This window comes from Condylostylus longicornis, unplaced genomic scaffold, assembly GCF_029603195.1.
Source record: "Condylostylus longicornis isolate FDR11 unplaced genomic scaffold, ASM2960319v2 ptg000030l, whole genome shotgun sequence".
NCBI lineage: Eukaryota > Metazoa > Arthropoda > Insecta > Diptera > Dolichopodidae > Condylostylus > Condylostylus longicornis.
The window spans coordinates 623,875-768,053 of record NW_026577999.1 but is presented as its reverse complement, the minus strand read 5'-3'; the positions used below and the strand labels follow the sequence as shown (position 1 = coordinate 768,053).

Genomic DNA, 144,179 nt, shown 5'->3' with positions numbered 1-144,179 from the left:
AATTTACTTCGTTTGTGTATTTATACAATCATTATCATTAAAAGAACGAAATTCACTATGTAGATTCGTGATATCAGCACCATTCACTAAAATTTTCACATATTTTGTGAAATACCTAGTAATCTACACTTCAAAATCTATAATTCAGCTATTTAAACCATAAAAGCAGAAATCTTACATATTTAGTAATAATTTATTTTTTTTGTTTTCCATATTATCTACACCATGAATTTACAAAAGTAAATCATGTTATAAACAAAGGTGCTAACGAGTACCGAAAATCCTCAATACAAAAGACGAAGAAATTTACAAAAAAAATATTCTACTTTTTAAATATTTTTTTCAGTCATTGCACAAACACACTTGTTATCATAACTAATTTAAAACCTTCATGCTCATTTTATAAAATTGTATGGTAACATACAAAATTTATAATAGTTTTCGCGCTGAAAATTTAATTGAATTGATTATTATTATAGGTAAATGAAATGAGTGTAGCTACATGACTTGCAATCTTTCCTATAGTCATTTTTGAAACTAGAAAGCTAATAATTTAGACACTGAAGAAGAGTATTTTTTTATAAAGGAAATTCTTCATTTATTGCGTTTTGAATATTGTAAAAGTCTAGAAATGAATTTTAAATTTATTTTCAAATTCTTAAAGAAAATTTCGATTTTATGGGCGTACCATGCAACTTATCAACTGCATATGTATTTGATATCCTTAAATGTATAACACCCGATACACCTTTAAAAGTTAAAAGTAATAATTATTGTACTCTTCTATCACCATATCCTCTACGTAATTACAAAAAAAGTTTATCCTTTAAGAACAAAAATTCTATTCCTATATTTCACATAAACTTACTAGGATTTTAACTGTTCAAATCAATATAGTGGAATAAAATAGACAATGAAGGATAACACAAAACAAAAAAAGTAAGAAGAAGAAAATTTCAAAGGAAAATGAAAAATTAAGTATACATAAATCAAAAATGAATTATTATACATTTTGATAGCTTTTAAAGGAATAAAGGATTTTTACCAAAGAAGAAAATGTATGGATAGTACGTAATGTGTGCTGTTAGGAATATAAACGAAATAGAAAAAAAAAACTAAATAAGTTTTGCTCTAATTTTCTATGTTGTTTCAATTAATCGATTTGATATGTGAAAATTATTATTTATAATTAATATTCGAAATATAAGAAGTAAAATTTTCATGAAAGTAGGAAGAGAAGAGGAAAAATTTTTTTCGTATAGGATTATAAAAAGTTTTTCAATCAAACTTTAATTACTATTTGGAAAGTTTTCAATAAAATTATTAATTATATAGAAAATTAGAATTCATGTTTACTTAGAATTACATTAGTAACCGTGATTATTGAATTTTTCAGTATAATTTGAAGAGTTTTATTTCCGTGAAATTATACTTTGTTTATTGGATTTTTTTTGGAAATGGTGCCTTTTTTTATAATAGACAATATTTTAGTATTGAACAATATTTTAGTATACGTCATTATTTAATTCTTCTCTTTAAATTTTCAGTAACTAAAGTTTTAGATAGATGGCATCTATGTAATTAACTGAATTAAGTGAAAATATAAAAAAAATTATTTATTATTGCTCTGTAATGATTATATGTCATGGCACATATAATTAAAAAAAAAAAACGAAGAAGCGCATTGCATTAAATATTTTATCACTCCTTCATAATTATCATATTTATGAATAATTGGTTGAAATCTAGCAGAAGAGGACCCTGTTGAGCCTACTCACTTCCTCAGATAATTCCTACAATAATTTCAGTCTCCGATACACCTTTCAAGGTTTAAGTACATAATTGGAAAAATTTGGTTCTTGACCCAAACACTCTCTCACCCGTCCCCACACTAATATTCGACCCATCAGTGTACTACTTGATAGTGTGTGATAATTATAGTGCAGTGGGATATCTCCGGCGAGATGATCCCGATGTGAGGCAAGTAAATTATTTTAAATCCATTTTTCATAACACCACATTAGCACATTTTATTATAAAATTGATAACGAAATACATTGTGATTAGTCCCAATATCACCTCAATTGACGCAGTTCCGCACTTTCCAGATTCTCATAGTCCCCTTGAAATAAATGCATGCGAGTCTCTGTAATCGTTCCAAGTTTTTCCTAGCAGTTCCAATGGTGGCTTTTTTCGACTCCATTTATCTGAAATGACATTACAAAATTTATTAATTTTTAATTTCTCATCAGGTATACTTGGAAGTTATTATTATATGACTGCAATATTACCTATAAATAAAAATACCCAATGTTATAAGTAGCTTCTGTATCTGTTTTAATAGATCATAAATACCATAACAGCATCTTCTTTTAATTTCTTTTTTTTTATCAAGCCCAGCATATCTCATCAGCGCATATTGAATAGTCATCATCATCATTTGGCGTTACAAATCTGGGTGAGTTTTAGCTCTTTTCAGTAGACATCTCTATCTATCTTTATCTTTGGTGGTGGTTTTCCAGTTTATTTCGCCAATTTTCTTGGTATCGTCTTCGATGTTACTTTCCTATCTACGTTAAGGTCTTCCTCGTGCTATCGTTAATAAACGTTTGTAATTAAATATGTTGTGCTCTGCTTTCAGGCATTCTTATTACGTGGCCAGCCCATCGTAGTCTTAATGTTATTGAATCCAGGTAATTAATCTCAAAATTCATTTAGGCATTATGAACTTCTCAATGATTATTACAAAGTGTATTCAATAATATATTAACCTTCGTAGTTAAAAGATTCCAAGCTACCGGGAGCGTTGGTAACATCTGTTTTACACTTGTAAAATTAAGCTTTATCGAATTCTAAGGTCGATATCAAAACATCCGAGTGTATAAATTCCAAAAGAGACTCTTGTCAAATTGTGAGTGCATTTCTAAAAACCTGTTTATTTCGTCTAATAAAATTAAATTTCTTTCCACTCATAAAATAATTTTTTTTTCTTCTGCTCAAAAGAATATAAGAAAATTATAAATTTCACTTTTTATAATAGCATGAAATCTTTTTTTTTTTTTGAAAAATTCTTTAAAAGAAATCAAAGGTTCTTCCCATAAATAAAATATAGGTATACAAAATCGAATTTATAACGGTTTATGCTCATAAAAATTAAGGAATAAAAAAATACCTTAAAAAAAATTTTTTTTTTTTATTTTTCGCTCTTGATGTTCACTCCATTTTCCTCTCCAATTCTCTTCTGCTTTGGGGTTATTCAAGCAAAAATGGAAAACTTTTTTTTCTCTTCTTTTTTTTATATCTCAATTTTCAAATATAATAAAAGTGTTTCGTTTCCCGCTAAAAATTCATAAGTACCTGTAAAATTTTTATTTTGCAATAATAATAAAATAAAAACGCAAAAATATTCTTAAATTACTTTGAAATGCTACAAATATAAAATTGAAAAAGAAAAGGAATAAGAAAATCAAAAGAAACAAAAATTGTACTCATAAGGATGAAAATGAGATTTTTCGTATTAAACGTTCAAAAATGATATTTCTAAAGTTATAGATAATTTTTTTCTGTGTTTTGTGCTTAAGGGGGCTTTCCCACTTCTCTTTTGTATACATTTATAAACAAACACGCACCGCAATACTTTATCGTAAAAAAAAAAAAACGTTGTTGAAAATTTGGAAGAAAAAACAAAACTTAGTGAGATCAATAGAATGAGATTTTTATGTATTTATGCTCAATTTATACTTAAAAAATGTATTTTTTATTACAAAAATCATAATTCAACGTTATGAGAGTAAAAAAACAAAAATGAACAAAATCCTTTCGTTAAAATGCGCGCAATAATAATAAAAGAAAATGAATATAAATTTTGGATTTGAACAGCTAGTTAATAAAATTTAAATTATACGGCAAGGGTTATTTTTTAAGGTAAAAATGACTTAAAAAACTTTTTAATATACTAAAGTTAAGTTTAATTATTTTGAATTTAAAATTAGGAAAACGACATTGTTAAATGTATACTTTGAGGCTACTTTTAATATCTATTATAATTTTTATTTTTATGAGCACGGATTTTTGCTTTAATTATGACAATTTTTTGGGTTTTATACGAAAACGAGTATTTTATAGCATTCCGCTTGTGATTCTATTATAATTTCCCTTTCTCAATTCCAATTTCAGATAGTATCTTTGCTAAAAAATGCTTGTTTAAATTTTAATTTTAAATAGAAATTTATTTATATGAGAATTTTTATACTTACTTTCAATATTCCTCATTGGTGGTCAATTTGCAACTCCTCATTTACGATATAGCCTGTTTTGTGTGAATAAATCATGTTACGTATGTACGTTCAGATTTTTACTTATTGAAAAAAACTTTAATGTTTATTTAAATTCAAGCGGGAGTCAAAGAGTCTACCAATATATTAATATGAGCTAAACTGAAAAATACGGCTGAAAATGTATAAGGTTTTATAAAACAGAATGACATTAACAAAATGCACAAAATCTTACCGGGAGATGATCTTCAATCATTTATTAAAAAGAAGAAATGAATACTCCAGCTATTTTGTTATATTTATGAAACTAACTATATAGCATTCTTGTTTTTTGAAGAAACTTTACTTCGAGGCTTTTCAAAACTGCATCCTGGTAATTAGGTACACGAAAAATTACCCTCTTGTAGCATCAACAGCAGAATGATAAATATTTCATTTTTTCTAATTATTTTGACCTCTTAATGCTTTAGATTCAATCAAATTCCAAAGTCTAAAATTTTTTTTATAGGTTTAGCTCCAAAACTTAAGAGTTTTAGGACGCACTTTTTTATAAACACAATTTTAAAAATTTTTTAAAATTTTATCATCAAGAAATAGAGGAAGTTAATTTCGATATTATATGCATCCTCTATCAACTCATATAATTTGGATTATACACTTAAAGTTTCTTATATTCAACCAACCAATCTTATATTCAAGAACTAAAAAACAACAAAAAATTTCTCAGCTAATAAATTCTTATTATTGAATTTGAATTTTTGCAGACAAGGTTTAGAGCCAAAAAAGGAGTTCATTTATGTCTGTTTTAATAAGTGAAAAAAATTATTAGAAAAAAAAAATTTCACTTTAGTGTAATTTTTTTCCAATATAAAAAACAAAAAAAAAGGGTTGTGTAGGTTTTTCTTTCTTTTTTTATTAGACCTCTTTACGTCTTAAGTGAAATTTTATTTTTTGGCTACTGAATTTATAATCTAAATAATATGAATTGCTATGCACACAAACTAAAGTTAATATAATAGTAAAATTTAACAAACTAAATATTTTCTTCGTTCTACAAAAAAATTTTTTCATATAATTTTGGGAGAAAAAAACACCGTATAAAGTAAGGCCGCCCCATATTCTTCCACATTTTATTTGAACAAAAACGCAAAAGAGTTGATAAATATTTTTAGTATGCAGTCAATGGAAATAGCATATGCATGAATGAAAGAAACCCTGAAATGCAAAAAAGTGGAATAATAATCTTTAAAGTTTTCCAACTTTCATAAAAAGCAACGAAAATAACCTAATAAGTGTCTGACTTGAAAAAAAAGAGAAAATTGTGAACTCACTTTTTTTTTCGGGTACATGAACATTATTTTTTGAGAGGGTTGGTTGACTCTTTTTATGAAGTTGTACATCATACATTTGTTGTGTCTATCTATATTATAAGATGCAGAATAGTTTATGTGAAAGTCTATTGGCCCCTACACAATATAAAAGCATATAGTAATTACAATAACAGTTGAAAACTTGAGTAAAAATAAAAATGAAGAGAAAATTATAAGAAATCACAAAGAAAAATGCTTGTTGTCAATTGAAATGTTGCCAAAAGCAATGTTTAGAAAGATTTTATGATTTCATTTGACTTTAAAAACTCCATTTTATACTTTGCGTTCTCTAGTATTTCTTCTCCTTTTGTGAAGGGAAAACAAATGTTGGGATTTTAAAAGTTGTAATATTTATTTTGCAATAATTTTTCCTCTAGAATTTCATCTAAAAAATTTATTTTTATTTTTTTTTGGTTAGAAGATGTACCACTTTGGATAAAAATTCTTATATAAACTTTTCAATGCGAACTAAATAGAAAATATTGCAGTTACCGTGAAAAAAAGAAGATCATTAAACTTTTGATGTAACTGCATAAAAATATCGCACCGTTAAAATAATACCGCCACAACTTCAACTGGAAAATATCAAAAATAAGATGGTGGTAACCAGATAATAAAAACTTATGGTTTGCAGTATTTGAAATTAATCTATTGTGTTTGTAGTAAACCGGCGTAATTTTATAGATATATTTTTATTTCTACCTTCACAGGATTATCTACCTTGTGTATAGTCTTGGTGTATAACCTGAGTAGTTAGGGATTCCGAGATGAGATTTGTAGTTAAAAGTTAATTGACCTTTCCAAACCCACCCTTCCTAATGAACTCCATAATGATATATATATATATCTTATAAAACTTAATATCTTATGGCTTATAAAAGCCATAATGATATTAAGTTTTGCTGGAAGCTCAGACAAATAGTCCAGTCGAGAACGAAATATCTGGTTAGTGTCGCTGTCCAGATTATTTTGAGTTATTTAAGTATATGACGGATCTTTGCATATATGGACATTCATTCTCCGCAACTCATGGCAGCAGTTGTGGACAAGTCGAATTGATTTAAAAAACAAAGTGAGTCTGGTACTCATCAAAAGCCGGAAAGGAAAATGGCTAAATCAGTTCTGAAATTTTCCAACCCAAAATCTTGAACTTAGTAAACTTAGAGTTCTAAAATCTTTTAAATTTAAAATTTTTTAAATCAAGCGGTTTCATTCTAGTGGTGTGCTACATTGACATATCTTTAGTAAAACAGATTTTATATTTGGATAAAATCGAACAAAAAAATTAAGAAAGAGGATACGTCGAGATTTGAGGATAAAATTATATTTTGCAAATTATCTCACAAAAAAATCATTAACTCTTGTATGTAGTAAAAATTGAAGGTCACTCACAGTTAGAAGAAATGAAACTGTCACAGTTTATTTAATTGTATTAACCTTATGCTACCTACATTCGGTATAATATAAGAAGGGGATAATATCGTATAAGAATTATTTAAATTATAATATTACTAACAGCCCTTGTGGTTTACTGATAAACAGCGTTATAATATATTATTAACGCTACGTTTTTCACGTTAAAAATTTTGCTCCTCGTTACCTCAACGAATGAATGTGTGTATGTGGTATATACTAACAGTTCCTGAACTGAAAAACATTCTGGTTCTAATGATGATGAACTTACTAAAATGATCATTGTGAAGTAGAGACACAGTTTAGTTGAACAGATCGTCGCGATTTTTAAAGTTTTATTTAACACCGACTTGGGTTAAACCAGTAATCAAACGAGTTCATCGTTGATGAGTCAATCATTTTCATATACTTAAGCCTAATTATAAGCCTTTTATAACAGCATAGTTGCAGATGAAAATTCGTATTTTATGTTATACTTGGTATTTTATGCTCGACTGTAATAATTATTCAAAAATTTGATCTGGAGTGAAATTTATAAAATTTTCTCCTAAAACCTTGCGCAAAATCTAAAAATAACATTTTTTAACTATGGTTTTGCTTTTCATTCAAAAATTCGAATGATATAATTTTACTTTCGTTTCCTATAATTTTTTCATAATATGCTTAACACCTACAACAAAATGAAAATCTCTTCCTCCCTTCTCATTTTACAATATGCTCTCCCTTTAACTATTATGAAGCTCTTCACCGCTTTCCTTTAATGTGATATCAATGTTTTATATATAGAAGATAAAATATATTTCCTTTTTTATTAATTCCTCCTCTTCTGACAGTTCATTCGTTCCTGCGTTATCTTTGTTTCCTATACTCCCACTTTTTAACACTTTTTTTTACCCATCTCTCTTAATATTTTCTTCACATAAACGCTTAAATTTATGGATTTTCTTCAATTCGTATAATTTTGTTGTTTTTGTATTTTCATTTTCCACATTCATCATATCGTCATCATTATCTTCCAACGGCATCAAAATCATCATCATACTAATGTATTTTTGTTTGTTTTTTTTATGATCGTATATTATTTTCTTGCATTGAATTATATATGTACATACGTTGTGAGTGCATTATAACATTGAGTTGAGCATAAGCTTCAGCTCTAACAAAATATTATAAAATAGAATTTACTATAGATTGAAGTTAATGAAAAGGGATTGTGTTACTTTTTTGCTTAAACGATAAAGGAGAATATTAACAAAGGGGAAAATCGCATATCTGTTTGATATAGATTTTGTTTGCTAGAGCTAGACTATTACACATTTTGTATAATGATACTTCTCCAAATTATATTTTAGATCCATGATGGAGTAACTAATTCGAAATAATACACAGCTACCATTTTCTTTGATTATAATAATGAAATTGAAGATTCTGAATCAGCGTTGCATCTAATGATTTAATGGTTCTTATATACAGTGGACTTGTATAAGTAATTACGTTGGACAAATATTTATTCACAGATTGAATTGAGGTAAATCAGTACACGAATGTCAGCTACCAAGGAATTTATCTTGTATGAATGCAAGTACACGATTCTGGTAATATGAAAGTCATTTATATCGAATATAATTTCTCATTATTTGTCATTATGTTTGAGCCATATAAAAAAAACAGTAGTGGAAGAAAAGTGCTAAATATTTTAGGCTTCTTACACAATACTGTCTCCTGATCGTTACACAATCAAGAAATGATATAGATACGTTTTGTTACCCAAAATAAGAAACCCTTAAGCAACACATACCACCTACGACTGTACCTTGTAAAAAATTTTTCCCATATGTACACCTATAAGGTTGAACTTACTTGTACATTTTGTATACACACACATTGCACATAAGAATTTAAAGTAACAAATCTGAGTGTACTTATGCGTGCTATGTACATGCATATATCGTCATCATACTCAGCAATCTTATCACAGTTTGTACATCTTTTCAATCGCCTATAAAAAAAAAAAACACAAAATTTTAGCACTGTACAAATTTCGTTTTTTATATTTTGGTGTTTTGAATTTTTTTCTAGCGTTTTTTTGTAGCCCATAAATTTCCTTAGAGAAAATTTATTATCAACACAAGGACGTTTACTGTTTTGGAAAAATTTTGATTTGCTTTCTTTTTTTTTCAAATGTATAGTACAGAATTTATTCGAGATATTTTTTTTCGTTTAGAAATTCAAGGAGAATAATAAGAAAAATATGATAAGAAAAAGCAGTTATCCGTCATAACAAAGTTAATTTTCCTTACAAGTATTAAAGATGAATAAATAAAATATGAAAAAAAATTATTAACAAAACATATGAGAAAAAAACATTAAATGGCAAGGATAATAAGAAAATATTTTAGGTACAAAATCATAATATTATTATGGCGATGATGATGATGATCAAAATTCAAGGACTATATTGTTAAGATTCCAACCGAGATCCATCAAGAAAATATTGAAAAATTTCAAGAATAAAACAAATTTTGCTGCTTCTTTTGTTTGCTATTTTCTCAACTCAAAAGTCTCGAAGGAAATGTTCTATTTCGTCTCCAAGGAAGAGTGCTATTTATAAACATTTTTATTAGAGGTAAAAAGTCACTTGGTAGATTGAAGTTTTAAAAAACAGCCACCTAACAGTGAACCTTGAACGTGTAAAAAAGTTTATTTTGTCCATCTATGCGAGCTCACAACACACTGAAGCTTCCACATCTCGGGATTACATGGTTTCAATTAGCTAATACAAGCATTTCTGTAAATTTTTGGGCACATTTGTCAGAAATTATTTATCAATGCGCTAAAACTTTCAATTATTTGAATATTTTTCGAGTTCATTTAAGAAGAAAATTGCAAAATAGTGAAACGTGTTAGTGAAAACAGCTTGTAAATTACCAATAGCAATGAACCCCGCTTTCATAACTGATAAAAGTAAAAACAGCGCAATTCGAAGAAGCTTTTAAAATCTTTTTGAAGAATTCATTTCCAATTCCTTGTATTGTCCATAAAATTCTAGATTTTTTAAAAACTTTTTAATTTTTAAAAATTACAAGAAAAACGATGGTATAATCAAATAGCATGGCATTGCACATCCGTAATCTCTTAAAAAGCATAATTTTTTAAATTGGAATGTCAAAAACCGTCCTAACACTAAAACTTTATCCTTTTTCTGTATAATATGCTATTTTCTAAAACAATTTTATAAGTACATTTACAAAGTATGACGTGCCTGCTTAACTTTGGCGATAAAAATTTTAGTTTTTACTATTATACAACACGGACAATATTGTTTTAAAAAATATCCACATACATTATTTTATATCATGCAAGTTATGTTGAACATCCCAGTTGGAAAATTCTGTCTAGAAATAATTTTGCTTCAAAAATTAAGTTTGTCAGTAAAATTGAAACGCCTTCAACAACAAAATAATTTTTGGTAAAAAAATTTCTTGTTAGAACTTCTGTTAGAATATCGGAGTTGACCAAAAAAAATTATTAATTTTTTGTATAGTTTTTTTCAGGTGTTAAAAGTCATTGAAATTCGAAAGGTAAAGATAGGCGGACTTGAAATGAAGATGGCTCCCACGACTGCTCCGGAGGGATTAATTTTGTTTATTTCATCTCTACATTGAGCAGGAGATTCGGCTAACAACTACCGACTGACACTGAGAATTTTGCGGTGGAATATTACTTGCATAAACCGGGCAAATCGAGCTCCCTTCCGCGTACATTCTGCCGGAACGATCAGGAGACGGCCATACATATTCTGTGTGACTGTCCTTCTTTGGCTGTCAAAAGGCGCTGGGTTTTGGACAGGATCTTTTCAGTGTTGAAAAGCCTACCGGCAACTCTCTAAGCGACATCTCTTGATATTTAATTGGAGTCGAGGTAGTATACCCGGCAAAAACGAAATTATATTGCGCCAGTTTTTCATAAATAATAACGATTTTGCTTACTACATCTATTCTATTTTCACGCCTTTTGATAATAAATGGCTAATCGGGATGTAATATTCTGAAACATACACGCATACATACATATTATCATGAGCTTGTATATTATAAGAATGTATGCAACGTGTTTTTTGTATATTAGTTATTTTTTGCTTTTGTTGATCTAATTCCAGCTCGTTGCACATTGTATGTTTATTCCGTTCTGGTACAAAAAAATAAATGTTTTGTTTTTATTCTCGTATTATATTGTAGATAAACATATACATATACATACAAACTGCAGGTATAAATTAGTACTTTTGTATCATGTATGTATGTATATAATAATGTGTTACATTTATTAAATTTTTTATGTAACGTTTGTTTTAATGTTAAAAAATCTTTGAAATTACCTAGTAATACAATTTACCTATTCACGGTTTTTCTATTTTTTCACACTGTTTACCGTTATTAGCTCTTTAAATATTTACCTCATTTATATGTTAAGGAAATTATTAGGAAAATTTTTCTATATAAAAATTTTTCTATTTAGTAAATGTGTTTATTTTTTTTTTTTAAATCACATTAAAATTATGAGCAATTTTGTTCAACAGCTTTTCTTAATTCTAATTACATAATATAGGAAATTATGGTCAAGGTTTTTCATAATGTAACATTAAAGTTAGTATGCACTGTGATTTTTTTAGAAATTTTAAATTTTAAATGGAAATTTTGCAAAAAACCATAAAAATTTTCACTGATTTGAAGAAGAATTCAATGGTATAAGCACAAATTGCCTTAAAGAGGTCAAAAAAAATTCATAACAAATTCTACCCATATATACGGAGTTCAGGGTTAATCAGATGACTGCTACTTATTGTTAGCAACTTAATAAAAACTCATGTTCTTCTGAATTTTTTTAAAATTTTTTAAAAATTTTTTCAGACACAACATATTAGAAAACTTAGAATTTTTTTTTAACTTTAATAAATTACAGAACTTATAATTCTGATTATAGCTTTGTATATCATAGTCCTTTTTATGTGATTTCTCTAAAAAAAAATACTCGTACTTATCTAATTTTGTTGGTTGTATAAAATGACAGTAAAAAACAAGTAAAAATAATAAAAAAAAAAATTTGCATAAAAAAATATCCAAATAAAATTACAAATATTTTTTATACTAAGCTATTCTACATTTTCTGTCGTGTTGTGCACATTACGTACATATGTTTGTTGTCAGTCACTAAAAAATAAATCTAAATCAAATTACAACAAAGGGTGGAAACCTTGAACAACAGATAAGAATATATTTTTCGTTTTTGTTTTGTTTTGTATTCTAAAAACAAAAAAAGGTGGTGCTGTAAATTTGTTAACATTGAAAAATATTATTTTAAAAGCATTTTCAATCTATGATAAGCTCATTTTTTCCACCTTTCGTACATAAATATATATATAAATATATTTTTTAAATCTAAGCTACTTAATTGATTACCATATCAGGAGAAATTCTGAAAAATATTATAAAATTTTTTATTTCGATAATGCAATATACGATGTGAATCGGGTGTTGTTACTGAATTAAAAGAATGATTGAATTTGATAATTACATTGTTTGATTTATGTGTATTGGTGTTAGAATTTGGTTCAGAACAATTTTGTTGCTTTATCCTATTTCATTGAGTTTCCACAATGAAACAATAATTAAATTGTGTTGAATTTGAAAAATGAAGAATTTTTTAAAAGTAATCTGAATTTATTTTGTTGGTTTTAGGACTGTAGCTATTCTTTGATTCATTGCATATATTTAAATCTGAATAAATTGAATAAAATACAAATTGTTTAAGTGATTGGAGTTATGGTGTAAGAAAATGTACTTTTAAAAAAAATGGTATGCGTCTTGTAATATGCTGTTGAATTCTAGTAAAAAATACATCAGAAAAATTTTGAATTTTGCTTCTATTTGCTTGGTAAGAACTCAATCCAACCTTATTAGACCAAAAAATTTTGTTCCGGAGTTCGCCTTCATAATAATTCTTAATAAACTTTGATAGATCGTTATTACAACGCCTTGATGACAGGCAGATCAAGCTACAATTTCAACTTACAAAATTTTTGTGTGATCTTGTCGGAAAGAAGGAATATACGAAATTGTTTTAAAATTTCGAGTCAAATACGAACTGTGTACGATTCAATTATATTTCTATTATTTCCTATAGCAAATTATATGACTGTTCACAATGTTACATAAATTATTGTTCTACGAAATTTCCTTTGTTTTTTGTTTTTTTTTATTAAAAAAAATTAATGTCAATTTATTAGTCATAATTTGTCAAATAATTTTGCTGTAGGTATATGTGTGTGTTTTTTAAAATTGTTTTTAAATTATCACGATAAAAATACATTACATTAATTAATTATTATCGTTTATTGAAAACTCAATAAAATTTATTTATTTAGTAATGACATCAATAAAAGATTTATGAGTTAATAAATTAAAGGAGAAAAAAAAAGCAAAACAAAATCAAAAACATATTATGACGGAAAATTATGAATTAATAAAATGTGGTTTTTAATGCTCTCAACTAAACTTAATTGATTTTTAAGCGCTTCTAAGGCTATAAATCAAAATTTATTGATTAGAAAATTACATACTTACATAAAATATTTTGTGTGTTACATAATTATATATTGTTAATGATTATCGTTCGTAAATTCCGTCATAAGATTTCTTCCGCCCATAAGATTTCGCCTCTACTTTTAGTTTTGTTATCTATGAGCTGAATAAATTCCTTTAGCAGTAGATGCTTGCACAGACCAATCAACTAGGTCAGCATCGCAACATCTGCGCACGCCCTAGCCATAGCAAGGCTAGGACTACCGTCTTATTTCTCCGTATATTCCGCTGTAACCAAGAACCCATCAGACGGTTATTCTGCACACATTGCAAAGTCCTTTCAAAGTATATCCGCACCGCGCCCCCATCTTCCTCCCGACCAGCTAGATTAACTGAGTAAGACCAATGAACCCTGATCATTGCGCTACTATCCACAGAAGTAGTCAGATCGGACCCGCTCACCGGTTTAATTGCAACTAATTCCGCCATCCTAGAAAACTCCGCAGCCATCACTCAGCCTCCATATCCATTACTTAGCTATAAGAACTAAATTTTGTTAATCTCATCAATTAAATATTTAATATACAATATTCATTTCAGCTTAAACAATTTCTGTACTTTAATTTGTTTTTCAAAAATTTAAATATTGAATTTCCAGACAATATAAAAAGAAGAGTGATGATATTAGTGAATAACTCTATAGTGCCGTAGTTATTTATTTATTCCAAGTCATCATTGTAATTTTGATAATAAATTTGTATAAATTTCAAATGGAAATTATAAAAAATTAAAATTTTTTAATTTTTATAATGCAACTTAATCGCTGTAATCTTTATAAATAAACCAATGAACATTTTAATCACGAAAACAATAACAATTTTTATATTTTAATGTTGAAGAATACCAAAACTATATGGGGAAAGCAAATGTGTTATTTAAAAAATTTCATTCAACTCAAATTACATGTCTTTTTATACTTGTGTATAATTTACATTTTTTACAAAAATCTATTATGAATTTTGTATTTGTATTATGAAGAATCTAGCATCCTTTAGGGAATTGAAAAATAATCACTCCGTCTTAAATAGAAAACAGAAATTTAAAAGTAAAAACAAATAAAAAAAAAAATCATAAACAATTTTAAACGTCGAAATTATTCAAATATTATTTTTTTTTCAGAGGTTAAATTTTTAAATGTCTAAGGAAATTTAAGCTTTTAATTCAAAACAAAAAAATATTTACATAATATTATAGAAAGTATAACATAAGAAATTTACATAACCATTAGGAATAGTATTAATAACAGTAAATTTGAGTTTGTCTGCGATGGTTATGATATTTTTAACTCACTGAATCCGTTCTAAACAATGTCGCGTTCAAATATTTCATGCCAATACAGTAAACTAACATTTTACATGAATTCAAATTGAATTTATGATTAGTAACCAGCAAAGAGAATGTTCGCATGTTTAGAAAAAGGGCAACTATATTAAAGTAGTAGGAAAACGTAAATCAGTCAATGACTTGAGTCAACCGTTTCGCTTACAATTCTTTACAATTTTTGCTAATAATAGAATAATTTATGCAAGACTTGTATGAACAGCTATTGTTAAAACAAAAGGATACGAAAAAGAAATTTTCGTTTTTATTCCATCATTATTTCCCCGGGAAAAAAAATCATTGTTTTGAAACATTGTCGTCAATGAAATCTTTAAGAATTTTTATTTTAAATAAATTTTTTCTATTTACATAGAATCCTACATACATCCTGTTGCTAAATTGAGAGGAAAATATGAGTACATGGGTACGTAGAAAAGTGGTTGAAGCGCAGCTATTCTTTTTTAAAATTTTTTGCAGTTTCGTTCTTTCTTTCAGTGCTATTACATTTTAAGCAGGAACAAAGAACATAAAGAACATAAGAAAGAGTGTACACTTATAATATATGAAAAAACTTAATACATAACAAACTAAATTGGGTATCTTGTGAATAATATTAAAAAATCTTTGTTATTTGACGAAAGGGTTATAATTAAAATTGTGGAAATGTCCAGTCCAGCGGTCCTTCAGATACCTTTCCTGCGGTTCGAATTCTCTGAAACTGTCTCCGGTTATTTTGGTTGACAAGCTGAAACTAATTAATTCTTAACTAATAATAAAAGACGTGATTAAAAATTTTAGATAAACCTTTATTGAAGATCCGGCTTCCGAGCTCTGATATTGTAAATTGGCTGGTTTATTGTTTCACCAAGCACAATTATAATAATAAATTGAAAGGAAGTCGTCTGATTCCACAAACAAAACTACCAATTCGGCAAATGGCCGGCACCTGAATTCTTAGATTAGACAATCGCCTTGTCACAGTATCATAAAATAGTCAAAAACATGAAGGCGGTCTGCTGTAAAGCTTCAAAATCTTGACATACCCAAAAAGTTAATTAATAAGTAAAAAGTTAATTAATAATTAAAAGCCAGACCTGAGACGAGTCGGGTGTTGGTCGGGTGTATACGGTGTCCGCCCGGACACGCGTGTATATGCAACCCTTGACGCGTATTGCACGGTGTTCCAGGCCGAAATACATGCAATAGAGATCTGTCTGAGAATCAATTCAGAAAGGGGGTATAGAAACCGCACCATCTATGTGTTGTCGGACAGCAGGGCTGCACTTCTGGTTCTTCGTTCAGCTCAGGTTACATCCAAGCTGGTTTGGGGCTGCCTTGCTGCATTGTGGATTTGGCATCGGAGAACAGAATCACGCTCATTTGGGTGCCGGGCCATAGTGGCCATGCGGGCAAAGAAATTGCCGATGAACTGGATCGGAGGGGATCTGAGGCTGACTTTGTGCAGCCGCTGCCTTTCTGCGGTCTGCCTTCTTCCGCCGTGGGGGCCAGGCTTGCCTGCCTTCTCACGGCGGAATGCGGCCATCACTGGCGGGACACGAAAGAGTGCCGTCATACGAAGGTGTTTCTTTCGGCGTACTCCAGCGGATTCACCGCAGAGTTGCTGGGGATGAGCAGGAGCCGGGTTCGCACTATTGCGAATTTTTTCACGGGGCACTGCCCAGTGAAATATTACCTGCATACGCTGGGGAAGTCGGGCTGCCCCCTGTGCAAATTTTATGGGGGTGGCGATGAGACCGCCATGCACATTCTCTGCGGCTATCCGTCACTGGCTGTTCGGCGCCGCAAAAGTCTTGGACATGGGTCCCTAAGTGTTCGGGAACTGTTGTCCAACTTCCTTAGGAATATCTCCAGCTTTGTGGTTGGGACGGGGATATTATAGGTGGGAGCGTGGGAAGGCTACAATAAGTCAACAATGGCTGCGGTGGCTTGGGGGATTACTCCTGTCCCACTCGGTTCCCTTAAAATCTACAATCAATCTACAGACCTGAAACAGTCTTCTAAAAGAGTTTACTAACACTTTCTTCCCATGGAGAAGCGCATTACCACGGAACATTCGACGTCATGTGATGTCACCAAACTTGTACATGCCAACTTTACTAAGATCACATAATCTTGCTTCTTTTATGCAATGCGGTCAGTAGAAATATCGAAAATGACAATGAGGTTATAAAATAAGAAATAAAAAAAAAAGAAAAGCAACCGCTAGTCTAAAGACAAAATATTAGAAGTTACAGTTAAACAAAAATAAAATAAAGGAATATTATAAATAAAAACAAAAGAAAAAAAAAAGAAAACTTGAAAAAGGAATAAAAAGCAATTTCGATAAATTCTTTTAATATAAATGGGGTGAATACCGAATGAGGATATCCTTTTTTCGTATTTCTAATAATGTGACTGGGAGTAAAACATATAGTTGTTCGAATATTTTATTTATCTATATTGTATATGATGCATGCACACATATTATCCCAGGTAGAATATTAAGATGGAATTTGGAAAACATTATTGGTTCCTTCAAAAACGAAATTTTTGGATTTGTTAACTAAAAACCTGTAATAAATACTAATAAGGACTTTTACTTCGAAAGTGATAGCGTTTCATAGAGTAATTAGACACAAGGCCCAAAAATTACATGAAAGCTACTATGTGCGGCTGTATCCTGATTAATAGCCCCAATATTATAATATAAAAGATAGTTTTACTCTTACATAATGGAACATCGTACATTTCTAAACAGCGAAATATTCCTACTATTCGCAAACTATTCCTAACCATAACTTTACAAAAAATTTATACTTCAGACTCAAAAATTAAATTTTGAGGAACGTAAGAACGCTTTTAATGAATTTAGAACGTCTTCACTTCTTTCTCCGACTGGGATATAACTTATGAAGCGAATCATATATATGGGTTCCGCTATTATAGTTTCCTGCTTTTGTTTTTCTTGTTATATTGTTTTATATTGCTTTTAATTTAATACATTCGGCATAATATTGTGAAGTGAGGGAGAAAAATTATATTATTATAAGACAAAAAATTTTAAAGCAAGAAAAACAAAAAAAAAAATTTGAAATCAGTAGAGACACAAACCCAAACGACTACAAAATAAAAAAAAAAAGAATTATAAAGAAAACTAAGGGCGGGTACGGTTGAATCTTACCAAACTTACAATATAATATGCTTGTATAATGTAAAACCGCCTTTACCCTATCCACTTACAAAAAAAAATTGTAATAATAAACTAACCGCATTTCGGATTGTATGAATTATTTATGAATTGTTCTGGCGTTAGGGTTTTTTTTTATATTTTTAGCTTTTTCCTAAATTTTTTTTTTTTTGTATAAAAAGGATATTTTAGATCTAATGTTATATACGAAAGAAATTATAGTAGTGAAGAAAACACTAAAAAAAAAAACAGCAAATAACAATAACTTAAAATCCTTTATTGGTTTTATTGAGATCCTTTTTACAGACAAAAACTAACGTTAACTTACTCATAAAATGTATTATTGTTTGTTATCTCAGTGTTGAATCATTAAATTCAATATTCGTTAAAGAGACAAATTTTATTAGTTTATTACATAGTGGGACAAAAATTGCAGTACTGCTATTACCTAGTATTCTTATTTGAAAATTAAGTATCTGGAATGAAATCAGTTGTAGGTTTGTAGATTTTTACAGCGAGGGCAACAGTACACCTACCGAAATCAATTGCTAATAGAACGAATTCTTAACTATGTCAATATAACGGTCAGGTCAATATAAAAATTATATTCAATATTATATAACTTAATATACAATACTAATAAATATTATACAAGTAATTTTCAAATATTCATAATATTCCATACTAAAGACTAAGAAAAAATAAACAGTAAAATATAGAAAAAATAAACTGAAATATTTAATATAAATAAAAACTACGGTAGGCTAGTCACCTACCTAGCTAACTCTCTATGACTATAGAAACTAGGGCATGATAGATATCATGCACTAGCCCTATACTCCTCCTAGGAGTGAAGAAGGAAAAAAAAAACAAGTAAAAACGTTTCAGTCGGTATAAACCGATTGAATTATACCCTGCACCTTTCGTTATTGTGTAGCAATTACTCGAACCTGTGAGATCATTCTATAGAAACTTCACGGACATGTCTGACCTATCATTCAACATCCGACTGCCAAGTTTCATCAATCTGACCTTATAATTTTTCAAAATATTTAAAATTAGCTTTTGGAGTTGTATGGTAAGTACCTAAACCTGTCAAGCAATTTCATCAAAACTTCACCAATATATCTGATCTATAATCGGACACACAACTGCCAAGTTTCATGAATCTGACTTTATTATTTTTCCATATATTAAGAATAAGCTTTTAGACTTGTATGGGATCTACTCGAACCTGTTAAGCAATTCCACCACAACTTCAGAAATATGTCTGACCCATAATTGGACACATGACTGCCAAGTTTCATGAATCTGACTTTATTATTTTTCCAAATATTAAGAATAAGCTTTTAGACTTGTATGGGAGCTACTCGAACCTGTCAAGCAATCGCATCAAAACTTTAGAAATATGTCTGACCCATAATTGGACACACGACTGCCAAGTCTCATGAATTTGACTTTATTATTTTTCCAAATATTTAAAATAAGCTTTTGGGGTTGTATGGCAAGTACCCGAACCTGTCAAGCAATTCCACTAAAACTTCACAAATATATCTGATCTATAATCGGACACACAACTGCCAAGTTTCATGAATCTAACTTTATTTTTTTTCCAAATATTTAAAATTAACTTATGGAGTTGTATGGCAGGTACCCGAACCTGTCAAGCAATTCCTCCAAAACTTCGGAAATATATTTGACCTATAATTGGACACATCACTGCCAAGTTTCATGAATCTGACTTTATTATTTTGCCGAATATAAAAAATTTGCTTTTGGAGTTGTATGGCAGCCACCCGAACCGGTGCAGCTATCCCATTATAATTTCTAGAGCATGTGTAGAATATAATTGGACAAATATTTAAAATAAACTCTTTGAGTTGTATGGCAGCTACCCGAACCCGTTGTCCGAATTAGTCCAATAACAATAGGGCTCGTCCTTGGCACAAAAGAAAAAACTTGTGAAAGTTTGGTGTCGATTGCATTATGCGTTTTTGAGTTATCGTGCGATCGGACGGACGGACGGACGGACGGACGGACGGACGGACGGACGGACAGACGGACATGTCTAAATCGACTCAGAATTTTACGCTGAGCAAGAATATATATATATGTCCATACCGCAGATGACTCCTTCAAGTAGTTACAAACTCCATACCAAAGTTAATATACCCTTCACGAAGTGCAGGGTATAAAAAAATCATTATTAAAAATGTTCTTAGCAGTCAAATGGAAAGCAGTCTTTTCATAGCAAAACGGTAAGCTAATCTTAGTCAATTTGACATTGACAATTAATGTCACGTGTTCAGGTTTCAATCATCAAACCATAACGGTTTTAAGTGGTTTTAACGACCTGAAACGCTGTTTGAGTGAACGCATCATAATTCCGAGTAAACAATTTGCTGATTCCTATTAAACAAAATTTATTGGAATGGAAACACATTTGTTTTCTGATAGCTTTTCTCATAAGTTTCAAATGTATGATTTTTTATAACCCAAAATAGACTGGATTAACGTTCTGTTTTTGAATGTTTTTGTTTTTTTTTTGGTTTTTGGCTGCTTAATGTGGTTGACAATCGGTTGTGTTTTCTTTCACTGTAAATGGAAAAATGAATGCAAATAGTTTTGTGTAGTTTAGGGGTGTTACGAATTTTTGCAATTTCGACTTTATATGGCTAGTCATTTAAAATGTGGATAAGTCGAATGCCTAACAATTTTTTTTTTTTTTGAATTTTTATTTTTTTTTCCTTCATCTAGTTCTTATTTTGGTACTATTTTTTTTTCTTGGGTCTCCAAAAATTCACCCAAAATTTTTTTCCTTTTATATCCTTAAATAAAAGAAAACCAATTTTTTTCATGTTTCTTTCAAGTTCTTATTAGATTCCTTTAACTTTCGGTTCGAAAATGATCATAAATTTCTAAAAGAAAAAAAACAAATACAAAAGTAAAACAACAATGATTTTCTCTTGTATTTTATTTAAAAAGATTCCTTTTACATTTTTATACCACTATGGCAAAAAAAAAAATAAAAAGGATATTATATTGTGCATTCATTGTATTGTAATGTGGTTAAAAATATGGTGTAGTTTTATTATTATTAAAGTAAAAATCATTTACTCTACTTCATTACATAGTCACAAATAAAATGGAATATACAGTTTTTAATTAAGATTCTAATTAGAAATAAATTTAGAAAAGTGACTCCATTATTATATTTAGTTAATGTTTTATAAGCTAAAAAATGGGGTTTATTTTGCAGTTCCAAATTCGAAACGACAAAAAAGCAAAAGGATATAAGGGAAAGAAAAATTATTTTTTCATCATTATTGGTTATTTTGAGAGTGAGAGTACATTGGGCCTTAAATTATGCAATAGTAATTTAGAGAAGGTTGATACTAAAAATATAAAAATTAATGAATTACTATTTATATTCTTATATAATGAATATTTCATTCGAAATAAGAATTCGGAAAATAAATTTTTAAATATTGTTCAGATAAAGATTAAAGGATAATTTTTTTCTCTTCCTTGGTGTAAGGATTTTATTTAAGGTAAGGTATAAATAAGTTTTGAAAAAATCAATTACAATTTAAATTACATCGCTTTTCATTAAAAAAGACTTTAAAAGTTTTTGGTGTTGGAATGACTAAGAATAAATAAAATAAAGAAATTGTGAATGGTGACAAAATATTCGTGAATTTCAGCTGATCAGTAATATTACGAGTGCTTATCTGCACGTATAAAAGTTGTGCTTATCTGCTAATGCTTTAGTAAGGCATTACCAAAGCTTGATTTTAAAAATAATTTAAGTTTGGGCAACATTCCTTTCTCTTAAAAGAATAATTTTTTGAAAGCCTAATTTAAACTCAAATTTTTTCGTTAACAACACCAAAATTATTATTATTAAATTCCGAGTTCCCTAAAAATATGCAAATAAAAATTAATTCTTCCCTTATTAAAAATTTTATTCTTTAAGATACCATAAAGTTCAACACTTGAAAAATGATGATTGAGAAAAATATTGGAAAAACCTCTGCAATATAAAAATTTCGCATTTTTACTGGCACCAAAGTCTTGGAAGACCAAAAAAAAATGATGATGGAAATTGAAAAAAAGGGAAAAAATTAAGCAATAAAACACAAAATTTTTTAATGTAAGTGTGACAATATCCTTATTCTTTTAAACTGCTAGCATATTATTATGAGAACGATTAAAATGGAGGCATAAAGAGATGAGAAAAAAAATCATTCTCTTTTACTGATTTAATGATAAATTAAAAAAAAAATTAAATAAGAACTTGAGGCTTTGAAACCAACAACGTTATGAACTTTTCTTTATTTTAATAAAAATTATTTTTCTCTTTTCCCTTCTCTTACAGGATCAACCACCATTCCCTCAATGTAACACTTATTTTTTAAATTAATTTTTTTTTTATTCTTATACAAGCTCTGGTTCAGTTAAATTTTAATTTTCTTGTTCATTTTACCTTCGCTTTATTAGCCTTTTTTCATTCTTTTTAATTACATTGTTGGTCCTCTCTTTTACAGCATTACAAAATGCTATAAAATATTTTTACTGTATAGTGAGTGTTTATGTATAAAAAAATTAAAATAAGGACCGCCAATAAATTAAAATAAAGGAATTGGTTTTTTACACAAGATAGGTACTTGTGCAAGAATTAATCAAGGTCAAGATCTTATTGAATGAATTTCTATAAATTTCGTTAGAATGGAATTAAATGTTGATTACCCGCCTGTTCAAAAATAACAGGTTTAAGAAAAATTTTATAAATATATAGGTAAAAAAGTTGAATATTTTGGTAAACATTAATAATTTGAATACCACAGCAGTTAGTTACATTAAAAACCGGATTCGGCAGTTCTTAATTTTATTCCGAATTTCAATCTTTAATTACAGTAGTTTCTCAATATTTGACAGACATGCCTCATTTTGCTACAAACTGCAGACTTCTTCAAATAGTAAACCAAAGTTGCAATTATAATTGGTAAAAACTACGGTAGGCTAGTCAACTCACTAGTTAACTCTATGACGCTATGAAACTAGTACCTGATATCATGCACTAGCCCTATGTTCCTCCTAGGAGTGAAAAAGAAAAAAAAAATTAATAAATAATTAACAAATTTTTTTTTAATTATTAGAACGAACATGAAGTCAACGAACTCACAATGTGACAGCAATTCGCCATTACAAAATTATTTCACCTCAAGATATAGTTCAAACTATCCTTGACCAGATTGTATGATTCAAATTATTTCAAAAACTATACCGAATAAAAAGTTTTTGAGACAAAAACCCCAAATCATTTAAAATAATATTTAACTTCAAAATGAAAATTTTAATATAATTTTTTTTCAAAACACAATATGGTTTATAATATCACATTCTATTACATACACTAGCTTTCAAACATAAAATAAATTTTAAGAAAATTTCAGAATAGCGAATTATTTTACATAATTTTTGAATTTAATTAACTATTTCAAACAGATTGTTGTTTTTCCTTTTTGCGCAAAGAAAAAAGTTTTTCAAAAAACTTTAAAATAATTTTTAAAAAAATTCTAAAATATTTTTTATATTAAAATGTAAAAGTACTGAGAAAACAGGTTTAATGAAATAAAAAATAAAATCAGTGAACAAAAAAAAAATTTAAAATTGGTGAAATTGTTGTTAAAACCGGGGAAAACGTTTTAGTCGGACTGAAACGACTGAATTATACTCTGCACCTTGACAACATTAGCATAAAACTTGTTTTTGAAATATTTAATAATAACTTTGAAGGTTACGTGGCAGCCACCCAACCTTATCAAGCCATTTTGAAAAAACTTCACGAATATGTCAGAACAATAACATGGCACATGACTGCCAAATGTCTAGAATCTAACTTTATTGTTAACACTTAAAATTAACTCTTGGAGTTCAGCCAACTGCACGAACCTGTCAAGTCATTTCACAAAAACTTCGAGGATATATTACATTGAATTACTCAACAGCCTCAATGAGTCTGCAAAACTTCATATTGATATCTTTATTGAATTTTGAAATATTTAAAACAATCTCTTTTAATTGTATGGCAGCTTCCTGAAACCCTTGCTCGAATCGAGCTAATAACAATAGCAGCCGTCCTTGGCGGAAAAGAAAAAACAACTTGTGAAAATTTGGTGGCGTTTGCTTTATTCGTTTTTGACTTACATGCAGATATGTGCAGGGCAGATATGTTTAAATAAACGCAGAATTTACATCCATGTCCATACGCACATGACTGCCCTTCGTGAAGGTGCAGGGTATAAAAATTCATAAAAAAGTATTTTTTGTATAAATTTTATTTTAAAGTTTTTATAACTTATTTGTCTAAAGATGGCCGATTTTAATATCTTTAAATTATTGTGACAAAAATTTTATCTTAGCATAATTAATTAGTTAAAAACTTTTACAATAACTTTAGTCTTATAAAAATGTGTGGCATTTCATTTACGGTTATATTATTAGTTATGCAAAATCTAAATAAAATAAGGAAGAAAAAAAATTAATTTAATTTAATATTTTATTGAATTAAACAATATTTTTGTAGAATTGTTGGTAGCAAAATTTCCGGGCCTGTGAAAAATATTATTTTTATTTATTCAAATAAAAATTTCATGGTAATTCAGTTTAAAGTTTTTTGGATTTCAGCATTACTGGAGTAAACTAGAAATTTACCACCTTTGCCGCCTCTAGCCTCCTGAATGCAAATCATTTTCCAAACCAACCCTGTTCTGACGTACATGAAGTTAAAATCACAATAGAAGATCAATCTAACTGCACTCTTGTCAATTTTCTCCTTAATTCGCCCCGTATCACATTATATTCGACTTAATTCTTCAGAAGAACTGCGTCCACATAAAAAATTCATTCGCTTTCCTCGTAATTGCCAACAATATATTGCACAATCCGTAATTTATTTGCTTATCATATGAGTATTTCCAAAGTTTACTATAATTTTCCATATGAGGCACAAATTCATATAAGACGATACTGTCGCAATTCCAATAGACGTGTTTAATTTCATTAATTAAAAAGTAATTGAGCATGTTTCTTTATAAAAATTTCAATAAGTAAATGTAATTAATCTTAAATCTCTTGGAAATTAATCACAAATTACAAACGTTGATATTTTAAATGACCTCTTGAAAAAAAAAATAAGTGGAGCTTGTGTAAAATTTAAATCATTAAAATGCCACAATAACAAGATAGCCATAATACCACAATCTACCTCAATATTTTTTTTTTCCAAAAGACGTGCACAAGATGTACAAGTAATTTTACAAAACTTAATCAAATATTTAATGAATAAATCCTTATTCGTAATATTCATGTCATGCACTTAATATTTCACCTTCAATACAATATAAAGTAGAAATGTGCTTAAAAGTTGAAAAATGTTGACAGATGCTCTTTTTTTCATTATGCTACACCATCGATTTCGAAATCAAAAATTTGTTGTAAGGCGTGCCACAATACAGGAAAAAAAATTGAAAATCAATTTCTTTTTTCTTTTTGTGTCTTTGCTTATTATTTTCGCATCAAGATAAAAATCATTTAAATAAACTCTACAATTCTGCATACCATTGCTCGATCCGATGAGAAAAAATTCATCGGATTTTCTTCACATTTGCCCCGCAATAATAATATTTTCCTTTTTAAAACGACAAACAGATTATGATTTTTTTTTTTGTTTTTCACTTCCTTATATACCAAATAGGTACTTCTCTTTAGATTATTATTTTTCTTTTATGATAATAAAACCGCCATTAAAATTCATGAAAGGACATTCTTTACCATCCATACTAGACATATTATAATCCACCTTTTACCTTAATTTTTTGTGCTTTCTTTTTGTTTGTTTTTTTGTTTTGTACTCAATCGAATTAAAAATTCGTGGGAATTACTAAAATTTTATTTGTCCATTTATAATGGTGAATAAGAGAAACAGTGTCTCATTCTTTATACGGCTCCTATTAGCCATGCATTAGCCTATTGGACACACTACTTAATTAAAAGTTTTATATTAACATCATTTCCTTCTAGCTTCTTTAAAGGGAAATGAGGCACTTTTAAAAAAATTCGTCAAAAAAATGTTCAACACAAAAATCCAGATATTTGACAGAGAGTCGATTGCAAACAAAATTCCACCCTGTAACATGACATGTCGTCTACGAAAATTTTAAAATCAATACCGGATCAAGAAGACGATTCGTACGCCAAATGTAGGACTCAAAGTATAATGAACAGACCACAGTATCAAAATATACAGGGGCAAGTCGTATTTTAAAATCTTAATCTTTACTCTTAAAGTTGGATTGTAAAAACACAAATTTTTTCATATTTACTCTCATTTCGTCTATGACTGTACTTAGGTATTAAGGTTCCATGTATATATAGGCTCATTTCTTTTGCAAAATTTTAATATGCAAAAATTCCATTTTTTTTCTTTTATTTTTCTTTTTTTTTTCATTTAATAAAGAAGAAGATATCAATAGTACAGTAAAAGGAAGACCTTTAAAATAAAATTTTCACTGTCATTTTACCCTCCATGGTTCTACAATGTAATGAGTCTATATATGAGAGTTAAGCCAGAGAGTAAAGAGCAAAAAAACAAAAAAAAAACTAAAATATAATTATGCAAATTTTACATCGTTGAAGGCAAGTGAAATGCAAAAAGAATTTTTTAAATTTTTAGCAAGAAAGTTATTTTTGAATGGATTTAAAAAGTTTTTGTTTTTGGAAAATCTACTTTAATACTTTGTGGCTTGTTTTAAAAGTTAATATAGACATAATTTATGCAAATGTAATTAATAATATAAAATAAAAACTTAATAATGTGAAGTCACCTGTAATAACTTTCCCAGTAACTGGAATAAATTATTGTATATGCTATGGTTTATTGGTTTATTAACTTTTATTTTAATTATTTCAAGCTGTTCAGCATACTTGATGAACTTTAGAACATGACAATATTCTAAAATGAAAGAAAAAATTCAATTTTGATCTTACTGAAATTAAGGTATCCAATTTGAGACCAACGTGAAAGAATTTGATTTAGAAAAGATTAGCCTTGCTATTGAATTAAGAAGTAAAATTAATTTCCGAACCATCACTGAAAATGAAATACGAAGCAATCTACAAAATTAAAATTCCTTTTTCCAATAAGGATTAAGAAAAATTATTCAACACAAAGACCATAATTACTGCTATAGGAACTGCAATATGTAAAAAGCATTCATACCATTGAGATGCAAAACAAACAAACAAGCATTTTGAAACTATAGCCAAGCACACGTATTTCTATTAATAGAGAGCAATGCAATAATATGCAATGAAAATGAATTTAAAAATATTTTTTTTTTTTTAAGAAAAACAAAATCTACTTAAACGGATTAAAAATATGGGAATAATCTTTAAATTTATCAGATAATTATGATGTTTTCCAACTGATTATCACAGCTTTTCTCTCTTTCTTTATAGCATTTTAATTGTTTTATTAGTTTAATAATCTCATTCCAAAGACTCAAAGAGAAAACAAACATGAAATGGAAAATTAAATTTTATTTTTAAAATTTTATAATTAATATTTCTTTAAAATTTTTTTTATTTTTAATTTTATTAATTATTTAATAATAATTCAAAATTTTATAAAAATAGTTATCGTTAATATTAAAGAATTAGAATGTAGGTGTTAAAACTTTTAACTTTTATTTTGAGCTCGCAAAATAATTCAGAGAGAAAGAGGCAAAAGGAAGATTTTAATTAGCTCATAAAACATGACAAACAAGTTATTTTAAAATTTTGTAAACAGACACATCATTAAGGTAATAGAGTTAGAATATTAAGATAGGTAAGTACAAAAAGTGCTTAGAAAAACCGCCTCAAATGCTCATCAGTCCTTTAAGATTATTTTTAGGTTAAGATTCCCCTCTATTATGTATATCGGTATCGGCCGATAATTTATCGGCAAAATTTTGTGTTTGTATTTCCAACATTGTTTATCGGTAAATTTTATCGGAGTCGGGAAAGCTTTTTTTCCCTGTATAGGAAACGTATTAGCTGGTATTATGAAAACGATAAATTGTCGGGTTTTCCCCGATTTAAAAGCGGGTACAAATTTTTAGACGACAGATTTTTTTTTTTTGTAAAATCTTCATTTTATCAAGGAAACTGGTGTAATTAATTGCTTTTTTAAAATGTAAGCATTTTTTCTAAATTATTTTCTTTCAAAATGTTATTCATACATATATTTTATTTAGGAGTAAAATCGTAAGCAACAAAAAACAAATTGCGCGGTTAGTAGAAAAAATTGAAGAGGACTTAAACCTGGCAAGGAATGATAATCTGAAATTCTGGATAAACCTAAAAAATGTGTATACATATTATATAAATAATAAAATAAAATAGGTACATAAACATACATTTTGTTGTCTAAACCCAATGGATTAGTTGAATCTCTTATACATATGTCGTCTTTGAATAGCTTGCGTTTCTTCACTTACTACCGTTTCTTCACTTTCAAAATATAATGCACCCGACATTTTTCCGATATATGTATATTTTTATTTTACAAATTTAACAGAAAATAATTTGCTTACAACAACTTTTTAGCACACCATAACCAAATTCAAAATAATTTTTAAAATTTTTTGAAAATAACTTTTGAAAGAAAACAAATGAGGGGATTATTTTTAGCATTACTGGGAGGTCCGGTTCTGGTGTAAACGCACCATTATTCCTTGAAATGAAAATTATGTATGACAAAGTTATAAAGGATAAAGTCGAGCATCTCAAAAAAAAAAAAAAAATAGCAAATATTTTTGAGGGAATTACCATTTTTTAAAAAAATTTTAAATTTTTAACCCAAAATTTTATATTTCAATGACTGTAACCCGAAAAACATTCAGTGTGAGATCACCAACATATCGTTATGTAGGTCTACAATTGAGAAAAACGCTTCTGAACAACTCATTTTTGTAGCTTCAACAGCTTCGAAGCTGAAATGGATATTCGTGAGACATAATCTTTTCAATCCGATTTTTTTCCCAAGCCTCCAAGACTATCCCCAGACGTCCCAGTTTTCCCCCTCCTCTTCTGTTTTTTTTCCTAATTCAAACAAATTTTCTTATGAAAAATTCTTTTGATTTATTCATTAAACGAATATTCGGATTTTTAATTTTAAATTAATTTAGAATTTATTTCTGGAATTACTCAAATTAGGAAAATCTCTACAATGCTATAAATTTGCACTATTACTCTTAATTTTTTGATTTTTCTACCTTATATTTTTTCTTCATCTCACAAACAAATACACATAATTATTTACGACATAACTAAAATATCTTTGTATGCGTCTGAAATCCTAATTTACAATAATACAAAATTTTATTAAAAATAAAAAACATGACTATTTTTAGTAACAATTTTAGTTGGAAAATTTTCTTCATCAACTTTGCATTCATGTTGAATTTTCATTTTATTAAATTTCCGCTTTCATTTTATATGAAAAACTTAAAAATTTTTTTATTCAAGCTATTGAAATTTTAATACAGAAGTCCTAAAATTCTTTTGTCTTGTTCACAGACAAGAAATATTACATTTTTTATTAACAAAATAAAATTTTATCATTCTACGAAAAAATTTAATTTCTCTATTACGTAAACGCAACATCCAACACATCCACAAACACAAAAAAAAAAGGTATCATAACCCTTTTCACTTAAAAAAAAGTCACTATTTATTTTATTAACCAGTCTTATTCTTTTTAAATTCAACCATGGTCCTAAAAATAATTTCAGTTCAACAACATTATAACACAAAAAAAAAAATCGGAATTGTGAAATTCTTCTAAATTTATTAACAGTCCCTATTTTTAATATGATTATTGTAAAAAGAAGCAGTGAAGGGTTTCTTAAACCAAAGAAATATAACTTCATCGTTTTTATTTTCAAGAAAAAAAAAACAAATATCAAGAAACTACGTGGTGATATTTTGCCTAACTCAAAAGTATTTTTAGAGCGAGATTTTAATATATTTTAAACGAACAGCTACTGTTCCTTTTACTAATGGTCTTCTTTTCAAATTAAAATACTTTTAAACTAAGTTAGCACACTAAATTAATTGGTTAATGGTAACCAAGTCTTGACTTCAACAAAGTGTTTTGATCAATTTTTAATTAACGTGAAACAAAAGTGTTCAAAGATGGGAATTAATCGTGTTGTAATCACTGTTTTCAAATACTGCCACGTTAAAACGGCAGTGTCTAGTCTAGAGTGAGAGAAGGCTGTTTAACCTATGTCTCAGTTTCCAGTTTCATATTGTATTTTATCTTTGATATTTAAAATTTCTTTAAATAAATTGATTACATTTTCAGAACAAAATTGAAATTCAGAACACCACTTAAGCGCTCTTACAAGACACTTATTGGTATGTATGTATATATATATATATATATATATATAAACATGGAAATATTTGTAAAGTAATCAAATTATACTTCAGATTTTTTTTTTATTTTTTGTTTTTCGTAATTTCATCTTATTTTTCTCTCTTGTTTTGGCAGCGTTAAAATTTCATCACATCCTAAAATAAACCAGCAGATTTTTTTTCTGCTAAACAAGGATATTTCATTTTTAATTTAATTTTAGTTTTTATTCTCTTCTCTTGATTCTTTGTCAAATATTCTTGGAATTTTGTTTTTATTTAACATTAAAAAAAAAGGAATTAACCTTAATATAAGAAGAAGTTTATGTAAGTCTGTAAAACTATAAGATATCACACTTTATGTAAATGGCGTCGAAAATAACAAAAGATTCTATAAGGGTCGAGAAGAACAGGAATATTATAGAAGGTTTTATAGTAATATTAAAAATTTAGAAATGGTCCTCTGTATCGAATAAAATGAGAAATATCCTACTACTCTTGCCATATAGAAAAACATAGAAATTTTAGATTTTGTTCATATCACGTTATACGCTAAGCTTTCTCCTTTTCCTATAGGTAATTCCTATAGCAGTCCAAATTTGGTGCAATAGCAACCTAACCATTGAAAACGACAGAACCATTACTAATAATTAACATCAATTTTGATTTTAATTCCATTCGACTCGGACACAGAATGTAATAATTGTCCCCATTTTGAACATATCATCACTTTTGATTATTTTGGACACCAGAACTTAGAATAGTCGTATATACCTACACTTTTATCCCAAACATATCTATATAGATATTGAATTAGATTTTTATTTTACCTTTTTTCTTTAATTTTCTCTCTCTTATTTTTTCTTCCTTTTTCCCTCCCAGCAGTCTTTCGGATGCTTCATCTTCCTACATTTCTTAAAGTTTCTATCCTTTTTTTTTTCTTCTTGCTATATTTTTTTTTTTATTTTTTTCTTTTTTTTCGTCTTCAGTTTAAGTTCAGGAAATATTTAATATCCGGTTAATGTCAACTTTAAGGTCAAAGAAATTTAATAGAAGAAAAAAGTTTTTCTTAAAGAAAAGCAAAACATTAAAATTAAATTTCAGAATGGTGTGAGTTTCCAAAACTTGAAAATTAAATCATTACATTAAAAACTCATCTTCTTTATTATTAAGAATTAAGATTTTTCGAATATAAAAGAGAACTGTCAATAAATACAAAATATAAAAATAACAAAATTCAAATAAAAATCAACAAGAATCGTAAAAGAATAATGAAAACAAAAAAAAACAAGATCATAAAAAGAAAATGACATTTTGAATTTGACATCTATCATAACATGAAATTGAATTAATGAAAGAGAAATGATGAGAAGGGGAGAAGAGCAAGCGGTAAAAGTGAAATTTTCTCTTTATATTTAAAATTGAAATTCAAAATATTACCTTGTTTAAGGAATAAAAAATTAAAAAAAAACAAGTTAAAATTAAAATTTAAAACCTTGGAAAACATAAAAAATTAACAAAAAGGGATGAGGGAAATTGAAATTTATTTTAGTGCTTTTAATTAACAGACAAGCAATTAAGTCGATGCTTTAAGTTCCCTTCATCAATTCGGATAACAATTTTTTTTTTAATTTTAAAATGCTCCAACAGCGGAATTACACTAAAAGAAAAAAATAAAAAAATCATGTATAACATCCGGGATGCCATTGAAGCCTGGAGGCTTACTACATTCGGAATGATACCATCTGTCAAATTCCAGATGTCACTTTAGTTGTTACAGTAAACATTTTGAAAGTTCAGCTGTCATTTTCATATTTTTTTTTTTTCGTTCAACTGAAGTTTGTTTACAAAAATGGAAAAATTTATTTGTATTTTTTATTTGAAAAACAAATTAATTTTTTAATGGATACCTTGGCTGTTTACTTCAACATTAACGATACCGAGGAGAAAAAACGGTTTTACAATGCCATTGGGAGGTACTAAGGGGCAAATAAAATAAACTTTCAAAAATTTTTTTAAGCATTTACCCTGCTTATTTCTGATAAATTTCCTTTTTAGATTTATTAAAAACTACTGGCTATCAAAAGAAGTTTTTGTATATGTTTTGAATTCTATCAAAAGCTAGTTAAAGACATCATGGCGGTCGACTTCCGTACCGGAAATTACAAAATTAGCGGGGACACTACGATTTCTGGCAGTAGAAGGCTCCCAAAATGGAATCGGGCAAGATAAGAACATAGCACTTGCACAAGAAAGGATGTCCAATGATATCACAAAAGTGTGGAGTGTTATAGAAGAAAAATTATGCACAACATAAATAAAATTAAAAATGCCAGAAACTGAACAAAGAGAAGCGAAATAAAATTTTTATCAAAAAAGAAAATTTCCAGGAGTCATAAGTGCCATAGATGGAATACATATTCAAATAATTCGATGGTAACGCATGTCCCTTCATCGGTATGAAGGGAGCAAAACCGTTGACGCTCAATGCTAATTTCCAGAGCCGGAATCTTCATTTTTGCCAGGAGAAACTCAAATTAGAGATTGAGACTATGAGCAGAAATGATTCAAGAAAGTTATTACAAGTCTAAAAATTATTTTATAATATTTAACATCTATTTAACTAAACATATTAAAATAAAATGATTTTATACACTGTGTGTTCATTCCTTGATTTGCACCTTGATTTTTTTTTGACCCACATACATTATTTTTATATCGTAAATTCAACAATTATTTTATATTCCCATAACATAAGATATGCATAACACGAAGCAAGATAAGTAGTAGGTGTGTATGAAGGTAACTATGTACGTATATAATAATATAATAGTAGTAAAGATGACCTCAATTAAATTTATGGTCAAAATGTTATTTAAAAGTCTTTAAAAAATATTTTTAATCGAATACATTTTTATGAATATATCATGAAAACCAAAAAATATTTCCCACCCACATTATTTTAATCCTTTTATAACTACATATATCGAAAATCTTTTCATGTGCTATCATGCAAATATTTAACTTTTACTACTTACCGTTGCTGGAAGGTACTGGGCAACATGTTGCGGTATATATACGCAGCCAAAGTCGATGATTTTGTTGTTAAAACTTTAAAGAAATTTTTGAAGCAAATTTTGATCTATAAAGCTTCCCAAATATTGTGGTAATTTTCCACGAAGCAATTTAACATTTTAAGAGTAATATTATTAAATTCTATATTTTTAAAATAGGACCTTCCTAACTTATAAAATTTTGTCCAATGTAAAGAATGTTTGCCATTATTTGCAATCAGTGCTTGCTATTACTCTTCTCTTCTTCTTCTACTGCAATCCATTTAATGAATGTCAGCGAAATACTATGTAATGACGTTTTGAATTAATTCTGCATATTCGTTTCTATTTTGAGTTTTTCTAACTAGTTCTTCGATAGTTCTTATGCCAGTCCATTGCCTACATTTGTTTCCTCCCAATGCCACGTCTGACTTCAATTTTACCCTCAACGATCAGCTGTAATAGTTCGTATTTTGAGCCACGCATGATATGACCAAAATAAGCCAGCTTTCGTTGCTTTACTGTTTTTAATAGTTTTCTCTCTGTGGTAATTCTTCTCAAAACTTCCTGGTTCGACACAAGATCCACCCAACGTATCTTGAGTATTCTTCTATAAACCCACATTGCAAATGCTTCTAGTTTATTGATTTGTTTGACTTTTAGGAACCATGTTTTTACACCATATAACAACACTGACCTTATATAGCACTCAACGAAACGTAAGCGAAGCTTAATATTGATATTTCGGTTTGTCAGTACCCTTTTATACTTGTTGAATGCGTTTCTTGCCATTTCGATCCGGCATTGAATGTCTTTATCGGACGTCCAATCAGTACTTAACCAACTTCCCAGATATTGAAATTGTTCCACTTTCTCTATTTGCATGTTATCCACGAGAATTTTGCTGTTGTTGTAGGGTTGGTTACTTCTGCTTATGATCATATATTTCGTTTTCTTGGCGTTGATGTTAAGACCCATTTCCTTGCTATATATGTTCACCTTGTTCACTAAGTGCCGTAAGCTTTCTAAGCTGTCGGAGATTAAAGTGGTATCATCCGCATATCTTAGGTTATTAATATATGTTCCGTTAACCTTTATACCAACCATTTCATCGACTAAAGCTTCTTCAAAAATTTGTTCTGCATAAATATTAAATAATAATGGAAATAATACGCATCCTTGTCGGACTCCTCTATAAATTTTTATTTCATGAGTTGCAGGCATATTTTTTAACTGGATTTTTGCATTTTGATTCAAGTACAAATTTATGATGCATTGTATATCTTTTTCATCAATATCCATTTTGCTTAATATTATGTCGATCATTTTTTCGTGTCTTATTCTGTCGAATTCTTTTTCATAGTCAATGAAACACATAAAAACATCCTTTTTGACATCTTTGCAGTTTTGAACTAAGACCTGAGCACAGAATAGAGCTTCACGTGTGCCCATGTTATTTTTTAAGCCAAATTGTGTACGTCCCATGTTTGCCTCACATTTTTTGTATATACGATTATGAATTATTTTTAGGAAGATTTTTAATGCGTGGCTCATCAAACTTATTAATCTGTGATCGTTACATTGCCGACTGTTGTTTTTTTTTGGTAGGGCTATAAAATTCGACTGCAAAAAATCTTTCGGAAAAACACCTGTATCGTAAATCAAGTTACATATTTTTTCGAGCGCTATCAAGTTATCGTCATCTATTAACTTAATTATTTCAGCAGGAATCTCGTCTGGGCCAACAGCTTTTTTATTTTTTGAAGATTTTACAGCGTTTTGAATCTCCTCTTTTTTATTGAAGGACCGGTTAATTTCCTGGTTTCAGATGGTACAACAAAAAGTTCAATTGGTCTTGTTGTGTCCGAAAATAATTTTTCAATATAGTTTCTCCATGTTTTTTGTACTTGTATAGGATCACTTATTATTTGATTTTGTTCGTTCATCAGTGCTGAAGACTTAGACTTTCGATAAACACCTGACATTTCTTTAATTTTTTTGTGTAATTTGAAATGATCATGAACATGTTGAAAGTGCTCAATTTCTTCGCATTCCTTCTTCAACCAATTATTTTTTGCTTCTCTTATTTTTGATCTTATAATTCGATGAATTCTTTTATATTCATTTTCATTTTTATGTCGATGTTTTCTTCGTTCCTCCATTAACTGAAATATCTCTTCGGTCACCCACTGCTGCTTAAGAGTGAATCGTTTTGTGCCTAATACTCTGTTTGCTGTTGTTTTTAGAACATTTTTTGTTTGGTTCCATAATTCATCAACATTGGTATTATTTAAGTTTAACATTTTTAAATCAGTATTGATTGCGATAATAGATTGATTTTTAACATTATCATTATTTAGTTTTTCTAAATCTAGTTGTTTATGACGCGAATGTTGTCGTTTTTGCGTCAATTTAATTTTTAGTTTCGCAACAAGTAGATTGTGATTGCTCGGCACGTCGGCACCCGGATATGTTGTTACTTTGGTTATTGATGTGCCAAACCTTTGATTTATTAAAATGAAATCAATCTGATTACGGACTATATTGCCAATGTCGTCCTAAGGAAATCTCCACATATATAATCTTCTAGGTGGAAGAGAGAACCACGTATTTGTAATTTTCAACGATTCCTCTTGGCAAAATTGTATGAGCCGGTCTCCTCTTTCGTTTCTGACTCCCAAACCAGATGGGCCAACAATATTTTCAACTTTTCCAAGTCCAACTTTTGAATTAAAGTCGCCTATTATTAAATTTATTTCATGTGGTTTAGTAAGTTTTAACAATTCTGCGATCTCACTGTAAAAGCTATCAACTTCGTCTTCAGATTTGTCTGCTGTGGGCGCATAAACTTGAATTATATTAATTGCTATTGGTTATGCATTTATTTTCATGAACATTGTTCTATCAGACCGTGGAATGACTTGTTCTACACTGTAAATAACCTGTTTCGAAACGGTAATACCAACACCTTTTCTATGATTACTTGTATTGTTGGCGGAGTAGTAAATTTTGGTTCCTTCTGACAGTAATTCGCCTGAGTCTGGCAACCATGTTTCGCTAACGCCCAGTATATCGATGTTTAAACGGTTCATTTCTTTTATTGTGTTTGCCAACTTCCCAGTTTCAAACAGGCTATTAACATTCCACGTTCCAATTTTTAAAAATCTACTATTGCTTCGTTTTCTATTGTTTTTACTGGTTTTACCTCCGGGGATTCTTAGCACCCTCTTATTGCCGGAGACTGAGGGCCGTTGGTTTTCTGTAATAACTATCATAGTATTTTATCTAGGGAAATATACTCTAGTGGTTTCCCCTTGCCTTCTAGAGGGTTTGCGGTAGTTTTCCTTCTTTATATATCAGCCGCCATCTAAATGGTACAGACGCTGTTTGTGGTCGCCTATTGTAGGACAGACGCCACGAAGCTATCGCTCATGAAACTACAATTCAAAAGCGTAGCCCGCCAATCTCGTTTGTTCACTGACCCAAACTACACCAACCGGGTTGGTTACCGAATCTTTCATAAGGGTTACTCAGATTAGCAGGGTGAACCACGTGAAGGTGAGATTTGGCGTTGAGAGGCAGAAGCTGTGCTGATGTAACTGGATACCCATCAGCTATGTTCGCTTGCCACCCCATTTTGCTATTACTACCGTAAGTATACTTTAAAGCTCTAAAACAAGGTATAAAATGTGCATGCAAACGTGTAAGGCAACACTCTCTTGCTCTTTATCCAAGTAAAGTAAAATGAAATATTTTTGTTGCCAATTTTTATAGTCGAAATTAAATTTTAATAAAATTTTAATGTGAATGAATAAAATTGAAATATTGGAGATGAAACTAAATATTATCCTTCCTTAGTTCACACTTCCAACACACCTTCTATTTATTATACTAGATACATTTAATTATATACGTAAGATGACTTATAGAACTTTGTGCAATATAATTTTCTATTCAAATATTTATTATGATACTAAAAATGGTGTTAATATTCTTTTGAAAGGACGATATTTATGATATTGTATTAGATTTCCCCTATTAAGAACACAAAAAATTAGTCTATATTTAACATTAAAATACACAACATCCTGAAAATCTATATAGAGTTTAAGAGTAAAAACTAATTCTAATAGACATAAGGATTAAATTTTATGGTTATATCCTTTTTTTTGTGAATAGTTTATTCTGTGTTTCTTTTTTTTTATTTATTTGTACGGTGTTAATGGGCGCTGCTATCTTATAACATATACATTATAATATAAATAATATTTAGAAAACTAAAAGCAAGGTTATAGACCATAAACATTAATTTTTTAGGTCATTTAATGTTGAAACATAAGCTGTGTACAATAAACACAACGATATGAAAATATTCTTGGTAAAATGAAAAAAATTTCGAGGTCTTAGTATTGAAAATTCTTTTTGAACAGTTTTTTTTTTCTAATATCATAAAAATTTAATTTGAAAACTACGAAATGGGTGTAATAAAAAAGATTTTTCTTTTGAAGAAAATAATTAAATATTTTATTGGTGTAAATTTGAATAGATTGAAAATTTTAATGTTATTATAATGATTAAATAGTCTCACATAACATGTAGGTGGAAGACCTATGAAAATTTTTAGTGAAAATATCATGTTTTGAAAGTGATATTAATTACCTTAAAACCTTTTGATTTCAACATGGAAATTTGATTTTAAAATCTTCAAATGATAATTGGGTTCTGATTTCATTAAAAAATTTTGAAAATATTTTGTAATTTCTTTGAATTTTAGAGTTTAGATTGCTACAGTTAAACTATAAGGATTTTTTTTAAGAAATTTTTAATTTTACATTTTAGAATCGTTTGGACTGTATCCAAAAATGACTTCTTCATTCTTACATTCCTACATTGTTGTCTTTTTCATTTTCAATTTCTAAGAATTAAATATCAATAAACTTTTATTTTTAAACGAAAATCTTAAAAATATTTGCAAAAGTTTTCATTTTATACAAATTTAATTCTTGCAAATAACATTTTTAATTCATTTAAAGATTGTTAATAACAGCGAATGATTAAAGTTTTAATGTTGTGAAACATTTGGATGAAATTGTAATTATTTCTTTTTCCGGAAAATTTAATAAAGAAAGTTCGGAAAAATTTAATATTATTATTTTGCAATCTGAAGTTGTAAGTGATTTGGTATGATTTTAATATCAAAATACACAACAACAGCTGTTGAAAATTGACTATCAAAATAAAGTTTTGTCAAACTAGTAGTTTGTAAAGCAGCACTTTTCGCTTTGATACTGATTTTATGAACAATCTCTCACATTATTTTAATTACTTTCATTTTTATACCAAAAATTTCTAGTTAATGATTGCATACATTTAGGATGAGCATAAAAAAAATAAGAAGGTTTAGTATAGTGGTCGAATTCAATTGGGATAATTATTTATTATACCATATTTTTTAATAATTACCGTTATAATAATTTGGTATTTCATTTTTTCCTTTGCTTTTATAGAAACTTGGGAAACCTTACAGTTTAACTCGTAACGGTTTAGATAACGGTTGATTTTAAGGGTCATCTTTTGTTCAACTATGTTGTGCTACGGTAGAAGAACGTCCCTACCTGTCTATTAAATGCATTTAATGACATTTTTACTGATTTGTAAGCCTATATATTAGATTTCCCCTATTATTGGGTTGAAGAAAAGAAGTAAAAATTTTCTTCTACAGAAATAAGTTAATGTGGGCGGAATGAAACTAAGAAGCACGTTTTTCCAATTTTTTTTTTTTTTTAAAAGCATGCCAACGAATATGGGAATATGGGCAATTTTAAATTAAAATATGAAATTAAAATTTTGAGCAAGAGAATATTTTGAGCAATCTGATCAAAATTTCAATAGTAATTTTTAATTTATGCACTTCTGAATAAATCACATGATATTTAGCACCATTGTGCAAAGTGACCCTTCTGAGTTAAACATTGCGCAAATTCAAAACAAATTCCCTGAGTTCTTAAAGTTTTTCTTCTTCAAATCTTTAAAAGATTTTGTTATATAATGCATTTTAAGATAAAAAATCCTCAGTACCGCTTAAATTTTGCTGATTTTCAAATGATTCCATTTCTACTTCCATATTTTCCGTTTTCTTGTTTTTAATATACAAAAAATATGTAGCCACAACCATTAAATTCAGGTAAAGATAAAAATTCTCAAATTTTATTTTAAATAAATATTATACTCGTAAAATGAGAGAAAAGAAAAAACGAATGTATACGATAAGACTTTGAATTTTGAATACGAATATACAAAAAGAAAAAAACAATCCAAACATTTTACGCAAAAGCATACAATTTGTTGAATATCACAGCTCATTACTTCCAAGCATAGGAACATTTTTATTATACTCGTACTTAAGTCGCATTTATAAAGATATTAAAAACAATAACAGGAAGCACGTACCTGTGAGCGGAATTTTTGTGATATTAACGATTTTACGTTTATTTCATTTCATTCCAATTCCATTTTTACTTTTTTATTTTTTTGTTTTTTGGTTTTTCCTTTTCGAATGAATTTATCCGTGTCGTACGTTACTTTTATTTTGCTATCAGAAAATTTGTACACGTTACGTCATAGTGTCATTTTCAATCTTATGGTATGAGTACTTTATAAAATGTTTTACAATGCGGCCATTTATTGAAATCTGAAAAAGTACAATTGAAATAATACGAATTTTCGAAATTGTTTCCGAAAACCTAAGCCATTTTCTAGTGACACAAGCTACCTTTTGTAACTTTTCTATCATATTAATTTACGAAAAAAAATTCATATGTATACCAGTTTCGAATATCCGATAAAAATTATTATTTTCCCACGAAAATATTTAACAATGCATAACTTTATTTTTGTGATTGCTATGCATCCATTCTTGCAGATTAATTAGCTAAGTAACGAAAATTATCGAAATATAATAAAGTTTGAAATTTAAAAATTGAAAATTAATGTTCTTCTGAGGAAATCATACAGATATGGTCATCCCAAAGATACCTATAAATCTTCAAAGCATAATAATATCCATGTGCCAATAAGTTGGTGTGTGAGTAAGTATGAGTATTATTTACTGAAATTAAAATTATGTTTATACACGTAGATTTATTAAGAATTTTTTTTGCGTGTACACATTATTTTTCACCTTGAGCATCTGTAAATATAACTTTTATTTTCTATTTACATTTTTTACAATTTATTTTAAGAGATTTTGAAGATTTTATTGAAGTTTAAACGAAAAATCATTATTCCATGTACACTACATATTTAATGTTATTTCTATTAAGATAAGTAAATAAATTATTTTTTTAAAAAATTTTTAATAGGTTCACTATAAGCTTTACCAAAAACAAAAAATAATGTTAACGTTATTGGAACCAAAATCCAATGACCATACGAGTATTAATTTTTGCAATGCTACTTTAATTATAGTGAAAATTTTTAGAAAAGCACTGTTGTTTAAACTAGAGACATGCTAAGGTAATGTATAGTAAGTAATCACTTACTATATAGCTAAGGAATATAAGAATATTTTGGAAAATATCATGAGTGACTTGTAGATCCTCCTATCCTCTGGCTTTAGAAAATGCAAGAGGATAGGAGAATTTCTCTTTCATTCTCTTATCTTCTAGGCTTCTCCTCAATTTTATTTTATTGCAATTAAGAGTGAATTGCACTTATATAATAATACTAGCCGTAATTATGTTATAGCATATGTACCCAATTTTTGCGAGCACATTTTCAATAAAACCCTAAGGCTCTTGTTTAATATTCATTTTCTTACAATATGGAATACGTAATGCAAAAATCAAGAAAATTTTCACTTAATTTATTCAAATTTGCTTTAAGAAATTTTGTTTTCTTGTCTTGTTTTTTCCAAATTAAATTCAACATAATTATTATTACTAACGGTAAATTTATTTCGTCCATATATAAATATTTTACGGCATACTACACATTTTCAGTTGAATTTTTTCAGTATAAAGGAAAGAAGATTTTCATCTTCTACATATAGCCGAATTAGTAAGAAATTGAGTAAAAAAAAAAAGAAATTATTTTCTTTTTCAAAAATTCAATTGAAAATTACGTAAGAACTTCTTGTGTTATTAAAAAATCCAAAAAAAAAAAGTAACCTAAAAATATTTTGAATATAAAAATTTATTCAGAATCTCATTTTTTGTTTTTTATATTTTTAAGATTTTTTATTTGCATAAAAGCAATCTACATTATACATACAATATAATTTATACAGTACATTACTGACACATTCAATCGTACATACGTTACTTGTTACCCATAGAAAAAGGTAATGAATTTATGAACATTGTTGGTCTTAATTTATGCAATATTTCGGAGCTTCAAATAAAATTAAATTCTAAGAAAAGTTGACATTTAAAATGTAAATTTGAGATCAAATGAAAATTTATGTAATATTTAAAATGAAATTCTTTTTAATTAGATTAATATTACAGGTATGTTTTTTTAGGAACAAAAAAAAAAGGAATTCACATTTCATTTTTGATTTATAAATAAAAAATGTTGGATTATAAAATAATTTAGAGTTACAAACAGTCACTAAAAAAAATCTTAAATTAATTTACATAATTTAAACGAGATAAAATAGAGTTGATCATGTCAACTCTGTGATACCCGTGCGAACTTGTATTCTGTGGGCGAATAAATATGCCATAGCTGAGACCAAGGATCAGATGATTACTCTTAATAGCCTCATACAAAATTTCAGTAATGTAATTTCAATAGTCTATAAGATTATGACCAAACAACTTTTGAAGTTGTATGGCAGTTGTAGATTTGTAGACACACTCACTCAAACACAAACTCGAGGCCCACTTCCTAATGAACTCAAGCAACTTGTGAGGACCTCCCCTCTCCTATGAGCAAGAGCATCACACTCCTCAAGGCGGTGCACCGAGGTATCCCCATACTCCCCACAGAATCTGCAAGTATTCTCATCTTCTAGGCAAAGCAGACTGAGTGTCCTCTCTAAACCTGCAGTGACCCGTCAAAGTCCCGGTGAGGATTCTCACCTGAATCTTGCCCATCCCTATAATTTTCTTAAAACGCTTCTGGTCATAATCTCTCAGGAACTCCTTTGCTTGCCGCAGCCCCGGAAGACTTCTCCAGCGCTCCGACCGCCTTCTTTCTGATTCCTTCCTAAATTCCCAACAAATAATATGTGGTCGGATTCCGCAGAAGGGCTCCGGCCCAAGAAGAGGTATGTTTGCCCCCTTCCTTGCAAGCGCATCAGCGGCCTCATTTCCTTCCACGCTCACATGGCCCGGTACCAACACAGTGTTACCCGTTGCGCCTGCCTAACTCATTGAGCTTCTCAAGACAGTCCCATACTGCCGCGGAGGATAATGAAAATAAGTTCAGTGCTCCGATCGCAGCCCGGCTATCCGACATAATCATTATCTCCTGTCTCCAAAAGTATGGCAGTCATAAGGAATCAAAACGTTTCAATGACTTTTATTACACATAATAGTTGCAATGATATAATTTGCTAGGTCGAAATTTCGATATTATAGCCTTAATACTTTATGAGTTATAACCAAATTATTTTTGTGATTGCAGAGCCAGTTTGGCCGAACAAAAATTTCTGAAATTAAGGAAGAACCTCTCAATAATATATTTTCGTAATGATGATAATCAATAATTTTGAAATAAAATTTTCATTTTATATGTACACCAAGTACATTATATAATGCACGTCTTCACATAATTTTATGTCCAAGTTAAAATTTAAATCTGTTAATTAACACTCATGAAACGGTTTATTAACATTCGTGAACCAAAAGGAATAATTAACTAGGGCAAAATTGTATTCAGTATATTTTATATGTGTCTCTGTAATCATTATCTCATATAGTATAGCAACATAAATACACGAGATTTATATTAATCTTTCATTTTAAAATTATTTAAAAATTACAATCCTTCTTTCGTATAGCAAAATGTAATTATTATTAAGAATGTTGTGAAATAATTTTTAAATTTTATAATTTGATTATTGCACATAATTGCCCTCCATTCAAGAAATACTTGAATGAAGTAAAAAGAAAATAAATGAAACAAGTTTCACTGAAAAGCATGAGAACCGATTTTATTTCACACAGAAAGTTTGGTCTTTTTGAAAATTTGGCTGCTTTTCCGTATAGGTTGCAGTCAGCCAAACGATGCTCTTGCTGTCTGTTGTCTCCATCTATCTGAGTCCCAACATCAGGTGTTATGATGTTGCCCAAGTAGCAGAAGATGTTGACGAACTCTATTTGTTAGCTACTGAATTCCAGACTGGCTATGATAGTAAAGCGTATTTTCATTGTCTAGCAAGTAGTCCAAGGTTTTTTAATTGGCTCTGCATATCGTTAGTCTTGTGGAAGGGAAGGCTGATGTCACCCGCGTAATGATATCTTCTAGGTGAGATTCCAGATTATGCCCCTTCCCTGTGAGCAGGCGACTTGTAGTATGCTTTACAGCACAATTTTAAAAAGCAGCTGCGAAAGTGGGTTTGGCTTATGATTGGATGGTGAATGGCCCCCTCATTTTTCCTTTACAACGGGATAATAATCAATTAACATTAAAATCCATTAAATTTGGTTTTGCAATCCAAGTCAAATTATCAATACAAATTTTAATTGATCTTACTGGTTTTTCATAAAGATCAGCAAGATCGATTCTCCTAACTACCAACTTATTTTTTTCCTCTCATATATTGTTATTCAAATAAAAATAATTAACTTTTATTTTCTCTTTTACCTTATAATTACTTTTCATTTGTATTTACTCAAGTATGCAATCAAAAATTCGTGCTTTAATTTGCATGTTTTTGTATTTTTTGCATCAATTAAAATAAACTCACGTTCAAAATTTTTATAATTATTATACTTTTACACACGCACATACATAGATGTGCGTTATATATTGTGCCTTGTGTTTGGATTATAACTTACGCTCTTATATCTTCGAGAACATTTTTAATAACATAATTATCGTATCGAATTCTCCAATATTTATAGACTTGTGGAACATGTTCAATATTTTATTATAATTTAAATTGTTACCATTTTTTTTGCAGAACAGATTTTTGAATCAGGTATGATATGAGGAATTATTGTAAATAATTTTATTATTAAAATATGAAAAATTCACTTTTTCCCTGAACTATAGCAATAAATTTAATGTAAAAACAAAATATTTATGGATCTCATGTTATTTGAATAACGTCTGTACCGTTTTAAGAGATCTTCAAATATTATTTTTATTAAAATGTGAATTGTTTAATAAATTAACTTAAAGCTGAACTGAAAGTTCCATATTATCGAGGGAGTAAGGAAAGAAACTATTAGATTTTGCTGTTGCAAGAAAACCATCGGAGAAAAGAAAACAAACATGATTTATTGGCTCTACACCACTATGGCGAGACCGGTTCTGCTGTGCTTAGGATATTCTGGTATGGGCTCATGTATTGATGTTGTGTTGCACTTATTTCCCTATCTAGATCACAAGAATCTCCTATGTGTTGCTATTAAAATTACATCACATCACAGTGGCCATGTGGCCCCAGTGCTTTCATTTACGAACATGTTTGGGATTTCGTTGAGGTAAACCCTCTGGCAAGGCGAATTGCATCGGTGGCGGATCCATCCAATTTTTCACAGTGCAGCAATATATATGGAGTACTTTTAGCAAATGGATGTTGAGCTCTCCTTACGTTTGCAGAACGGAAGCTGCAGTCTCCTTTAAGCAAAGGTGGTCTCGAAGTTGAAGGCCCTACGGTGGCTTGGCGATAATGTCATAGATGCGAGCAGTGTTAGTATTTACACAGAGAGAAAGGGCGCGATAAACACGCTAGGGTCTGAGACGTCCACCTCCAAGACAACCCTAGATTATAGCTTGTCTCTTAACGAGATAGCCGAGCAATTCAAATTTGGATTCTCGGACAGCGTGGTGTACCGGATCCTTTAAGATATTAAACAACAATTGGGGCTCTTCCAAAAAGTAAATCTGGGTATGTTTCTAAGTACGCATTAACTGTTGTTGCGTCGCACAGAAATAAAGCAGACATACTTTAAATTGGCAAATGGAACAACATGAAACGCGACAAGGAAGTTTTAGTCAAAGTTAGACTTACGTTGCACAAGGGATCTAATATTTCTTCAATCAGGGGATATCGACGATATGTACACAGTGTTAGTAAGCACGCTAGAATCTTTATGCAAAATTCTGAAAAAATCATGAAATTTACATTGGAACAATTAAAAAGAAAGGAAAATAAGTATTTATTATAAGATAACGATATTTCATTTTAAAAATATTTTTAATAATTTTTATAATTTTCTACAAATTAGATACAAGCTAAACTATAATTTCATAATAATTAGGTTTCTTGTATCTTTTCAATTTTAACATAAGCACAGAAGTAGTTTAGCAATAATTCAATTGCAATGAGAAAGTAACAAAATAAATTTTATAAATTTGGCATATTTTCGTCGAACTTGTTAATGATAATAACTAGGTCATGATCATGAATTTTAACTACATAGTACAACTGTGTATAAAGGATATTAAAAAAATTCTTATTACTGCAAAGTTTTCCACAAAAAAATTTTTACTTTGCTAAAAGGAAAAAAAATGAAATTCTTAAATTTTCCTTGAATATTTTTGTCAACATTAAGGTTAATGTAGCTAGTTGGCAAAATATAATTTTTTATTAAAAAAAAAAAATAATAAATTTTATAAATGTTGCAAAATAAATTTATTTTATGCCCAAATATCTGCCATACATATGAATATGTAGGAGTTGATTGTGATTCAAAACCCATAAGATAAACTTTATTTATACATAGCAAACCTAGCACGATAAGTATACTATGTGTATGTAGTTAAGTAATTTACAAACTATATAATTGAAAAATAAATTACCCTTCAAGTGAACATTACTGTATAAACAAAATCACAATCTGATTATCCTTGCATGTTTTGTAAAAAAATTTTTACTTTAGTTCATATTTAGTAAATTTTTACTTTTTGTTTATGAAAACAAAATTTATTTTGGATTTGAGGCAAAGGAATACATTTGTGTATATATGCATACTTTTCGAATTTACTTGTAAAAGATTTATCAAAGGTATTATACATTATCAAAGGTATTATACATAAAACAAAAATTTGTTGAAAAAGTTGTAAATTTTTAAAACATAAATTTAAATACAGCGAATACGGAATACTGTGCACTAACATAATACTAGCGTGTAAATTTTCGTTAATACCAAAAAAGAATTTTAGCTACAGGCCGCTATTACAACCTGTTTAAAAGATGCGGGCTCTTAAAGGCAATATTTTTTTTAACTGCCATTGTAGAAAGTACAATATAACTTTGACTTTGTTACAACACACTGACACTTTTAGGTATGTACTAGAATAGGGGTGCAGTAGTCTATTTAACAAGCACACGGAAAACTTCTTATAGCATTTTTATTGTAATAAAATCATTTGGGGACATCTAAATGCTATGATATTTGTACTCGATATCGCAAAATTTTAAGTTGAGTTCAGAATATTGGTCTGATATTGTATAAAACGTGTACGTCACGTGTTGAGGAACCCTTATACATACCATGAAATTCTTTTTAAAAAGTTCTCCCAAATCAAATGTGTTTCAGTCAAATTATAACTTAACGTTGATAACCTTAATATACAGCTTTCCTTTAAAATATTATCCGAAAATAATCTCTATGAAAAACGCTAAGGATAATGAATCCTTTATTATCATTTTGAATTTTTTCGATAACAATTTGATTTATTCAATAAATTCATTAACACAATATTCAGATTAACATGTTGTTGATTTTTTAATTCTTATACGAGTATTTAAAATGTTTTCTCAAAAAAGCTTCAGGCACCATAGTAACAGTTCAACTATAGCAACTCATAATTAATTTCATTCGTATGATTTAATCATTTTCATATTTCTCTATCAAAAAAAAGAAAAAAATAATAATAACAAGAGAAGAGCAAAAATAAACAAAATTCGATTCGGTTCAATTGTTTTATTATCCTTTCATCTAAAAAATTTTTCGTTCAAAAAGTCCTTTACTTACTTCACCATATTTAATATTGTTAACACAATAATATGTATGTATACATTACGAGTATTATATACATATTTGCACATGGTTGTTTGAATACATGTGTGTGTGTATGTACCTAAAGGATATAATATTAAACATTTTTAATAGTTCCGGTAAACATATTTTTAGCTCATTAAACGTTTTAACGGTACATAAAATTTTATGATTTACTTATAAAATACTAGGTAGTTAGTAATAGTAGTAGCATATTTTTTATTTATTTTCTTTGTTTTTCCTTTTTTTAGTTGTTTTTCTCATGTTCTTTTTTTTTTGTTAATTTTCGTTACTCTTGTTTTTACTTAACTGCGATTTTTGATATTTTGAATGTTATCGTTCGTACAATATAGTTTCTATTTACAGTAGTGGTTAACTGATTTATTTTTGAAGATTTACAATATAATTAAATTATTTATTAAGTGTTATACACGTGCGAAAAAATATAAATCTAAAATTAATACCATATTGGATCAGTTACAATAGTTGGTATCCAAAACGAATTTCTAACAATTTTTTGCCCCATATTCACAAATCTACAAATGCCAAAAAAAAGGGAGCAAAACTTCAAGTTTTTCAACTATACTCCAAATTTGTCCAGCTTAGGTTTTTTTAGATTCATATAAGAAGCCCTAACAAAATATTATCACAAGAACCACCAGTAGCGCAGAATGCAAATATTAGGTATGTATTGGGAGGTCGGCAAGTCAGATGGTGCATGAAGTTTAGCATATGACTGGTAAATCGGATATTCAGTGTAATTACTTGCGGCCTTCGTTTGTGAGAAATACTAGATATCTGACTCCAATGTGTATTAGTTCGTCAAAAAGAACATTATTTAATAATGACTATAATTTTTAAAATTTATTATTGGTTAGTAAAGAAACTTTTCGATTATATCTTTTAAGTTTATGTGACTTGTTTAGACTCGTATGAGTAACTGCAAACTACTTAATAATATTGTCAATGACGTTTTGACACGTTGCCATATCATGTTTTTAATTTTATATTATGAAGTAAAGTGTTGCCAAATTATAGTGAGTTATTTCAAATTATAAAAGTATATTTCATCTGTCAAACTGTGTTGCCACATGTAAACTTACATAATTGTTAAGAGCTACTGAACATCTCATGTTTGGCTGAAGAATGTAGTATAAAGGAGCTCAAAAGCTATAGATATCACGCTTAAAATATTTTTTGAATTTTCAATGGAATTATCCAATTCCGTTGACAATCCGATATACCAAATTTGGAACTTTCGAATTATATGTAATGCGGCCAGAATAAAAATTATTTTATGTATTGAGAACTATACCAAAGCAATAATTGTCGTAAATTTTTTCTACTCTAACTGTATTTAAAAAAAAAAAATAAAAGTTATTCGTAAATATTTTTAATCCTGATTATAATTTTGTGATAAAAAAAAAACTACCATATTTTTTTTTCAACTAGCTTACTTATTATAACAGTATATTACAGCGTATAACAGTATTGCGAAAATGCTGTTAGATTATTAGGTGCTAATAAGTGAAAATCATTCAACTGTTTTATTCTCTCTGATAAATTTTAATGTTTTTATATGGAAAATTTTTGTTTGGTTTGGAGAAAAATTTTTACACGAATCCACGTTTCTTTGTTGATTTTATATTTTAATATTAGAAAAGGACGTTAATATTTTATACTGTTAATAATTATTTTCATATACATATTATTATAAGGACGATAACAGTATTATTAATACGATTATTATTATCATAATATTTTGCAAGTTCAACTGTATATACTATACACATACATACATATATTTGGTTTTTATTTCATTTTTAATTTCACATCATGGTTTCATATTTATTATTATTAAATATTAGACTTTAGTATTTTTCAAGAGAGATGATGTTAATGATTAAATAATCTCTTGTTTTATTATTATTATTTAGAAGAATAGTAAAATAATAATAATATAATGGGTTTAACAGTTTTGTTGGGGTTTAGTTTCAATTTTTGGAAATTTTGTAATTAATCTTGAAATTAAAAAAAATATTATTGAGGTTGGTGATATGCAACGCTATTAAAATTCGAATTTGATGGTAGATTTTAAGAAAATTACAAATAGAATGAAAAATCAGTTTTCTCAGATCATATACATAATATTATATCAATTACTTGTGAGAAATAATATAAAAAACCTGTAATAAATTCATATAATTAATGACTGTACTCAGATTCAGTTTTAACCTCCTCCTTCTTGGAAAGCATAGTGAGAATTGGAAAATAATTTTAAGTCATAATTAAGGCAAGACATTTAAACGAAATATTCAAAATTTATATACGTAGGTACATAGATAGTTCGAGTTTTATTGTCGTCTCAATCGTGTTTTAGTCCACCCGCGTCATTTTGAAGTTACGCATTGTTTCTTACATTTTGCGGGATGCTTCATTGAATATTCTAATTGAATTTGCTCTAATTGTTGTAGTTTTCGAGATTTTCAGTATCGAGTTTGCTCAATGTAACTTTTCGATTCAACTTTTAATTTTTAGAATGCCCGTTTATAAGCACCTTGAAAAATGCAGGTATTTTCATTTCTTACATCCGGTTTTTCATAATGTACAAATACAGTTTTCTTCCAACATAATTTTTTATTGTTAGATCCTGTACTATAATAAAACTGTCGCACATAATATATAATTTCATTTTATACGATCACAATAAAAAAATTTTACGATGTGTTCATATAATAAAACAAAAAAGAGCATTTTATTTTATTAAAATTATTATTTCTTTTTTCTAATTTCTCCTATACGCCAGTATATAATTATTTTGTTTTGAAGGTGAAAATTTTCGAAAAAAATTTTTTATATTTTATACTTCACTCTTACTTATAAAAGAGCAGTAATAATAATTTGATCGCTAATTTAAATCCATAATGTTCCGCGTTTGTTCACACACAAAAACAATGTAGGTTACTTATGTAATGGCATGTAACACGAGATTTTATAATCATTATTATTAACATTATGATAATTGAACTAGATTCTAGAATATTGCTGTTTTTTTTTTTCAAATACAGCGCATTTATAGCTTTTGAAGGTCTGACTTTTGTTTTTTGCACACAATGGTAATTATTTTGATTTTTGTTTTAAAATTAAATATCAATTTGTATATTATTTTAAAGCATGCAAGTATGCACTTATAGAAATAAAAATAAAAAATTATTTTACATTAGTTTTTAGGCGCACGTGGCTGTCTAATACGGATAAGTAATGTGTGGTGAATAATTGAGTCTGATTGGCACCATATCGCTTATTTAATACATTTTAGGTCAAGTTATGTTAGGTTGAAGCGGCCATCCGAGGATAAACTTAGGCGAATTAGGCCCGTTGTGATGCCGCAGCATCTCCATATCCCCACCCTCACGTGAATCAGCCCGAGTCCTTTATAAATCGGTTTAAGTCCCTGGCATTTACATTCGCCAGGTTCGCAATTCGCAGACAGAAGTCCGACCCAAGAAACCTCCGCCTTCCCCGTGCCAAAGCCGGGCACGAGCACAGAAAATTAGCCACCGTTTCTTTCTCTCCCTCGACAGAGCAGCCCTTGCAGAGATCGTTAGCGAGGCGTCGCATCCTTCTAGCGTGTTCGCCAATCAGACAGTGCCGAGTTATAACTCCTATTGCAGCGCCAATGTCACACCGAGCGAAGGACAACAGATTCGCCGTTCGACGCAGGTCCAGCCTAGCCCAAGACAGCCTGGTCGCTTGGCACGTCGCCCCTTCCTCCCAGCGCCCATTGGCGTACTCTATTGCCGCATTGCGTAGTAACAGCTTGCGCGTACTCAGAAGCATTCCCAAGCCCTCCTTTTCAGGTAGGACCCCAAGAGGAGTTCCATGCGTCGGGAGTTCATCCGCCCTGTAATTACCTTGTTAAATTGAGAAATACTTGTAGAATTAACCGTCCTCTGGACCCTGCCTGCCATTCGCGAGTTGATAGGCCTGCCCAGCGTAGGCCACCACACCAGAACACCGTACATTAGAACAGATCTTACCACTGCGGTGTAGCGCCAGTGAACCATGCGTGGTTCAAAGCCCCACCTCTTCCCAATGGCTCTCTTACACAAGTAAAGCGCAGTAGCTGCCTTCCTTACTCCCTCCCTGATATTGGGACCCCAGACTAACTCAGAGTTCTAAGATCAATCCTAAGAATCTAGTCTTAGAGGAGAAAGAGAGCCCAGTTCCATTAAGTTTTGGCGGAAACACACTCACTATTTTGTATTTACTGCTGAATATGACCAGTACCATCTTACGAGGTTTCACTTTCAATCGACCGCAAGCGGCCCATTCAGAGACGAAAGTAAAAGCTCTCTGAATCAACCCATTTAAGGCGTGTAAGTGCAGTTAATAGTTAATAAATATTTGGGAATAGAATAATTGTTACATCAGTGCATATTTTTATAGCATTTTTATGTCACAATATTGAATAAATATTGTCATATTTCATAAATTTACTTTAAATTAGTGCGAAGTGTGATGATGTAGTATCGGTTTAACTACTTTAAATTTTTGAAAGATAAATAAGTGCGAAGTTCGTTGAGATTCGGACACACCAGATAATATTCGGAAAAAAAAAATAGTGCGATAAACACGATTTTAGTGCAAAGTGCGATGCTTTCGGAAACAGCTTGAATCTCTTCTTTAACCCTTGTTTCATAAATTTTTTTTGCAATACCAATGATTACTACTCGTATTGATGTTCAACACAGAAAGTTTCGACATCTTACCATATAATATTAGTGCTAGTTTTTCTGCTTTCATTAATATTAAGCTAATGTTCCTTCTCCATTTCTGTTCCATCTTTATCACGTTCCATTTAAATGAAATTTCTATTATAATAATTGTTATCCTATTCACTCAAATCACTAACAGCAACTATTCACTCAAATCTGTTAGAAAACGTTAATTATTAAGTATTTATTATATTCAATTAAAAATATTTTGCACATTAATTACATGACAATATTTACTGCCACGATATTATTTATCCAAAATATATGTTATAAAAGACAATATTAAATACTGTAATAAAGTTGATTAAAATATTTTGTCATCCATATTTAATTACAAATAAATTGAAACTAATTAATTTTCTATAAATATATTATGGTAAATTAATTTGATTTTGGTCAGTTATAGAACTGACAATACAGAGTATATAGAAAGATTTTTATTGACCTACGGCAACTAAAATTGCAGTAAATATTTCTAATTGTTGTAAAAGCAGAAATCATTGAACTACTGCCAATTAATAAGAATTTAATCAAACAATAATAATTAAAATATTTTTGTTACAATTTAATTATTTTTTGTTATTTTTATTAAGTTTAATAATAATTTTCATTATAATTATAAGTACTGTATACATTTTTTCTAATTTACTTAAACTACTTCATTATTCTTATTATATATAATTACTATTAATAATACTTAATAAAAATTTAATACAATATTAATTAATAACATTATAAATGCATTAAACAATAAAAGTTTTAATTGTTATATTTATAAGATTTTAATTTACTTATACAAGTATATAATTTATATTAATTAAGATTTTTGTAATAAAATTTATTTGTACTAAAAATAAAAAAATTTTTATCCTTATAACAATTATGTTGTTAAATTTATTGCATGCTAGAATTCAATTACCATTCAGTGTATAAATATTCATGTATAATGTATGTAGAGGACAATGTAAGATAAGTTGGATAGTAATAAGAGCTATACCAACTCTACAATAACTGAATTATAAATAAATGCGGAACTTTTATGAAAATCATTATAATTATCTAATTTAATTTAATTTGACAACATTTTTTGCTAGTTTGGCAAGTTATTTTAAAAACAGTACTTATTAATTTGGTAACAGTGCCCTTACTAGTTTGGCAACAATAGTTTCTAATTTGGCAACTGTCTGCTTACTTGTTTGGCAAAAATACTTTTTAGCTTTATATAGTCCCTAAAATCGACCACATTATTGTGCTTTTGCTCGTACATAAAAATTAAGTCAAGCACACACCCTGACTGAATGTTAGTTGAATTCTTTGTTCTTCAAAATCATTAAGTTCCAATTAAAATTCAATTTTTGAAATGAAAAGATATTTTAAGAAAAATGGTTTGGTATTTATTTAAAAATATTGTACTTATTAATTTAATTATAATTTGAATAAAAAAACAATTGCATCTAATTATATACATTTGATCTAAATCTAGAATTTTAAAGGAGAAATCGTTGAAATATGTAAATAAAATCGAAAAATTTGTAATGTGACATTGGAATTATAGAAGCCTAATACCTACATACAGGATTGCAATTTCGGAATTCAGGAATAATATTGGCTACTAGCTAAATTTATGTAGTGGTGTAAAATGGTATGGTGGGCGTATTATTGCAATCCCAACGTTAGGTTTAATTTTAAATCAGCAAACTTTAAAGCAAAGTTATCGAAATACTTTCTTAATTTCATTAAAATTAATTTCTTCAATTCGATACTATCATCGTTACCATAGAGCTCTGAATTCAATTTTACAATTAATTTCCTTTAAATTTATTTGGAATTATTTCAAATATTTTAAATCACTGATTAAATCAAACAAAATCTAATAATAAAAATGATTTATAATTTTGTTTTTTTAAATTTGTAAACAATAATAATAATATTTATCGGTTATAATTAAATTTAAATAAATCCTTTAGAGAATTTTTATCTTTCAATCATTTCAAAATAATTTTTTTTTCTATCATCTACTATAGCTAATGGAATGTTAAATTAATTTAACACAAAATTTACAAGAAAAAATTAAAAATTGTAAATATTTAAAACATTTTAGATGATTGAAATTCATAATTAGATTTTTCATATTTTTTCTGTTTAAGTTATTCAGTGTATGATATGCCAATTTGCAGAAATGTCCCAAACAAACTGGGTGTTTCTAATTGAAGGGCAGGTCACTAATTCATACTTAGTATAGAATTCAGAATAGATTTTTGTCCTCAGAACCAGTAAGGGTATGAGCCAGAAATAAATTACGATACTGTCGTTTCGTTACAAAGTGCCTATAATATAACAGTTTTTTTGGATACGAACGGCGTCTATATCAAGCATTTTAAAAATTAATAATCCAAATTTTTCTAATTAAAAAAGTTGGTTCTGCATTAACTTAGAGATGCAACTGTTATTACACAACCACATTAGCATTTTCGAGAATTCAGTGTTTGTGCTTTTGAAACATAATTTTTCCAAGCGTCTAATGGGTTAATTTAAAATTGTCTTATTATAATTTAATTGAGATAATTTAAATGAAACTTACAAAAAATTCAATTATCTAAATGGCTTTAAATTCTGTGTTTTTTTCAATATCATTACACTCATAAATTTACAGGAAATTAAATAAAATTTTGAAATATTTTTTTTTTTTTTTTAATTTTAAATAAAATTTTTATGGGCTGATTATTTTTTTCCCTTACACAAATTGAATATAAAAAAAAGTAATTATGATTGGCATGAATTACATTTGAATTATTAATTAAATTTTATGTTCGTACATTTTGAACACAAAAACAAGTACACACATACTATTCTATATTTTTTTAAGCATTTTGTAGAATTAAAAAATGTATGTAAATATATGTAAAAATATTTGTAACTATAGGTTTAGTAATGAAGTAAATTATGATTGGAAATTTTAAGAACATGATTACAAAATTTGAAATTTGCTTGTTGACCAAAGTGAAAACAACTCTGACTCAATTAAAATTAACATCAATTCGGCGGCTGAGTGCTATTTTGATCCATAGGACATGACTTTGGAATCGAGAAAATCGCGTTTGAAGTTTAATAACCCTTTATTTCAAAACTAAACAATGGGATTTCTTAAATTTTTGTTATTAGTTTTATTTTAGTTTTAAGAGTTTGACTATAAAGCATAATTATTATACAGTACAATACTGAACGGTCAATTACATAGTACAAATATAACAGTTTGTCAATTTATAAGTAATTAAAAACAGGGATGAAGGATTAATCATATTGTCAATTAGCGTTTTTAGTATAATTTAAAGATTAAAATCAACAGTAATATTGAGGAGAACATTTTTTTTTTCCCTAATTTCAAGCGAGTCGTTGAATTTTACCGACATCAGCTGATTGTGTTCTAGTTGTCGTTCTTATTGAGCGTCGAGCCTATAACTATGAATTTTCATCAAATAAAGTAAAATTAATTTTTACAATTATTTTTATAAATTTCTTAATTGCAATGAGTTTATATAAAAAAATGGCAAACTTTATATTTCAAATTTAATTTTTTTTTTGTTTTTTAGTTATGGCAGTAATGGTTGTTGTATCAACCTATTTTACAAGTGATATGCACTGCAACCAATCATATACATTTATTATTTTTGTTATTTTATTCTATTTATATACCATTACCAATAAATCTATATTGAAGTATGTACTTACAAATATTTTTTAAATCAATATGAATTTTTCATTTAACAATAACAAAATACTTTTACATTAAAATTATCAATACAAATATTAATGTACATTTAGGTATACTTATATACTTCTAGCAATATGTTTATCGATGAGGATTATTTACAATATTGTCATATTTATGTATTAAAGTTTTTATGCTTGGTAAGACTATCTATATTTAGCACTATTATTACTATTATTATTATTGTTATTGCTATTGCTATCATTATAATATTGTATAATATTATTATTGTTACTGTTCCTATTATTGCTATCATAATATTGCACAATGATTTTAATAGGAATTGTTATTATATCTAGTGTCATAAATATAAATGTTATCGTTATAATAAAAACAATAATAATAGTAACAATAATTGTGCAGATAGTAAAATGATGATAAATATCATTCATTATATTCAGTTCAACAAATAATAATTTATATATATAGAAAAAAAAACATATTCTTAATAATAAATCAGGAACAAACAAATTGGTTGCACTTTCATGTTGCATTGCTGCACGATGTTCACTTTTAATAACATGCACATAAACGCTATCAGAATCTGCAAGAAAAAAAAATAAAGAGAACAAAAGATAGAGGGCGTAAATAATAAAGTAAAAAAAAATTTGCAAAAACAAAACAGAAGAGAACAATAAAAAATTGCAAGTTAAAGAAAATTTATGATATGAGAATTTTATTGTAAAGTTACATAACATTTTTTCCACACACTCACACACACACGCACATAGTAAAACACACAATTTAATATGAGGTTTTCAGTATTTTTTATTTTACATTGAATTGAAATTTTTTTATACTATCATGGCATTAAATTGAGAACACCATATAAAAAAATTTACTTTTAATAGCACCAGTTTTTTAAGTGTACGCATTATTGAAATAATTGAGTTTAAAATTTTCATCACTTAAATAAAAAAGATTCCAATATTTTATATTATATAAAGTACCTTAAAGTAATTTAATTTTAACTGGCAATATTATTAAATTAATAGCAGTCCTGCATTTCGTGTAATTTCGAAAAAAATAACATACAATAGTTAATTAAATAAAATATTTAAGTTGGAATTTATGCTGTTAAAAAGCCCCCAAAATTAACCATACGTCATTCATATAAAATGTTCGTCTTCATGATTCCATATACAGCACCACTTTAAAAATGAGTAAATTTACATAAATAGGAATATTTCCTTTAAAAAGTTCATAAAAATTTTATGTCCATTAATTATGAAAGATTTATACAATTTTGATTTTAAATTTAATAATTAACAACAAGGTTGTAGATCTACTTCAATTAAACAATTAATTGAAGTAGATCTACAACCTTGTTCTCTATTACATGCAATCAGTATAATTACAAGTGCTCAACTTCATCCCGTGGATATGCAATATTTACGGATATACTGTTTTATATAATATGATCAAATAGCTTTTTAAGTTTACAGTTCCATTTAGGTGATTTCCCGTTTCATTTGCATTGCCGCAAAACATCATTCTAGTTTACATTATTTTAACTTAATTGTGAACATTTTCTCAGCTTATAAATGAATGAAGTTTTTGAGTTATAGTCTACTTGAACTGGCGTAAAGACATGATTAAAATTCATTTAGAATTCGATTTTAAACGTAAAATATTGTCTAGGTTTATATATCTTTTATTTTAATTTATATAAATGTTGTTCAAATTTAATTTGACTCATTAATATAGCTTCAATATCAATTAATTCATTTTACATTCCATCATACTCGCATAAGGATGAAATTATTTGAACTTATCCTATTGTTTTATGAATTAAGATAAAGTGTACAATATAAATATTTAGCCAAATCATAAATTCCGTTTGTAGCCCGGAAAATTTGTTTGAAATTCGGAAAATTACGTTGTAAAACATATTGTAAATTTCAAATTAGTAAAATATTTGCTCCGAATATTCGTAAAACATATTGTAAATTTCAAATTAGTAAAATATTTGCTCCGAATATTCGTAATAGAGGAATCGTTAATTACGTTCGTAGCATGTATAAATGCCAAAAGTCTGCGAAAGAAATAATCACACGTAACAGGCAACTTAAAGAGAACGGTCGTAAATAAATCCTGAATAAATTGATATTCCGAAAAATGTTGCTGCCATTGCTGATTCATAATTTCTACGAGTGAAATTTGCGATCATTCCTCTACGTCGTAGTTAGGTTCGTAATTCGTAAAATTCTACGAGTGGAATACATAATAGGGCTGATTATTTTTTTTAGTTTTTTATTATTAAATTAGTGCTTATTCTAAATTATTTACTAAAAAACTGTTAAAATTTATTACACTTAACGTCAAAAGGTCATTAATAATTTGTTTTAATTGTATATAGAGGATTATAGCTTCGGCGTTTTTTTGTTCGTGTGTAGGGGCATAAATCAATCACATTACAAATCCCAGTTGTGAATTTTTTTATTTTGTTTTTTCTGTACCTGCGTATAATTTTAATTTAATTTCCTTGTAGTTTTGCTATTTTTAAATTTTTTTTTTGTCTCTCTCTCTCTATTTTTTGTTTGAATTTATGATCCTTTTGATAATTATTGTTATATAGAATATAATTTTTGCGCAACCCCTTTTTAAAAATCAATTTTTTTTTTTGTATTTTTGTAATTAAATAACAGAAAATTTGTTGTAAAAATTTCTTTCGAACAAAGGTTTTGAGGGTCAGTAAACTCAAATGAGGATAAAAGTTCGACCATTTTGTTGTAAAACCTTTAACTTGTATGTTTTTCTTTTATTTTATTCCATTTTTGTTTTTGTTTTATCTTAATTATTGACCTGGAAAATATTTTTAGAACTTTATGTCAAAGGTTATATGTGTCAATCGAAAACTTTTACCTTAACTTGCAAACTGGAAAAAATTTTTTTTTTATTTTTTTTTTCATGTTTTTTGATGTAAAGGTGAAAAAGTTTGTATAAATGAAAAATTACATTTTATTTTCATGCTTTTGTTTTATCCTTTTTTTTCGAATTTTCCCGGAAAAAGGATAAAATTATCTGATTTTTTTTCACATATTGAAGGATTTTTTGCTGTTATATACATACATACATATAATATGTCATTAGTATATGAAATTATTATGAAATGCATTTTAGGATTTTTGCTAAAGTTTGCCATTTTATACACGGTTTTTAATGGAAAATCAAATCCAATACAAAATTGAAACTGAAAGAGGTGTCAGTAAAAAAACATTAAAAGTATTGAAAGTTTTTTTTACATAGGTGCTTTTTACCTTATAGATGAACCCTATATTTACCTGTTTTGATCACGAAAATTCCATTTTTACTAAAAGGATAACAACACCTTTTTACCTTTAAGCAATCGAAATTTCACATCAAATAAAATGTAATTTTACTGAAAGGAACAAAGAATGGAAAAACTCTTTTAGAACAAACAAAAAATTTAATTAATTACAAAAATATTTTTATTATTCAAACTTTGAATTTTCCTGTAAGTTTTCAGTTCAGTTGTGTATAATTATCTCTTTGTAAAACATCTTTATTACATTGAAACGCATATAAGAGCAATAATAAGGTCTTTATGACTTTTAGAAATTTTCAAATAGAAATTTTTTAACTACTCAAACGTGCCGTAAATGAGGACACCCTTATCCCTTTATTTGCAATTGTTAATAATAAAATTTTTTTTTTAGTTTCTTTTGAATTTTGTATAAGTAATTAATTTGTTTTTAATACAAGATTACCTTAAGAACAATCCAGTGTAATTTTAATATTTGATATCATTGAACAATTTGAGGAAAAGCTATGTGCGATATTCAATGTTCACAATATCTTCAAATGCAATTTAGTTTTCTATTAATTATCTAATAGGGTATATGGTTCATGTATGTATAATTGTGTAAGATGGCTTTAATATTTTAATTAATTTTTGATAGAATCGGAACTAAAAAAATTAAAATACTTTTCAAAGAACTCAATTATAATTACAACTTAATTGAATATTGCACATATAAATATATTAGGTATGAAAAATATCAAGCGAACAGACGAATTACTTATATTAAGGATTAATATTTGTCGCGTAAAACTAAATTTGTACGAAAAATTAACAATGGAGTTTGTAGGAATTAAACCAATGTTTTATAGAACAGTATTGGTTTCTAATATTTCAGATTTTTTTTTTCTTTGTAAACGATATCACACTTTGATAAAAAGCGTTTTATAGAACGGTTAACTTTGATCACAATGTTGTTATATTTTTATTCTTGTTATATAACGTATTATTTTGTAGAAACAAAATTTGTGGCATAGTATATAAATAGTGAAAAAATGGCCTTTTCATTACTTTGGGGGGCAATACACGGACAGCCGAACGGTAAACGAAAGGATGGTGAAACTGTATAATGTTGTTTCACTAGCACTTGTTTTTGAATTTTTGTTTTCAATTTGTATCAATAACAACTTCATAGACCGGCAATCTAAGAGAATCCCATGCACCTGAAACAAGACCATATATTATATACAAAAAGAAAATCTCTTCTGAACGGCCTCGACCATATCGCAATTTACGGTAAGGTACTAAATACTAAAACCCGGGCCTAGGTGCAGAGGACTGGACCGTGCTAAAAGAGATGCCGAGGAAGGAATGAGGCTAACACTTTATGTTGAGCATCAACCGCAGCTTACTCCCAACCTGTGGTGGAGACAATGATGATAGAGATGATAAAAGCGAACCTCCACCAAGTAGGCCAAGGTTTTGGTCAACACGCACTTTCCGCGTGAAGAGCAGCAGATGCGGGACCGAAGGACAATTGCTTAGGATTGGATAGAGACGAGGCCGGTTTTCATACCGAAACCTGTGAAATAAGTGCGCATTTTGAGGCTAAAGATTACAGGTCAATAGGTTTGTCCTCGCCCGCGCTCAAAACTATGGAAAACTTGTTGGAGGCCCAATTTAGAAACGTACTGTCAATCGGGATCTTTCGGGCAATCAACATGCGTACAGGAAAGGAAGGCATGTTGAGACCGCGTTACACGCGGGGGTGCCACAGATAGAATTGACGTTGCAATATAAGGAATATACGTTGACAGCCTTTGGAGCTTTTAACGTTGACATAACGGGAGCTTTTAACAACGTTAATATTGAAGCAATTATGCGGGCACTCACGAGTACCCATGTGAGCGTGGGCGTTGTACACTGGAATAACTGCTGCTGTATAGGACGGTCTCTGCCGCTTGGGGCTCTAGTGAGATTAAGGTAAGGATGACTGCTTACTGATTTTGGATGAATTCCTAAGAACGATGGAAGGTGGCGATTGCAGGGTGACTGCTTACGCGGACGACGTGGCAATGCTGGTCTCTAGAAAGTTTCCAGATGCCATGTTTATGGAGCAGAGCTTAAGGTAATAGAGTGTGTTGGCGAGACGGTTATTTTCACGAGGAGGAGATTGCTGGAGTTCCGGTTGCCACGTTTGGATGGAGTTCGGCTGCGCTTGGCTTGGAGCGCGCTATCTCGGTGTAGTGCTAGATAGCGTTGTGATGGTGTGCCGATCTGGGGAGCTTAAGAGGCTTAAAAAGGTACAGAGATTGTCTTGCATCACGGTGACAGGGACAGGACGACGCCAACCAAGGGTTTCGAGGTCTTACTTGACTTGAATACGGTGAGTGAATGGGTAAAGAATGTGGCTGCTTAGAGTGCTTGAGACTTGATGTGGCCGGTTTTCTGAGGGCTAGGAGCTACACTCATGGTAGAATTTTGGGGGAGTGTGGTGTAGAAGTACGATGAGGACTGGGGTGAAGGGCCCCGATGGGCTGAGAGCTTCTCTGTCTACAGTGATGATTCTAAGACATGCAGGACTACAGTAGCGTATTTCAAGCTTATGTGCTTGCAGTGGTCAGGGCCGCCAAGATGGTGTTGGCGAAAGGTGTATCGGCCGGGCACCATTTACGTGGGTGGCGGTTCCTGCATGGTGGCCTTATGTTGGGTTCCGGGACATAGTGGTGTCGAAGAGAACGAGATTGCTGACGGGTTGGCTAGATCGGAGGCGCCGGTCCACGCTGTCAAGATGCTGACATGATGGAGGATGTGCATCATATTCTGTGTGAGCACTCCGGTCTGATGCGGACGAGGGGGCGTTTTTTGGAGGATATCGGTTCGACGAATTCGGAGGACCTCTTTGAGGTGTCTGAGAGTGATCTGCTGGGCTTTTTCAAGGGACTTCACTGGATTTAGAGGAATCGTGTGTGCTAAAGAAGGACGCCGATGGGCCTTCTGCTGGCCTAGGTGGCAGCGTTGAGACTAGCGCCTCCATTCTCTAAACTGAACTAAACTAATAGGCCCAATGTATGATAAATGAAGACGCTTCCATTCCAACGTATTGCTTTCTAGAAATAATAAGGAACTGCTATCAAATTGTAACATTTCAATACTCAGCAACCACTTTTATTAATATCGAAAAATTTTAAACATAATTAACAATATTTACTAACTTTAACTCTGACATGAACAAAGTTGACTTATATAATCATAAAATCATAAAAAATTGCAATTTGTAGCATACGTTTTGAGCATACTAAATTCTCGTGCGGTAAAAAGTTTAATGTAATTATTTTAAGTTTAAAAATTCATTTTTCAAATTATTTTTCTTCTCTAAATATACAAAAAGCAAAAGGTTGCATAAAATTTGAGTTCCAAATTTTTCACTAAACCTGTTACATACCTACCCAACATAAGGATTAAATATACAAAGGAACGAATTTTCCTTTATAACGTACTTGTATCCTTTATACTTGTATGAACATTTTTGTTTCAAAATTTTTTCGTTTTCATTTTAAATAATTTTTCTTTAAAATAACAGCTTTTTGTTTTGTTTCTTCAACAAAAATAAGTAATAAAATTTTGTACTGTACAGCAAAAAAAAAACAAGAACAAAATAAATAAATAATTTACAGTAAATGGTTTCAATCAATTTTATATTTACCTCATAAATTTGGTTTTTCATTTTTTGAATCAGCGCATTTCAGGATTACAAGGGCATAAACGTCATATAGAAGCAAAAAAAAAATTTGTACAAAATTTCCGATACCCATTGCTATGTATGTACATATATAACTATTTCTTTTTTTAGTCCAGGATATGCAAAAAAGCAAAAAAAATCGGATTTATTTTTGTCAGCTAAAAAACTTTTCTGCCGCATACATAATATTTCTATGTACACTCGTTCAACAAATTGTTAGTCATGAAAAACAAAAATTCTGTAACAAAATTTATTTGAGAATTAGTGAGAAAAAATAAAAAGGTTTGCCAATCGTTGCAAAAAATTTTATGATATTAAATGGAAATTTCAGAATTTTGGTAGAGAGTAGCTTTTTTACTTAAAAATTAGGTCCGTTTGAAATTGCTAATAAATTAGGAAAGTGTATGGATTGGGAGAACGTAATAATACACTGCGATTTACAATACTTGCACTACGTTGTCACATGTCGGTGATCAGATCAGGCGGACTTAATGCAGTTTCCAGAGGCTCCTAGTGAACTCGTCCTTTAATTAACATTATTTTTAATTCTCACTTTAAGCCATTGAAAATATTTTGCTAAATTTAGTATCCTAATTCTAAATTTTTTTCAAAAAAATTGAAATATGAACTTTTTCAAAGGAAATATCGAAGAAACTTAACATAAAATGAAAAATTGCACGTTCGTGAATGCATACATGGATGGAAAACTTTTATTGAGTGTATTTACTTTTTACTTTTGTAAATAAAAATATTGAACAAACTTTTCAAGAGCCTACTTTTTTTCGAGCAAAATATTTAAAGGAAATAGTTCTTTATAAACACAAGAAGACAAATAAAGTTTAAAGCGATTATTTTAAAAAAGTTTTACAAAAAATACACAAGAAGAAAAAAGTTGCAATTTAAATAAGGAGTAAAAGAAAAACTAAAATTAAAAAAAAAATTCAATAAAATTTCAATCGTTTCATCCGATATAAATTTATTATTCATCACGAAATTTCACAAATAAAATTCAAACTTTATTAAAGAAATTTAAATTTATGCTCGTAAAACACACAACACTGTGTATACAAAATACTCATACATACTTCCGCGAAATACACACTCACAAAATGTTATAAAAATTCTATAATTTTTGTTTTCTATCATTTTTTTTTAATTTTATTATCTAAAAACTTACTTGCATTACTAGGACTGCATGTATAATTCCCTGAATCAGATGGCACCACTTTAGCAATTATCAATCGACTCTGTTTTATTATATGTTCTGTTAAGACATTAATACCACCACGTTGTGAATAATTTATTAAACCACCATCTTTATACCAATAAATGTATGATGGTGGTCCTGGTGCTTGTTGTGCTATACATGTTAAATTAATATCACTTCCACTTTTAAAGAATAATTCAGAATTTGCTAATATTTTTGCTTTGGAAACTGAAAGATAAAGAAACAAAGAAAAAAATATATTTATTTTACTTTAATTTTGCTTTATATAAAAATTTTATGAATTACATCAAAAAGGGATATTAGAGTTTCGTGTTCAATATTAAAATTTTTAAAATTATCAATTCAAAATTCACTATACAACAGACCAAATGTCTAATTTTTAAGTTGGAACTCATATGGCATTTGTTTTATCATTTCAATTATATTTGGCTTTTCTAATTTGCTCGGTTTTTGCATTCACAATTATATGAACATCAAAGATTGCCTTTTTATGTTAACATCGTGAACCATTTTTGGGATTTATTATTTTAAATATAAATTTTCAAATTTAAACTCGACATTGTGCATATTTTAGGAAACAGCAAACACATAAGACCAAACTTATTATGATTATTAAAACAGACTTATTTTAGCACCACGAACAAAAATCACCCATCCAGAGTAGTCATTCTTTAAATACAAGAAAATATAGAAATTTAAATTGAATTTAATCTAGAAAATTCTATAACATTTAAAATATTGTATTGTAGGTAAAATAGTAAAAATTGCTACTAAAGCAAATAATTCAAAGTGCTAATATACGTTCCTAGAATATTATTTAATCAATAACCTGGTTTTTATTGTTTTAAAAACCTTAATTTTTATGGAACCAATAAATTAAGACGAAAAACTATGCTCGTAATCTTATTGCAAATAGCCTGTCTTTATACCCAAAATGAAATATTTAATTTTTATTGCCAAAACCATCATGGTTCTACAATAAAGATTTATGGGTACGTTAATCAACAGTTAAATTTCTCAATGCCTAATTTTGCCTACACTATCATTTTCCAATTGCAATTTCTTTTCTATCTTCTATTTTTAATAAGAAATTTAAAGCGCATAAAAATCTCTTTTTGTTATTTTGCAAACTTTTTCTTTTTTTTGGAGAAAATATTTTACGAATTTCACAAAATTAAACGTTTATGTATTTAAAAACAAAAGGGCGGCAGTAATTTGTATAAGAATAATATAAAAATTATCTTAAAAATAAAAAATCGTATTTTTTCGGGATGTAAAGAAAATAACTGTTAAAACGAAAATAAGTAATGAAAGATTATTTTCAAAATGATCTCTCCCTGCCTTCTTCTACTTACAAAATTCATTTATAGAATTGCCTACAAAAAAATTTTATATAGGCAAAACGGTATCTTTATAGTTTGAAATAAAAGAGGGAGAAAGAACAACAAAAACAAAAATATACCACAGTTTATCTTTACGGTTAACAGTTATTTTTTATATTTTTTACAATTCTATCATTTATTTTTTCTTGTGGGTTTTAACTTGTGCGTTCCAAATTCTTTTTCTATTGGGTTTTTTTTTTGGGTTCTCAGAATTTGTTTATACATACATAATATAACAAGTAGCACTATATTCGTTCATAATGTTCCTGATAAAAATAATGAAATTTCAAAATACTTGAAATAGATATTTTTAGCGACCAAGCCGTCACTCACGTTCCTTACACAGGTTCAATACTCTGTAGTGTAATAACGTAAAAATTCCCTTATATTTCTTTTGTATATTAAAAATTTTATTTAAATGACAGTTTTATACCTTTATACTCGTAGTATGAAACAAGTATAGAGCCTTGAAGCAATCGTTCGAAGTTTCTCTCTCTCGCCAGAATAAGTTACTCTTGGGCAACTATAAATGCAGGCGAAACAAGGAAATAGTTAAGGCAGTTGATAAGTCGTGAGAAAAAAGTAAGGAGAACCCTAACAGGTGTTTTATTGTTTTTAAATTAGAAATTTAAGAGGTGCCTATTTTCCGATTCAAGAGGTCTTTGATAAAGCTGAAAAATATATGATAATAATTTTCCATCTTTAATTAGAGTACACTATGCGAGAGAAAATGATGGGCGGAATCATAGCCTAACTATGACAGTAAATTTTACGTTTTATTTAAGTCTAAAATTTCGTATTCTCTATTGTAGTTTGTGATAACGTTATTATTGTTTTTGATATGTTATTCAATGGATTTTCGCGAAATAAAATAAAATTTGTCAAAAAATAACAAAAACAAGAAGTGAAAATAGAAGAAAAAAAAAACTAAAATGTCTTTATTTTTAGAGGCCAATGATATGCAAAATGTCATGAAATAGTGGTTTCATTTTGTTTGTGTTGTTCAATTATTTTTTACTGTTAGATTTTTATATTCGTTTTAGCTTACTGCCTTTTCTATCTTATTCCCTATCTCATATTGATATTTTTATTTTATTCTTGTATTGTTTTCAAAATAAAATTTTAGAAGAAACAAAATACTATAGCTACTCTTTTTTGCGCGTATTTATTGCCGACCGCATTGCATACAATAAGAGAGATTTAGTGATGGGACACAATTTCGGATACCGAGTTTTCGGTGGAAACGTACTTCTTTATGGTAGGGAAGCTTAAATGAACTATTTTTAGAGAGATGTCAGCCTTTGTGAACAACACACAGACTTTGAGTGTTTTTGCAGGCCGATTTTATATATTTGCGCATATGAAGAGCAATAATCAACCGATTTCCTTGAAATTTAATATTTAAATTAGGGGCACGTAAACGTTGAAACTACCAAATTTTTTGGAGAGATCAGGCCTCGGGAAATAATAATTGATGGAATTTCTTGAAATTTAATATTTGAGTTGTTGTTGGTACCGAAACTAAATGGCGAACTTTTCAATTAATTCGGATGGTACAAAATGAAGCTCTACTAAGAGCCATTTTACTTTTGATCACTGACAGGTGACAGTTTACGTTTGACATTTGGCAGGTGCGGATTGACAGTTGATATTTGCCTGGTAACTTTTGACAATTGACAGTTGTCGGCTAATAGCTGATATTTGGCTCGTTTTGTCTTTTGACAGTTGACAGTTGACATTAACGATCAATAACTGTCGTTCTGTTAAATTAAATCGAATGGCACAAAACGACTCTTTACTCTAGAAATTTACATTTTTCGAGGAATGTCAGCCAAGAGCATCCTAGAGTCCTCAAAATTGTAAAGAAATGTTTTAAACGCATTTTCATAATTTTCTGTAACTCTTTCACTAAACTAGGCACTATACATTGTTGTCGGTTATATGCTGATCACATCAGATTGTTCTTATATTAGTTATCATTTATGTATAGGTTGATTATCATTAAAATACATTTGAAAACATCGATATTTTACACGCAGGCATATCTAAGGACGTCGATGTCCAAATTTTAAATATAAGGTGTTTTTATTTTTTAATTTCAAATCAAATCGAAACGGTTAATAAAAAAACTGTATGACGGTGGAAAATACAAAATAGTTTCTACAAATTTTTGAAATTTTTTAAATAACATTAAAATTAGACGAGGGTCTACGAAGGCAATAAGAGAAGAATAACTGCGGTATTCAGCAGAAAACCATTCCATCTCTCAGAAATCTGTAATTTCCAATTTATAGAAGATATTAGGAGTGTTGCCTTTAATTTAACACTAAGCTTTATTATGCTTTTCAAAATAACATTATTTTTCTTCTCTAATTAAAATCTTAAAACAATGAATAATTGTTCTAAGAACAAAAAACCCCTTTGAACTTTTATAAAAATTCTTAGTAAAATTTTAACTTTAAATCAACCTGTAAATGTCATAACTGTAAATGTATACAATTTTTTAAATTTTAGAAAATTATTATTCACTGAAATAAAATAAAATAAAAAAAAACAAAAGAAAGAATAAGAACAAACAACGACAATAGAATAAACGACAAAAATGAGTCAAGTAAAACGTAGTCAAGATAATTTGGCGCAGAAGAAATAAAAAAAAATTTTTTTTTTGTTTTTGAGGGAGGATAGGGGAGAAATCATAATAATAACAGTAAAAATAATAATAAAATGAAGAGAAAATCCATCTGAATTATAAACTTCGTTGATATTTTCCTCTAATGTCAGTTATTTTTCTCTATTACTTTTGTTTTTGTGCTTCGTTTATTACTACAGTCTTTTTTTTATGATATTATGAGTGAGGGTTGTTTACCTATTAAATTTTCACGCAAACTTAACAATGGAAGACAAAATAAAAAAAAAATAAGAAATACTCCTATAATAGAAAACATATTTGAAGAAATAATCGGCGATTTCGGAGAGCACAATTCCCGATAAAATTCATAGGAAAAAAAAGTCTTAGAAAAATATGAATTTGAAAGAAATTACTTTGCTGTAAAAGAGCTAGTTCTGAGACATCTCAACAATTTTAACACTATTTTAAGCTCACTTAAGGGAAATTCTCCGAATTCTATTCTAAAAATAGATTTTTCGGTCAAATGCAATTTAATTCACTTTGACTTACTTTGCCAATTACTAAATGATCACAAATATATTATTGCATTTTCGGCAGAATTCTTAAAATCTTAAATTTGCCCCCAAATATACCTTCAATTATTAATGAAATTTGAACACATTATTTTCAAAATCTTAAAGGATTGCAAGCCGATTGGTTTGCATCCTTTAAAAAAGCGAATTTTTACATAATCCTTTCAAAATTCGAGTAATTCCAAAACTTAATCAACAGTCAAAAAAGAAAAACAAAAAAAGATTCAAATAATATAACAAAAAAACAGGCCCATTAAAGATAAAATGAAACCGTTTGCGAATCTATTTGAAAATTAGGGAGCAAAAATAAAAATCATAAAAATAAAAATGTTTTTTTTTTTTCCATTCTAACCTATTTTTTTTGTTAAAGGGAAAAAAATTTTTACAATCACTTTTAACCTAAATCTAAAAATTGTTCTAAAGACCTTATAGGAAAAATAACAAAAACAAAAAAAAAAAAGACAAAAAAAAATATGGAGTTCCTGCTCTTTTTCCATTGTTTTTTTTTTGTTGTTGTTTCATCTACTTTTTTTTTCGGTGAATTTATGTTGCGGTCAATTAAATTGTATTTGTTTTTAACGGTAAATATTACAAAAGAGTGCCTTAATTTTAAATTTTAAAAAAAATTCAAAAAAAATTGCTAGTTAAAAATTATTTTTAAAAAAAATTCACCACTCTTTTTTTTCTGTTTCTTTTAATAAAACATGACACAATTAAAATTCTAAAAGATCAAATTATTTTAACAACAAACGATGTATTCGCTGTTTACATTTTAATTGACAAATTTTATAGAGCTCGAAACTTTATTCGGTATTTGGTATGCGGTAATGTTTTCGTCTATAAAATAAAAGGTGAATTTTATTAGAAATTTTCAAATGAAGAAGGTATAGAAACTGTAGCAACTGTATGTAACAGATATAGTAACTTAGACGATAGTCTAGAAGTACTAAACAAGTGTATAATTATTATTGTGTCCTAAGTACATGATTTGAATAAAGTTTTAATCAAAATTTGATAAAATTTTTTTAAAGAAATTTTAAAATGAAATCTAAAACATTTTTAATTCACATTTGAATGAATGAACTTATCAAAATTTGTTATTATTTTACCTATTTTTTTAAAGTACAATTAAGCAAGTTTTTAAATAATTTTAAATTTCTGCGATCTAAAAGCAAAATTAGAATATAATTTTTATAAAATTTCAATTATTTTTGAAATATTCTACGTCTTATATACACCGTTTACTATAATTAAATTTGTTCATTTTTGACCTTTCTTAAAATAGTTTTTGGAAAAATATTTTGGTTATTAGAATTTCAAACAGCTTTTTATATTAAATATTAAAAATTAAATCAAGCCCACACAATTAATTTAATTAAATATTCTAATAAAAAAATTCCCTTGACCTTGATGAAAAATTTGAATTTTATAAAAAAAAATTGCTCGCTTTTTTTCCCTTATTTTTTTACCTTTCTTAAAATTATCAATTTCCAAGGATGACTTCTAAAATTTTCAAGGTATGAAATAATTTTTATGTCACATATGTTATGCACATCATATAATAGCAATCAATCTAAATCAAATCATTATGACCTCGAAGAAAACACAAATTTAATTTTTTTTTTTTTAACATTTTGTCATTTACACTTGTTTTTAACATAAAATTAAATTATAAATTATTATTTTTACATTGAAATATTATAGATACATATATTATATAGGACCATAAATAAATTACTAGCAATATAACCTTGAATTTCATATTTTAAGATCATTATTGTAAAATAATTGAATTCGGAATAATTGAACAGTAGGAAATTTTAATGATGCTATCATCATCATCATATATCACCTATCCCAATATGAAAATATTTGAAATTGAAAGAAAAAATAGAGAAAAATCTTCTTTACTTTTGATATGAAAATATTTTTAAATCATTATAATTTAAGGGTCCCAAAGGTCTAGAATTGCATGATTTCTATAAATGTAAGTTGAACCTTCGTATATGAAATTTTTTTTTTATTTTATTATTGAACATAAAAATATTTTTTCTCATACATAAAAAAGAAGTGAACGGAAAATATGATTGAAATCTACATAGGTATTAAAAATTATTCTTCCTCAAATTTAAAGTAAAATAGATAACGTTATGTAGACCATCACATCTTACGCAATTCGTATTCTAACGTAAGTATTGGTACATGCCGTTCCATCAAATCATCAAATTAAAATTAAATTTTAAATCAAATGACTAACGAAATCTTGATGTTTTATAGGACATTAAATTAAAATAATTGAAAATATTTATGAAAAAATATATGTATTTTTTTTATTCAGTTCAAGGATATTATTCCGTTAAATCTTAAATGAAATCATGAATAAAAATTAAATATTTTATTTTACTTTAATATTATAGTCATTTAAAAAATTATTTGTACATTACTTTTAGTCTTTAAAATCATATGTGAATAAAAGAATAATCTGAAATAAAATTGCAATATCTACCCCCTTGACGTCAATTACCTTCTGCAGCTGCATGGGAAACGATTTTATTGAGCTTCGCAAAATCAGAGTTCCTTGGGTCACTCTACTTGCGTCTTTATAAATAGTTGATTTTTGGTATAAAGCCAAAGGTTTTCTATTACAGTAAATTCGGGAGTCTGTGGGCTCCCATTCGAAATTTTTTCAATCTAGCCACATGAACCTCCAATTACCAATGTCTTATGTAGACTACCGTGAGGCCGACAATTTCCCCCTTGAGAAATCCTCACGTGTTCATAAAAGTTCTTAAAGTTATATATTTTCACCACAATTCGTTACATGCGGAAAACGCTTTCTAACTGCGGTCAGCACACGATAGATAAAACCTTCATTTATTTATTTTTACAGTGTTTATGAGAAGAGAATCCCATGAGAATAACGTTATTTGGCTGACATTAGTTTAATAATGTTGTTCTGTGGTATAAAATTTGGATATCTTACTTATGTCCAGCAACTATAGCCAACAAACCGTTTTTTCTTCTCATAAAATAATTGGTTAAACGAATAATTATTGAAATTAGTGTATGTTGTACATACATACATATAAGGGATGTTATTTTACATATTTTATTTGAAAATATAAATCTTTGCCCCTAAAAATATGCTTCAAAGGATGTACGTGTGCATGAGAAAATTATCATATCTAATGAAAATATTAAATTGTAACATTTTTCGTTGGTGACCCAAATTAATTATTGTAATGTAAACGAGAAAAGAGAAAAATATGTGAAAAAAAAATTTTTTTTTTGAATGAAAATTAAATTTGAATACACACAACAATACTCTCTGCTCTATTCACATGAACTCTCCTCTCTTTCAATAAAAAATTCTTTTAATTAAATATGCGTGTGGTATTTTTGTTAATTGGAGCTCATATGTATAGTGTTTGTTTTATTGTATGTGAGATAAATAAAAAAATATTCATTTTAAATTTACTTTTTATTTGTTTATTTATTTATTTTTCCTTTTGAATTGAATATCAAGCAGCTTTCGGATTTGTAATAAAATATTTTGTAATAAATATTATGTACATAGGTATTTCAAAGGTAGAAATTATTAATATATTTATGTACTGAAATTTTTACATCCCAAGCAATTAGGTATTATTTGAAATAATATTGTAATTTACATTTTCAACCCCAATTGTTAATTTTCTCAAATACTTTTCGCTTTATTACAAAATATTTACACTGAAAAAAAAAATGTCAGTTTAACAATTTTATAGCGTGCGTTCTAAGAAATTCAAGATTGGAGTGTTATAATGAAAATATAACAAAGTTGAAAAATTAAATTTCCTTGAACTTAGACATAAGGAAATCCACTTTTGTAATATTAGTTTTTTTCCTCTTTCTTTATTAACTGATTTATAATCGTAAACTTTGAAACATACAAAAGAACTGAATTTATTTTTTTAATCAAAAAGCTTAGTTTTTGATAGAAAATTATAAAAAATTTCTCATATTGCACGCATACTTTCATTTTGGTTTTCTTTTTCTTTTTGTTTCCTTTTTTCTGGTACCCTGTACCTTTTTTTACTTATTTTACTTTAATTTTTTTCTCAGAAAACATTCCTTCATCACATTTTCAAAATAAACAGAGAATGAGCGAGAGCAAAAAAAAAAAGGAAAATTTTTGTTTTCAAAGAAAGAATGAAAATCCCTGACAGGAATATGAAAGGCAATTTTTTTTTTGTTTTTCTTCTCTGTTCTCATTAAAAACGTAAAAGACTAAATGTAATAAGCTGGAAAAAGCAAAAAAATAAAAATCGATCAAAATGCTCTAAAAAATTTTCAACATCAAAAAAATTTCGTAAATTTTCATTTTGAGTCTGGTGAGCTTAATATTATTAAGTAAGTTCGAATTCTAAAAGAGGAATAACCTTTATATTGGTGTTGTATGCCTAACACCATTCAGTACGTTCAAGTTCTGGTTTTCCATATTAATTAAATATTGATTTGTTTGTATTTATTCTCTCCATAAAGCTTTCTATCGAGTACAACGCGATAAATCGAAATTTTACAAAATCGACCGAATGTTCATCGACCAGAAATAAATAAACTGCATACAAAAATTATATTGGGAAAAAACAGCTGACGTCAAAATTGAAATGGGAACAAGATAAGAAATTGAAATTCTTAGAGGTGTTAGACAAGAGTATATTCTTTGATCTCTCCTGTTCAACGTCTATTCAGAGAATATATTGAATGAAGCAATCAGTGATGTAGAAGATGGTATCAAGGTTAATCAACATCAGATACGCAGATAATACCACGCTAATAGCAGGTAGTCACCTCAGTAAACAATTCTGTCTTCATATTAACACTGATTAAACTAAATGTGCGGTTGTAAGCAGAAAAAATATTTTGAACAATGCGGGACTTTCTATAGGCAATAAAACATTAGAAAGAGTAACTAAGTTTAAATACCTAGGATACTTGTTAAAAATTGCGACTCTTCAGACGAGATAAAATGTTGAATTCAAATTGCCAGAGAAATGTTTTTTAAATATTGAAAAAAGTTCTTCAATGAGACCAATCATGAGACAATTATCAATTCTAATGGAATCTTTTAGAGACCAAGAAATGTATAACAAAATTGTCAATAACATCAACTAAATATTATGTGTACGAAGATCGCCAACATTCACAAACGAAGGAATGAACAGAATCTGATCTGAATCAGTAAAATTATGGTTCGAATTTTCTATTTTTGCTAACTTTTTTTGAGCCGGACATTAAGCTATTCATATTTTATTCTGAACTCTGGAACTCTTGTATATAAACTTGTGTGAAGTAACTTAAGATTTTTGTTACAATATCATGCTAGCTAATCGCTACCGGATTTAAATATAATTTGATTTGAATTATTAGTATTGAAACACTGCGCTGTGTTTTTGATCACAATTTTGATACTGGGATTTTCAAATTTTAGATCACAGCGACCAATAAGTACGTAGTACATTTCGGAATATGATTCTCAAAATTGAATGTATTTCCTACTAAATTCTTAGAAGTAAAGCCCATACCCTGACATCTTTAAAACTTTGTCAGATTTAACTATAAATTGTGATAACAAAAAAAAATGTAAACACCAATTTCTACTGAACTTAAGATGTTAACAAGCAGCTAAAAAAAAAAAAATTTCTTTTATAATAAAAATTCTACTTAATATCTAAATTCGTATTAAATTCACAAAGAAGACCACAAAAAAGATTAGCTACTAAATCCTAGTTAAATTCAAAGAAAATTAAACTTTGTTTAAGAATTTAATTTTTTTTCACAAAAAAAACTTCAAAGATTTCAAGGATCTTTAAATTATTTGGTCGTAAGTTAAATACTTTTAAAATAAAAAAAGATCAATGAAAATAATAAAAAAAAAATTTAAACAACAATATTCGCATTTAATCATATTTTTTAATACACAGAGGGAAAACATAGACCTGCACATAAATTCATACACACAAACACACTTATTTTTTGTTTGTGCACATAAAAAATGTGACCGTAACTTTAAAAATGAAAAAAACAACAAGAAAAAAAAAATTAAGCCTAAAAATGTAAAATCACTTAAAAAATTGAATGGTATTCTCATAAGGTTATGGGATCATGCCGCAGGCCCATACCACTAACACAAAATTCATGGAACAAAAAAAAAAAAATAAGTTATTTAAAGAAACAGAAGAAGAAGAAGAAGAACAGAGAAAAAAAATTAATACCCTGGGAAATTTTGGTTAAGGAAAATGTTTCCTTTTTTTAAATTTTTTGTTTTCTTTTTTACCATGAACTGAACCTCTTTCCACTTTTCTGTGGCGTTATTAAAAATCCTAATCCCAGCACTCACACATCATAATCATATAATAATTCATCAAAAGAATAAGTATGAGAAACAAAAACCAAAAAAGAAATACTTCATAATATTTCATATTAAAGGACTATATGGAAGGAGAGGAATTCAGTAAGACATAGAAACAAACAACTTATACACATATACATTCTAAGAACACACAGTTTACACGCACCTTTTATAAGATAAACTTTACACGATTTTAATAATAAACATTAAGGAAGGTGATATACTTCCGGGTATTTATTTGGTAAAAAAACAAACAAAAAGAAAAAATAAAATAGAAATAAAATTTAGAATTTTTTGAAAATTATAACTCGACTTATGTATGCTCAGATCTTTCTAGAGTATACATAATGACATACACTGTTTATATACAAGTTTGTACACAGATAATAGGTTTATATTGTATAAAATAATTTAGATGTATAGAGAATCGTGAGAGTAAAAAAAAATTCAAAATTTTATTAGATCAGGACGACTGAACTAAATCAAAAAATTTAGGAATAATTCCATTTTGTTTATAGAATTGGTATAATTATTGTACTTAACATTGGCTTCAGTACTACTAGTAACACAATTAAAATATGGCCATGATTTCTTCATTGATTTTCTATTCAGTCAGTTTTCATTAGAAAGTTTATATAGTTAGAAGCTCCAAGATATGCTCAAGGTTTGAGAAATTTCCTACATCTCAATTAAATTGAATTTTGAATGTAATATTGGATATTGACTACGATTTATACATTATACTGGCACAAATATCTTACCTCTTAGAAATTTTGGAATTCCATCGTTTTTTGAAGCTCTAAGCTGAAATTTGTTTATTGTCGAAAGTACTTTAAGCTTTGGGAAACTAATTTTTTAAAAGATCTTTCTTTTAAAAATTTTTAAAGCACATATCGCGGCAGGAGAAGCACATATTGCGGCAGGAGAAGCACATATCGCGGCAGAGAAAGCATATATCGCGGCACGAGAAACACGAATTTCATTCAGTCTAGCGAAAACATTTTCTCCATATATAATGTAGATATTATGTGCACCTAGATGAGTACAAAAACATTTGCCAAAATTGTGTAATTTCATACGTATGAGTTCCGCTATATCAGAATACATAAAATGTATGATGTGTGTATGTTTATCATATACGTGTTCATGTTAATAATATTATACGTGGCATATAAGCATAATCATACATAATAAATATGTACATAATATATTGGTTGGGTACATATACTTGTGTACAGTACTAAATAGGTATGATAAAATTAAAATTTCATGTTGCGGTAAACCTTATATTAGCGTTTTTCATCTCTTTTTTTATGATATTTTTTTTTTTTTTATTATTAAATTTTACGTTTTTGTTGCGACTGGAATTTTTATATGCGCTACACTCACTAACTTGTACAAATACGCGAGTAAATTTTTGTTTTAGATAAAAATATTGAAATTTATATTTTTTTTTTAAATCGTTAAGTACCGTTAAAATGTACTTATTTTTAATTCTATTTTGGTAAATATTTTTTTTTATTGCAATATAAAAATTTTAAATCACTTGGTTATTTTTTTTTTGAGGTATTGTGGTGGTTTTTCATTGCACTTTTATTAAGAAATTATCAAATTGTGGTTAATTGCGGAATTTCAAAACTAAATCGTAAACACATTGATAATTTTGTATTTTTATAATATTTTGTACATATTGACGCGAAATTTAAAATTAATTTGTTGATAAAATTCTTTAAAAAATAAAAATATTGAGCTTTTGAAAAAATTTTTGCATTTATATCACAATCAAGTTAATAATATAAAAGTTATTAATCGGATTAAAAAATTAATTTTAATTTTTGTAAAAATTAATCTGGTCTGATAGAATGCTATAATTACTATATTATGTGGTTGTAAATCCGAGTGGCAAGCGATGACATTGGTAAAAATACAAAAATAATAAAACAGGTTTAATAGGGGATTTTTTCATAACAAAATATCATTTTTTTTACCTAGGTTGGGGACGCACATTAGAGTCCACTGCCAATGTATTAAAATTATTATGTAAGGCTATATTTCAAAACATATGAAGATCTTTTTCTGGTATGAGTTCGGAATTCCAAGATCAAAACCAAAAACTCAGTTTTGGCTCATAAAATTTTCTAAAAATGTCCAGTGATTTCGTATTATACGAGTACACAAAATATTTAACATGCCACTTATAAAGGAATAATAATTTTAATTGTATTCTTAAATTGAAAAGAGAATAAGAGCGATTTTCTGCGGCGAAATGTGAGAAATTGGTGTTTATATAGAATACGTATACGTATAAGAATATAAAGAATACACATACATTTTAATGGGACTGTCCAGAATCTAGCGAAATTAACCACTGGCGGTTATTTTTTTTATATCATCTGTTTATCTGATATAACCTGTGGATGTGTGACATTAAATAGAAAATCCTGGACATTTGATTTCGTCGTTCCGCTGTTGTTTTGAGTTAACAATGTTGTTGTCGCTGTTCAGTTGTCGTTTACCTATTTATATGAGGACATTAGAAAATTTGTATCTTAAACTAGTTCACACGAAGTTAAAACAGAAAATCTGTATTTTTAATTTTATATGTTCCGTGGAAATTTTTTTAAGCTCTACTGTAAAAACCTTAATTTCTGAATATTAAAAACAAAAATTTTAATTTTAGTCACACAAGTGTTATACTGCAATTTTGGTGTTACAAAACCAGTTTAATATTCAATAACCTTATTTTCTTTTCATTTTTCTAATTTATTTTATAGGTACGTAACCTAAATTTTTTACTCTTCTAATTACTATTCGCACTATATACCATATTCCAACAAAATATAAAATTAACTCAAGAAGAATACTAAAACCTTTAAAAAAATAAAAATTAATTAGCATTTAAGTAAATCACATGTGCATCGATATTTCATTTCTTCTTTTTGCTTTCTTTTTATGCCATGGTCCTTAGAGAATTAAAAACAATATTTTAATACCAATAAAGTGATATTTAAAATTTCATATGCGTCCTTGAATATTAATTTTTTTTTTGGATTTCTTGCTTTTTTTTTTAATTGTAAGTGCTTCATTTGGTGTACTAAATATCAAATATTTTACTGAAAATTTTCATTCAGGAAAACCTGAAATTAACAAAAAATTTAGGAAAAGGAAAAAGCATAAAAGTTTTTTTTTTTGTAAACGAGTGCAAAGCTACAAAAATAAAAAGGAAGCAAAAAAGGAGCAAAACCAACAAAAAACAAAAATGAAAGAAAAACACAAATACGTACTTGTGTTCACGGAATCACGTTTCTCCAAAGTGAATTGGGTTTAAAAAACAACAAAAAAAAAGCAGAAAAAAAATTTGAAAATTTCTCGTTGTGAATCATAAAAAAAATATTTTCCGTGCGAAAAAAATCTATTAAAAGTCCCGCTAAGATAAACGCTTGCTTAACCTAATTTACTGCTATTATACGTTTTATTCACGTTCACAACTCAAAAAAATATTTCACATACTGTAGATTGTAGAAGAAGAAAAAATTGGATGGAAAACAATGAAAAAAACAAAACTATGTAAAAAATAAAACACGATGCTTTTGTTTCATTTACGAGTATATTTTATTTCTATTCTATTTTATCCGACAAATATGCATGCGACATTGATTATAAATTTGCACTTTCGTTCATGCAAGAGTGTGTTTTTGCCAAAATACTTCAATTTTTTTGTAGCTGAATTGTTTTTAGTCATTTATGGATGAGTGCTGGTTTAAATTTATTAAATTATTATTGTTATAACGACAAATCCCTCGTAACAATTGAAATAAACCAATGTCTTTATTTATAGTCCATATATAACCTAGTATTGTTTGGCATACATGAGGTACTTCTAATCTCCTAAAATAATGTCAAATGATTAAACTTATGTTATAGGATACATTGACCTCTATCATGAATTCCACTCATAAAATCCTATTATACGCTCTCTATTATACATATTCGGAGCAAAATAATAGTAATTCGGAATTAACAATATGACATTCGTAAATTTCCGAATTTCAGGGTTACAGGCGGAATTCTTGACAGGGCTGATTATTATTTTACCATTTAACACATCTGCATCAAGCTGTTATTTGCCTTCAGTTTAAATGTTTTTTATTTTCTAAATTTAGCCCCCTATTTATGAAGCCAATATGCTACAAACACTTGTTAAATTAAAGGTTATAATTTTTTACATTCATATTCCAATATTTTATTACATATTCAAAATAATAATAATTTTTTTATTTTAGTTTTATTTTTCGAAGTCAGGGTCATTATCTCTGTTACACTTACCTTTTTATTATTATATACAATAAAATAAAAATCCGAAAATAAAATTTACATTAAAGAGTGGGTGCTAAAACTTATTGTGAATTGTGGTTTAATTTTTTTTTTGTATTCTCTTATTTTATATTTTTTGATAACAAAATATTTACAAAGAAAAAAAATCCTTTTTGTTTTTTTTATGTAAAAAGAAAAAAATAAAAAATTCAATAATTTTATTATGTAAAAAATTATGACGTAAAACAAATTGGGAAAGTTCCAATTTAATAAAAAATTAATTTTAACAAAAAATTATTTTATAAATGCGATAAGCAAAGCCTCAGGACAATTAAGGAATTTACTGAAGAGGAAAACTTTATTTTTCAGTTTTTTATTTATTATCCTTGAAAAAAAAATAATGAAGAAAAACAAAAACTGAATAAAAAAAAAGAATACATAATTTTTGAAAAATTAATTTTCAAAAACTTAGAACTTTAAAATAAGGCCCCAGTGCAATTTTGCAAATTCATTTTATAGTTCTCTATATGCATGTACATATATGTATCTATGTGATGCAGTACATCCCTGTTTATTCAAAATTTAAAACTTAAAAATATTGTACTTAAAAATACACGAAAATATTAAGCATTTTGAGAAAATTTTGTGGTTTCGTTGGAGCTTCATATCTTCATTCCTACTTGAATCCAAGTCCTTTAAAAACCGGTTTAAGTGCCTGGTATATATATTTTCCAGGTTCGTAAATCTCAAAAAGAACTGCAACCCTAGCAGCTTCGGCTTTCCCCATGCCAAAGCTGACCATGAACATCAAAAATAAGCCACCATATTCACCCCCTTCACGTCACAATAGCTCTCGCACAGAATGTTAACTGGCTGTCCCATCTTCCTGGTGTGTCCGCCAATCAGACAGTGCATAGTTATAGCGAGAGAGAGAGAGACAGCAGATCTGCTGAGCAAATACGTTAGTCTAAATACTAATATGAGTGACTATACCTTCTCTCATAATCATCGATGTAAGTTTAAAATTATCTCTTATAACACTAATTGAATGATCTCACTCAAATCAGCTCTAATGGTTATAGTCTTATATCGTCTCAAGTATAATTGAAAAGTGCTACATATTTTAAAAATCAAAGTTATTCTATTAACAAAATATGGTTTTGCTTTTCTAATTCAAAAATAATATTGATTCAAATTTTTCTCTATTTAATTTCCATTCTTCCGGATGTGTTATTAAAATAAAACAAAAACAATTTTTCCTGATCGCCAACCACATTTTTCTAATTTGTTTTGCAAATTTTTAATAAGCCATTAACATATTTATTTATTTATTCGCTTTTTTTTGCCTAAATTGATGAAAAATTTATAGCATTCTGTAATTGCAACCCAAAATATTTTTACAATTTTTGAGGTGAAGAGCACTTCATAAAATGTCAACATTGTTATGATTGTTATTGGTCGGCAAAATAAAATGTGTTCATTTTGAATATTTTATTGCCAGTATACCACATTCTAAGCAAATGTTCGAATGGTATTATAAATTTACCACTCGGTTTAAAACATATGAGAAAAGAGCAGATGTCATATATGTATATTTTTAGTCAGCTATAGACAATTCAAAAGTACTTTGAGTTATACTAATCAAATTGTCATAAATTGTTTGGAATCGCTATGGTACTAACCCAATTTAATTTTGATTCGATCGGAGCTGTGTTTCCATTAGGCGTCATAGAATTCCAAGTTTCGTCTACAATATAATTGTTATACTTAAAAATACATTCAAAATGTAATGATAACACTTCACACGATTCGGTTTAATAATAGGGACACCAAAAAAAAAACATTTTAGTAGCGACTCTTTGAGTTCATTTTAACAATATTATCATATAATTCTCGGAAAGCATTGATACGGATATCGTAGAATTGGCAATCCAACTCTGCATCTTTTTTTTAAATTTTGCTACATATATGTCAATGTTTTTGTTAGTCATATTGAGTTAATTTTTTTTAATATGTTATGACATAAATAAACATAAAAATCAAATCTTGTTTTTCAATTTATTTGAGTGGCACTACAGATTTTTAAAATTTGTAATATATAAACTAGACTTACATGTATTGTATGGCAATTTTATTGCTAATTCAAAAATGAAAATAATTTAAATTAAATTACTTGCTTTAAAAATTTTTCTAATACATTTATATCTATATACCGCCCCAGCAATAGGCTTGGTAGTTGATTTGAAATGACCTTGAATTTTACATCAAAAATTTAAAAATTTTACAACTCTGTACGCCTTATCGTTTTGCTTTAGCACATGTATAATATTCATGAATAGTATGCTTAGTATGAAGCTCCGCAAGAATGCATTGATCTATATGATTAAACGCTATATATGATGCATTTATTTGATGAAAGCACAAGAGGCTCACGAATTAACTATTGTCATTCCTTCTACACGATTATCTACCTCGTCGCGGTGTAGGGGACGAGTAGGGTCAAGGAGTTTCGGGAAACATCCCCAGATACGACCTGAAACCAAATGATAATCAACCCTTCTCCTAACATATCCCTCCTGTTGACCCCCTTCACTCCAAATTCCCCTGGGCCGGATTTAGGTGTTATACGACCCGTGCCGATAATTAGCTTTGGCTGAGGGGTCAGACAAACAGCCCAGTCGCGAACGGAGTATGCGGATACCTGGCGCCCTCCGAATTATTTAGCCTTGTCTAGGTACGGCGGATCTCTGCCTAGATGGACTTCCTTTCTCCGCAACTCGCGGGACTAGTATGGAGAAAAATAACGGGAAAAACATCGATGAGTCCGGTTATTGGCCAACCCAATTCCTCACAGTAAAACTGGGACCTTGCAGGAGACGAGTCCACTACTAAAGCTGGAGGTAACCAACAGAAATGCGGTAAGCACTGTTGCGAAACCAAAAGTAAAACAGGAACCCCAACCGGGACCAAGCAGCAGGACACGAGGCTATGACAAAGTCGTAGCGGATCGGGTGCAATCACGAAGACTACCCGGAGCACAGAAAGGGCACCAACAGCAACAATCATGCCCTCACAGAGAGCCTACAGGGAACGGCGATCGGCTTTCAGAAATCTGGAAAGGATCGGCCGTATTCCGGAAAAAGATAGGTCCGATGAAGAAAGGTCCACATACAACTAGGCAAAGAGTATAGTGGACAAGCACACGAGCCAGAAGGGGGTGGCTACTAAGCGTCAGCTCACCACAGAGGAACCACTTCGTGAAGCTAAGAGACCGAGGCCACCGAACGAACCTTCCAGCGTCACAAGGCCGTTCAATGAGATCCTGAAAGGCCATCTAATTGTTGCAGTGGTAGACCAGCCTGAAGATGATGGCAGGATCTCAGCAGAAAACTGGCGGAAGGTGGAAAGTCAGCTTATGGCAAACTTCCCTCAAATTATGAGCGAAAATCCAGGCCCATATCCCTCGTGCAGAGACCAAGGTTGGCACCAGCGATGTGTGAAACTTCTGGCCTGTGCATATAGTAGGTCCCTGGACCTATACACGAAGGCAATAGTGAGGATTGGAAAAATCTGGCCCGGCGCAAGACTCGCGGTCGTTGCAAAAGAAATATCCCAAGCAGACTGCGAGCTCGTGCCTGGATTCCAGCTGAGCCGTCAGACATGGATACAATCTTAAAGATGATCCAGCTGGGAAACACAAACCTGCCAACTATAGGGTGGCCAAGCTTGACGATAAGAAGGGCGACTATAGACAGGCCCTCGTTATATTGAATAAAGAATCGCTGGCTCCTCTGGAGAAGCAAGGGTTTGTGATCAACTATGGGTTTTCCTCTATAACACTAAAGGTGTACAAAACGGACACTAGGATAGAGGGGACCCAGAAGCCGGAGGACGACAAAGGGCCGGCCCCGGAACGGGAGCCTGTAGTCGTCCAGAACGGGAAGGAAACCGCAAAGGCGTTTGTTCAGATACCGCTTTCATCAGAAGCAGAAATGCTGGATGGGTCGGATCTGACAGGCGACGACGTTATGCATCTCGACCTGGAGGGGGCCCTGCTGGTCCTGGACCTCGACGACGATAAAGAGAAAACGTTGGTGGGGGTTGACGAAAGCAGTAATGCTTCGAATAATCCAGATCAACCTCCATCACTCTAAAGCGGCATCGGCTGCGCTCCTTTTCCGCCTACAAAGGGGCGGAGAAGACATAGTTCTGGTCCAGGAAACCTGGTTGGCAGGTGGAAGGATCTGTGGACTCAGGACGCTATTTTATAGCAACAGCGACGGAAAGGTAAGATCATCCATATTAATTAAAAGTAACTTAAACACTTTTCTGTTGCCTCTATACAGCAATGAAGATTTGACTGCAATCAGTCTCGAGGTCGGTGGCAGGATCTCCTGGTGGGCCTCAGTATACCTGCCCTATGATTCCCAGGGGATGCTTCCACCTAGCAATCTTAGAGATCTGGTGGAGAAGGCGCGGTCTCTTGGCACTGGTCTCATCATTGGGAGCGATGCCAAAGCACATCACGTGATCTGGGGAAGCTCAGATACCAACACTAGAGGTGAGTCACTTTTTGATTTTATCTTGAGTACTAACCTCACACTATGTAATAAAGGCTCAGACCCCACATTCGGTACTAAAAATAGGCAGGAGGTCATAGACATAACCATTGCCTCACAAATTATTTTTGGCTCGGTTACGAACTGGAAAGTATCGCAAGAGCATTCCTTTTCGGACCATCGCTATATAGAATTTGAATTCGTTGCTAGGCACAATTCTCCTCTGACTTTCAGGAACCGCAGGCGGACTGATTGGCGAAGGTTCCGAGACTCGCTAAGCCTTTTCCTTGGACCCGGGGTCCCTTCACGTCCTGAGACGCCTGCGGACCTCGACAGTATAACTCGGATAAGAGGCAACAAGAAACCACAATGGTGGTCCGATGGGTTAAACGCCCTTCGTAAAAAATGTAGAACTCAGTTTAACAAGGCGAAGTTCACCGGAACACCATCTGATTGATGCGCTTATAGGGATGACCTAAGGAAGTATAAGAAGGAGTTAAGGAGAGCTCATAGGTCGTCCTCGAGGGAGTTTTGCGACAAGATTGGAGGGATTATGGAGGTCTCCAGAATTCGGCGAGTCTTGGCAAGTGACCCAGCCGTGCCGAGCTACTTGACGGCTGCTGACGGCTCCTGGACCAATTCCGTTTCGGAGTCTCTGCAGCTGCTCTTGGATACGCACTTTCCTGAAGGTTGCGAAGAGCATGCTCCGAATAGTCATTTTGGCGAGTCTTGCGCGGCAGCAGTGATCACTGAAGGGGGAATACTCTGGGCCATTCACGGCTTTGATCCATTTAAGTCGGCTGGCCCTGACGACATAGTGCCAGCAGAACTACAATGCGCTGAGGTGGTTATCTTTCCTTGGCTTAATATCATCTATGAGTGCTGTATAGACTTAACCTACATTCCAAAAACGTGGAATATTGCTAAGGTTGTCTTCATCTCTAAGACTGGAAGAAGTTCTCACAGCTGCCCAAAGGATCTTAGACCTATCAGTTTAACGTCTTTTCTATTAAAGATATTTGAAAAGTTGATGGACGTACACATAAGGAGTAACCTTAACCCAAGGCTTATATCTCCGACACAACATGCGTATCGTAAGGGGAGGTCAACGGAAACGACCCTCCACTCTTTGATACACTACATTGAAAAATCTCTGGACTGCGAAGAGTATACGATGAGTGCCTTGCTGGATATTGAGGGCTCATTTAACAATGTCGAGTCGCGGGTTATCACTCAGGCGCTGTCGGGGCTCTCGATTCATGGCTCTCTGATTGCTCTGATAGGCCACATGCTGTCAGCCATCAGGGTTAGCTTTGGGGGATCATGCATTGAGCGCTCCGTTGGCAGGCGGACCCCGCAAGGAGGTATGCTTTCTCCTCTTCTCTGGAACCTCGTAATTAATCAATTACTGATATGCCTGGAGGGGGAGGGCTGCAAGGTGATAGCTTGACTATTGCGGTGTCTGAAAAGCACCTTCATGCCCTAAGTGGGCTGATGCAAAGGGCAATGAGTCTCGGGTCTGGCTGGGCTGTCGGTTGTGGGTTGACTATCAACCCACAAAAGACGGAACTGGTTATTTTCAGTAGGAGATATAACATACCAACAATAACTCCGCCGACACTCAACGGAATCCGCTTATCCTTTATCAAGGAGGCTAGATTCCTGAGTCTAGTTCTTGACTCAAAGTTGAACTGGAGGTCCAACGTTATGGAGAGAGTAAGGAAGGCAACTATTGCGCTTTACTCATGTAAAGCGGCCGTCGGGAAGAGGTGGGGCCTGAAACCAAGTATGGTTTATTGGCTGCACACCGCAGTGGTGGGGGCGATCCTGATGTATGGTGTTCTGGTGTGGTGGCTAGCGCTCCACACAGCGGGGGGCCTCAGGCTGATAAGCAAGATTCTATCCCTACTCAGGCTCTCGACATTCTCTTCCATCTGCCGCCATTAGATGTGCTGGGTTGGCAAATGGCTGCGGGATCTGCGGTGCGCTTGCGGGCCGCATCTCAGTGGTCTTGTGCCCCTAGTGGGCATGCGTCCGTTCTCGTGAATTGTAGACATGCTGTGAGGCCAACTGATTATGTGTCCCCGATGCTCTCATTTACGAGGAACTTTGGCACCTCGATTCTGCTTAGGGAAGCCTGGTTGAACGAGGGAGTTACTGACGACGGATCAGTACATTTTTACACGGACGGATTCAAACTCGATGGTATGGTGGGCGGGGGAGTTTATTCTGAGCAATTAGATGTTGAGCTCTCCTTCTGTCTGCCGGATCACTGTAGTGTATTTCAGGCCGAGGTGCCCGAAATTGGTGAGGCTCTGGGCTGGCTTGGGTGCAACGTCGTATCGGCTGGTGGCGTCAGTATTTTCACTGACAGCCAGGTCGCGATAAGGGCACTGGGCTCTGAGGTCTCCACGTCTAGAACGATCCGGGACTGCAGGTCGTCTCTCAATGAGATGGCAGGGCGGTTCGAAATAAGCTTGGTCTGGATCTCCGGACACAGTGGGGTTCCGGGTAACTGCAAGGCGGACGAGATAGCGAGGTATGGAAGTACCCTGGAGATTCCGGACGGCAGCGGAGCGCACCAACCTTAGATAGGCTAATGGAGCAACGTGTAACGCGACAAGGAATTTGTGGCCAAAGCTGGATTTACGTCGCACAAGGGATCTGATCTCTCTCAGAAGAGAGCATATCAGTGCTGTTATAGGGGTACTGACGGGCCATTGTCTGATCGACGAACATACAAGGAGAATGGGCCGCCCCGCAAACGGTCTTTGTAGGAGCTGTTGTGACGAGGGGGAGTAGGAAACGGTGACCCACCTTCTATGCTCATGTCCGGCACTGGCGAACTCCAGGCAGAGATTTCTTAGGTCTTACTTCTTCGGGCACGCTACGGACTTGGCGGATGTAAGCGTTAGGAATTTGAACCGATTTTTGAGAGATTCGGGCTGGTTCAGATGAGGAGCGGGAGGGAAGAGATCCAGCGGTACCACAACGGGCCTAGTTGGCCTATGTGCACACTTCGGGGAGCCGCGACAACCTAACCTAACCTAACTATTGTCATATTTAGTAAAGCGCGAAGAGGGTAATGTATTTCGAAAAACGTACTTATAATGTTAATCACAATCAAAGTTATTCTTTAGTACTAAAAAAGTATTTTTGCAATTCAAATAAGAAAAAGATATCAAAAATCTTAAACAACACAATTATAACTGTGTATACATTGTACATGTGTATGTATAAGCACATAAAAATGTGTAGTTGTTTAAAGAGTAAATCTTTCCCAAACAAGATAAATTTAAATCCTATAAAAAGGATTTCTTTTTCAATTCCACCTATGCTCAATATGCTACTCGTACTATATTAAATAATGTGTAAACATTGCTTCCTATTTTATTTTATAAAGAAACTTGTGTTAATTTTATTTTACAAAATTTAAAATAAATTTTAAAGTTAAACAACATTATTCCCTTACGTAATTTAAAACTAAAAAGTATTAAAACTTTTTTAACTATTTTTTATATGTAAAACAAAAATAAAAGTAGGTACTCTTAATAAGAAGTGCATAAATTAGGAATTTTTACATAGCAATATACAAGTGTAGTGCTCTTAAATAAACTAATAAACAATATGAGGAAATAGCTGGAATATTTACTCTTACGGAAGCAATCTGTTATAATTATATCGAAAATCCATTGATATTAGAACTGATTTCAAAGTGATTATAATTCCTGAATATTTCTGTGAATTATAAATTTAATAATGGCTCTATTTATTAAAAAAAAATTGTATAATATTTAAATAATATTTTCAAGGAAATTCTTGAATTAAAACATTTAAAATTATTAAGTGCAACAGTCTTAATAAGTTTCCCACATAAAATTCTCAAATTGCAATTTAATTACTCTTATTACTCATATTACAAATAATGTAATTATGAGGAATTAATTCAAAATTTTAAATAGAACGCAAGAACTTTATTTCAAAAACCTAAAATACCTACTTAAAATATTATGAAAATATTATGAACCCAAACAACTTTTTACCAATAATTCAATGCAAATACTCATTTCATTCGCTAATATCTAGCGATGTATAGTATATACATAATGTCATCTATATATATTACTCGTAAATCTGTACCAACCCGCATATTCTTTGAAATAAAAATAAAAGTTTTATATGAAATATTGTAAAGTTTTAATTGAGTTTATATTTGGTTTCTTTTTTTCTATATATACCTACAACATTTTAAAATTAATAGGTTCGTAATAACCTGTTAACTTTAAAAATCTAGTTCACTCTATGAACAAGATGTTTCATTTTAATTACATAATAATTATTGTTGTTTATTTTATTTTTTATTTTGTATAAGTTATTTTGGAATTTTTAATTAAAATTATATTGTAAACAACATGTACGTAATAATATTGAAACAAAAATTAAATATTCATATTTTTCACAAGGATATGAAAAAAAAATTTTCATTTTTCCTGCGAAAATAAAATTTTTTTTTTCAAAGGAAAAACTTTTCACTATATTTTTTAAGTTAAACTACAGCGCCATCGTTCATAACATTATGTAAATATTTTTAATTATTTTATTATTCCTAGAAGGAAATAAGTAAGTGTTGGTGAGGTGAAAATATGGGCTACGTATATGAGATGATTACGATATTAGTACTACAATTAAAAAAATAATGATTTGATCTTGAATAATAGCCTTGTTTAGGAAGATGCACAAAGAAATTATCAGTTTTATGTGTAAACTACTATAGTTTTAGTTTTCGACACCCTGAAGAAGCAAGGATCAACTCCGAAGAAGGAACTAATTTAAAAAATTTAATTTGTATTTCAACAACCTATTATTCTTATTAAAATTCAAGTGAAAAATTTTAATTTTTTTTTATAATAATATCGGATTATTTAAAAAAAAAAAAAATTAACAAAATCTTAAATTTAATTTTCCATTAAATTGTTTTAAATTTAATTTAACAAAATTATTAATAATTTATTATATTTAATTAGGTTTGTTATCTCTTGTAGAAATTTAAATAATTTTTAAGTATTTTTTTTTTGTTTTTTGAATAAATTAATATTGAAAATTTTTTTGAAGAAATTTCTCAGAACACGAGAAAATGTTTTTGAAATTTTTTATTTTTTTTTTTATGTTTGGATTTTAAATAATTGGAAAAATTTTAAAAATATTCTTAAAAACTTTTGAGAAAGAACTTTGACTTCCTGTTCAGGTTGTTTAGGTTAATGAACACTTCATAATATACTATATTCCATTGAGCTTTTCCCAGGGGGTTTGACTAGTGTGCTACAACTATTTGTATTGTCTGTCTTAACTATTTGGATAGTCCCTTAGATATTGCTTTTCCTCGTTGGATGCCGTTGCGAATTTAGACAGAGTCGAGCTCTACAAATAAGCGATTATAGATTCAATGATGTCTAATGATTGAACTGAATGACTTTATATTTATACTAAAGTTTTCTAATAGCTGTAACATTTTTTAAAATAAATAAATTTGATTTTCCAAAAATAATTTGGAAGTTCATTGGAGTGATTTTGGAATAAGCATTATAACGCTCCTTCTGATATTTACAATTTTACTGATAATTGAGCATACTTGAATGTAGATATGAATAGATTAGGCATGAATTAAATTACAGTTTAAGAGTGAAATTTAGTTCTTAAGTTCAATTTAATCACATTCACAGTTTATTTCTCATATTATTAATAACGCCAAGTTCAATTTTGATTAAAAAATTTACATTACCAGATCACGTTTCCGTAAAACAACAAAAAAAACAAAACAAGAAAAAAATTTTATTTAGATTTTTCTTTTATGAATTAAGAAAACAAAATATTTTCCAATATTTTATTATCCATTTAATAAATTATTAAATTTTACTATGGCTTAGAAAATTTTCTTAAATAAAGAGAATTCAAGGTTTCTCTTAAAAAAAAAAAACATATTATCCTTTCCTTTTTCTTCTTTTTTTAAAGAAACTTATCTTTTTTTTTAATGGTTAGCAGGTTGTGGTTTTCAAAAACAGTAAAGAATATATGAAAAATGAGGAACAAAAGGAGAAGAAACCAAAGAATCTCTTATATCGCATTGAAGAAAATAATTTTGTTTTTATGTTTTTTTCAATGAAATTTTTATTGTCTTTGATTTTTTTTGTTTTTCTCTTTAAATTCTTTCAAAACAAAAAAAATTTCAATTAAGAAATTTATTATGAAGGTTGAATAATTAATTAATTTAAATATTATGGGATAATCGAAAATACAAAAGGGAATAAATTTATTTTATGTACAGATCCATTTATTATGTATGTATGCATGTGTGTGTGTTGCTTTAAAAAAATTATGGGATTTTCCCAATGAAAATCGTCTTCAATATAAGTAGTCATACTTAATGTTTTCAACAAATAACCTTGTCTAGTAGTATTGTGTTATTTTTTTTTAGGATAATTGAAGCGGTAAGTGGAAAAAGGGGTTAACTTACATTTGCATTATAACACTTGTTACTAAACTCCTATGTGCACTCGTCTTCTATTAAGTTTCTAGTTATAAGAGTAATCACAGCTGAAAATATATGAAATTTAATGATGTTCTATCCGAGCAATTCGATTTTCGTCAAATGTTAGTTAACCCCTTTGTCCATTTACCTCTTCAATTGATTTTTGTCAGATTTTTATCCTGCGGAGGATACTGAAAACGAGTTCAGCGCTCCGAGCACAGCCCGGCTATCCGATATAATCATTATCTCCCGTCCCCGATACCCCTTTTCCGACTGAACCGCACGCACATTTCAATGGCGCACAACTCGGCCCGAAACACACTCGGAAAAGTTCCCATAGGTTCGGAGAATTTGGTTCTTGGCCCAAACACCCCCGCACCTGTCCCTATACTGGTCTTTGACCCATCTGCGTACCATCTGATAATCTCTACAACCAGGTGCAAAGGGGTTAGTCCCAAAATCACTTCCATTGCCGCCGTTGGACAAGTTCTCATAGCCCCTGTTATGAAGACGCATGCGAGTCTCTGCAATCGTTCCAGGTTCTTTCTAGCCATACTAAATGCCACCCTTCTTGCCCATGCCACCGCTCCATAAATCAGGAGCGGCACGACCACCATGGTATACATTCACAACATGAAAGACGGGGAATAGCCCCACGACCTGCCCGAGATGGCCCTGCAAACCATAAGTGCCCGGGTTGGCCGTGTACATACAGCTTCCTCGTGACTTCGCCAAAGAAGCTTGGAATCAAATACCACTCCTAGGTATTTGATCTCCCATTTTCTCTACTCCAGCTTTCTTCTCCTAGTGAAAAGCACCATGGTCGTCTTGTTAGGGTTAAGCCTTAGGCGCTGAAGTATATTATGTAACACACCTCTATAATTTTTCTTACATTTGAACAATATGCCACAATATACTCAACCTTATCAAAAAATTAAAATAAATAATTGATATTATAATTGCAATCAATCATTGCAAAATGTTAAATTTCAGTTTTTGTTATATACATTCAAAAATATACATATATAAAAATATAGCCATTTTATACATATATGAATAAAAATCCTACATGTATAACTTTAACTATATCCTATATTAATATTTATAGTTGTCAGCCCCTTAAGCCATATTATCACATTGCTTAAATTAACCGGATCATTAAATTTATTTTCTTGTTTTTCTGTTTCATTATTTTTAATACTATTGTAAATTAATTAATTAATCTCAATTAGATTTAACCATTGGGTAAATCAAATGAATAAAAAGGTTAACCAATTTTTTTTTAAATTCCCAAAAAAAAAACAAACATAGCTAGTTAGCTTCAGATATAAGTCTAAGCTATAAAAAATTTTTGTATATTCGAAGTATGATTACTATATACGTATAACAAAAAACAAAAAACAAAAAAAAAAAACCGCAATTACTTTGATTGTTCTCTACGAATATTTTCGAAGAATTTCTCTAATAGCCGGTATATAGACAATGTTGTATTTTCGTAATGATTAGCAATTATTGTAATAAAATAAAATTTTATCCTTTTAAATGCTTACAAAATAAAATTCAAAACCATCAACATTCTACCATTTTTTTTATTAAATAAGCGTATATACTCGTATATTCTTATTTAAAAACTAAATACAAAAATATATTTATGTAAAAGCTTCAAGTCCAAAAGGATATTCTTATTTTCTATTGAATTTTTTTTTACGATTATTGTTACCAACCATAAAAACAGATTCAGCACAGATTTTTCTCCCTTTGTTAAATAAGTATAACAAAAAAGAAAATTTTATACGTTCGTATAAGCATCAAAATATTTTTTTACAAAAAGATAGACAACAACGGAGTAAGGCGGTTGAGCATAAAAACAATATATAAGAAGATTTTTGCAACAATATATAAGGTTAAATGATAGTAGAATAATTGTACATTTAAGAATACAATATGAAAGTATTACAACATAGTGTGCTGGATGTGTATGTTTGTGTAGATATTTTAAGTAAAACAAAATGGTATAAAAATGTTAATATTTTCTTTCATTTTATAAGAAGCTTTTTATATTTTACAGGTTTTTGTGGTTCCTTTTTTTTCTACATTATTAAAGTATAATTTTTGTTTTTGTATAAGAAAGTAACTATTATTTTTTTTGTAATATTCAGTGAAATTTTATGAAATTGTATATTTGAATAGCAGTAATCTACAACATTGATCTACAGTATATAGCTATAGGTTAAAGTTCAAATTATAATTAACAAGTTAAATTTTAAGAAAATACTAAGAGAAAAAAGGTTTTTGAACCAAGCTAAACGAAAGCACTCAGATAATTCTTTTCAAAGTTAACAAAATGCAAGTATTTTCGTAATTTTGCGTATAAGTCTACATACTGAACAGGCAAGCACTGCACAAATAAAAAATTTTCACCTTCAATTCAAACTGAGACTATTGATTTATTGTTTACAAGGCGAGCGTTCTATCAGTGAGGCTCTGGAAAATGTGAAGAAATCACTGGCGATTTGTTCTCTACGCATTTTTCTAATAATTACTTAAAATAAAAGATATGAACCCTTCATATAGAAAATATAGTATTTCAAACAATTTACAGAAAATTTTTTAGGATAGATCCACTAACCTAACACATAATATTTAGTTCAATATCCACACCTCACTTATCCCATAGATTTAAACCAGTCCGAATCGTTTATAAACTGGTTTCAATCTATGGGATTTACATTTGCCAGGTCTGTAACTCGCAAAAACAAATGCGACCCAAGTGATCTCCCCCTCCCAGTAACAAAGCGAACATGAGCACAGAAGATGAGCCATCGTCTTCTCCTCCTCCTGACGTGTTTGCCAATCAAACCCAGGTTGCACGTACTCAGGAACATACTTAAGTTATTATTTTCAGGTAGGACCACAAGAATGCTAATACACTTATACATGATGTCATATTGCCCGCCAGTCATTTTAAAACAGAGAACCCAACTTCGGCTCAAAAAATTCCGCAAGCAAATTCTTTATATTATATTCGCTAAAAGCGCATCTGAGTCGAAAACTCGTTTATATAGTCGTAACAAATAGTTAGAATTCCGAGAGAATATGCGAAACTAATTGCATCGAAAACATTTTCGAATTTCAACTATGTCATTTTAAATAATTAATCCGAATACTGTTCGCAAAGCATATAACGCATATATATTCAAAATATTACTACATACATTATTATTATATTATAGCCTTTTCCATCTGAATAATTAAATTTAAGGTTTAATAACCTTTAATACGCGTATGTTATATGAAATTTCCTTTACAGAAAAATATTATAATGACATTATCATTAAAATTAAAAAAAAATTTCCTTTTACATACAAAAGTAATGCAGAAAATATTGCAATTCCAAAAAAAGGGAAAAAAATTTTCTTTCAATACTTTTTTTTTTAATTTTTTAATAAAATTATGAATAAAATTTATTTTCACCACAAGAGGGTGCTTATGAAATCATTATGCTTACACACTTGTTATCTGTATACATAATTTCAATAAGGAAAAGCACTATGCTACTATTATTAATAATATTATTACATTATATGCTGTTTGCAGTATAATCCTTAAAAAGACGCGAGTCTACCGTTTCATATTTGGCTGATTAAATAATATTACCTCTTTGTATTTTATACGAATTTGTACGAGTATGTTAAGTTTCTTTCTTTATTCAACAAAATATATAAAAAACAAGAAACAACAATACATGGAAATCAGGAAAAAAATTCAACTCCTAGAAATTTATTGATTGCTTTCTGCTCACTTAAATTTTGTAAGGAGTAATTTTTTTTTCTTTTTTTTCATTTGAGCATTAACAGCTCATAAAATCAGAAGCGTTAAAAAAAAATCTATATACAATACTCACAGCAACAATAAATTGTATATTAAATATGAAAAGTTTGATAATTTATGATCCTTGCAATAAAAAATCGATACAAGTATAATAACAGTTTGTGAATAATGGTATAATATTGAAATAATTGGGCAAAAACAGTAACACCTCGTAAAATGTTGTAATATCTTCAATGTTAAAGTCAATTTACGGCACCAGTAAGCTTGTATAGTAAAAACAACATATAAGTAAAATGCATAGCCAAGGATCGAATTATTTTAACTTTTGCTTTCTTAGTTTGTTGGAACTTAAGCAAAATAAAACCCAAAGTAGTTTCTAAATAGTAGTATACTGGTCTGGAACCTGATATTTTGAAACATATATCGTAAATTATGTAACCTAATAATACGGTATACGTTTCAAAATGCTAGTATGGTGGCCTGAAACCAGAGTTTGGTTCTTAAATATTTTCAAATTCAAATCAATAGGTTAAATATTAATTTTAAATTCTGTTGACTTGACAAAATCTACTGCAATAGAAAGCTTATTTTGTTAGAACTAGAATGTGAACACAAATATTATCTTATCAAATACTTTGGATTCTGGGTGATTTTCAAAATTTAATTTACGGTAATTCTATTGTACGTGCTATAAATATTTACGTGCATTATTCGTGATGTAACTGTATTTACGAGAGAAAAAGAATAAAAAAATAAAATGAATTCGAATGTAAAAGGCACACAATAATAATAATAAGCTTGAAAAAGATAGATTTCTCATTAAAATGAATAATAATAATGTCTTTGGAATGAATATTATATTTTTTAATGCTTTGCCATTATGAAAAGCGGCTATTGTCAATCATTACTTTTGTTCATTTTAATTTCATACTTCATTTCAGAATATACACAGTTAAAAAATAATTAATAATATTTTTATTATGTGCACGTTTTGTTTAATATTAAAAAGTTTCGAATGATTATGATTTAACATCATGCCTTATCGCTGTGTATTAAATGAGTTAATTAGTTGCTTGTTAATTCATATTGTTACATGCTGACCCATACAACACACAAATTTTTAAAATATTTTACTTATTAATGACACCGCCTTATGACACTTAGCAACTACTCAGTATTCGTTTTCTTCAATATATTTCACAAGTTGCGCACAAATAAGTTTGTCTAATATTTTTTTCATATAATGGCATCATATTTATTGGCCTCAAGTCAGTTGGTTCTTTCGGGCGTTGCGTTTTTGGAATTGGCCTGACGACCAATTCCTTCCATATTAATGGGAAAGTACCGTTTCTCATCGACTGGTTGACAATATGTGCTAGGACATCGCCAAATATATTATATGAATTGAGAATTATTTTAGTATCGAAACCCATAAAGTCTTTTTTGGTATTCATTTTAAGAATAATCACATATAATTGTTCCTTATTTATCTAAGTTGACTTGTCATATTTCCCGAGTTATCGATAAGAATTTAAAAATTGGACTGTTTTCAGAAATGTCACCTTTCAGGTGTCATGGCTCGAGAAGAAAAACCCGAAAAAAAAAAAAAACAAAATTCAACTAGGTTCTTTGTGTTCGTCTGGAGACATTCCATTATTCTGCTGTGGGAGTACAGTCGGGTGTCGGAAACGCTATATAAATAGAAAATAAAATTTGCCAGAGATGTCCACTTTGGTTTGGAAAAACCTTTAAATTTCAAAGAAACCGTCTGACAATTACCCATTTGATAAGTTCTATTTAAACAATGTTAGTTTTTTAATTTTAAAATGTTAATCGAAAAAATAACATTGAATTTCAAATAACACTAAAAATCTTAGAAAACATTAAAAATTAATAAACGGAGTCCACGCTTTATTTTCTTTTAATTTTAATTTCTAACATTTTTTGTTATTCTTATAAAAAATTTCTTATTGTTTTGTGTTAAAGATGCACGTAACCAGTTATGTACTTCGAACACGTGTAAGAACGATATAGAAAATATTATGCAACAATACTTACTCATAATTCATAAATTAAATTTTTTAAATTCTTTCTTTATTTCCAAGATTTTCTGAAAACAAAAGTATTGAAACAAAAGTATTTTTTAATTAACAATTCAATTAACACACAAAAACAATTTTTTTTTTAATTTTTCTTCTCCGGCTAATGGAGGTCTTTCTATCAGTGCAACATGTTCTCTTAAAAAAAAATCCTTAAAAAGTTTTACTTCCTTAATATTGTTTTAAACAAAAAACGAGTTTTGAAATTCTTATAATGTTTGTTTTTCCTTAATTTAATTGAATTTCGGGGAATGGTGTCAAAAACAAATGTTTGCATTTAGATGAATTTTAACTATATAGTATGAAGATGTTAGCCTCCGGGTAACTTTAAAAAATTAAATGCCTATTCCAAAGCATTTTTGTAAATTTTTAAGAAATTGGAACAAGTTGTGTTTTATAATTAAATAATGAAATTTTTTTTTGCTCTCAAACTTTGTAGGGAAAGGACCAATATATGTAGATACGGGCAAATGAAGTGCGTAAATGAAAACTACTGCATATTATTCAGTAGTTACCAACTAAGTTTCGCTTACGAACTTAGTTTTAAAATCATAAGTAAAATTGCTATTTAAAATATTGAAAAACTTTAAATTTTAATTAAAATAAAATTTTCCACTGTCAAAATTGCTTGGCTTATAAAGTATAAAATTGTGACTCAATTCGTATTCTGTTGAGTGTGTACAATTAAAGAAAATTTATTTTAAAATAAAGAGTACACAAAAAAATTTAATAACATTTATTAACACACTTACCAATTACGGTTAGTCGGTATGCTTGACTAATTTTAGGTTCAGTTGATACTTGACATTCATATATTCCAGAATCTCTTGGTTGAACTGAAACTATTTTAAGTATCCATTCATCAGTGTCATCAGAATGCATCGCTTGAAATCTTTGATCATTTGTATATGTCATAATGCCAATAGTAAGGATGTGTAAGTCGCGTTTGCGTATCCATGAAACCTATAAATAAATGTATAAAATTATATGTAAGTCAATATGAATGCAAAGAAAAAGAAAACAAAAAATATTATTTGACTTTAAGATAAATTGTTTAAGTACAGAAGAATAAAAGTAGAAAAGTTGAATATTGTGTTCTACAGAAGAGTGAATAAATTTTTCTGTTTAAATTTTAATATTTTCTTTATGACCCAATTTGAACCCAACCTTATACTTTTGTTTCCAGAGTAATAGAAAATAGCATGGATTGTAGCAGTTTGTGATCTCAATTCAATGCTTTATTTTTTTAACTGAGGACAATTTAGACACCTGTCACTATACATAATAATTTATCAATAATAATTATTATCTTATGCATAACATGAAATATGAAGGCACTTTAAAGTGAATAACATGTACAGGAAGAACTAAACTCATCTATGTATGTAAAATGTTTCTAAGGGTTCAAAAATCAATATAAAATTTCTTTAATTACAGAAAAAAGCGAATACAAATTTCGTTGAAAAAAGTTTGCTGTATATTGTCCACTTGTCCGCCTCTTCACATAAATCAATTTCTTCGAACTCAAGATGTAAGGGACCATAATACGTTTTTTTTTCATTAAATTTAAATTAAAGAATGGCGATAGTGCATGCAAAATATCTTCTTCATTTTGAATGTCACTTTAAAAAGCGACCAATCTGGTGCCCAACAACTTTAAGATAGCAAATTAATTGCAATGGCAATAAACAAAAACTAAATCATTCAATGGTATTAAATCATTGTGACACAGTAAAGTGTACACTACTTGCATAGTGTTGTCATTTAATGAAGTCGTTTGCTTTGTGTGTCTGCTGTTATAAGTATATTTTACTTTAATTTTTATCAGAAATATACGTGACAAATAAACGTGAAGTACAGAGAAACATATACAGTTTCCCTTTATTTCTTTTACAGATTCTATGATATTGAAAAAAATCTGGTGAAAAACAAGACAATATTAGGATAATCGGGATTGAAATACTAAGGAAAATGTAATTTCTCTAGCATACATAGGTACAAATAGAAAACTAAAAAGGTTAAGGAGATATACATATGTAATTTTTATATTAACATATGTAGGTAATTGTGAAGAGTAACAGGTGATAATTTTAGATTTCTAGGACATTTACATACAATTTCGTGTACATTTTATATAATGACTGATTTGCATGTTTTGTATTTTGCGGGTCATTCATTAAAACTTACATAATTTTAGTTGTTTGTCCCAAATTTTAGTTGTCATTCATTAAATTGTGATGTCAAAATATTACATTGGTAGTGCTTCAATCAATTTCTCGAAGACAATATACACATCTTTTTAAATGATTGGCATATTAATATTGTTGAATTTGTTGTGGTTATATCAAAATGTTTGAATACATTATAATAATTATCATTTAATAGGATATGATTTTAAAATAGCAAAATTATTCATGACATTTTATTGGAAATCAGCTCATTATTATATTGAGCTCATTATTGCTATAATCAGCTCATTATTACTATAATCAGCTCATTATTGCTATAATCAGCTCATTATTGCTATAATAAGCTCATTATTACTACAATTATCATTATCATTAAATCAGCTCATTATTACTATAACTAACACGTTACTTTACATGATAACACAAGTCAAGCAATGATGTTACAAAGTAGTTAACAAGTAATGAAATTCGCTTTTCTTTCTCAAAATTGTAAGACGCAAACGATTTCAATAATACTATTATTTTCAATTTATAAACCTGCTCTATGAAAATTCAAGTAAACTAGTGCAAAGACTTATTTAGGTTTCACTTAGTACTCTAAGCTAAAAGAGGCAGTAATTCAAAGCAATAAGCATTTTCTTTAGTAATAAGAAAGCTCATCAAGTGTGTTACTTTAAATACCTTATTAATCTTCAAATAAAACTAAATTAAAACCTTGTAAGTTTTAAAAACTTGTATCAGAAATATTTTAATAATTTTTTTCTATACATAAATCGTACATTACTTTAGAAATTTCCTGGTTGAACATAAGTGCATAAATCTTTATTAAAAAGTTTTTTGTTTTAGAAGAGGCTTCATAAGAACCTCATAGAAGAAAAGTTAAAAATGTATAAAGAAAATTAAATAGTACTAAATTATCAAGAGTTTGAGAGCAATTCATCATATAATTTTGAAATTAAATTAAATTTAAATGATGGCTATAAACTTTAGTTACATTCATTTTATAAAAGAAAATTTCTTATTGAGCAAAATATTGAAATGAAATTGTTAGAAAAACTTTTTAAATCCCTTATTCATTTTCTATTATTAATTCTGTTATTGACGTAAATAATGGGCGTGTATGTTGTAAGTTTATGTAGAAACTTTAAATCTATACAGATAAACACGTACAATATCATATACAAGGAATCACCAAGCTTTTTTGATAAAATGAACCATTTTTCAAAATTTAAAATTTTCGCCGAGCCTCAATGAAATGTGTAATATAAATGTATGCAAACAAGATATTGAAAAAAATTTTGACCGAAGCACAATATCAACTTTCCGTTGTAATGAAAGTTTAGAAATTTAAAATCAGCCTGGAATCGGTGTGTTTCGGGCCTACTGTCTATTTCTGGAGTTGTTCAACTTGTACTGAAATGGAATTTGCTACAATGTTGCACTTATTCTTTCATATTTATTGTAATTTAAAAAGCATTTGAAACACATACAGATTACGGAACGATAATAATTTATTAACATAAACACAAAAATAAAAAGTTATGATTCTTCAAAGATCTCCGTGCGGCTCACCAAACTAAAGTTTGGCCACTTCTGCCACATACATTATGATTTGTATACAAAATGTACTTTGCTGGATATTGAATTGTTCAGAGAATTTCTACCTACATCCATAGTTCGCACAGCACAAAAAAAAACTATTCGTGTTTTTAAGTTTTTTTAATTTTCCTGGTTATAGAAAGGGCAAACCATTAGAAATTTTTCTAAATTTAAAATTTATTTGAAATGAAGAATACAAATTATTTGTGCGCTGTCAACTCGCTGCGATCGCACGCATTTATGAGAACCGTTCATCTTGTACAAAATCTTGTGTAATAAGGACCCGTCTTAAAGAACGATGAGAATAACTAAAGGATAATAGCATAAATAGCACTGCAGTTACTATTTTATTAAATATGAGAGCATCCTTAAAACTTTTAGTCCCGCTAAAAATATTGAATATTTTATATTCGTATTCGGGGTAATTCGAATTGAAATTGCTCTTCAAAAAGCTATGATCTAAAAAATTTTCTCATATTTTTCATTTTTCAATTATAATGACATTTCTATACAGTTTGTTGTAGAAAAACGGAACTGCAGAAAAACAAAATAACAAGCAAAAATAAGAACTGGAAATATTGTGGATCTCAGCAAAATGATTTTTGCAAAAGTTGGAAACTTGCACTAAGTATATAGAGAAGAAAACAACAAAAAAATGTGTAAAATAAAAACTCTTGTTTTCAGTTTTATATGATTACAATTCCTGAATGAAAAGTTTCCTTCTAAAGTTTAAATGGACGTTGTTTAATTTTCTTTTTTCTTTTTGCTTTCATTTCAATATAATCCAAGGATATAAGATGTAGTGTAACCTATCGTGTGAAGTAAAAAATTGCAATTTAATTCATTTTATTTTATTTTCTATTTTTTTTTTTTGATAGAAAGCAGTAAAAGTTTGCGGTTTGCGCTTCAACGCAAACAAAAACAAAGTTTTATGAACAAAATAAGGAAAAATCTTATGATTTTCTCGGATATTCAACACATAGGTTTCCTTTCATTGAATTTTTTGTTGTTTAAATTTTGCAGAAATAAGAAGTAAACAATATGGGGATGGTGGCATTCATCAAATTTGTTCAATTTCACAAGATTCTCATCCAAAGTTAATTCTCCTAGAGTTGTAGAGTCTTTTTCCAAATATAAATTTGAATTTTATATAATTAACACTATGTTCCAGAATTTCAGTTAAGAGGGGGTCTTAACTTTTACGTCGCCCAATTGAAAAATTATAGTTTTTTTAATCCGATATGCCAATTAGTGCGGAATTTTTTCTATTACAAAAAAATTTATTTTTCTAATGAAATTATTCGTGAATTTGATCAAATCGGACCATTGCAAGGGTTAAAATAATAGGGAACGAGAACAACTAAGTTTGTAGTTCCGAAGTACTGTAACAGAAGTATTACAGTCTTAGCAGATTGACCATTTGCTGCAATTAAATTAAGGTATTATCCATCTACGCTTTGCATGCATGCGCTTTCCTATACAAACCAGTGGATGCCTGTGCACTGGAAAGGTGTTGTTATATACACTCATACTACCGGGAATTCATAATTCTTTTCTTTGGCAACACATTCTTTTACTCTTATTAAATAGTTTTACTCGTTTTTTTCCCCCTTGCGCAAGAGAAAAAAGTTTTTGTGGGAGAAAAACTGGGGCGAAAACTATATATTAAATTTCAATTTGTAAACTTTTGTTTTAATATCACTTTGATCTGCTTATAGAATTTTTTTTTTGTTCTTGTTCTTTTTCAATTGTTTTAAGTTTATCCGTTTAAGGAGAAGTTTTTTATCCTTTTCAAGGTTAAAACATAATAATATAGAAATGATGCTAAACTCTTTTAATTAGACTGAATTTTTCTTTTTTATTCTTAAGATTTTATATTTAAAACCTAATTAGCAGTTTAAAATAGAACTTGATTCAAAAGTGCATAAACAATGTAAAGTATTTAAGTTTATTTTTGTGTACTTTGTAAGAATAATTCAGTCATTAATTTTAAAAGTAAACGTTGCTATTTTTATATTGTTATAATGACGGACACTCAATACTTACTGCTCTGTCGCCCAAATTTTTTACTTTGCAATGCATAAAAGCTGTCCTTCCAATAACACTAACAATTTCACGTTCTGTTGTATTTGTAAAATATGGCATATCATTTAATTGATTTCCTAAAATTTCGAATTCTTCTGCTGAATCAAAAACTGTTGAAGATGTACTGACTGCAGTATCTGGAAAATTTAAAAGAAAACAAATGAAAAATTGGCATAAGAATAAGAAATTGAAATAGAATAAAAATTGAAATTTTTTCATTCAGCCTAAATTTGATATGTGCAACAGTCGGCCGTCTGTCGGAATATTCAATCATTTCGCAGTATTTTAGATTAAATATTTTTTTTTCCTCACACTACATATTTCGAACATCTTTCTACAGGTTACATCTTTAGGGGCCCAAAACCGCATTGTCACCACTAGTGGTGGACCCTGGTAATGGCGGAGGATAAAGGGGTGATTGAAACGATCAAAGTTACGTTCGTGTCGTGGTCATGTCTCGCGGCGAAACTCTTACTTTGTGAGTTTCAGCCCTATATCTATACGTCAGCTGACGAAAGCAACACCCCTGATGTAGGGCCCTCAAAAAAGAGGTCGATGAAGGGCAATGTTGAGGAAAAGGTCCCTGGAATCATTCCTCAACAAAACCCGAAAATGACTTCTTATCGGGATGCAGTAGCACAGGTCAAGGTGGCCATCACTCATAGACTGGATCCAGAGGAAAGGCTATCCGAAGTTCAGATGGGGAAAATCAAAGTAGCCATCATGGATGAAATAGATAAAGTTGTGGACTCTCATCCACAATTCACTGCAGCGTTGCAAAGGGACGGATGGATATCCGTAACATGCAACAATCAAAACACCAGGGAGTGGATAACCAGTGTCTGCAGGAAGATAAAGCCTTGGGACGGTTGCGATGTCGTGGTACTGGATGGCGACGACATGCCCAAACAACATGTCTGCGTCACCTACGTACCAAAGGACGAGACAACCGTCAGTCTCTCCAGGGACAAATTTCTAAGTAGGATAGGGAAGCAAAATCCTAGCCTCTAGATAAGTTCCTAGAGGGTGCTGAGGATGGATAAGGAAAAGGACGGGGGCTGCTCCATTACCTTTTCTGTGGATGATTCCGGATTGGAAAATCTACGGAAAGCGGAGTTCCGGCTGTTCCTGAATTTCTTCCGTGTTACCGTTCGGGTTAAAGGAAGAAAATCCTCTCAAGGTGCTGGCGACAACGACGAGCACTTCAGGCCAACCAAAAGAGCCAAAACTCATTGGAAAGTCTGAAGTCGCTCCGAAAATGGCGGCAAGGGAAACGGAAGGACCATCGACCAGCACGCCAAATACAAGCGTCCCGGGTGAACCAAAAGGGCTCAAGCCCATTGGGAAGCTCGGAACTGCTTCGGTATTTGCTGTTGGAGGTGCTAATGTAGCAGCTGGGACGGCAAAAGAGGCTGTGGTAGGGCAGGCGCCCACCAAGATGGGTAAAAAGGCGGCAATGGGAGGCAAGGCTCATGTAAAGCCTTTGTCTAAAGGGCCAAAGCCCATAGACAAGAGCCGGAGAAAATGATATGGCTGTGAGGTGCATCCAAATAAATCTGCAGCATGCTAGGGTATCTACTGATGCTCTAGCTCATAGATTTAAGAAGGATCACCTCGATATCGCCCTTATCCAAGAGCCTTACATAGTGATGCATCAGGTAAAGGGAATAACAGGTGAGCTACTGTATGATAAGACAATTGGGGGTAGGCCTAGGGCTTGCATTTTGTTTAGTAAAAGCCTAACGTATTTTCCCATTCCAGATTACTGTTCTAAGGATCAGGTAGCTGCGTTGGTGAAGGTGAACTCCTCCGGGGGCTGGACAGAGTTTATTGTGTGCTCATCCTACCTCCCGGGAGACTGTGCCCACCTGGACGAGTAACTGAAGGATCTAGTGGACTTTTGTGGAAGGAGGAACTTCCAACTTATAATAGGAAGTGATGGATATGCCTACCACACCGTCTGGGGAAGCAGCAATATAAACAAAAGAAGTGAGTGCCTACTTGAATTTATATATAGCAATAAATTAATGGTTATGAATGAGGGCAATAGGCCGACAATTAGGGAAGAGGTCCTTGACATCACCCTTTGCAATGAATTTATCGGCAGTAAGGTTGGTGGATGGCATGTCTCAAATGAGACATCCATGTCCGATCATAGGCTGATTAGGTTTGATATCATGGTCTCCGGGGGCCTGGCAGAAGAAATATATCAGGTACCCCAATCCACAGATTGGAGTCAATTCGAAACGGTCCTCATGGATGGGATTGGATCCGTTCCTGCTTCTGTCAGAACGGTGATGGATATCGAACTGCCAGCGAGGCCCTGACGGCGGCTATAACTAATGCCTACCATGGGAGCTGCCGCGCTAAGCCAAGGCGGAGCGATAGGAAGTGCTCGTGGTGGAATAAAGACCTTTCAAGGCTTAGACTAAAGACCAGAAAGCTATTCAATAAGGCCAAGGCGTCGGAGTCGTGGGAAGAGTATAAAGACTCACTCACAAAATACAATAAAGAAATTAGGAAAGCGAAGAGAATCTCGTGGAGGGCGTTCTGCAAGGGCATTGATGAAATCTCCAGCAGTGCGCGTCTGCACAGGGTGCTTTCCAAAAAGTATGCTAGCGGGTTGGGCCTAATAGAACGGCCTGATGGCTCCATGACTGAGCACGGAGAGCAGACGTTGGAGCTTATGGAGTCAACGCACTTTCCTGACTTGGAGATTCTTCGGAATCACTCAAATGCGGTCATTGAACCGAGGGCATTCTGGCCCAGGAGGGATGACTGGCAACGATCCCGTCTAGTCTTCACGATGGACAGGATTAAATGGGCTGTTTTCTCTTTCAGGCCCTTCAAATCTCCAGGTGATGACGGGATATATCCTGCATTTTTGCAGAGTGGTTTCCAACATATCGCCAGAGCATTGTTGGAAATTTTTCGTTCCAGCTATGCATGGGGTTACATCCCTCAGGCATGGAGGGTGGCTAAAGTAACGTATATTCCGAAGGTGGGTAACCCAAGCTTGTTCCGTCCATTCAGCCTTACTTCTTTTTTATTGAAAGCAATGGAAAAAGTGATTGATAGATTTATACGGGACGATGCACTGGGAAGCAATCCCTTGCACGAATATCAGTACGCCTATCAGTCGGGAAGGTCTACTGTACTCGCTTTGTAGAGTCTGGTGGGGGTCCTTGAAAACTCACTGGAGGTGCGGGAGGTGGCAGTTGGCTGCTTCGTTGATATAGAGGGAGTTTTTGACAACACCCCATATCATGTCATCAGCGAGTCTTTGCACAAACGAGGGATTGATGTGACGACAAGCAGATGGGTTAATCGGATGCTACAGGATAGGATTATTATGTCCTATAGAGCAAAGACTATGTCGAATACCTGTCTGCCGCGGTACAACTTCGACCACAGGTACAGGGTTCTGTTTCCCGATCGATGGACGTGGAATCGGGGTGGTGCGGTACTTAGGTCGGGTTCGAGCGTGTGGTATGCGGACGGGTCCAAAACGGAGTCGGGTGTGGGTTCGGGTGTATAAGGTGTCCGCCCGGACACGCGTGTATATGCAACCCTTGACCCGTATTGCACAGTGTTCCAGGCCGAAATACATGCAATAGAGATCTGTCTGAGAATCAATTTAGAAAGCGGGTAGATAAACCGCACAATCTATGTATTCTCAGACAGCAGGGCTGCACTGCTGGCGCTTCGTTCAGCTCAAGTCTGGAGCTGCCTTGCTGCACTTATGGAATTGGCATCGGAGAACAGAGTGACGCTCATTTGGGTGCCGGGCCATAGTGGCCATGCGGGCAACGAAGTTGCCGATGGGCTGGCACGGAGGGGATCTGGGGCTGACTTTGTGCAGCCGCTGCCTTTCTGCGGTCTGCCTTCTTCCACCGTGGAGGCCAGGCTTGCCTGCCTGCTCGCGGCGGAATGCGGCCGTCATTGGCGGGACACGAAAGGTTGCCGTCATGCGAAAGTGTTTCTTACGGCGTGCTCCAGCGGATTCACCGCAGAGTTGCTGGGGATGAGCAGGAGCCGGGTTCGCACTATTGCGAATTTCTGCACGGGGCACTGCCCAGTGAAGTACCACCTGCATAGGCTGGGGAATTCGGGCTCCCCCCTGTGCAGATTTTGTGGGGGTGGCGATGAGACCGCCGTGCACGTTCTCTGCGATTGTCCGGCACTGGCTGTTCGGCGCCGCAATTGTCTTGGACATGGGTCCCTAAGTGTTCGGGAACTGTTGTCCAACTCCCTCAGGGATATCTTCAGATTTGTGGTTGGGACGGGGATATTATAGACGGGAGAGTGGGGGGGTACAATAAGTTAAAAATGGCTGCGGTGGCTTGGGGGGTTACTCCTGTCCCACTCGGTTCCCTTAGAATCTACGAATCTACATCTTTCGAGCTTTACAAAAACCTCATTTATTGGAATGATATTTGAAAGTGGGAGACTTTTATAAGTTCTTTAAAGAAGAATATAGCAGTTACAAAGCAGATCTCGTTATTAACATGTTGTAATAAGGATACAAAGAAGGAGAAATAAAAATTAATATTCATAAATTGTTTCTTTCTCTATCCTACTCTTATTTTATTAATATCCTCCACATGGTTTTTTATGTATTGTTCAATGGATATGCCAGTGATCATTTGGAAATATGTACGTGGTAAGTATAAAGTGTCATTTAACTTTCATAATACTTTGATTATTACGTTAACAGCAAATGAATTCTGGACAAATGTCAAGTTAAAGCTCTTTAGTGGAACTCCAGCGAATTATCAAAAAAGTGGGACCAAAGCCAATAAACAGATCATATATTATTACAGTTGTGTAAACGCAAGTTTAATGAAAAATTGGCCACAAAATTGATGTAAGAAGAAATTATTTCAAGACTTATGGAATTCAATTTAAATTCGTTCGAGTTTATGTACAGCTTTAAACTTCGTATTGAAAATTTCTTAAACAATATTTAATACAACAGGGTATTGTGTTAGAAACTTTTAATACAAGAATAAAAATCATGAAATTTATTACTCTAGACATACTAAAAATTGGTGTTCCTATATACAAAACGAAAAAATTTACTCTCAAATTTCAGTTTATTCTGCGTGTATATTAAAAAAAAAATGTCATAATTTGGAAGAAGAGCACCATTCATCATAATATTATTTAACAAAACATTAATAATTTCATAAATTTTGGGGTATTTCGAATACCACACTGTAATCGTAAAAGTCACTAATAATTATTTTATATAGTTTTTTTATCCCCCCTATTTAGTTTGTTATTTACATGAAAATATTAAAACAAATAACAAAAAATCGTTTTATTATTAGGTGAACAGAAGAGAACAATAACAAAAAATTTTGCAGTATTAAGTACTGAACTTTAAATGCCCTCCGGGGTGAATATTATAACATATAAGTATAATAAGAGAAAACTCTTTACACATATAGCTACGACATTAGACATTGAAGAGTAAAGTACGAATTGAATGGATAATAAAAATTTATTTTTATTTTTAGAAAAAGTAATTTCGTTTTTTTAAACTTCTGTCTATACTCTTTTGTAAATTTGGCAATCTTTAATTTAACGTATGTGCTCTAAAAGACAATAAAAGGGTGTCTTTTATAACGGACTCAAAATCGCACATGATCAAAGTTTCATGTAAATAACAAACGGATCGAATCTCAAATGATCAAAGTGTTGTAAATTTCAGCCTGATGTCTGGACGTAAGCTAGCGAGAAGTGTCTTTAATCGATAATACATACGCCCTCCAGTTTAAATAAGTCTTCCCATTGTATGTCGGGCTATTCCATGGATAACTTCACTTTCCACCGCTGCTTGTGGGAACAAAATAGAATACTCAAAAAGCAAAAACAACAATGATTACGAACTACCTTTAGTATTGATTCTGTCAGAACGATGAGGAGAAAGAGGTCACCCTCAAGAAGTGCAAATAGTTTGGGCGGGCTCAGTGTTGTTTTTGGCTCATTTCCAACCCTTGATGATATCCCCGGGTATTTTACTATACAAAATTCTTTCGCCACCATTTAGTCTATTCTTATACAGTGTCACTTCATACATTGAGGAAGTAAGGCTGGAAGTTAGTAGAACGCTTTTAACTTCGACACAACATCCCCCTTTTCTTTATTTATGTTATATTACCTGTTTTTTTCGAGCTACACACAGTATACCAATACGCATGCCTGGTTCTGACTTATTCGGCGCTCGCAGCAGTTTTTATAAAGTGAAAATAAATTTTTCGGAAACACGCAATTTTTGCAAAAATTAAAAAAAAAATTATTTTTTAAAATTTAGTTTTTGTTTTAAGGCTTGTTTTAAGGCGCCCGTGTTTTCCGGGCAAATCATTGCAAAACCTTACTTTCTATATATAGTAGAATCGGGAATACCGGTAAATATAACATTGTGAATTATGTACCGTTATATTATATTACCCTGTATACAAGTAGTGTAACACAAGACAAAAACATAATTTTTATTTACTTTTCCATTTTTTTTACGTTTATTTACTTATATGTAAATACATTATATACAAACAGTACTCCTTTACATATGTACACATTATGTATATAGTCATGTACTTATGTTTACATACATTCATGCATATATGATTTTTTATATGAATATTCATTAATTTGGAGATTTTTATTACCATTGTTACAAAATGTTTATTTATGCAGAAAAACTTCAGGGTAAAAAACAGAGCAAAATGAGAATTTATTCAAGAATTCAAAAAAAAAAAGAAGGAAAATTTAAACCCCAATTTGTTTTTTAACGTTGTTTTTGGTACGATGCTGGGAGTGCATCACTTTTGAATGAGTTCATTACAAAATCCTTTTGTGGTTTTTTTCTTAATTTTTTTTTTTTATGAACATTTTTAATTTATTTTTTTTTTTTGCATTTTTACTTTTATTATAAAATAAATTTTCTTTTATAATAATTATGATTTTAAATTATAATATAAAGCATTTAAGCATAATGTAAAAATAATAAAATTAAATTTTATATGCTAAATAATTCTTTTCGAAAACAGAAATATTTTTAGAGGTCATTCTCGTACACACAACACAAGAATTATTATAAATTTTTAAATATACATTCAACTACAACTTCAGCAACAACTGCAAAAACAATATTACAGTTCGTACATTTAATGCAATGAAAAATTTATTATAATAATTTTCGAAATTTAATTTACAAAGTGAAAGTAAATATTTTACTTTTAAAAAGTAAATGAATAATAATTTTTATTCATAATATTTTTCACATTTTTCATAATAGTTGAATATTTTATTGTATACATAGATCACGTACTTCAAAAAACATTTGTGAGTAAACTCTTAACAAAATTTTAAAACTATATTCAAAATATCATTCATTAAAAACAATTATGGAAAAACAAAGTGAAGAACTACTACCCCTGATATATCGAAGCTATGTCGACGTAGTTTAAAGCGGCCCCCCGAAGTGTATAACACATAGGTCACCTAGGCCCGTTGTGGTAATCGACGTAAATATACGGTTCATGTTATGCCTAGAAGGTTTGTAATTGTATTGAACAAACGTCTGACAAAAGTAGGACACGAATACTAAAAATATTATTTTGAAATATTACAGATTTAGGAAACAAAAACACCGTAATTTTGGAACGCCGGGCATTAAGGTATTCTGCTTAGAAATTGCATATTTTGAAAAATATGTAAGTAACATAGGAACCGTGTCAATCCGTGCCTGGGAAAATTGATTTAAATGCATGTTTATAGAAAGGCATATACCACTCAGGAAAAAGGCAATTAAAATTTGTTTCGCTTTATTTTTCGTTTCAATGCTTTATAATCTGGTATTGACATATGATAATCTTAAACTGAAAGCCAATATACAATTATTTCAAAAAAATTGAGAAATCCAAAACAACTCGCGAAGAAAACTCTTAAGCAATTCACTACCATCATTCAGCAGGCAACAGATGCCTTATTCCTTGTCCAATTTTTGTATATTTTGCAAATCAAACTCTTTTCCTAGTAATGAATATGGCTTACTCGATTGAAACAATACAATTAACTATAGTCAAAGAATTTATACCCTTTATTACAAAAATATAGATATTCTCTATAATATTTCGAAATTTGATGATATCTACGATTGAATATTCGAAATTCCAATAATCTTTATAAAAGATTTAAACATTCAAAATTTTGTGATGTTCCAAAAAATTAAGCAACAAAATTTTTGTCCCATATACTTTCAATAAATATTTCCATATTGGATATTTAAGGATGACTATTTCTATGTATACACCAGAATAGTAGAAATTACCTAATATTATGTAATTTATGTAAAATACTTGTAAATTAATTTTTTAAAAAATGCACGAAATCTTCAAAAAAAAAAATGTTTTTTTTCAACATAAAAGCTATTGGAACGTTGATTCAATGAATATTATTACAATATTAGAACGATATAATGGCAAATATAGTCCATAAACAAAATATTTATCAGAATATCAAAAATAAGAAAGTGTTAAATGTGATCCCCTGAGAATTGACATGATTCTTTATGGTTGGCAGATCACGTATTAGATATGAATATGATATCGTTCATTCTAGTTTTCTACCCTCCCCATGTCATAATATAAAAGTATGTACTTGGTTCTTGTTAACAAATATCATGTTTTATTCTATGGTGTACTTGTTCGATTGAAAGTGAAGAGTGATTCAATTAGAGTAGATGTTTTAAGTTTTTGCTTGTAATTTTATTCTGTCCAAGTCTTTAATTTTAAAAAAAAATTTAAAATATACATGAAAGACATTGGCATTGATTGTAATGTGCAAGTCTGCATATTTGCATTTTAATTCTAGCACTATGCATGCCTTAATTACCTAGAATCGGTGTGTTATACGTATTACATTATTCCTGTTGTTCTTACGTAAGCTTTTAAGTAATTTTATATTCAGAATTCGATTCTAAAACTTAACTTGGTTCACTCTTTACATTCACCCCACTTACATACATTGAAAAAATTACACAATTTAAACTAATATCCTTTTCAGTACTCGTAAAAACTAAGCACGTTCTGTATATGACTCGCTTTTATAACATTGCAGATATTGTACAGTTATGATTACGATTATATGGGTAATTCTACAGCACTTTTATGTATTTTTTCATATGATTTTTTTTTCTGATGAATTTTCAAAGTTTATTGAAAAACAAAAAAAAAATATTTTGATGTAACCTAGCTCTACATAAGCATTAAAAAATCATTTCTGTTAAATTAAAAATTGTTATTGAACAATTGCTTGAGGGTCAAATATTATTGCACAAGACGATATCAAGTAAATTTCACTAAACATAAATAGAATGTGTTTTAAATTGAAAATATAAAATTAATTTTGAAATTTAAAAAGAAAAAAAATATTTTTTTATACCCTGCACTACGTGAAGGGTATATTAACTTTGGTATGGAGTTTGTAACTACTTGAAGGAGTCATCTGCGGTATGGACATATATATATATTCTTGCTCAGCGTAAAATTCTGCGTCGATTTAGACATGTCCGTCTGTCCGTCCGTCCGTCCGTCCGTCCGTCCGTCCGTCCGTCCGATCGCACGATAACTCAAACACGAATAATGCAATCGACACCAAACTTTCACAAGTTTTTTCTTTTGTGCCAAGGACGAGCCCTATTGTTATTGGACTAAATCGGACAACGGGTTCGGGTAGCTGCCATACAACTCAAAGAGTTTATTTTAAATATTTCAAAAACTAATAAAGCTATAAATATAAAATTTTGTATATATGTGTCCAATTATATTCTACACATGCTCTAAAAATTATAATGGGATAGCTGCACCGGTTCGGGTGGCTGCCATACAACTCCAACAGCAAATTTTTTATATTCGGCAAAATAATAAAGTCAGATTCATGAAACTTGGCAGTCATGTGTCCAATTATAGGTCAAATATGCTTCTGAAGTTTTAGAGGAATTGCTTTGCAGGTTCGGGTACCTGCCATACAACTCCAGAAGCTAATTTTAAATATTTGGGAAAATAATAAAGTCAGATTCATGAAACTTGGCAATTGGATCTCCGATTATAGATCAGATATATTTGTGAAGTTTTAGAGGAATTGCTTGACAGGTTCGGGTACCTGCCATACAACTCCAGAAGCTAATTTTAAATATTTGGAAATATAATAAAGTCAGATTCATGAAACTTGGCAGTTTTGTGTCGAGTTGTAGGTCAGATATATTTCTGAAGTTTTAGTGGAATTGCTTGACAGGTTCGAGTAGCTCCCATACAAATCTAAAAGCTTATTTTAAAAATTTGGAAAAATAATAAAGTCAGATTCATGAGACTTGGCAGGCGTGTGTCCAATTATAGGTCAGACATATTTCTAAAGTTTTAATGGGATTGCTTGACAGGTTCGAGTAGCTCCCATACAAGTTTTAAAGCTTATTCTTAATATTTGGAAAAATAATAAAGTCAGATTCATGAAACTTGGCAGTTGTGTGTTCGATTATAGATCAGATATATTTGTGAAGTTTTAGTGGAATTGCTTGACAGGTTCCGGGACTTGTCAAACAACTCCAAAAGCTTATTTTAAATATTTGGAAAAATTATAAAGTCAGATTCATGAAACTTGGCAGTCGAATGTCCAATTATAGGTCAGACATATCCGTGAAGTTTCTATAGAATGACTTCACAGGTTCGAGTAATTGCTACACAATAATGAAAGGTGCAGGGTATAATTCAATCGGTTTATACCGACTGAAATGTTTTTACTTGTTTTTGTTTTATATTCGTAATATAAGTGGAGCAATAAAAGTAGTCGGAGGTCAATATATGAGATTTCACATTCATACTAAAGAACGTGATCATTTAACATGAGAATAGTTTAAAGAATATAGTAATATTGTTGAAAAATAGTTTTTTTTTTCTATAGGAGAAATAAACTTGTGAAAATATTGGATTTATGGATAAAATGATAAATGGAAAATTGCATATTTTAAGGGGTATACATATATTTTTCAGTTAGAAATTTAACTGTCATCCAATGAATAAGGACGGGATGCTGCGTAGGAGCTGGTGTGTATGAAGTTGCTTTGTGCCAGCTTTGTGCCAATGTGTGAATTACCTCTTGATGTTGCACTAGTTAAAAACTTTAATCAGAGTTAAGTACATTTGAGTACTAGATCACAATAATGTCGCAGGAAATGAGGTCGCGAACAAGCAATACCTTTCCGTTCGAATTTGTTTTTCCTTCACCGTTGTGTGGATTGACTAATTTTATCATTAAGATTCAATTAAGAAACCGGTTTAAAACAGTAGTACACAGCGGACAAATCCAATTATTTTTACCCGCATATAATAAAAAAAACTTTAGAAGGATCTAATAATAGATAAATAACAGAACACATTTTAGGCTCCGTGATGTGTTAAATAGGTAGAGAATCATCTAATGACTGCTGAAATGTTGTTGATCAACGGGTTTTTATGTCCAAATCATTGTGTAATATCAGAAGATTGTAAGGCCGACATTGGGAATTAGACTCTCAAAAGCTAATCCACAAAAGTAATATGAAATATAATGTGTATGAACCATTTCTGTAAAATAATATTGAAATCAATCTGAAGAACAATTGCCACATAGTGAATTTACATATTGTCATAGTAATGTTTTTGGAAACCGCAATGGTATTATAATTATTACCTTAAAACCATGCTTAACCAAGTTTTATACAATAAAGGAACGTTTTAATTAAACCCACATTGACAATTTATAACTCTTCTACCGGGAAACCAATATGATTACAATTATTAAAAATGAAAGTAGTTTAATATGTCATTACACATACGTAGGTACACCCTTGTGCAGATTTTATATAAATCTAATTAATCAGATCTAATTACTTTGTAAAAATTACCATCCATGAAATTAAAAATTTCATTCCATAACCATAAATGAGAAGAATTAAATTTATTTAGATTTCTTTTTCTGATTACACACTTTTACGCTTTACTTTTAATTTTTAAGCATCTCATAAGAAATTAATTATAAAATATTTAAGCGGTTTTTAAAAACCTTTTAAAGAAAATGAATTTTCGCAATCTCTTTATGTTGCCTGATGTAAAATTGCATTAACCTTTTGAGTACCACAAAAAACACGTTGTAGGATGTATAAAAAAACTATTTGAGGAATTTAATATCAGACTTATATATACCAACTATAATAACATACACTAACACAGTATTCTAAGCTGAACATCAGGGGCGTACAATGATACCAATGGTGTTCCTGTAAGGTTTAGTGGAAATCTGTGATGATCGTGTGATAAGAGAATAAAGTCACTGTTGTGCACATATTATAAGTGCATATGCAACCTACATCCATACACTAATTTACTTTTATCTAAGACATTAAAAATATTTATTTTTACTTATTTCAATTTTTAATTCAGACCAAAAACAAATGTTGTAAGTGTTGTAAAATTAGAAACCCCTTTGCTTTGCATAAACATAGCTAATTAATGTTAATTTAAATTTTATTATTTATGCGTTTAAGTTTTACGTAACTAATATTGTAGATATAATTAAAGGTATGTAGATATAATTAAAGGCCAGTATAATTAAAGGTATATAGTTACATAAATCCGTTTCTGAAAAACCATTGAATATTTTACTTTAAAGAAGATTTAAGGAATTCTTAAAATTATGCTGGTAACTGCATCCTGCCAATAATATAATTTATAGCGCAATTAAGAGCAACCTAGTGCCTTATTTCACATACCAAATTTATGTAGAAAGGAACTTGGATTGTCAGCATCACAAATATTGTACTACATAACCTGTAACAGCAAGATGATGGGTCACACCGGTAGAAGACCGAAAGTTGTATTTTTCTTGCAGTCAATTTTGATTAAACTAACATTTTTCATTTAAGCTCTTTACCAAATAATATTTAATTTTAACGTACTCTTGGAATAAATTTATAACCGGTCAGCATTTCTAAAAACCATGAAATCTATCGATTTTCTTAATTAACAAAATTTTCAAAATGATTGGCTAAATTAAAAACAAATAGAGCAATAATTGCAAAAACCTTTCGAACACACTAAACACTCTTCACAGCTATTTAAAAATACAGCATTTAAAGAAAGGTTTTTCTTTTAAAACTAAAGTGCACTTGCACAACTATAATCAAAGTAAAACAAAATAAATCACTGAACCTCAACTCAAAACTCTAAGATAACTTAAAGGATAAAGAAAATTTTCGAGTAGCTCAGATCTGAAATAACACATCTGAGTAATACAAAATTTTTCGTTAAAAAAATACTTTTAAATAGACCATTTGATTGGCTTCCTCCACACTCCTGAACGTCTTCTCCTACGAAGATCAACCCAAGTAGTCATTTCTAAGACATATCATTTCCCCGAGTAATTTTTAACCTTAATTAAGCAACACTTTTCCCAACATCGATTTCATATTCACAATGACCAAACACAGAACAAAATATAATTTTAGCAACTTAAAAAATACAATACCAAGATTCAAAATCATTACACCACTCCCAAAATTTTCTTATTTTCTAATTAACTACAATTTTTGTCTGGATAGCGATACTTGAATGGAATTTTCCATTTTATTACCCTCTTATGTTAAGCACTTGTACATTTTTTAATGCACGTTGCACTTTTCAAACACTTACAGAAAATCGGAAAGGATTATTTTCTTAAAATTCATTCGTTTGTAATTTCATTGTATCTTAAATATTTTTACTTTTAGGAAAATTGAATAGATTTTTTCTTCCCTAAAAAAATTTTTTCTTCCACTTTTTTTTGCATTTTACGAAACACACTTCAAATTTTCGTTTATTAAAATGAAACGCTTAAAGATAGAAATATAAATTTTTTTCTTTTAATTTTCAATAGAATGTCTGAAAAATGTCAAGTGGCTTGGTTATTAAATCAACGAAACAAGGGGAAGAATCGTATTCAATGTGAAGAAAATCCGGTCAAAATTATGTTACATTGTCTAAGGATTTTAGCGTGGTGGTGGTTACACGTAAGTGCCAATTCATATTTAAATATGAATCTTTCCTTACTAGAATATAAGTGAATGAGTATATGTGATAAATGAAAGTCGAACTTTGGCAAATACGCAACTTTCTAGCACAAGGTTTTATAGAATAACATGCTCATATAAATAGATTGTTCAAATTTATAGTTTCGTTTGACAATTCGCATGAGAGTCGCATATTTTACATCATTTGGATCATTTACTAGAGCTTTCTTCAAAAGTTTCTCTTAACTTGATTATAAATGGGCCTACATAGGAGTAAAGATATCTGGCATCAGCTGTGCACCGAGCTCAACTAAGTTCTTGTTATTCCTAGCCATCCCATTTGTGTTCTTATTTAAACAATGACATTCGTCCTTATAAAACCGCATTTGTACTCTTATATTTCAGTTGCATGCTTCTGTTTGACCAAAATAATTTTCTGATAATCATTGTTTTTCCTAAAAACAATGAATCCAATTTTCACACCCAATCCTAAAACAAGAACACATTTCAGTTGATTAAAAAATAAAAATGAAACGCACAAATTAATGGTGCTGACCATGAACTGTAACCCATTTTTTGGAGACTATTAGAATGTCACTGCCAAGTTTTTATAACATATTAAAAATACTTATACAGGGAATTTTTTTTTAACCTATTTATTAGTTTAAATTAAAACGTTTTTAATTGCTCTTTTTGTACACGTTTTATTTCATTTATTTTCAATGTTATTTAAGATAAAAGGAAAATTCTATTTAACAGATTTTAATTTAAAAAACGGTTTTTTAATATTCAAAGGCATAATTTTTATGCAATTAGTATACGTTTTATGCTCATGTTAATTAAAAAAAAATAAGGTTTTTCTTTAATTTTTTTTTGTTCTCTATTTCTTTTCAGTGTTTTTTAAATTGAAAAACGTCGTCAAGCTTATGATTATAGCGGAAAATTATTGAAAGCGATATGCTAAATTCATTGAATTCATATAGACTCTTTTTGTTCATAATATCTACATACATGGATTATGTGTTTACGAACGTTTACTACGAAAAATTATCAAATTAGTTAACGCATAAAATTGATTGAGATTTCGCTTAAGACGGGTCCTGTTCCGATTTATACATTGTTCAGTTTTTATTTGCTGGCGGGCTAAAGCACATAGCATTGGTATATTAAGAAAGAATGATGACTCTTTTACTGACAATAATTACGATAAATTTTCTTCGGAATCACTTTGCAGTGATTGACAATGAGGTCGTATTCAGATCAAAGATTAATTCTCCTGGTATGCGTCCGAAATCATACCGATCAATAAAAATGATTTTGTTCGTTTTGAAGACTATGGGAAAAATGCTGAATAAACAGGTCGTGCGTGATCATACGAAGGAAGGAATTTTGATACCTTTATTTGTGTATATTTACGGATGGCCTTCTTCAAAACCTATCTGATGGCGGATATAGTGTGCAAGAATACCCTGGCGATTTAGTCATTATTTTGAGGACCAGCACGATGACGTTGTGGCTGACCGAATGCAAATTTTCTTAAATATTATTCTGTATAGGCAGTCTTTAGGGGGAGCTATTATTGAGCCGTCCAAAGAGCAGAACCTCTATTAAAGATCTTGAATTAGCGATTTGACTGAGAGCCACACTCGCGCCTTATGGGCGTCGAAAAGGCTGTATGGAAGATCATTGGATCTTAAACCTAAAATGGTCTAACAAGCACAAGCTATATGAATGTTGAAATGAATGAATAAAAACATAAGCTCTGTCAGCTGTAGTATCAGTGATTCCTAAAGCCTGCATAAATTGATGTAAAAATCTGAGATATTCTTGAAAAATAGCGGTTGCGTGTAATTGAGAAACCTTCAACTTAGCCGTTCGCATATTACGAAACTAAAGTAAAAATATTATTTTCCAAATAAAATGTTGCAAATCTTAAAAATTTTTTATATGGTGAAATTTACATTTTATTAATTTAGATAATGAAAAAACGAGAAAATGTTTACCTTGAAAAAATATTTTAAAAGTTAACAAATAACATTACATAAAATTTTACTTCATTTTAATTATTTAAGATAACGGTAGACTGGTGCATATTATTTAAGGTAACTTTTGTGAAAAGAAATAATGAAAAATACGTACAACCTTACAACATAGTGGAAAACTTTTATGTATAACTTGTATTTAATCCAACATTGTAGTAATTTTAAAAATCACAAAAATTAGTAATTCAGTGCAAAGGACGTAATACCATAATTTTACCAAGAAATTGTAACAGTGATTAGTTAAAAAAAAAATTTAATAAATTTGCATTCTCATTCGGTAATAATAAGGAGTAAAAGATTAAGGAAACTATTTGTTTTTTTTTTCACATAATTTTAGGAGTTCTCTCTGCGAAACCCTTTAATCCGATTGATTAAATTTTTTCGTATTGGCTTCTTTACTAAAAGTAGTGGCTTTCTTAGTGGCTTCTTTACTCTATTTTTCGGCTTCTTTAACCAAAAGACAAAATCTTTTAGGAGCTATTTGATCATAACGCAGAAAGTATTTAAACTAATCAATAGACAGACCCGAATGAGTCTGTTGAGGAATATTTTGATAATGTTTTGAAAACAATCCTAAGTTAGGAATTTTTTATTTTTAACGCATGATACACTGAGATACTGTTCTTTTTTTTCCAATACTCTGTAATCTTTTCAATACTCTGTAGTCTCATGAATTTTCCTTTTTAGTCACACCAATAGTATTTTCATTACACTTGAACGAACTGAAATTTCATTTTAACGCTTTAAAATTTCTCTTATGCAAACAAATTAATCAAATTTTAAAAAATTCATTTCAATGTTAGCCTTACTAATCAATCAAATGAAAAATAAATTCAATATTTTGTAACCAATTTTTGTGATGAACAATCACATTACAAGAAAACGCTCAATCTTCTTAAAAAAAAAAATTTTTTTAATCATTAAATTTTGTCCATTTATTTTTCTTTTTTCTTACAAACGATTAATTTTGTTCAAAACAAGAAAACATGTTTTTCAAAAACAATTTTTCAATATTCCAACAATCTCCCATCTTCTTTTTTTTAATTTTTTAAACAATACGAGTATTTATAAGAATAAATCTCCGTTACTTCATCCGCTTCATCTTTTACACCAAAAATTATAGGTACGACATTTAAAAAAAAAATTTTATAGACGCAGACATTTTTGATATCTTAAGACCTATGTTAGTGCACAAGTGGGCAAATAAAATTTGTAGATTTAATCAAAAACGATTTTTTTTTTGCTGTTTAAGAATAAAACCATATAAGCATAAATAAAAATTATTCTTAACGATATGGAGGAGCTCAAGACCAGTATGTTTCTTCTATTTAATCCCATTTTTCCTATTTTAAAGAATTGAACTTGAAAATTGAATTTATGTTTCGTTTAGAATCGTAATAGGAGAGAAAATTTTCATATTTTTTTTCATTTAAGCTTGTGAAGGCTATGCTTATGAAAATATTTTTAAATTTCAGGGTCACTCATTAAATTGTAAAGTATTGTATACAACATTTCGATTATTTCACTAATTTTCAATTTTTTTTTTTTAAATTGCGGGTTTGCAGATTAAAATTCCATTTAAAAAATCCAATACGTTGAAGAGGTCAAATTTCGTAAGAATCCGTTTCATATTTTCAATGAATTTTTCTTTGTAAATAATCAATCCAGGAGAACATCTGGCAATTTTTTCTGTTAAAAAGCTTAGGAATTAGCGTACCATTTAATAATTTTCTTTATAATAACACGAAAGCTGCCAAACGATTAGGCGATTTATCCGCGTCTAAATGGAATAATGTGAAAATTCCATACTAAGCGTGTTTTCCGCCGTGTAAAATTCCTTAAACAACTTCTTATAATTGAAATCATTTTAATTGAATTGATTAAGATTGAAATTAAGCTGCCCTTTCTTAATACCAAATAGTTTGAGCGCTTTCCAATTTTTCATCTCTCACGTCAAAAACTGAGTCTCTTATTAATGCTAGATTTATTTCATTTAAACAACATTTTTTTTTCTTTAAATTTTCCTTGTTACTTTCAGTCCTTTTTCATATCTCTTTTTTGTTTTTTTCTTGAACAATTTGTCTTGTCAATGTAAATATGACTTTTTAAGTCACAATTTATTTTTTGTTTTCTCTTTTTTTTAAGTGAAGAAATGGCATAATTTTATAAAGTCCTTAATGTCCAAATGAAAGCAAACAGTTATTTTTCATTTTATATCTCCAATATTATTTTCTAGATCTTCCTTTTTCTATATTCTTTTAAGTAATAGTATGGTTACAATTCGATAAGTTCAACCTAGATTTTTGTTTTTTAACCGACCTCATTGCGTATATTAAGGGAGGTTATGTGATGGCATCAAATTTTGCATGTCGCTTTTCGGCGGAAATATACTTCTCCGTTATAGACATCCATAAAACAGAGATGTCTGTCTGTGTATGCAAATCAGTTCGACTGCATCGATTTTAAGCGAAATTCATATCTGAGTTTACTTTTAGAATAAGATGGTTTGATCAATTTTTGGGATATGTTGGGACTCGGGAACCGGATTTTTACTATGGACCTATTTTACTGATATATAAGGGCTTGAGTAACCGAACTAGAGACTGATTTTACATTTTTTCCGCATATCTAAGGAACTTATTGAATAATATCTCGAAATTTAATATGAATTCTGTTTACTACTGAATAAAACAGACGAAGATTTCAGCGAATACAGATAGCATAAAGTTAATCTCTGCTTAAAGCCAAATTTAGGTTTTTCTAGGGAGATTATCTTAAAACTTGCTTATACCGTTGAAATTTGGGAAAGGTATTGAAAGATCATTGATCTTGTGCAATATTACTAGATAAGTTATGTGCTGACCACATCCGATTTTGTTCTTTTATAATTTTACAGTTTTCTTTGCATTTTCCCAAGTTTTAAAGATTTGAAGTTAAAAATTTCTTATATGATGGAAAAGATTTTGTGCCTAGGATATAATATATTTATTATCCTTAACCTAACAAGGGTATTTTTTCAAGAAATAATAAAATTACATTACGAAAAATAGAGAACTATAAAATACAACATATTTTTCTATATATACAAACGGACTAAATCTTAAAAGAGGAGAATTAAACCAGATTTCGTTTATTTTTTTTGCAGGACTCCGTATTTTTTTTTTTATTTGCAAACAAATAAAAGAAGGGGATATAAATTTTTTTTTGTTGGAGCAGCTACAGTTAACATATTATTATTTCTATTCTCATAGACACACAAATGTAGTATATATAGAATTTGGTTAATGCCAAGAAGCGGATTTTAATATAAAAAATAAGTTAAAAAGTTTACAATTTCACCATAAAATAAAAAAAACTTAAAAGGATTGGAAAATTTTTTGGGCAATATTGGGATAAAGTAATAGAAAGACTTCTTGATTTTTAATGGTCAATCGTTAGTCCATAAAAACAAAAAGAAAAAAAAACAAAAACAAAAATAGGAGGATAAGAACAACAAAACTTAAATCGGCTTATGACAATCTAAAGAAAAGGAGATTAAAATTAAGAGTAGAAAAAAAAATGGAAACAAAATTTTTTAAAGTCCAAAGTAAAGGATAATAATTTTTTTTTTTTTAATTTTCCAACTTTAATTGGAGTTTTTACAAAAATGTTTTTTTTTTTTACAAATTCATCGGTAATAATTTTTTTTTGATTATTTTGAGTAGGAAAAGCGTACAGTATTTTTCGCGTTCATCATCTATTTGACTTATTAAATTTAGGCCTTTAACTTACTGTTAAGAATTGAATTAAAGTACATAGTTCAAATAATATGAATAAATAATTCAAACTATGGTAGGCTTCAATTGAATTATGACAGTTTTGTTTTTTGTTGATGTAGATCAAGAGCCTCAAAATGTTCATGGAGATTGAACTTGCATTATACAATACTTCAATACTCCCAAATTTTTTTCCAAAATTTTTAAAATTTTAAAATGCATTATTCCTGTGAAAGATTATTGCGGTAGCTTACAAAATATTTTTGAGTTTCTCACATTAAAATTCTAAATTTTCTTTTACATATTTTACATTTCTCGATTACCATTAATTAAAAAAGAAACTTTGTGTCTATATAAGAAAACTAGCATTTTATTATAATCATCTTAATCGATTTATCTTGTAATTTTGCCTCTAATTCTTATTAAGAAATAAGTAATTAATAAGCATAAAATCAAATTGTTAACAGGCTAGGTGTACTACACAGAAAGAAAAAAAATTAAAACTTGAATAAATTTTTATTATTAGATTTTAATAGTTTCCCTTATTACAAAACTTTATTTTATATAGATAGAAAAAGAAAAAAATAATCTTATTGTTAAAACTTGCTTTTCTTTCTCATTTTTCCTATAGTATCTATAGATAATTCATTATTTTATTTTTATCAACATGTAAAATATTATACCTAGTTTTATAGAACAGAAAAAGAACATTAAAAAAATTCAAAATCCAAAAACAAAATCACAAAACTTGAATTTGAGTTTCCATCATAATTTTAGAATAAAACAGGAAGGAAAATTCTTTTTTATGTACTCCAAAAAATAAAAAAATATCAATACATTTTATCATCTTAATTCCAAGTTTCTATATATAAAACTTTATCCTAACTGCATTCGTTTCAATCCCTCAGTCTTATGTCTATTCTTTCTATATAAACATCACACATACACATATTGCTATTATAATATAAAAGATCTGATACTGTTATTTGTGTTAAACATTAAAAATCTTTTATAAGAAAAATCTTTTCAACATTAAAAACATAGAAATTTCCCATTTTTTTTTTCTTTTAAATATATCTAAAAAATTTAACAATAGAATAAAATAGAATAACCAACAGAAGAGATAATAAAAGGAAAAAAAAAAGAGAATATTCCAAAGTTTATTTAAAATTATCCCATGGATTAAAAAATCCTTTAAAGAATGGGATTTATTCTTCATCATTGTGTGTATGTATAGATGTTAGATGTGTTTTTATTAGGTATTTGAAATACATTCACTATATAACATAAATGTGTATATAAAACGAAAAGTTGAGGTCAGCAATATGCAAAATCGTTTTATGAGGTAATTTTTATAAAATAACAAAAATTAAAAAAAAAACAACAAAATTAAATCCCAAATCTATGTATAAATATTTATACTTACAATTATAATTATACTTTCCTCTATATACATAAAATGTATACGGGATAAGGATTTGGAATTAGTAGTCAACCATAGGCATATTCTTATATTTTTATGAATAACTTCTAAATTAGCGAAACGTTCAGTATAAAAGATTCCGTTTTGCATTATCAAATTCTTTTTTCAACAAAAATCGGATCAGAAATAGTACTAAATTTGGATTATACCAACAATGGTTTGTAGAAAAGAACTTTTCAATTGAACAACTGAAATTTTACTGCTTTCTACATTATCCAAATTGCTTTCATTCATACTAAAATTTATCAAATTATTGCATATATTTAGGATGAGCATAAGAAAAAATTTAAAGGAGCTTTCGAAAAATTATCGAATATTGCATATATATAGGATGAACATAAGAGAAAAATTTAAAGAAGCGTTAGAATAATGGTCGAATTTAAGGTATTGCGTGTCTTAAGACAAACGGTTATACAGGGTGGCGCAAAAAGAACGATATGTTTTGAATTCTGGATAACTTTTTCATTTATTAATTTTTTTTTTTTATTTTAGAATCTTGTAAACAAGGCAAATTTATAATGGAGCAGTACACAACACAGCAGCGAACAAATATCATAGAATTTTACTATCAAAATCACATGTCAGTTACTTTAACTCGGCGAGCATATCGGCGATATTTCAATGTGCGGAATCTGCCCTCTGCAGCAACAATAAACCGCCTGGTAAGACATTTGAAATAAATGGATCAGTAAGAAACGTACAAATTGGCGGAAGACCGCGTACGGTCCAAACGGAGGAAAATGTTGAACGTGTAGTCAACAGTGTAGATGAGAATAGACGTAGTCAACAGTGACGTTCGACACAGCTGCGACTATCACGAAGATCCCTTCAGAGAATTTCGGCCTCAATACGCATGTTCCCATATAAAATTCAGCTTGTCCAAGGCTTGAAGCCGATAGACTACCAACAAAGGCTTGATTATGCCATTTCTTTCCAACAAAAAGCAGAAGAAAATCCAAATTTCATAAACAATTTGATAATGAGCGATGAAGCTCACTTTCAATTAAATGGTTTTGTTAATAAGCATGTATTTTTTATTGGAATAACATTACCGTAACCGTTTAATTTATCTATGAAATTATTGATTGCAGAACAAATTAAATTGCCTCGGAATTAACATAATGCAAATTAACGAATGATATGAACGAATTTTAATAATTGATTTAATCAATTCCATCGAAGCCCAGCGATTACAAATGCTTTGCGGTTCATGTAATGGTATGTGATGTATTTGAAAATACAAGGGGCTAGCCAATTTTCATGTTCATCATTACACATACATATAATATCTTTAAGTTTTCAAGGAAAACTCCATTTTGGAAACTCAATTCCATGTATATCCTGCTTTCGTTTTCTTCTATTTTTTTGATTATGAAAATTAGTTTACCATGCTGATTATAATGATGATAGGTATATAAAAAATTAAATTTTATGTATGAATTATATTGCATATTTACATGCGTAAATACATTTGTAATATACCAATACAATGTTATTTACATAATAAATTTAATATATAGTATAATGGATATAATAACATTAAAAAAAATACATGTAGAAATTGTATGTGTTTAAAATATCTAAATTTTAATGAGGTTAAAGGTCAACAAAGATACAATAAAGGTATATACGAACAATAGGATGAAAAATTGTTATTCTTCTATACATTTAGTACATAGAATGCTAAATGTAATTTTGTGTAACAGTATAAAGACGGATAAAGTAAAATTGTAAAATAAAAGGAGACAAAAAGGACTATTCATATTCCCAAACACAAACTTATATACATACAGAGGTATAATCACATTTATAACATAATAATATTCTAATTTATTGTATTCATGCAAATTAGTTTTAAATTTTCGTAAAACTTTAAAACTATATCAAGTAAAAATAATAATTTATTAAGTAGAAAGCAATAAAAAGTTGGAAAATTTTTCATTCTTCATTATTACAAAAATAATTCATAATATATACATATAATAGGGATAAATTTAATATTCTCAATTCAGGATTTAATATGAGATGTATATGAGATAATAATAATGTATTATGGGAAACGAAAGCACAAGGAAAAAAGGATATTCAGAAATTATAAATAAAATATTATTTTTCTTATTGCATATTTTTTAATTTTGTTACCCAAAAATAGAATTAAATTAGACCCAAATCGGATATAAACAGTTAAAAATTGAAATTTCTTCTTTTATTAACCCAATAATAAATTTTTAATATAAATATTATAGATGGGTAATTATTTGATTATGCAAAAGATGAAGTCCTCTTTTGTTTTCATTTTAATTTATGATCTTAATTAGAAAGGATTACAAAACTATTTGAATAATAATACTTGTATATATTTCATTGTCCATTTGAATTGTTCTTTATTTGTGAAATATCAGGAATTGCGAAGATTTTAATCCTTTTAATTTTTTATTAATCTTAAACTATTTATCTTGCATTAATGGAGTAAATATAAAAATATATGACAAGCAATGGTTAAAAAAACTAATTATCCAGTACAACAACCTATTCACTTAAAATAATATTATGTTCAACTTTTAAGAGTTACCGCCTGCCGTTTGTGACAAAACATATTCAATACGGCGTAGCTTCTTTGTCCCAGAATTCGAGAACTCGAATTTCACAAAAATTGGAAACACAAAATATTCACTTTTATTGTCTGTTTTGCCGGATTAGAATTATCGAGGTTCCACTGTACATAGAAATTTCACCTTGATTCGTACATTATTAATTAATAATATGTACTTGCCTTTCCTTAAATAAACACAGTTACATATATAAATTGTAATACACCGTCTAACGCGAAAAATTTCAATTTTAAAAACGTTCAACAGGTTTTCGTTTTTTTTTTTTTTTTTTAACGAAAATAGAACAAATTTAACACAAATTTTAAATGTAGGACAAGGCAACCTTTTGACATATCACTTTAATGTTTTATTCTTACAAAATAATTTTGAATTTTTACTAGTACTTAATAAAATTGTATTAAGTATAATGATTTTGTAATACATAAATGATTTATTCAAAAATTTAATAGAATTCCATGTGTACATATTTGCTTGTTCGCCATCGCATCCATGTTATTTGTAATAAACCATATAGAAATTTAACTTTAAAAGTAAACGAGAAAAAATAGAGTAGACCGTGTCAACTCTGTGATACCTGTACGAACTTGTTATCCTATGTGCGAATAAAGATGCCATAACTGACTATGGAACAGACTATGACTTTAAGTTGCCGTATTACCATGTTAATTTATGCAAAACTTCAGTACTATGTGTTTTTTAAAATACTGTGTGTGCCAAACCACTATTGAAGTTGTACGGCAGCTACCAGAACGAGCCATGAAATTTTAACGAATTTTATCAAGCACATCGGCCCTACTGACATATTCGCTTGTGTGAAATATTAATATTATGGCTGTTATAGTTTCTGAGATATAGCCCAATAAGTTTCGAAGTTGTAGGGCAGCTACCCGAACCGGTACCCCGATCATGTCTAATTTAAATAGGATTCTGACACTACAATAAATCATTTGTGAAAATTTTGTGAACTTAGCTCAATTAGTTTTTGAGTTATCGTTGGGGCGGACGGACAGACAAAGCTAAATCAGCTCAAAATTCGACGCTGATTAAAAACATATACTTGAGTCTATATCTAAGACCGTTATTTCTTAGCGCTACAAACGGTAAGGCAAATTTAGTATACCCTTCGAACATACGTTCGTAAGGGTATAAAAAAGCTTTATAATTGAAAACTGTGCGCGAAATCTGTTTTAATTCTTGAAGATTTATTTTTGTAGCTGTGAACTTCTAAAAATAGAGTAGAGCTATAAATAAAATTTGGTGAAGAATTTAAAATGCAGCACTAATATAATTGTATTGGAACATTAGAAAATCGAGTTTTTAGGACGAATGTAATAAAACTTCGTAATATATTATACGTATAACATTGTGTATGTATGTGTATGTAAGAAATGTGATATTTTCATAACATTTTCCTAAAATTCTCAATAAGCTTGAGATTAAGTGTGTCAAATTTTATAACAATTGTATATATTGAATTTAAAAAAATTACATATCTATGTATATTAGTATATATATGTGTAATATATGTCTATGTTATGTACATTATGTATCTATATATAAAATAGAAAATTTTTTAAGATTTTCAGAAATAATTTTATTTTATTGAGAAATTTAAGTTCAATACATTCTCAACAGCAATTTTCTAAGAATTAAATAATTATGGTGAATACAACTTGTACCTAATATTTGATAACAAATTTCTATTTGGCATAAAACTTGACACAAAAAATTTAAATTTAAGTTTTTGACATAATTATTACTTTAATCACTCAACTATTATATTTAATTTATAAGAATTTCTATTTTGAAGCAGAGGAACCTACATAATAAATATAAGTGACATTGGAGTACTTAAAATTTCTGATTATTAAAATACTTGTGCTATTTTGTATAAAATTTGTTTATGAAAAATATTATAGGGTTTAAGAAATTTTTGAAAAATAAAAAATTTATGTAAAATTGAAATTTTTCTTTTCTAATTGTTTTGGTTTCATGTAAGAAACATGCTGTCTTAGTAAAATATGTGTGTAAAAAAATTTGTTCTTTAATAAATACTCAATCAATAGCTCATACCTTGGTGTAGGTCGACTATTTATGTCATCCATCTAAGTACCGTTGAGCATAGTCTACAACTCTGCTGCTTGATTCAAGCAATAACTTTCCTGATGGATTCGAGCACCCTCGGAAGAGCGCAGCTCTGCCATCCTAATATTTCTATTCTTGCATGAACGAAAATGTGCCGAGATTTCCTCATACACTCCATAGAATCTGCAAGTGCCTTCACTTAACCTACTCAGATGCCCCTAAGTGTGCAGTGTCCTGACAAAATCCCAGTGAGAATTCTCATTTGATTTTTGCTCAAACCTATAATCTTCTTAAATCGCTTATGGTCATAATCTCTTAGAAGCTCTCCAACTTCCCGACCATTTTCTTTCTGGCCCAAATAGTATGTAATTGAATTCCACAAAAGGGCTCCGGCCCAAGGAGGAGTGTATTAGCCCCTGCCATTGACAGCGCGTCAACTACCTCTTTTCTTTCTTTGCCCACATGGCCTTACACACAGCACAAAGTGACCGGGTTTATGATATGTTTATAGTATTTTCAGAAACACTTTTTTAAAGTTTTGTTCGGAGATATCTGAAGATATTTCTGTACCAAACGAGGAATATGAATCAAGCATTTTTTATGTCAGAAGTAATTGCTCTGGTAAAGCCTAATTTAAAACCACAATAAACACGAAATTTTATATAAGAATTTTTGAAAAGCCTTCCTTGTTTCTTAAACTTAATTCAAAACTCAATTAAAACCAATGAGACCTTCGATATCAAACTTCTCTGTGTATAAATAATTATAAGTACAAGTAAATTTACGATAAAAATCTAAAAGCAATCTTTCTTTTAATTTAATTATTTAATCAAAAATTTTCATGATAAAATCAACATTTTTAAAGTTTTAATTCAATAATTAATCTAATAATAATTTATTAATAAAGAGAAAAACAAAAGATTCAAAATAACTTAAAATACAATAAAAAATTATTATTAAAAAATAATCTGAAAACAATAAGAACACAAAATAATATTGCCGAAATTGTATTATAGATTTATGATTGTTTTTTTATTAAATTTTCATTATTTTTTCAAAAAATTATCATTATATAAATTATCCACGTGGCACTTATTTAATAAAAATAATAATGAAGAGAAAGAAAAATGCTCAAAATGAGGAAATAAAACGTCATTAATTCAACACAATTTACCAACAATATTACAAAAAAAATATCCTTCCTCCTTTCCTCAAATGATTCTACAAAAAAAAACAAAAATTTGAGGAAAGATAGAATTGGCAAAATGAAAAAATTCTGTTTTGTTTCTGTTTTTTTTTTTATCTTATAATTTTCATACCTATTGAATTTATTGTTTAGTTTTTCTTGTTTTTTCATTGTATTTATTATTTTTTTTATTTTATATTATGTTTGTATGTATATAGTAAATGTCTTAATCAAAATCAATATCATGTCAGTAATCATTGTCAAAAATACTTTCATAATTCTCTCCATGTGACCTCATCATTAAATTGAGAGAAAGACAATTTTATTCCATTCGTTGTTGTGAGACAAAACAAAGTTTATGATTGTATAAGGTTTTTAAATGTTCTCATTATCGCATATTGTCAAGAACATTCAAGTTATAGATTTTTTTTTCAGAAAAAATTTATTTGTATTAGAACTAAAGTTATTCATTAATTTATTCTAATCAAATATCGAATATTAGTTCCATGATTTGTAATTCTCAAGATGTAGTTGTGTAGTTGAAGTGATTTTTTAAACCTTAAATTAACTGGCGCCCGAACATGATTCATGATTATTGAAAGAAAATTGCAAATCTATTGCTGCTAATTGCTCTTTAATAATTTCCCATATGAAAATGTTCGTTTGTTGTCCACTAAGAGAGGCCATGGTTGGACAAGGTGAACCTTAATATTTTCAATATAAACCAAAAAGTTTCATTAATCGTGAATCATATTCGGGCGCCAGTAATTTTTGTAATGAAGCGATGCTCGGGCGCCATTAATTTTTTATATATTGCAATATGAAATGAATGAATGAAAATCAATTTTGAGATGTTAACGCGAGCCACCTCATAAAATACTGAGTTAATTTGAAGTGACTAACTGGAGCAAACCACGAGTGAATTATGTCAAGATGGAAACATAGAACACTAAAGGGTATTGTAGATTGTAGATTTCAAGGGAGCTGACTTCTTGTAGCCCCCTCCATGCTTCTACCTATAATATTCCCGTCCCAACTAAATATCCCTAAGGGAGTTTGACAGCAGTTTCCGAACGCTTAGGAACCCATATCCAATGCAATTGCAACGGTGAACAGCCAGTGCCGGACAGTCGCAAAGAATGTGAAAGGCCGTGGTCTCGTCACTGCCTCAACAAAATCTGTACAGGGGGGAGCCCAACTTCCCCAGCCTATACAGGTGGTACTTCACGGGGCATTGCTCCGTAATAAATTCGCAATAGCGCGAACCCGGCTCCTGACACTAAAGGGTATTCTTACATGCCAAAGAATTTGGAAGCAAGTTTTTTATTTAACGACTTTTTTAACTCCTTTATTATGTTTCAATGGTTCTTCTATTTAATTTAAATAAATCATTAAATTTAATTGAAATGTCGAAGTGAATCAAACTGCAATACAGTTTACTTATCGTGGTCGTATTCTCATTAAATGGAACTTTAGCATAAAAATTTTTTTTCATAGTTAGAAATTTGCGGCATAACAGACGACAAAATTAAAATTTAATTTTTTTCTTTTGGAATATCAAACAGAATCAAAACCAAAGCTTATTTCAGTTACTTTGATAATTTTTCGTCATTGTTATTTAACACAGCTGAATTTCATTATCCTTTTCCTTTTTTTTTATTCTCTTTGTTTTCTACTGTGCAAATAAAAAAGAAAAATGAACTAAAATAAATAAATGTTTAAAAGTGAAAGTGGAGAATATTTGAAATATTTTTTTTTATTTTTCATTATGTTTTCTTTTTGTATTTATCAAGAAATACAAAGAGAAAAAAATTTTTATTATAATTTTCTGTTTTAAATTCTTGTTTGTGCCAGTTATTCTTCAACATCAAAAATAAATGAAGAATTTAGATGAATGATGAAACTTTTTTTATTTTTTTGTGTATGGGAATAAAATTAACATAGCAGGTAAACAATATTTTAAATTTATGAAAGGGAAAAGAGGGAAAAATGATTGGAAAAATAGAAACGGTGAAACGGCAATAAATGTAAGGTAAAGAAAAATAGTAAAAACTCGTTTGGGGATCCTTCTCATTTCTGATTGGAAATTCGTTTTGGATTCAGAAAAAATATAGGTGAATTTATTTAGAAAAGCGAAGCATAATCACTGCTTTTATAAGATTCTCATTTCAAGAGTGTTCTCTTGAACGATCTCCAATCTGGACCATAATAAAATTATTATTGCTTTCAAATAATATGTAAGTGGAATTTTTTGTCTCCTTATTGCAGCATTCCGGAAGTAATGTGTTTAATTTGAAAATTTTATGCTAGTGTTTGCTAAATCTTTCATAACAATCGTCATCTTTTTAAAAAACCGTCTTTAGCTGGCAATAGACACTAGACCTATGTTTTATAAAGGCAGTACTGACTCAATTAAGCTATGTCATCGCGACACCAATATAACAATACAAATTGTAAAAGGAGACTAACTCTAGGTCCCGTTAATTTCTAACTTTTTTAGGCTTCCTGCTGCTTTATAATCCGGTACATTTTCCATGCAATTTTATTCCAAGAGTTCATTACGTTCTCATTTTTTGCATTTCACTGTAGGCAAAATATTATTAAATTCTATTGTTTTCCTCTTGTTTTGTTAATCATTTTAAAGGAATCTCATCAAATTTGTGATATTTTAATAATGGTAATGATTGATTCTTTCTTTTCAATTCACAAAGTACATAAATAGGTAGTAAATACAATTGAATTATAAAAAAAGGAAATTTCACCGCTTTTTTTTTAATTTTAAAACTGATTTTCTAAATTATTTGGACATTTTTTCGGATAAGTAAAACATTGATAATCAATTCTGTAAAATAATTGAATTTAATAAAGTTTTAGAATGGAAAAAGAGATTCCTTTTTTTGTGAAATTTTGAATACAATGCTTCTATTGCCAAAATATCAATAGTTTCGAAAAAAAAAAATATCTTTAAAATTCTCAATTGTAAATACGGAAAGTTTTCGATATTATGCGTACAATACGGCAAACACCGAAACTGATAGAATTTTCAACTAATTTTCGACCATAATTTTCTTAGTTTTCTATGGGGCGATAATTTATGGCACTCGTTCAGAAAAAGATGTCGGAATATCGAAGAATGTTTAAGTCTTCTAAAATTAAATATACGTACCACTGGCAATGATAGATAAAAAAGTTTGATGATCCCCATATTGGTAAGCATCTCTATCTATCATAGGTTAGACCCACTTTGGAGTTCACGTGTCAGATGTGGGCACCTTATCGTTCAATTAACATTTCTAGGATAAAATCTGTCCAGAGGGCATTCCTCTGTTTCACATTGCGTGGTTTACGTTGGTCCGATCCTTTCAGGTTACCACTGTCTGAAGATAGGCGACTATTGCTAGACTTGCAAACATTGTAGGATAATCGCTGGAGTGGTTTTTATTCATCAACCTTTGGTGACCATTGTTTCAGCGTTTTTATTGGAGCAGGGGTCTTTTAGAGAGAATTCGAACAATAATCCTTTGCTTAAGTAATTCGTCTGATGTAAAATTTTCAAAGCGAACTTTTTTTTCGACGCGAATTTTTTAAGGAAAATTAAACCTTGGGTAATAAAAACTGTGTAAGTTCGTAAAGTGGAATTAACAATATTCTCAAACATTTTCACTTTCATAACTTATGAAAGTGATGAGAGTGAAAAGTGAAAACTATCGCTCATATAATATACTATTAACTATAAATTGTAAATTTTGAAAATTTAAATTCTTTTATGCTAAAGGGTAAAATATAAAATTGACTTTAAGAAGTATACGTGTCAATACTTTGTATTTTTATGGCATAGTAGTAGTTCAGTTTTACCTTATTTCACTTTGGAAAATAACAGTTATTTTTTACCCTCATTAAAAATTTTAATTGCACCTCGTAAAATATCTACATATTTTGTGAAAGCTATAAAACTATTCTATATTGAAAATGATATACTAAAAATAATTCCTCTTGAAAAATACTAAATTTTATACGACCTGAAATGGGTATTACCTATGTAAGCACAATGGTAAGCATTAAAAAATATTATTTGGGAAAATTCAACAAGTTATTATGGTTATAAACTAAAGTAAATATTATGAGTCTATTGTTGTATACTGCACAACGAACTTTAATTTTTTAGTTATACTCGTAATATAGGGGAAATGTAATACTACTACATAAAATTATATTTGTATGTTTTTATTACAATAATCAACTTACACTTAAATGAATGAGAGATGCAGTATACATTCAGTGTAATACCTTTACCATCGGTATGTTGTTATTATTTTTCAATGTGCAAAGAGCAATAGTTTGATTTACACCTTCATAAAACAAATAAAAGTTAGTTTAAAAGTGGGTAATGAAATAAAAGTTGAAGTTTTCCAAATTTTCAAGCAATAAATAAAGTCGGTACCTATACCTACATATCTACATATCTACGAACATTACACATGCAGAAAGGAATATTTTGATTATTCCATCGTTTTATAGGAGGTTTCATCAATTCTAGTTTTCAATTTTAGAAAGAAATTGAATTGAATTTGAAACAAAAACACTTACATATATGGAGACTTATAACCCCTTCACACTTTTTCAAACTTGAGTTTTATAATTTTGGAACCGTCTTCGCATTGGTTTTCATTTAGTTGTAAGAAAAGGAGAAAAACCTAGGGTACATATTGTGTAGCATACATAAAAGCAAATAATTTCATATTAATAAATTGCCGCCTAAATTTTTTGCTATCATATACCAGACCAGTTAAATTAAAAATTGATTAAAAAAAAACTTAAACAAAAAAATTCAATGAATTCATTTGGAAATCGACCATCATTTTGATAAGAGTGCTTCTTAAGCACCAATAATAATTCAAAAATCTACAAGTATCACTAAATCACGATTTATAAAATATATAAGAAAATCTTTAAAATAAAATAAATTGCTAGAGTAAAACATTATTAACAGCAATAGTGCAATGCTCCCACCCAAACAATTTATTTGTAGCAAATATAAAATATGAATGTGTACATGAAGGTATCATAATATACAAGAAGCCGTAGCAAACCAATATATTTTTTCGAAAAATAAAAAATTACAAAAAAAAAAATTATTGAACATAACCTTACTCTATAAATTTTCTAAATTTTTTCTTCATAAAAAATAATATTAAGGCAATTTATCACAAACAAAGATGTTTTCTCTTCTTTTCTATCTGTAGCTTTTATATTATATAGTACTCGTATACCTTCCCTCCACATCATTTTGAATTTATGGCATCCTTTGCCGGGAAAAAAATTGTAATAGAATCGAAATAATAATGTTTTTTGTTATTTTGTTTCTACAAATCGTCTTGCATCTAGTAAGGGAAGTGATGTGATGGTATCAAAAATTGCATGTCGATTTTTTGGCGGAAATTCAATTCCGAATGCTAAAAAAGAGTGTTCGGTTAAAGTTCGGCTAAACCGATTTTAAAAAAATTTATATTTCATCTAATTTGGACTATGTGGCGGACTGCTGAACTTTTGGAGTATGTCAGGGCTCAACAACTGAACAACTGTGCCCCCAGAAAAGGCCGATATTACGATTTGACTATCATTAAAATAATCATTAACGAATTTTCTTAAAATTTTATATACAATTTCTTTATTATGTTACGATGAGGTGCCACCAACTGAACTTTCACTACGGGTCGAATTGTTATATTTAGCAATATTTAGAGAAATAATCAACTGATTTTCTTTCCTATTTATTACATATTTAAACTGTGCTTAATTAATGGTTGGTAACCAGCAAAATTTTTGAAGAAATCTGTTCTCGGTAACCTTAAGGTTAGGTTATCGCCATAAGGCGGTTTTATATTTTCAATTATATCCAAGGAATTAATTAACGGAAAATTATTACTTGCTAGTTCTGCAAGTAAAGAATCCGGATCACCGAAAATGAACTCCTACACTAAGAACTAGAATTATATTTTTGGAGGTATACGCTAATTAGAAAGTAACAGTTATTTATTATTTTGTGTCAATTTACTTAGTATCTGTGAATGTTATTCAGAAAATAGTCATTACAATCGATTATGTGCTTTCCAAATGAATTTAATTTTTTCATCTCTAAATCATGATATACGAAACCAAAAAACAAGTTATAAAAGATGATCCAGCAAAAGAAATAAAACAACATCAACAACCGAAAAAAACATTTATAGGTGTACTTATTTTGTCTCATTCCATTCAAACAATTGTCAAGTGAAATATTACGTTATCATCGCTAGAGGTATAGTTAAAATCTATTTTTTTTCTCCATTTTTTAGTCTGTTTTATATTTGTTGTTTTTTGCTTTTCTAGGTAATTTATCAATTCGACGTTGGTATAAAGTAAAATTTTTCACAATTCAAAATAAATTTTATTTGAAACGCACACAATATTCTTAAATTAACTTTAATTTCATACCTAGTAAAAAGCAGAAACAGTTATAAAGTGTTGTACTGCATCTGGAATACAAACAACTACTTTGGAATTAAAGGTAAAATGTATTAAGCAACTTTGGAAGTTAATCTGGAACATGATTTTGTGCCATAAAATTTTAATATTAATATTATCGGGAATACTTTTGTTAATAGTATTCCCGAAAGTACGGTATCGGTGAAATTTCCATATAAAAATGCAGTTAAATTAAAAACATTGAAGAGAGTCATAATCTAGAATCTTGTAACATTTGAGAGTAAAATATTCCCTACGGCAAGAAAATGAAAATTTATTTCTATGATTAGCTAGCTGTGTACCTTTGAATTCCAATTGCATTTCTATGATTATATTTGAATTTCAAATAAGTATACGAGTACATATGGCTACTCATTTTAATTTTAGAAATTCCGAATAAATTAGATTCAAACCAATGTTTTAATTGATTCAATAAAAAATTAGAATTCTTTTCAAAATTTATTTACATACATTTAAATGCACTCATTAGTTTGTTTTAATAATATCACGGATCTAGAATTTTTGAATAAAATTTCTGATATTTGGAAAACTTCATAAAGAACAACCCGTTCATTTCTTTAAGAGAATCTGTTCAGAAAAGATTTTCCGAGCTGTTATGATAGTAATGAAAACAATTGGTATTTGGCTTTCTGTTACAAAATGATAACGAAATATTTTTTTTTCCTCTAACAATACCAAAAATAAATTCCTATGAAAAAATCAAAATTGCATTTTATACAAGTAGTTAAAGTAAAGTCAGTAAAAAGTAGGACATTTTTGAAACAAAAAAGAGAAGACAAAAGTACCAAGGATATTTTCATATGTTTTGTCATTACAGATTAAAAAATAGTTAGGCCAAATGAGAGAGTTGTGTGGAAGCACTTTTCCATTCAACAGTACATTATTTAAATTACTTTCAATAAAATACCAAAATATTTTAAAAGATTGCATACATTCAGGATGAGGCAAAAAAAAAATTACGTGAGCTAAAAAAATAATTATATTTTATGACGGCATGACACTTACCTTCAGTTTTCGGTATTTATAGGAATTTTAAAAAGCTCACAGTTTCGGAAATATAAGGGGCCAAAAAAAAATTTTTCTTCTAACGAAAAAAATTGTTTGTTAGAATCTAATAGCTGCTAAAATTTTAGACTAGGAGAAAAGCGATATCAAAAATTTGAAAAAAAACGGATAGCAGTTAATTTCAACAGCCATTTCGTTTTGTTAAAAGTAAGCTATGCTATGCCGCGGTGGATAAGCCTTTCACAACTTTTCAGCATTTTAAAAAATTCAAAAAAATTTTTCGTGGTTTCGTTACAATAAAATAATAGCCAAAATATAGGGCTTAGCCTGGCTATAATTTTTTGAGAGGGAGAGATGGGTTTAAATTTCCTTCGGACACACGGATAAACTGACGGGCGAGCAAAGTGTAAAATAAGCAAGTTTTTTTTAATATCTTTGGAAAAGTGCTAGCAAATAAGTAATAAAGTTTGATTTCCTTTTTTTTAAACAGAAGATGCGAACTCTACTGAAGAAGAAGTTTAAGTAAAAGAAAACGAAAAAAAAAATATTTTTTAATGTGTTCGTCTTCAAGGGAAAATATTCTAATGTAGGTTCTAGGTACAGTCATAGTTAAAATATTTTCCAAATAAAACCAAACAATAACAAAAAAAAAATAAAAGAAAATTTCATATTTTAAATTTCAATTGCTGTTTTTTAAAAGTTGTTTTTCTCTTTTTTTTTTCAAAAATATCAGAAAAATTTCTCGGGAAAAATTATGAATCGATTATTTAAAAAAAAAAAAACCTTGAGGGAAAACATCATTTTTTGATATTACGCTTTAAGGAATAATTTTTGATTCAAAATACTTTTAAGGTTTTAAGGAAGGTTAAAGAATTTTTCGCTTGCTTCATTAGTGTGTGTTTTTTCGCGAAGTTTTACTTTCTTTCTTCTATAATCCTTGAAAGAATATTCAGGTCAAAAATTGTATTCAGAAGACAGATAGGTATAAGAGTACTTAAAACTTTTTTTGGAAAAATAAAATAGTAGGCACTCTAAAATATAAAATGAATATAAAAGATGTAGAATGAAAAACAAAAATAATTAAATTTTATCTTAATTTAATAATATACTTTTAAATTATAAAATTAAAAACAGCAATTCTGAAACAATTGAATAAAAAATTTTATTACCGCAAGTGAAAAAAAAATGTTTGTATTGTTTTAAGTATAATAGATCAGAAAGATCCGAATACCACCCTGTTTCAAATAAAGATTTTAACAATTATTGTATGGGCTTGAGACTGAATTATATAAACTGGGCTATATTAACACAATAGTATTGCGTGAATGGAGGTAACCTATGCTGAAATAGCATTGTATGCATTCATCATAAGTAAACTACCAGACTCCCTGATTAAGTAGTAGCATTAAGTACAGGTTTAATGCTCTTCACTCTTCGACGCATTGCTCTTAATAAATTTCACCATAGATTATGCACATTAGCTCAAATTTTCATGTACTAATTTCCGATTGCTTAAAAATATTTCCAATTCCCAGATTTCAAAAATGTTTTTCAAGTATAGTGTAGTCTGATATTATAGTCTGATTTTTTTCTAAATCTTATTCTAAAAATTAATTACTTCAAATTGATTTTTTTATTAAGAAAATATTGAAAATATTTTTTAATTTTAATTTTTTACTCTTAAATATAAAATCTTTATAAATCTTGTTTTCTTTCTGCTCTATTTAATCGAATTAATAATACCGTAATAGATAAAATAGGGGAAGAAAATGAAATCTATTTCATTATAGGGGTTTCTCAAAAAAAAAAAATCATAACAGAAATTATATAAATTTTAATTATAAAACTTATAAATTATCTAATGCATGGGATAATCTATGATTAAAATTAATAAACTATACCATAAAATTTTCATCTATAGAAATCTAGCTTCATTCTTAAAACTCTTATAAAAGTTCTATATATTGTATAGAAGCATAATGGATACTTGTACAATATTATTTATCGCAAAAATTATTTCTTCTTTTAAGAGTTTGTAAATTGTTTTTCTAGACGGTGGGTCAATTGGTTAAATATAATTTTTTTTATGCATTGCTTCCCAATTAACAGCATTTTTTTCCCCTCAAGAAAATTTTATACTTTAAATAATTTAAAACTGACAGAAAATAATTACACATCTTATTTTAATTTTGATTCAATTTTCATTATTTATAAAATATTGATTTAGAACTAGAAGAGATATAGAGTGATTCTAAGTGTTTTTTGTGATCAGTGGGTATTCACAGATTTTGTCAGCATATGATAATAGGCTGTAACAAAAATATTTTTGGAGATATTTAAAAAAATCTTGGGAAAAATTAAGTTAAAATGCGACAAGGATTTTCCTTTGGAATTCGTACCAAATGTGAAAAACTCTGGTGTAATCTTGGGAATCATTGCCAGAATATATGTAACAATAACTACGGGAAATTTAATATGAAAAGGTTATGGATAAAACTTTCTGAAATAAGAATGGATAATTTGTGAAAAAACGGAAAATTTGGTGGAATTTAAAATGAATACTGCTTGGGACAGACAAATTTTGTGTGACGTCACTACACTTATTTATAACGTCATTATATTTGGTTCCAATATATTTTTTAATAATAAAATTCTACTTAGGTTCATTTAAAAAAAATTTCCACTTTCCTATGAAAGTAGAAAACTTTGAAATTCCAACGGTACTTCCTTTGGATTTGTACCATTGGATCTTGGTACAATCTCATTAACCCCTTGCCTTACGATTAAATCCCGAAGAATAGTGCGCGTGCAATCAATTAAATTTAGCGCAATTCTATGAGTGGAATTATCATAAATTAAAACTTAAGTATTTTTGTATTTATTTAATCAAAAACTGTTATCTATGTTAAGGTCAATTTAGCTAGAATATAAAAAAGACCATGTGCAACAATAATATTTTTATTTTTACAAGTTTAAAGAAAATCATATGATTTTAAACATCAACTGCGGGCGACGTCCGTCAAATTCAAATTTAATACAGAAAATTTTGACGGGCGAGACTCGTTATTTCCACTCAAGGGGTTAAATTTTCAAAATTTGGTCAACTCGGCACAATTAGAATGTTAGAATAACGTACTAATTCTGATGTTTTGGCCTTGTTTCCAAAATAACAGACTTATCTGTTCTATTCAGTCATTATCTATAAGTTCATAATTTCCTTTTCAATTTAGATTGACCAAAATGATTTATTTATAAATTGAGTATTTTTAATTTTAATTAATTTTTTAAAATTATTTTTCTGTTCTATAAAAAATACTAAAACAATAATGTAAAAATTTTAATAATGTAAATTGTAATTACTTATAAATAAAATTATTTCTCACCTGTTTCAGTAACTTGATAAAATGAAAATCCAAATATTAAAATGAAAATGTATTCCAGTCTTAACATCTCATAACAATTTTGAAAATTTTAATTTTCTTATCCTCAATATTTTTATTTTTTGTACAAGTTTAGTAACTAACACATTAATGTTTTTTCTGGTTTTTAATATTATTCCCATACAGCAATTATCGATGTACGACAATGCATGTAAATTTTATATTTTAACATTTTTCTTTTATAGTAACATTACAAAATGTTATTATGAATGAATTGTTAGTATGTTACACATAATGCTTACAATGTTGTAATGTTGTGATTATTTTTTTATTTTATTTTATTTTTACATAAAATTTCACTTGAACATTTGGTATATTGTAAAAAAAAAATTTAAAATCACTTCACAATTAAAAAAAAAATAAAATTTAAATAAAATATTTATAATATTTTTTAATATGCAAAGAAACCAAGAAGAATTCCAATTGAAATAAAAATTTTCATTTTTTATTTTTTAAGAATTTTTTATATTTTAAATTTTTAATAAATATTTTTTGTATATTTTTTAATAAATCATTGTAAATTTTATTTGTAACCAATTCAATTTATTTTGTTATATTCAAAAAGATATAAGATGTAAATTTAAATAATATTAAAAATTATTTATTAAATGTGAAAAGAATTGAAAATGTCGTACAAGTATAATAGATTTTATTTATGAGATAAAAAAATTAGAAAATAATATTCAAGTAAAATAATAATAATTCTAGTTTTAAGCCCTTATGCAATAATTTTGAAATTTTCTAAGAAAATCTTACAAAAGTATAAAATTTTAATGCTAAATAATTCTTTTTGATAAGTACTTTATTATATTCGAATTTTAGGTTAGATAAACCAGATATTTCACTTCCATATTGATTTGTACTTGATTTGCAATGTGTGTGAGGAATGATTGTAACAAGGAAAGAAATTAAGAGTGAATACATAACGAAGTAGAATTTTGATTGAAAAAAATTCAAAAAAAGAATTGACTGGAACTTTGATTTCAATCGACCGCCTTAAATACAATTGAGCAATTTTGATTTTAAAATATTCAGCTTTGTTCGTAGTACGAAAATTGTAATAGCTTGTTCTGTAACAAAATTTTGCTTCATTTGACAGACAGATAATCTTATGCTTTTGGTGTCATATCACAAATATTAAATTGTACTTATACATAGCTCTATTCGAGCCGATTACATTATTCCAAGATTGATGTTAACCATAGTGTGTCAATTTGCAATTAGAAGCAAATTTATTATTGAAAATATTTTCCGAATTCGGCCAAAATTCAAAATTTATTTTATATAAAAGTTAGCTAAAATTTATTGTTATTTAGGACAACTAAAATTTCTATTGTTTAAACATGATTTTAAGAATAGCAAACTAAAATTTATGTTGAAATTGTTTAATTATAGGAAGCGTAAAATTGCTTTAACTATAGTTCATAAAGTCTCAATTTTCTGAAAGACAAATAAATTGGAGTTCATGTTTATTTCGTATGATTTTTAGAATGATTCACGTAACTAATTTTTTAATAAAATAAGTTTTATTCAAAAGTAGCTCTCCGATTTAACAGCTCGTGTTATAAATTTAAATAATTTTTAAATAAAAATATTCTTTTATAATCTTCAAGATGTTATAAAAAATACAGTTTGGGTATTTTTTAAAAAAAAACTTGAAATCCCAATAATTTTAACAAAGAACAAAATTTTAGAAGAGCATAAAACCATTTTATTCCTTATTCACCATATTGATTATTATAGGATAAACATTAAAAAATGTGTTCGCCTGTATATATGCAATTTAATACATAGGTACTTATTTTTTTTAATATTTCTAAATATTTTTTTTAAATAATTTATTCCTTATATTAAAATGAAGAAGAAAAAAGGAGAGAATAAAAAAACAATATTGTTCCGTTAGATTTTTATAGATTATTTTTATAGTTACCTCTATTAGATTTTTTTTATATTTTCATATAACCATAATATCCTTTAAAATCCTTTTCTTTTTGAATTTTTTATTCATATTTTTCTCTTCTTTCTGTAATTTTCTTTCATTTTTTTTTTTAGAAGAGTATCAAGTTTTTTACTGAATTCTTTTTTTTTTCTGCAAAACTTTTGTAATAACAATTTTTTTTCTCGTTTTTTCTTTTAACTTTCGTTCTTCATAAATAAATTTATGACATCCTTTTTTAATGTTTATTCATTTTAAAAAATAATAATACATATTCATACACAATCATATGCATTTACAAAAAAAAAAAAAGGCAAGCAAAAAAAATTTATGACTATTTTCGCCTTAAGTTGCCTCAAGAAAACACTTAGATTTTATTTTGTATATAAAAAAAAACCCCCCTAGTAAACACGTTATTATTATTATGGTATAGTTTTATTTTCATTTCATCGTAATTTATTTTCCAATATAATTCCTTTATAGTTACGTACATAGGTAGGATCCTGATTTCTTTTACCTGAAAATAAAAAAAAAAGAGTGATATAAAATGTATAAGATCACAGGTAAAAATTATATTCATTTATCATTTTGAAATTTGTTTTAGAAAATATTAGAATAACTTTAAAATTCATAAGCACCTATATGATTAAGAAGGGTTCACAGTTTTGTAAGTAATACAAAATAAAACGGAAAACACAAATTTCAACAAAACTACAATTTGATTATAAAACGAAAAAAAAATAGAGTTGACCATGTCAACTCTGTGATACCCGTACGAATTTGCTATCCTATATGCGAATAAATATGTCATAACTTGGACAGACTATAACTTTAAGTTGCCATAATAATTTATACAAAATTTCAGTTTTGTGATGATTTTCAATATTTTCTAAGATGTGGCCAAACTACTATTGAAGTTGTATCGCAGCTACCAGAAGGAGCCAAACAATTTGAACGACTTTTATCAAACACAATGGCTTGTGCGAAATGTCAATACCAAATTTGGTGAACTTAGCTCAATTAGTTTTTGAGTTATCGTTGGGACGGACAGACGGGCAGACAAAGCTAAATCTGCTCAGAATTCGACGATGATCAGAAACACATACTTGAGTCTACAAACGGTATGGCAAATTTAGTATACCCTTCGGGCATACGTCCATGTG

The 144,179-nt window shown here is 29.3% G+C and overlaps 2 protein-coding genes across 3 annotated transcripts; both read right to left on the bottom strand.

The window, feature by feature from the left end:
* Positions 1–35,492: 35,492 nt before the first annotated feature.
* LOC129608089 (uncharacterized) lies at positions 35,493–36,815 on the bottom strand. Its single transcript, XM_055519413.1, has 3 exons — positions 36,686–36,815; positions 36,331–36,571; positions 35,493–36,225 (listed from the first exon to the last, which is right to left on the bottom strand). The coding sequence occupies exons 1-3, from the start codon at positions 36,813–36,815 to the stop codon at positions 35,493–35,495; spliced, it is 1,104 nt and encodes a 367-aa protein (XP_055375388.1).
* A 19,270-nt stretch (positions 36,816–56,085) lies between these two features.
* LOC129607970 (uncharacterized) lies at positions 56,086–141,331 on the bottom strand. Of its 2 annotated transcripts, none has more exons than XM_055519251.1 (5): positions 141,024–141,331; positions 102,823–102,998; positions 97,741–97,951; positions 64,632–64,889; positions 56,086–56,994 (listed from the first exon to the last, which is right to left on the bottom strand). In XM_055519251.1, the coding sequence occupies exons 1-5, from the start codon at positions 141,088–141,090 to the stop codon at positions 56,597–56,599; spliced, it is 1,110 nt and encodes a 369-aa protein (XP_055375226.1). In that variant the 5' UTR covers positions 141,091–141,331; the 3' UTR covers positions 56,086–56,596. The 2 variants fall into 2 exon arrangements, with proteins under 2 accessions (XP_055375226.1, XP_055375227.1); XM_055519252.1 differs by having other exon boundaries at positions 64,641–64,889.
* Positions 141,332–144,179: the final 2,848 nt, after the last annotated feature.

Bases quoted from the DNA above. Each gene is read 5' to 3' on its own strand.
- LOC129608089 (XM_055519413.1), bottom strand. From the start codon at position 36,815: ATGAACCGTTTAAACATCGATATACTGGGCGTTAGCGAAACATGGTTG. The intron at 36,572-36,685 runs GTATTACCGTTT...ATATAATTCAAG, and splicing joins TAATCATAGAAAAGGTGTTG to TTTATGCGCCCACAGCAGAC. The intron at 36,226-36,330 runs GTGGTTCTCTCT...AATAAATCAAAG, and splicing joins TCGTTGAAAATTACAAATAC to GTTTGGCACATCAATAACCA.
- LOC129607970 (XM_055519251.1), bottom strand. From the start codon at position 141,090: ATGTTAAGACTGGAATACATTTTCATTTTAATATTTGGATTTTCATTT. The intron at 64,890-97,740 runs GTAAGTGTGTTA...TTTATCTTTCAG, and splicing joins ATACCGACTAACCGTAATTG to TTTCCAAAGCAAAAATATTA. The intron at 56,995-64,631 runs GTAAGTTTTTAG...TTTTTCTTGCAG, and splicing joins ATGCAGTCCTAGTAATGCAA to ATTCTGATAGCGTTTATGTG.